This window comes from Populus alba, chromosome 12 (assembly GCF_005239225.2).
Source record: "Populus alba chromosome 12, ASM523922v2, whole genome shotgun sequence".
In the NCBI taxonomy this organism is placed as follows: Eukaryota; Viridiplantae; Streptophyta; class Magnoliopsida; order Malpighiales; family Salicaceae; genus Populus; species Populus alba.
This window is the reverse complement of record NC_133295.1, coordinates 13,356,848-13,458,457: the sequence shown is the minus strand read 5'-3', so window position 1 is coordinate 13,458,457 and position 101,610 is coordinate 13,356,848. Positions and strand designations below refer to the sequence as shown.

Below are 101,610 nucleotides of genomic sequence, written 5' to 3'. Positions count from 1 at the left end.
GGATTGTAGTTGCTTTTAAAGTGTTTTTCATGTCGAAATGTATTAAAATAATATATTTTTTAAATTATTTTTAAATCAGCGTATAAAAAATCAAAACATATAATTTTTTTTAATTTTTAACAAAAAAATTTAAATTTTTTAAAAATACCCGCAAAACATTTCCGTTTAGTTCAGGTTTTTAAACATTTCCGCATTGACTGGCTTCCTCGGAGAAAATTGGTGATTTTTGGTGTCATATTAGTTAGAAATAATAGAAAGGAGGCGTGGCATGGTTTTGCATTAAAATTATTTTATATACGTGGAGAGTGAACAACCCAGGAAAAACACTACACTGCATTCGCTGCTGCTTTTCCTCGAAGTTATTTTATGAAATAAGATCTATTTCCCTATTGGTGCGTGCGTGTTAATCTCGATAGTGTGCTTCAAGGCAATGGCTGTTCTCCGGAAAGTGATTGTTGGGAAGAGAGAAAGGGAAAAAAATACCGAACCAAGCTGGGTGTAGCTCATTTGATTTTTCTGCCATTTTTTTTGAGCCCAATTGATGTTAACTTGCATTTAGCTTTTAGTGTTGCCTATTTACTGGGCCATGTTAGGCAGACGGCAACAAGGATGAAATTATTGTTATTTTTTTGAAGTTGTGCACCATCAATTTTTTTCCAAACACAATCTGGTTATTGTCTTTTGAATATCAGGCTTTTTGATTGTACTGCTTGAGTCATGTCTCCACAATATGATTTATATGTCTCTTACTCACACATGTAAGCGTCACTCCATTCATGCACATACATGCCCTTTTGCTCGTTCTCATTGCAATTTAATAGAAACCAACCCTGTTTGTGAGTTATACTACTTCATGATTACTCGGATTAACTATGCTTCTGATCTTCAGAAGTGATCTGGAATGGCTAATTGCTTGGTTCGTCAATGGTTGTGGCTCGTATGATTTGTTGGACTTGTAGCCTGAGATGAAACTCAGCAACGGTGCTTCTGAAATTTTGCTGTCAAGTTGATTTTAAAAAATAATCCTGCTGTCAAGTTGTGAAAGCATCTTTTTTTCTCTTTACTTCTGAATTAATTTGGTCGATTTATTGGTTCCTTCGTGTTTATCCTTACATGCATGGTCTTGTTTAGAACCAGAACTTGCAGCAGAAGTCGTCGGATGCAGTGCAGACAATGTCACTCAAGTGCCACCAATGGGAGGTCCTCGACAGCCAGAGCACCATTGTCGACCGCATCCGTGTCACAGTCACTCTAGAAATCAATTTAAGATATGCAGTCTCAATGTTCTAGTGTAATATTTATGTGTTTCTGAGCATGCTTACCATGCTTTGGAGCTAGTGCAGCATTGGCCTCCAAATTGATGTCAACCATCCATTACTGACTGGGCTCGTGCAAAACCTACCCAACATGAAGAATTGAACTCAAAACTGAGCCTCCTCTTGGCTCCCCAATTCTCACCAACTAGGTTAGGTCCAATTACGACAAGAAGCATCACAATAAGTTGACGCGATAGACAACAGCTTCTTGAAGCTAATTTGGACCACTCCCAACTTTTCTTTAATGGGCTGTGGTAAATTATTGGTAGTTCATTGAAGAGGAACTAAAAGAAGAGAAATACTAGGTCAAGATTCACATGGCAAAGTAGTAATGAACTCACAAGGTTAATTAAAAACACTTCTAGTTTTGAATACATTACAGCATCATTATTAAAAAAAACTAATAACAATGGTGTTGATATTGGAGATGAATTAGTCCGGTAAAAGGGACTCTGCTGTCTGATTTGTCCTAGAAATTCACCTTGACGAGTACACCAGGCTCTGAGCAGGTATCTTCCATCACAAGTTTAATGGGGACACATTGTTTTCTATCTTTACATGTAACACAACTCCAGTTTTTGTGGAGGCTAAGTGGCTGTTTTTCGTTCACATATTTTGGTCAAAAATTGCGAGCTTCATTCACTTTCGTTTAGACGTGTTGAACTGAGGACGAGTCTTCTTTTGCTCCACCAGAAGTCTTCAAAATCGTAGATCTAAGATGCATTGTTTTCAAGCTGAAAAAAAATCAGAGTCCATTTACAGTACTTTCAACTTCAAACCACTTCAAATATTGGATCTTTTTCAATAATTAAGGAGACCATTCTTCAACCCTTGGAAACAGTTAGATGAACCCATAGCTCCTTAAAGTCATAATTCCAGGTTCAAGAACACGGGAAAGGGGTGCCCACTCTCTCACTGGCTCGAATACAGACAGCTCCGTAAGACAGGGGCATCAAGACTTTAAGGCTTAAAAACTTCAAAAAGCAAGACATGACACAATCTTTCTATTATAGATGGGACTTGGAAGAAGGATCTGCACCGAGCACATAGCTTTGATTGCCATAATTTCCAAAACCCCATTAATGGGATGAAAAAAAGTCGTGAGGGCTTAGCACATGGAATTATTGTTATTTGGAAAAAATATGGAGCCCGTTCAATATATCTTTCAAACCTCAGACAGAAAACTTGTCTGGTTCCTATTAATTTCACTTGTCAATACTTGATCTGCATTTTTTCTCTATTCAACCATGAAATTCACAATGCCCTAGCTTTTCTTCTACTCCACCATGTCAATGGCACCATCCTCTCCCATTAACAAATCCTTTCAACCATAGAACAACCCTCTCTATAGGCTGTCAAAAATCCTTGAGAGCATGGCACGCCATGGAAGGCCATGACTCCTGATCCTTCCCTTGTAGATTCATGAGTGGGACCTATATTAGAAAGGCGTATTGTGTTATGCAAGCAGAAAAGACGAAGAAATGTCAATTCTAGGTGATGGATCAGAGTTGGTGTGTGCTCCCAACCCACATTTAACACAACATAAAAGTTAGAGGGTACTTCACATCTTGGACCCCATGGAGCCTTGCATTAGATTCAAATTTCTCGCCTGGTTCTGTCTACTCTATCTCCTTCGGAACCCCCCATTAATTCAATGCATGAAATCAACATGATACATAAATCTCCATTGATAAGCCACTTTTGCAATTATTCTGCCCCTTCTGGTGTCTCAGTCTTATCAGTGACATGCAATGATTTAGGGACAAAACGATGGACCAAGCTTGAGAGGAGAACAAAACAGATTTAAGCGGGCCTGCAATATCTTATTTCATGGAGGGTTTGATGGTAGATACTTCGCATACCATGCGAGAACAGCTCATGGGTTTTTTTTATATATATAGTTTGCTCTCCTACTTGTTACTGCAAATTTAAGAATTTATTTATGAAGAGGAAAACGTATTATCTCGATGAAGAAATGGGAAATTAATTGAGAAAGTGAAATCCCCTGAACATGGTAAGGGTTTGCTGCTTAGATCTTCGGCTTTCTTTCTTCACCAAATAGTGTGAGATAAGGGCACCTACGAAAGTATTTGTATTAAGAACACGCAATTAGATTAACGAGCAGACCACTCTAGATCACAGAAAAACTTAAACACAGAAATTATGAAGAACAGTAGAGAGGAAGAAATGAAATCACACCTACAGAATTGGAAGGGCTTTAAAATGCCATGCCCGTAGCATATCTAGAGAGGGACAAAGCTCCTAATTCAATGGTCCCACATGCCAAGATCCTAATATAATTATCAAAGGTTTCGTTCATTTAAGAGTACATTCACAATCATTTGTTAATCTACTCGGAAAATTTTATTCTCTTTTATCTCTAAGTCTATAGGTGTTTCACATTCATCGAAGCCTGCAAGAAGGGCATGAGCCCATTTGGAGGGGGGAAAACACTTTACACTGGCATTTGTTTACTGTGGATTATAATCACTAAAAAAACAATCAACAAGCCTCGAAGAGTAAAACATTTTTTTCACGGGTTTATTTATTATTTTAGAATTTTTGGGGGTAGCTTGGTATTTTTATAATTTTTTCATTGTTAAATTACTTGATTAACTTAAAATTAATCAAAAGCAAAAAAAAATAAAAAAATTTAACTTTGGTCGATAATTCATTTTGTCGTGGCATAGCATGGATTGCCGATCTACATTTACTAGAGTAATTTTTTAAATAACAAACTAAATAAGAATAAAGAAGTGAAAAGATAAAGACATATATTTTAAATAAATTTATTTTGAAAATGATTTTATAATAAATTTTTATATTTTTAAAATAAAAAAATTTTGGACACATGTACTTTTTAACTTCCTCATTGTCCTCGTCTTTTATATTTTAAAATAATAACTAAACATTACCTCAAATTTCTCTCTCTTGCCAAAGAAACAAGAGTTCACATTAAGTTATACATTATTAATCTATCATCAACCGCTAAAATGCAGGATTTAATATACGAATATTCGAACATAAAACTTAATTAAGTTATCTGGGATTAAATTGAAGTAATTATGTGGTTCAGTAAGTGAATTTTGATGCGAATGGCATTTTGTGCATGTGAATTAATGTAGTGATCATGAAGATTTACGAAGATTAATTATTAGTAGTATCAGATTAACAGCTAATATTTTGAATCTGTAAGAAGGATTACAAACCATGTGATTGACTGTCAATGAGTGATTAGTTCCTAATTAGGACAAAATATTTAACTTAATTTGCCTCCATGAGCAAGAATATCAGGGAAAATTAAGGCAGCTTAATCTGCAGTTTCTATGTATCTTAACGATCAGTTCCTCTTCATTGCTGAAGAAGAAACTACTAACAGCAATTGTGAGACAAACATCAAATTTCTGTGAGATATGGGGCAAATCTCTGAGGCAGAACCTTGGAAATTCTTTCTGATATTGGTATGCCAGCAAGAATTTTCACAGATAGCTGACTGCGTGTTCCTGCAAATTGCAACTGATTAAACCAGTAAACTTATCCCTGCTATATATGGCATCGCAACCCTGCCTCACTGTGAGAGTCAACCACAAATGGAGGTGGTGTCTTTCTAGCTATGCAAGGATTCTGAAGCCTTCAAGTAATTTCGGAAGGTAGCACAAACTAAGCATGAAAACAGAAGGTGGTGTTTAATGAGGTAGAAACTGTCACCTCAAGCAAGATTTTCGAGAAGTTCTTCAAATCTAAAGGCATATCCATGAGGGTAAAAGGTAAAATGGTGATTAATTCCACTAATATATCGTAATTCATAGATCTTTAATTGTTTTCCAAGATTCAAAGAGACTGGATATCATCACTCAACTTTACAAATCTTTGACACCGGACAAGCTGTTCCTCTTGCTTGCCCACTGAGACAGAACCCTGCATGCATACCTCTAGTTTCAAATGTGCTGACGTTATTTCCCACCCGCCCACCCACCCAGATACACACACACACACTCTCAGGTGCATGTATCGAAGTTGGGATTTCAGAACTAATTAATCTATCTATAAATTAATTCCTTTTCATCGATCTTTCAAGTATAGTGCCTTGTTCATTCATGAAATCCACTGCTAAAAATCTTTTAAGTTCTTAATAGAGTATTTTTTAATTGAACCCTTTCGAACGTGGAATCATCAGTAAGATAAGAAACGTTATTCTTGTTCATCCTATTTTGTAGTGACCACTAAGTAGTGCCTATAGTTCGATAGTCAATTATGCTCTTTTGTGTCCACATTATTTCCTCTTAATTCCTCTTTTAATATAGAATTTATTCAGCCTAGATGTTAGCTAGCTATACCTATAGCTCCACTAAGAAATTCAACATGCTCTGATGCTTTGTACATTTGACTCCATTATTTTCTTTATTGTTATGCTTGTATCACGGGTTAATAATTGGTATATATATATTCTCGTTGTCTTATTGAGTCAATTGAGTTTCACCAAGTCAATTGAGTTTCACCAGAGTAATTTTTATATAAATTAATTTAATTAAAATTAATATAATTTAAATTTTGAAATTTTTTAACCAGTTTAACCCGTCAAACAAATTTAATAACAAATGTTTTTGTTGATTTGGTCATGTGATGACCCATGACTCACAATAATATTTTCTTGCTTGCTAGCTAGCTAAATCTCTACTTCAAGGACTTCGGATTCCAGGCAAGTACTTAAACCGGAAGCTTGTATATTTATGTTCCATCAGCACTGCACTCGATTAATAATGCATATATTGTATTATTGTTTGCAGGAGATCACCAAATGCACATGCAAGAGCCTGGAAAACAACAAGAAAAATAAATGAAGACTCGTTATGCGAAGATCACATGGTCAGGAGTCCTTGATCCAAATATCCTTCATTAATACTCATCTACCAATAATCTAGTCCTTCTCCGATTTTTCCCTTCAAGATTTTAATGTTTCTTTATAACGTAACTCTTCAAGCATAATTTATGGATATTTAATTCATTTAATACCACTACATATTCATATTCAAATTAATTTTGCTCTTGGAGAAACAGGAGTTGTGAGGTTTTGAGTCCGAGTCTTATTTTAGTCAATTTAATTCTAATATAATTGGATCAACCGGGGTTAAAAAAAGGAGAATTTTTTTTATTATTATTATGCTCTTTTAATTAGCCCTAATATATGAAGGATAATATACAAGAAGAAAATGCAGTTTCTCCAAAGTTTCGTATGATCCTTGTAAAGGTTCTTTTTTCTTCACAGAGCCAATTTAATATGGGGTAGCTCAAGTTCTTGTCCTTATTAAGGATATGGATTTAAAAAAAAAAAAAAAATTGCTTCATGTCTATCTTGTAGAGTTGGCAAAGCTGTCAGTCTAATGTCAAGATGCCGTACATGCTGGGATGTGAATAAAAAATATTACAAGCTACCATCTTAATTATTGTGATCTCCACTGAAAACTTGGTCAAAAGAAGACAACTCCAATTGACATGGTTCACGCTGAAGCAACTAGGTAAACATTCTAGGCATGATTCTCTCCGAAAATGACAGCCATCCCATGAGGTTTGTCCTCGATGATCCTAAGATTACAAACCTAACTTCTATTATATTTAGACATTAGCACTGTTGTTTGATTCTTGGTGGGTTCCTCAGACCACATCATGATTTCAAACTTGTAAGAAATGGGTAACAAAATCCACCAAAAAAAACTTCATTAGAGAACATGATATGGACCCAAATGGCACATCATAATTTCATTAATTTATTGATTATCGATTATGATTATACCGACATCGTTAGGGCCCAGATCTTAGCTACATCATCCGCCAGCCTCCAAAAGCTACCAATTCTTGCTTCTTTGAATCTTATTCAAGTAATGGGTCCATCGCCAGATCTACTTTAATAATTTTCTTAAGTCTTGTTTAGTTAGTAGTTTAGAATAGAAAGAATAGGTATAGAAATTAAAAAAAAAAATTAACCAAGTCTTTAAATGAATTTATGTACGTTCATAATATAAAACAGATAAAAACAAGTGTTTTTTTTATCATTCTCGTCTTGTATTTTATAACAATAAAAAGAAAATATTACGATAAATTTGATTTCACTTCAATATTTTTTATACTAATATGTGAGATATTATTCTCCATGATGATTAATACATAGAAGTAGCTAATTTGGATGCAACTTGCTACATGTCAAGGACAAAATCAAGTGAAAGTGGGGCTAAAACTTGTGTACAATTTCAATATCTTTTTTTCTGTTTCTTTTTTAATTTGATGTTCATGTTGTGTCAAGGAGTGTACTCCTCTGAAATTGCCAGCACTCTTCACGATGTCTTCAATGAATGCGCCTCTGAACATTGCCGTGATCCAAAATTGTACTGATTGATATTGATTTCTTCAGTGAGGTGTGACTACTTCGACAGCTAATTAACCACGCCAATCTATCTCCTATTGTTTCTCATTTTAATGTATTTTTTTCAAGTAAAAACAACACTTTAAATATGGCAATTAATTTCAACTACTAAATCTCCAATAATATCAACATGTATCCGTCAATGTTTTCAAAAGGACATAGTTGGGTGGAGGACAAAGGAGATGAAGATTTATCCTTGTGATTTATTTTTGTTTTATTCCTTTTATCTATGTTTAGTGTAGGTTTGAAGGGGAGAGTTTTAGTTAATGAAGGCTAAAATTTAACCCTAAAAAAGGGTTAAACGTTAGCCTTGTAGGAGGAGGAGTAGGGAAATTTAGAGGGGGATTTTGAAAAGGAAAGCAATTGACAGAAACACTTAACACCAATCACGGGGAGTAAGTTTTGCCCTCCACTTAATTAATGGAGGAGAATAAAGCCTCATTATCACTTATTTTTCATCATTTATTTTAAATTATTTTAATTTCTCAATTCATCTATGTATTTTAAAACATGGGATCCACTAATATTATTTAGGAACCTAATTTATGAAGTGTGAATCTCATTATTACTCATAACTTTATCGATTTCAATCAAACATTCTTAATACTCTATTCTTTAATACTTTGTGTATCCTCAAATATTTTATCCTTTATATTTTTTTTCTAAATGTTTGACCTCATACCAAACACAATCTAATTATATATTAAGACTATTTAGATAATCTAGGGCATGCATCTAAGCAAACTAGGATGCTGCCTTTATTATAAAATATATAATTATCTATAATATTGTTTATTATAAGAAAAAAAAAAGTTGAGACATATTAAGACGGATTTGATTTGATATATCGTCGATCAATTTATTAATTTGCGTAGAAACTAAGTCATGTTCTAGGGCCAAATAATACACGTTATTGAGACATGCTAGACAAAATGTTAAATAAGACATTTTATCATGAAATCCATATTGGATTAGTCAAGGAAAGAGACTACCAAGTTGAGTTTTCACCAAGAAAAATCGAAAAGGGTTACAATTTATTTTTTCAGCCTGGATTTTTCCTCAAGGAAATTAAAGAAAGAGACATGAATGTGAGCATTTAAGACAGACACCAAACAAGCTCCAACCTTCAATCTAGATATGTTTCGACATATAAGAAAACACGAACAAGAAAATGTATACATCGACATCATTAATTACAAGATTGAAAGCTGGAAATTTGGCCCACAATATATAATGCTCACTCGAAAACAGTAAAGTACGTGACTCATGACAACACTGCTAAATAAAATTAAGAAATTTCTCTATCGTGTGATCTAGCAGCAGCCTCCATAAGAGAAATTACAAGAAAGTGATGGATGTAGCCAAGTCATGATCAATCAGTTTGGCTCACATTTTTATGCGTGTCCACGTTCCATCGTCAAAAATTGCTAGTTAAAAATCAAAATTTATAATAAATAGATTTCTTTGAGAATGACGCCAGCTAGAACAGCTTGCTTTGGGGGATATGTGATGATGGATGTCGATGATGCCAAAATAAGTGCTTGCAGTGATTAATTTGGGGCTGGAAAATTTTCGAAGATTCCCAAATGTGTCTTATTTTTCTGGTTTGTGTCAATGGAAAAGGCAGAGATATTAGATTGTGTTTGTTGACAAAACCAGTCGATCTAAGAATCAGAAGTATCTTCATGGGAAAAGAGGATTGTGTTCAATTCCGTCGGGGTTGGTGTCTACACCAACACTATTATGAGGATAAATTGATGATTTTGAGAGGGAATTTCTTGAATTGCTGCATTAATTCTAAGATTGTATTGATAAATATACGAAATCTTGCAAGAAATTAAGAGTTATAACTCAATCTTGATGGATATTTTCTCGTAATTGTTTGAATAATGAATGAATGGAAATGTAATTCCATCAAAATTAAGCATGAACCATAAGAGATCACCACCATTAGTGCTTGGACTCTTGAAGAGTGATTGAATCAATTAGAGAATTCACTGCCCATGAGCAAAGTCTTGCCACTCCAAATAAAGATCGGAGGGGACAACTTTCGTTTTGTCTCTTGTGCCTTTTTAACTTCTTTCTTGAAATGTTTCTTTTACTTTTTTTTATAGGTTAGATATTAATCACTATAACATATCTTATCTTGGAGCCTTTTCGAGCTACTGAGTGAAAACGTGTTGCCTATGGTGGTGATGTAGTGCCAAGACTTTGTCACAAAGTGGGGGTAAAAATCTACCTTATCTTGTTGAAATTATAAGCATCCATTCAATTATTTTTGACGCGTATTTAGTTGTTTGTCGCCATTAAAGCTAGCACTCCTTCTTTTACTATTTACAAAAGACATGTATCCACAATAATAATTATATGCGTGAATTATTCCATTCCAGGATGTTTCTCCAAAGCAGCCTACAAAGTTCTATGAAGGTGCATGACTGAATCACATTTTTCTAGAAAATGGAATGAATAATTCAATATTTAGCTTTTTTCCACGGATGATAAAAAAAAATAAAAAAAAATTCACTTTTTAGTTTGTAATGGGTTGTTAAGCTTGAGACCCACAAGATATTTTTCAGCAATATTCCCATGGCGGTAGATTTAAATGGTAGAAAATCACTGAAATTGATTTCGATAAGTGGGATTAAATAGAAATGTGTAGTTTGGGAATTAATGATGTGAGAAAAGGAAGGAAGAAATTTATCCAAAATTACCAAATGAAAATGATGTTATTTGATTACTATCTCGAGAAAAAAAAAACAATAAAAATAGAAATGATATATCTCCCATGTATTTTTTATTTTAAAAACATAAAAAATCATTTAAAAAATATCTTTAAAAATAAAAGAATTTTGTATTTTTGTTTTGTTGTCTCTTTAATTAAATACATATTTATCTTCACTGCTTTAGTTTTTAATTATTTTTTATCCATGATGGTGACCAAACGCTATAAATCTACTTAGGAAGCATATCATGTATAATATTTAAGAAAGGAATTGGGAAACGAGAGGGAACTCATGAATCAAAAACTTAATCACATCATCAATCAAGTGCATTGACTATTAACTGAATAATAGGCATGTTTTTACGTATGACCTACCATGCACAATCGATATTTTGGACAAAAACTTGGGGTGAATTTTCTCCAAAAAAAAAAAAAACACGGTGGGAAACATTTGAGACGGCACCATCTATGAACAATGGACATTTTATAGTGATGTCATGTCATTTGATCAAATTGAGGAACCTAATTTCTTTTTAACACAAATTAGATCTCCTCTCCTTTTCAATTAGGTCAATAATCACAACTTAAGCACAAAGAGTCTTGTGCTTAAGATATGGGGAGAGGGGCCCGATGCCCTCTTTTTGTTGCTTTAGTTGAAAAGAATGGAGACTTTATGATCAATGACTTTCCACACATTTTAATGATCATGTAGCTTTACCCACTTCAAAAAGTTCCCCCTCCAAATTTGTAATAAAGGGATTCTGCTTCGTCTCGTGCTTACAAGATTACATTTTAGATTAGAAAACTCACAACTGTGGGAGATTGGAAAAAAAAAAAAAAATCCTAGAGGAGGCAGGGAAACCAATAAAGGACTGTTCCACTGTTCTTCGTGTTGGTGTGGCTCCCATTTCTGAGAGCTTTTTGAATCATCACGGGATCTTCCTAGTGGTTGGGCATATAATGCCAACCTTTGAAAAGATATTGAAGAAGATGAGATAAAGTGAGAGTGGATGGCATGGCTCTAGTGCCTTTTGATGCTTGAAACACTACTTTTTCAAAAGGATACTTCAATTCTATCTATGAATTATTTTCTTTCAGGAAAAATCCTTTCTTCTCCTGTTCCCTTTTCAGTCGGTTTGATCATTGTTGACAGATATTAAAATTCCTAGGATATATATCACCGCGAAGCTTTTTTTTATCTATATAATTTCCGAGGTTTTAAGATTTATTGGATCGGTTATTTTATGCTCGATGAATCTTGATTCCTCATTTAAATAAACAGATTTCAGCCTAGAAAAATCCAAACTTCTTTACCATAAATTATGCAGTTGATTGAAAACCGGTATCGACAAGGAAATTATAGATTTATTGGCTGTCAATCTATTTTAATTTAAAAATCTCTAGACTATTCATTGAAGCTCGGTAAATAATTTTGTATTACTCTTTAATAATATATTAACAATAGATATTAATTGAAATTGATGTTCCAACTTTATGTAAGCAGAATGTCCTTTTGTATGGTAGTTTGGAGATGCTTTTAAAGAGGACAGTTTTGCTGAAATCTCTTGTCACTTTATATCTAAATTCTTACAAATGTGATGCAAGCCCATGTCAAGAATAATTTTAAGTATAAATCCATTCACACTCTCGCCCATTTGCCCATGATAGCTACTGAATACATATTTTAGCTATTATACGCATTAATCTATATTCATTTTACAGGTTAAAGTATATATATAATAGAGGGATATATTGCTTTCTTTTTATTGGCTCTCTTTGTCCGTAGCTTTTGTTTGTTGTCTTTAAGGTGGTTGAAGTTAATCAAACATATATAGGGTTTAAAGGGATTGTGCACAATTGGGATCATGATTCGAAGAGTACTGAGCAGTAATATGTACAGGGAATGGAAAAAAGATGAGGAGGGGACGGTGGATATGAGAATCCTTTTCTTTTTTGGTGGCAACTTCTTTTCTTTCAATTTTTCTTTGTTTTTTACGTCTTTTTTGTCCTTTTATCTTTGATTGTGCGGGAGTGTTGGGTAGTTTCAGAGGATGTTAGATTGCTTTGAGACATGGTGGGGGCGACTGTTCAATATCTTCATTCACTTTGGTCAATAACATATGACAACGGGTGCAATTCTGGTGCCGGGGGACCATCTAATTTGGTTGACGGAGAATATTTGAAATTTGATCAGAACTTTAACTTGGATTTTATATATTTTTCATATTTCAACTCTTTTACTATGGTTCTCAGCCTCTTTTATTGTATTTATCATGTTCATTTTCGGCTTATCTTATATTTTTCTTAATTTAAGATTTGATTTTTTTCTTTTTTAACTTCTCATATCCTTTTACTCTTTTACGAGTCTTCATACTATGATGAAAGTTTTATATAGATTGCACATTGGTTATAGTTAGAGGTAGACATTTGGAATTCAACTACAATTTCCAAATCATTTTGTGCACAATCTCTTCACCGGAGAAGACAAAAGATGGTCATTAAAACCGTATAAAACTTGTGCACACCACCGCTATCATGGAAAACTTGATACTCGTTCTGCAAACTAACTTTCTATTGACTTTTTCCCCCTTGAAAATTAAAAAGCACTTGTCCTCCGTTGGTCCACTTGGTCTGCCCACCCAACTTGAACGTTAAGGTATCTAAGGTGAGCGAGGCAACCACCAAGAACCTTTGCCATTTGGAAGCAAGAAGATCCTTGGTGATGTGGTGCATTTATGATTCTACTTAGAGAAAAGAGAGAATATAGCTTAGATGCGAAAAACTATATATATATATGCCCTTGTGGGGGCATATGGATAATATGGTGCGTGAATATATTATAGAAAGTTCAATTTTCATCTAAAATTGGCATGTGATGCCAAGAACAAGCCTAGTTTAACTTGAGAATTAAAATTAATGATATTGCAATTTTCACCCTTTATGACTTGCACCTTTACTAGATAAGAATGGTCCCAATTATAACCCTTTTGCCTCAGCATTTTCATTTAAGCAACAAGACTAATGCGTGCGTTTCATTTACAATTACTATCTCAAAAAGGGAATGCACTCCTAAAATTATAAATGGATTTTTTCTTATATAATGTATATATTTGACACGATTTATAGGTGAGTGGTCTCTCTTAAAAATCAAGTTACAAGAAATAACTCGTCAACTCAAACTCCCTAGTTAATTGCACACTTATACATGAGTTAGAAAATGTAAGTGGTAGAATTCAAATTAGGAATGCCATCTCCTTTTAATAATTTTTTTTACTACTTAACTATTGCAAGCTTAAGCTCACTTGCAATAAATAGGTTTTCTATCATTTTCAAAAGACTATAAGGTAGAAATGGTGCAAGGATGGATGTTAAGTTTGTAGTTGTTAAAGTAATTAGCGAATTTTGGATCATTTAATATCTACATATACCAATAATATTAGTTCATTACCACTGAATTATATCTAAAATCATGACAAGTGTTTTAATTTTATAAAAAGATTCTTCATTTTCTAAAGTTGTATTTGGTTTTTGCTTTAAAATAATAAAAAAATATAAAAATAACACGCATTTTGTTAAAAAAACAAACAAAAAATATAAAATAAATCTATATCTATAATGGTTTTGGAGTAAATTTATATATTTTCAAAAAATATATAAAAATATGTTATTTACATTCCTACTATCTATATCTTTTCTATCTCAAAAAAATAACTACATGCTACCTAAAATTTAAAGTAATTAAATTGTTTCATGTTAATTTGAGTAAAGATTTTTGGCTAGATTAGCTTGCAACTCAAATGTAATCCCTATTTTTTGTAATCACATCACAACATCTCCATGGCTAGTCTAAATTAATTACGTATCACAAGAAAAGTCTTCATATGGTAACAAACATTAATTTCCCTTGGGAGAGTTCAAAATTTATGGAAAAAAAAACTTGAAAATTACGACCTTCTCAATCCTAAACATATAAAACGTGGTACCATTACGGGATCCCTTATGTTTTGGTAAACCTAATACTATTCCAAAGTCAAAACCACCCTCAATTCGAGGTCCCTTCACTTGCCAAATTTCAATTAATCATGTGATCAACAATGTGGGATTTAAAATAATTATTCTTAAGTCAAAAATGATGAATTTTCTAAGGAAATAAAAAGATAAATACTATACTATATAATAAAACAACATCCATGTAAATCACTTGCTAAATCCTTTGCATGTCATTAGTCACACGTATCTAAACAAATTAAATCATGTTATCAATAATTCACAATAAATATATTCTGAAGTGGTCAAGAACGAAAATTATATATATATATATATATATATATATATATATATCCATGAATGGGTGATTGATTGTATTCAAATTCAATGTATTTATCATATAACCCAAATCACTTTCATTGACAATTAGATTAGCGCACAAATCACAAGCGATGTCAAATTTGCCTAACTCTACAACCACTAACCCTACTATTAATATGTGATTATGGTTAATCTTTGAAAAAAAATCATTAAATCTATAAAAGTAGGATGTAGGTGCGGAGGCCCCACACCAAATAATGAACCCCTGCCTAGCTGTCCGTACAGGCAAAGAAAGAAAAAAAAACACCGGTTCAAGAAGGGGACAAGGTGGCTCAAACAGGGAAACTGGAATGAAACTGAAGTGGGTCCCACCCTTGTCCCCTCCTGTGGGGCCCACAAACGTGGGAAACCAAATGTGGGCCATGCCATCCCCTGCTTTGATTTCTCGATATATCGATGAATATAAAAGTAGTAAACAGTAAGCACACAGGTCGCACGTGTAGCAAGGTGGCCCACTACCTGCCCCACGTGCGAGGTTCGGACCCCACATGATCACGCTCCCTATGAGGCATGAGCCTCTTCTTTTCTTTTTTCCGTCTTGTTTTGGGGGGTTTGGATTCTTGCAATTGCTTACGTGGCACAATTAGAATGCTTTTCATAGGTGGCAGGCTGGCAGATACGCCTCTCTAATTGTTCAGTTAATAATATTAATTAAAAATGGAAATAAACGTTCTGGTGTGTGAAACACCAAAATTACCCCTCTGCTTAAGGAAAAACCAGACCAAATCCATCCAGGAATCTAGAAAATTTGGGAGGCTTCTTGTTTAGGGGGTGAATTAAATGCAATAAATGAGTGAAACGGCAAATAAAAAAGTGCAAAACGACAAAATCTGCCACCATTTGCTTTTCTTTCTTTCTTTATTTATTTTCTTTTGTTTTATCATCCTTTTACTGATTTGTAAACAGAGGAGTGATGTAAGAAGATGATAAATATTTTTATTTTTTTCCCCTTTTTTAAAGATGTTTTTCATATCTAGAAGTCAGTCTTTTGACTTTTCTCTCTCTCCATCTCTACATAGCCAAACCTAAATAAACCAAATCCCCATAGTTCCATCACTTGTATTGCATGCCCTCTCCTCTCAAAGCATATATTTCTTGCTCTCTCCCAATACTCTCTCAGATACATCATCTCTCTTTTCTCTCCATAACCAAAACCAAAGCAACCAAAATTCACAAGCAAAGAATTTTAACTACCCTTCATGGCAGTTGAAACTCCTCATACAAACCTTAATTTCCCCTCACATCTTCTCACAAACAGGTACTGAAACATACTCTAAACTACCAAGTTTCCATCTTTTTTGTTCTTATCATTAATTTATCAGTGTTTTTCTTACATGGGTTTTTGTTTTGCAGGGATTTTGCGAAAGTAAATCAAGCAAACATGAGTTTTTACAATACCCAGATGGATTCTGGCCTTGTTTTTAATGAACCAATGCCTGAAACACTCTTGTCATTCTATCAATCCTCTCTTGGTTGTGACCCAGTTTCTGCTAAAGCCTCTAATAAAGATGATAGTGGGCTCACCTACAATGTTCCTGCTGTTGCTGCTCCAAGAAAGAGGTCTAGAGATTCAATCAATGACAACTTTGATGCTTTTCATGCCTCTCAGAAGACCAAAGTCTGCCCTTTTTCTTCTTTTATTGATCAAGATATCATCTTTCAGATCCAACAACAGCAATCTGAAATTGACCGTTTCATCGCTGAACATGTAAGTTGGTTATTTTTCATGAATTTTGTGTTGTGGGATTGGTTAAACTTTGTTAATAGATCAAAACTTTGGTATATTTTGGGCTTATTCTTTTCTTTACTTTGATTTTCAGAATCAGAAAGTTAGAATGGAACTTGAAGACAGGAGAAAGAGGCAGTCAAGAATGCTGGTATCGGCAATACAAGGAGGGATGATGAAGAGATTAATAGAGAAAGATGAAGAGATTCAAAGGATGGGAAAATTGAACTGGGTTCTTCAAGAAAAAGTGAAGAGTTTATACGTAGAGACTCAAATTTGGAGGGATTTAGCTCAAGCCAATGAGGCTACAGCAAATTCATTACGCAGCAATTTAGAACAAGTTTTGGCGCACGTTAGCGAGGACCGCTATGTAAATGGTGGTGGTGCCACGGTGGCAGATGACGCGGAATCCAGTTGTGGAAGCAGTGATCATGGGAGGTGCCCGTTAGCAGGTGGAGAAGAGGGCGCGGTGAAGGATAAGTTGGTGGTGGTGAAGGATAACAATAGCAGTAAAAATATTAACCACAACCGGATGTGTAAAAAGTGCGGGGAGAGGGAATCAAGTGTGTTGCTCCTGCCATGCAGGCATCTGTGCCTGTGTACATTATGTGGGTCCAATCTGATTGGTACTTGCCCAGTATGTGATTCTGTCATGGATGCTAGTGTACATGTTAACATGGCTTGATGATAAATCTTATTAGTTACTCTTGGTAAAAATATGAAGATAACTCTCGAGAAAGAAGAAGAAATAATTAATATAAATTTTTTCATTCCTTCACTTCTACTCCCATCTAATTTTCTGTGTTTTTGTAAATCAAGATTACTTTTTTCTATATCGAAATTTAAATAGGGAGTTTATTTGACTTTATCCAATTATCATATTGTGATTGATTCAAGAAGATTAGGCTATGTGATTGTTGCTAGCTTCTTGGTATATGAATATTAAGTGCGACGGATAACATGGAGTATCATAATTTTAAAAAGTATTTTTTAGTGAAAAATATACAGGTTTTTTAATAATTTTAAAAATATCTTCAAAAATATCCCCTTGCGGCCGCCAAACTATAAACATGGATATTGTATATGTTTAATATTGTGTTTCGAACGGATATTGTATATGTTTAATATGTATTTAATATTATGATTTAAAATATTTTTTATTTAAAAATATATAAAAATTTATCATATATTTTTTCAAAACATGCAATTGTAATTTGAAGAGGCATCCAAATACATGAAAAAGCAATATTCCAAACATCCTCTTAGTATCTATACTCTTATATATCTTGTTTTTTTCTCTCTTTTTTTGAATATTGCATAGTTACTAGGGATTAATTAGTAGATTTGATATATGATTTTGTGACATAGAGCCTTGAAGGACGTGACCCAAGAGAGTAGGTGGCTTGAAAAAGACGAGATTGCTAAATTAAGATTTTTAGAGAGGTAGCTTTTATGCCACGAACAAGCAATTTGATCTTCTTGTGTCTTCACAATAATCTCTCATCTACCAAGTGAGATGATAAGTGGCCTCTAAGTAGTTCTCTCTCAACTTTTGCTTTTCTTAGCTTAGGTAAGGCATCAAGCTTTGAATTTCAAAGTTTTTTTCTTCTTTTTTCTTTTCAACAAAGAAACAGGAAGCATAAGGGGCATTCTTATCAAGTTGAGCACGCATAGCCATGGCCTAGGCCTCGTGGTCTACAGTCCTCTTCCCCTAATAATAGGCAATGCAAGGTTACAAACAGTATTGCGAGGCCATCATGGCTCTAGTGTTGATGTCAAATTAGCATTATTCATTTTGCAAAGAGTGGGGACGATGATCCATTACTTCTTTCTTTTTCATCTTTTTTAATTCTGTTTTTTTTCAATTTTCTTCCTCAAATCATACATAATATCCCCCCCTTTAGGCTTAATTTCTCCACCCTTGATTAGTTTATTTGGCCTGATTTTTCCATTAAGGTGTTATTATGCATATTTTTAAAAAATATATATATGTAGTGAGATAATATTTTTTTTTTAAAAAAAATAAATTTGTTGTTGATATAAAAATACTAGAAATTAATTTAAAATGAAAGAAATTCAGAGTTTTATTAAAATATTTTCCAACTATTAGTGGTCGACGTATGAGATGATGGGTCCATTGTCCTCTTTGTTTTCGTTGATTTTTTCTGACCAGGCAATCATTAATTTTTGAACGGTATAATTTCTCATCAAAAAAATTGGGAAAGTGTGATTATAGTTGTACTTCTCAATGATCCTCTTTAACCCTTTCACTTTTTTTTATTTTTTTTTAGTCGGTCCAGCCGACAATTTAATTAGGATAGCACTAATTATGTTGGGGAAATACATGATCATAATAATCATGCTGGAAAATAATAATTAGTCAATTAAGAGTAATGGGGGGATTTCTTACTAAGCAGGAAGTCTCGTTTGCTTGCAAAACAATCATTAACGTAATAGGAACCAATCTTAACTTCTAATATTTAATGATTCATTTCATATAGAACAAGACTTGCTATTCATTTTGGGACGACGAACTTATTCAAAAACTAAAATAAAATACATTATACGAAATTCGTTCTCATGAATTAAAACAACTTGATTAGTTTATAAAATTTTATAAAATATTTAACAAATAATAATTTATTTATAATATCATATCCCTATTTCAATTTGTTAAAGAAGTTCCATCTTCCATTGACTAACGAGGAGGAGGAGGAAATGCGAACAATTTTTATTTCTCTCTCTTTTGTAAAGGAAAGAAATTAAAAAGATGAAGCATGCACCAGCCCTTTTTCACTTTCACCCAAGATCTAGCTTGTGGGGGAAGAGTTGGCATTTAGCTTTAGCATGTGCCAAGTGTCATGGAAGACATGACACATCAGATATTAACACACTTTGGTAACAGAACAGGCCCACCACGTGTGCACAGGCAGTACAAATAATAATAATAATAATAAAAACAATAAATACTATTGTTATTGAAAAGAATAGAAGCAGCGTAAAATACAAGGTGTAAAAGAAAGAAAAAAAAGAACGATGTACGGTACGACGAATGGAACCAAACAGGAAAAGAGGTACTATATTTATGTCTCTTGTGGCCGTACGTCGGTCGACATGCGTGCTCTAGCCTTGCATACATTACAATTCTCCTCTGCTAGGTGCTAAGCCATAGCTCGGGTTAGGTGAGGTGCATTCTCCAAAATTTTATCCGATCTTCAACTATTCACTTTATTCCTTTCTTTCTTGTTTTCCCACTTCAACTATTTCACTATTTTTTTTCTTTTATCTTTGCAGATGAATGTTCTTACTTTGATTTTTCATGACTTTATTGTAACTGAGATGTCATTGTCTGAGGTGGGAATGTGTGTTAGATATTAAGACTAGATTTTTTACTTGGATAATTTTAATGATGAATCATTTCCATTAGTTTGAGATATTCAATGGAAGTTTAATAAATTTTCTTGGATAGCGATTCCAAGGTTTGAATCTCTAGAAAGGTAAGGCATAAATTGTAGTTTTTTACCCATTGAGTAAACCCTTGATTTCTTTTTTTTTTTTTGAAGTAATTGATGAGGATAATGACTTCCATGAAAATTAATTTTTTTTCTTCATCTACCTAAAAAAAAAAAATTATAAGTATTTGTAGACCGATCGAGATTAGGATATGTATGACATTGATATTTGACACTTGGATTAAATGTTGTATCCATATTTTTTAGACCCGACCCGATTCAAGGCCTGGGTTTCGGGTTGTGACTGGGTCAATTAAAAAAAAAATCAAAACGATGTCATTTTAGTAAAAAAAAAATAAAAGCAAAAGTCAACAAGTTACAATTAAGTTCTTAACTGGATCTTGTTGGGTCAACCAGGTTGTCGGATCAAGCCGCCGAGTTATACCGGGTTTTTTCTTCTATTTTTTTTTCTTCAACCCAATCCAGTTCCAACTCTGAGTTGGCCGGGTTCCTAGTTAACCCGTTAGGCCATGTCGAGTTTTAAAATTACGGCTGCGTCAAAGTTAAGCTGGTAGCCTATATTAGAATATTTTATAATTCGGAATTACACGTTAGGGTGGATAAGCATAAAGAATTAATTTCCTTTCTTGAGAAAAAAAATTCATTGAACTTGAGGGATGATTATGAATCTTAGGTGTTGCTGTCCATATATAGCAGCTACATTACATGGATCCATCACTGGCCGAATATTTATACAATTTGCCTTTTGATTGAGTTGAAATTCATTTAATGTCGGAGTGCAAAAATATGATTAAGAAAACCCATCATCTTGATTTAAAATAAGTTCATAAAAAAGAGACGTGCAAGCTCATCAAAAAAAAAAAAAAAAAACATTTCATATGATTTTGATCCAGGGAATATATCATGTACGTGGAGATATATTTTAAGTATAAGTTCGTCGTGCCTATCTTGTTAGTTTACTGTCAATATTCCTGAACATGATCAGTTCTAACTAGACAATTTAGAATATTAAAAGGTTTAAACCGTAGAGATATTAAACTTGGCCCGACAAATTCATATAACATGGTCCATAATCAAATGCGAAATTAGTGAAAATCTTGTACTATGGTGATTAAAAAAGGCTGGATCCTCAGCTTTTCCACCAATTTCTTTAACCAAATTCATGGCACGTCACATGCAAGTGAGGTCAACTTTATGGTCCATATCAAACGGTACACAACAACACATGCTCCAAGACGAACAGTAGCACTCATGAATTTTAAAAACAAAAGCATCAATATAGAAAAACTCAACGTTATCAACAGTAAAGCAAAAGCCTGACGTCCTTCCTGGCGAGCTCACATTCTAACCATTCTAACATACATTTGTCCACTTTATCGCATAATCTGGACAAATCGGGGACGTGGGAAGAGGTGGTGGAGTGGTTCAGGTCATGAAACTCAAAAGAGAACCCTAGAAATACGCCGAGAACTTGCTGAAAACGTACGTTAGTGGGGTGCCTGTGTGGTTGCCTTGCGGGGGTGTTTGGTTCTGTTTGTCAGCACATGTTAAATAAAAGTACCTAGTGAAAAGATCAGTCAGTCCCTGCCTTTGCTTCCTCCTCGAAGCTAAAAATTTTCTTGCAAATGTAGAGAGAGAGAGAGAGAGAGAGATAGGCATGATGATGGGCTAAGGAGATGCTGCCAAGGTTGGAGGGTTCAAAGCCGACAAATCTTGGGTTTTGAGCAATGCACAAAAGATCATGCACACACGCCATAATCACTTCGTTTTTTTTGGCAGTAGAGGGGTCGAAGCTGGTGATCCAGCTGGATCATGGCCTGGATTGATTCAAGGAGCAAAATCAGATTCAAGAACACTGTGGAAATGCTTCCTCCATACTTGGATTGTTTATTATTATTATTATTAATTAGCTTCTTAATATTGACAAAAGTTTACGGGTCCTAGTGATAACTCTTGCTTTCTCCCCTGTGGGCCTCCATATGGGATTGTGTATTTGACACGTGTAGTCACAATCATGGTGTAATATGCCTGTTTCCTAGTCCAAGTCTTGTCATATCCTTGACCCATCAAACTATTTTCTTTGCATAAAAATACATTTGATCCTTTTGTTTTCTTGGCACCCAAAAGGTTGGTTCTCCATGATGCTTTTCTGCAGTGCTTTACTCTCCTGCTTTGTTCAGCAACATTATTGCTTCCAAAGTGAGGCAGCGGTGCCATCCTATTCATATTATTAATAATTCAGCTAACTATGCAGAGCTCTTGGGTTGTAGTGTCGGAGTGGTCCTCGTTGCTTCCAAAAGCCATCATCACATGCTCTGCAATAATTAAAATTAGGTGACGATCGAGCTTATACTAACTTTCCAATTAATATTGTGTGTGCGCTAATTTGACCAGGAAATTGATGTGATGGAGACAACGGTGTCATGAGCTTGTGGATTAATGCCACCCACCATGCTTGATGCCGTCTTGGCGGCCTAAACCACTTACTAAATCTCTCATTAGACTTTCCTAAGCAATCTCACCTAATATAACTTCCGTATTAGCGATGGAAAAACTAATTATTTTAATTATTGATCAACGTTCGGCCATTCACCTAAAACAATGGATTAGTTCTAACCCAGTGGACGAGATAATCACAACATCAGTAGACTTTTAAGGATACTTCTTGTCTGGTTTGTGTCATTTTCTTTCATTTATGAGATTCCGAAGCCATGCTTTTATCTGTTAACTACTCGTGTCAACCTTGCTAATTGTATGAAGCTAAAGGGCGCCAAACCCTAACTCGGTCTACCATGGCAGCGAAGAGCTAGCTTTCGTGTGACTTGGAATTACGTACTCCCTTCAATCCCGTGAATGACCTAATTAATTAGTATATAAAACTAACAATATTGTTAATTAGCGGCATAAAAGTAAAGCCATCTTGCTTTTGGCATGCAAGTGAAGCCGTTTTTTATTTATTTGTTCTTATCATAGATAGCAACCTGCAAGCAGTGATTTTATGTGGACTGAATTGAACACTTTTATAAACATGAAGGACTATTCAAACATCTCTTATAATGGGTTTTTTTCTCACGACACCACACCCGCCATTGTTGTTTCAATCGAAGCAGTTTCATCCATGTATACTTCGAGTCCAAGGTGAGATAAAAGAGTATAAAATTCGCCAAATATTGATTTATGGGGCCACATGAAAGCAACTTCTGATGATGGAGATTTCTTGCTGGATCTTTAAATGGCTCATGGGACCCTACCAAATTAAGACCTTTTGTCCCTCTACGACCGGCAAAGAATAATTTTAATATTAAGAGAGTGTCCTATCCATTTCGGGCTAGAAGTACATGCATCTATAATCTATTTTTAGTTTGCCCAATCCTCTTCCAGCCTTTTATCTTGAAAACCCAAGAGAGAATGCTATCCTTTCTTATCTTAAAAGCACGTTTTGTTTTCAATTATGTAATGGATGATTGATTCAACACAACCACATTTTGATACTGACCCTTTCCCGTCTTTTTTTATTAAATTATTATCTCACAACAATTTAATCCCAAATATTTCTCGAGGATTAGTATCGAAGGCAAGTACACATCTTGCTTTAAGAAAAGGAAACTTCTTCTCTGTTTCAGTCTCGTCCAAGTCCAACCAAGATATGTTCTTCTTTGTTTAGTTAGAACTCGAATTATTCTTTTTCAAATAATTTTATTCTTTAATTAATTGATGGCTTAGACCATTTGATGCGGTCTGCACACGGCAAGCGAAGCCAGTGATGTTTTGTAGGCCAAGAGAAGTTGAAATCACTAGAAAAATAAAGAATAAAGAGATTGCTGACCCAATTAATTTGAATCAGCATGCACGATGGTCCAATTCGCAGATTAATTGAATTCCCCCTTTCAAAACCAATCTCCCTCTTCGACGTGCTATCTTTTCTTGATTTATTAAAAACCCTACCAATCCTAGTTTGAATTAGACAATATTAGTTGGGAGGTTGTTTTATTTCCTGAAATGATGTTAATCTATCACTTAAATACCAATCAATTAATTGTTAAATAATATTAGTGAGACTTCATGGGTGGGAGAGGCTACGGTATTATGTATTAACTTCGAACCTATACCAGATTGTTTGACTAAAACTTGTTTAATTAAAAAGAAAACAACTAGTAAGTAGACGTGGGATTAGGGATTATTTCTCTAACACTAACCCTTGCTATTCTTTATTTAGCTATCATCATCTCCAACGCTAATTAAACTTTTGGATCAATTGTCTGGCATTTCAACATCAAGTGATGTGAAATCGATGGTGCATCATGGAACACACCAATGGAGAGAGAAGGAAACAAGGGAAAGTCGGGGCTAGAGGACAAATATGAACAACTTAACGTAGGGCAAACATCAATAGACATCTTTAATATATGGACAGCCACCATGACATATCAACATATGTGATTTTATACCTAATATAACAAAGGACATGAAGGCATCCATCAAGTGTCATAGGGTCCATTCTCACACCACACCGAAAGGCCAATTTCTTTTGATAGGTTCCTAGCAAATCCCACACACACCCCATTTGTGATCATGACCCATAGCATCAAATCCTTGCATGAAAAGGAAAGCAAATAAAGGCTATGCAAGGTTCACCTCTATCCTCACCTACAATGACTAAATATATTCTAACGGTTGGTAATAATATTTCGTGTAAGGTTTATATTAAACCTAATTCAGCCCGGTATAAATTGACCGTTTAATTTAAGGACTAAATCTTAGATGAAATTACTAATGGAGCCAAGTTGCGGGTGGATGACACAAATTAATAAACAAGAAAAGATAAAAAGGAAAATATTACAAAAGTGTGTGCGTGTATTTAAAAAGGATATTCAACCTTTGGTGGTGTGTGAGGGTTTTTGGCAATGACGAGTATTTTTATGCACTAGAAGACATAGGCAAGTAGTGGGGGACTGGAGGCCATACATCTCTTAACTTTCATAAAAGAGAGACGTGTGTCGACTGGGCAAAACTCACACGGGGTGGCTAGCAATAATAATGGTCACTGTTGGCAGCTACTGAATACACACCACTCGCCGGCCCCATGAAAACTTACAAATTCAATGTTTTTCCGGTTGACAAAACTCCTTCAATAAAAACAGGAATAATCACATTTTCTCTCGATGCATATCTTTTGTCATTGTCAACATGCCACTGCTGTCAGCGAAAACATGATATGTTATCTCATGGAGTGTTTTGCTTGATTTGTGCAACGTAGGAGAGGGGAGGGAGAGAGATCCATTAGACTAATCTTCAATTTTTAATCCCTTTTGTTATCTCAAATCACTTCAACGTCTATTTATATTTGTATCTACTTAAAGAATTAGGAACCCAACCACCCCGTGTCCCCTTCAAGCTGATTGAAAATCGAGAGAGGTTGTAATGTGAACAAGATAAACCCTAGTAGTTTGATTTTGCTTTTCTTTATAGTCATAATTGACCCGGATGAAAAGAAAAGGGGCAACTTGAAATATCATCATCACACCCTTATGTCATGTGTGTGGATCCTTCCCCCTCCCTTCAAAGTTCAATTATGACAACAAGATGGTAAGATATTAGATTCAACCTCCACACACCACGCATCATGTCCTTTTTATACAAGAAAAAGCTGTGTCTCACCTCTCCTGATAAACATTGATGTATTAATTAATCTGCTGATGTAACGTGCAATGCACATGAATTTGTTGGGGTTTTACTGTGCTAATCTTCTTTGACCTTGCCAGGATAATTTAACTTGAATTCTTGAACAGGTTACTGGTAGTGTTTTTGACAGAAATCTTTAAGCTAATTAAAATTCCATTTCTTCGTGGTGAAGAAAATAAAAGTGAAAGGAAAGGGTTTCTTCTGCTGCTGGCAAGCCATGTGACAGGGAGATTTCAAGTAGGAATAATTTGGGAGCCATAGGGCCGGAGGAAGAGGATGTATTGGCATTTTGTTCACCTTCAGAAAAGGTGAGGAATTATTCTGAAAAAAACTATTCTTAAACATTGGGAGTAGTTTCATTTTTTGACAAAACATAGCCATGTCAATCTCAAGAGGGCAACGACTTAACAGGCTATCATGACAAGCTATTAGCTCATCTCACATGGTATGCGAACTCCCTGCCATCAAAATATGTACTCTCAAAACTGTCATGGTACAACGCTACCCCACCTATTTTATTTGTCAGTTTTTCACAGTGGGCCCCATCTGACACAGAAATAGGATCCCAGTATCTAGGCCCATGTCTGTGTCCTTAATCTTTGAATCTTTGATTAGGGTTTGGGTCCCACTGGTGTAAAGAAACGGAAAGGGGTGTCATAAAAGTAGCTCGCTTCTTCAAGATGGTATCCATTCTCCCTGCACCTGCGTGGGGTTTGAAGGCGATGGCTAGCGGAGAAAGCCAAGCATGAATTATGGACGCAATTAAGAACAATTTAACCCTTGCTGGTCCATCTCTTGGAAATGACGTTGCTTCCTTTGTCCTCTCACAACATACTTTCCCTCCAAGATATGGGCCCTCACAGTCGGATGACAAGTTGTCACATGAAGAGATGCGGAGAGAAAGCCAGCCAGCCATCCATCCATCCATCCTGTGAGCCAAATACGTATAAAAATCATGACTTTTACTTGTTGCATATCCAGTTTTCGGGAACTTTGATGGTTCCTGACATTGGTTTACTTCAGGAAGATGGATTTGGTAAGGATAAGGTGGTGGAGTAGAACCAAAGGTAGGGATGATATGATATTTGAGAGGTATCATTCATTTCTTGGTTGAATTAAAAAAGCCACTAAAGTCGAAGTAATGTATAGAAAGTATAAAACCAGAGAATAAGAAAAGTGACCAGGGAACCAATGGAAACCCATGGTTTCTAGGGTTTGGAAGATGGGTTCTCCCATCATATTCTCCCACTAAACCTTGTTCCATTGATTGGATCTTGAAGATGGCAGCATCAAATTAACCTAGACGGTGCAAAAACTAAATCCATCTTGGTGGGAATGATTATGTCTTGCTTTTTGAAGTTTTTAAAACCCTAAAAGTAGTGATAACCAAAACATAATGTAAATGACTTGGAAGATTTTCTTTATTTTTGATTTTCAGAGAGAGAGATTATGAAGTCTTATTCCTTTCACATTGGGTCTAGTGGGTGCCTTTGACATGTAGCAGAACTGACTTTTCCTTGTAGAGGAACAGATAATCAAGACATGGACATGGTACAATTTCCACTTTCAATTTAAGATTAGTATAAGAGACGGATCAAGGATCATAGATCATGTAAGGGAACACATTAATTGCCATTTATCTAGCTACTTTGGTTGGACTTTCACTTTCTTCTTTTGAATTCTCAGAGGATGACTTGATGATTTTCTTCTTTTTCATGACATATAAATGAGATTCAAAATTGTGGACCGAAAATATGGTTGAAATTAAAATCTAAGTTATTAAGCTAAACTTGGGAGTCAATCCCATACAAGACTTGAATCATAAGTGGGTTAGGTTAATTAAAGTTAATCTAAGTTTTTTTTTAAATTAAAATATTATCATTTTAAATAATAAAAAAAAAACTTGATGAGTTCTAACATGTTAATGTGAATTTGAGTTTTTTATCGAATCAAATTATATCAATTATTTTTAATTTTTTGATAAAACTCATTTTAAATTAGATCTAAATCAATATCTAATGGGCCAGTCCGAATAGATTAATAAATTAAATAATTGATTCGGACCATCTTAGCCCATTTATGTTTTATGAGCTACAAGTCTAAGACAACCATTTGTGGACCTTAATAGCTGTAATCCAGCCCTCTCCTCGGCTAGATTCTAAAATTGAGGCAGAAGAATCAAAGTCACTGTAGCTATTGGATGACTTTTGTATGTACTTGGGCCGCTAATGGCCCATCCCATCTGTATTTTATAGCATGCTTTCTCTTACACAAATCTCAAGGCGCACAACCGCACCATAGTAGAAGAGGGGCACTGGTAATTGTGGCCAAAACTTTCCATCCATAGGACACCCATCTACTTCATCGTTAAGAAAAGGCCAGAAGAATTAACTCCTTTTTCAACCTCTCCATAATGGGACTTAATTTGTATTATCTTAGAAAAATAACAAATAACCTTAACTTCTTAGTTCTCTTCGTAATGTTCTTGATGTTTATTAGCAGATAGATTCGTGTTGTTTTGAGCTGTATATGATAGGAGGTCGTTCTTAGCTACTTTTGGAATTGCAGGTGGTATGGCACTGCTGCATTGATCACCACTGGTATAATTTGCTCAGTGCATCATCTGCTGGGCTCTTGGTTTCCATTGCTGATTTTATGGGTCCAAAGTCGCGAGGCAGCATCAAGCTCCAGACTGAATCTTACGTTGCTGTACCTTTTGGTGCTGGTGGCATGTCTGTAAGTGCTGAATGCGTATGGCATGGTTAAAATTAGTTTCCCATGGAACTATCAAGGCTCCCATGGAGTGTCTTGTCTTCTTTTTGTCTCACGAGCTCTGTTTTTTGTGTGTGATTTCACTACTTTTTCAAGGAAATTGAAGTCTCTTGGATGTTTCATGTCTGGTAGTGAAAGTATGGAGTTGGCCCAGCAAGGAAAGTCTTTGATTTCATATCTGCTAGCAGCAATTGCAATGGGTACTCGAAAGCATGGACTTGCAAACAGTTTCATTTTGAGTCACTTGTAAAACTAAGCTAGCCCATACCTCCATGGCAATTTCCTTGCATTCACTGACAAAAGACCGTCACTTGTAAAACTGCAAACAATTTTAGTCTTAAAACCACATTGGTTTGAATATTTATTTTAAAAAAAGAAAGCTAAGATAATATTGTTTTGGACATATATATATATATATATATATATTGAAGTTGAGTTGGTTGGGTCTCCCGGAATGGTGTATTAAATTGTTGAGAGGAAGATCTATGGAAGGGGCTCAAATTAAACGACACCAAACCTTTTGGAGACCGTTTGGTAGTAAGTTTGAATCTGTGTTTGCTGAAATTTAAAATTTTTTCTTTTTACTAAAATTGAGTTTGGTTTGTACTTTTTTGATCGTTTTGATATGCTGATGTTAAAAATGATTTTTAAAAAATAAAAAACATCATTGGCATGTATTTCGGCATGAAAAGCTATTTAAAAAGCAACCGCTATCACACTACCAAACACACTTTTATTTTGAATTGGATTAATTTTTGGATGCCTTGTGTCACAAGCAAATATATTATATATTATATATGTATGTCCAACGAAGGATCACAAGTTTGGTGGCCATCTTGAATGACTCGTAGACGTATAGGTTTGTGTATTTTATTTCCTGGGCAACCTCTCCCAATTAATAGTGTATGTTTATACCCACCCACCCCAGCTACCAAAAGATTTATGAATTTGTTGCAGAAAGTAGTCGTTAGTGTTTTCAATATTAGAAAACGATTACACGATCGAGAGCAAATCCAAAATAACACATCATCATCTTTGATATTTTTTCCAAACAAAAAAAATACCAAATACAGAAGTTAAAGCAATGTCAAACGGACACAGTCTGTGTATTCGAAGAATTGGATGTTGATTTCTTTCAAACTTGGAAAGTATCGAAAGATTCTTAATCATCAAAACATATCAACCTTCATTTGGTCAAGATTACACACACCAAGGCTATGCTTTTCTTTACACATCTAAGAGCGTGTTTGGCAGTGTGGTAGCGATTGTTTTTCAAATAGCTTTTCGTGCCGAAATACATGCTAATGATATTTTTTCATTTTTTAAAAATCATTTTTGACATCAGCATATCAAAACGATCCAAAAGGTACAAACTGAACTCAATTTTAACCAAAAAAAAAAATTCAAATTTGCACCAAACGCAGGTGCAAACGCAGAGACAAACGGTCTCTAAAGCATGGACGAGGGGAAATTAACAGTGGGAAGGAATCATTTTATAAATATACTCTCAGATATTTGATTCAATTTCAAATGCAAGTCATTTGCTCACTCGGTTCAAGCAAAACTCAAATAATTTAATGGAGGACTGCAGAATCCAAACAGGCTGGTATCAGAGAAATGGGAGACAATAAATGATGATGAAGCACCGAATTGTAGACATGGCTCTCTAACATTTAATGAATTGGTTGGATCAAAGCAAAAACCATTCATTACTCCTTCCACTTCCACAACTTTCTTTGTGGCTATGATGATTCTGATTTTTGTAAAAGGAAGAAAATAAATTGAATAAATCCCAATAAGCTTTGCCAATAATAAATATTATTTCAAAAAAAAATTATATTTAATATGAGTTTAGCAATTTTTATAGACACAAAACTCCTAAATTTGTTAAACATGCTAGATCAAAATAATATAAATATAATAAATATATCACATCTAAAATATTTAAGTTTCACGATTACCCTAATCTAAGATAATCTAGATTTCATGGATGTATCAAATGCAAAATATTTGGATTTGACGATCAGAGTCAGAATCAAAATAAATTTTTAAAAATAATATATTAATATTTTAGTTTTTATTAATAGATTGATATTAAAAATAAATTTTAAAAAATAACAAAAATAATATTTTAATATACTTTTAAATAAAAAATATTTTTAAAAATATTCATTCTTACAGTATAAAACGAGATCTTAATCAACTCCATTTATTACCCCACATCGCGATGGAGTGGTTCAGAAGGCAAAGTGTTTCCATATACTGCGCAGATACACAAAATCAAATACCTATTTTGTGGTATAATTAATAGAAAAGTTAGTGGGTAATCATTATTGTCTCGTTTTTCAAAACTTTAGTTGGAGTATTAGTACAGTATTGATTTTTTTTTATATAAAGAAATGTTTTGGAAGTTGAAAAAGTCAAAACCATAGCCACATTTTTCTTTGATAAAGACAGGTAGCACATGTGCTCTGCCCCCATAATCCAATCTCTCTGGCTCAAGAATCTTTAATTTTATTTTATTGTAATGTTTTGAACTTCATGTTGAAAGATATGTGTTGGTAATTGCGAAACAGAATAATTAATATCCCAACCAAGAGTGATCAGACAATTGGATTAACCACAGTAAAAGGCAGCCAGCATTCACTTTTTGAGTGAGGAAAACAACTATATAATGCATAGTTTTGAAAACTGATTTTACTTGATAAGTTGATCTAGAATCAGTCAATTCAAAATTAAAATTAAGTTAGGTTAAAAAAAATTAAAAATAAAAATTCAATGTGATCCAGTTGACTTATTGAATTGACCCGGTAAGACTTTAATTTTTATTTTTTTTATTAAAATAAGATTGTTTTAATTTTAAAACCGAACATTAATTTTCATTAACATTAGGAGGGGGGGGGGGGGCAGAAAAAGAGGTCTTGTAAAGCCTCTTTATTTCAAGAGTGCTAGTAAACGCATTTGGTGGGCTACACCAAAAAGATTAGGGTTTTAGGGAAGGAAATAGCTGCTCTTGCCATGCTATTCAAGGCCTAGCATGCCTGCTTATTAGACAAAATGGTGAATTTTGCAAAAATCTTCTTAGTTTCTTTTATATTTCTTTATACTGTATTAGAGCTCCGAATACAAAGTATGGATATAATTTCTCAATCCCTGCTAAGAATAGGTTTAATACTATATATATATAGCAAAGTCACAAATTTTTTAAAAAAATTAGAAAAATAACAGATTTTATATCAAAAAAGTTGCGCTAATTCCAAGAATACAACCTTTTATCTTATATATTTTATCCTAATCTCCAATGATTTACTTATCGCATGAAATAAAAATATATAAAAACATTTTTATTGTTTCATATATATATATATATATATATAGAGACCCTTAAAAGCTGTTGTAAAATTGAATGCATTTATTAAAATGATTTCTTTAGCATGATAAAAAATATAAAAAGAAAATAATTGCCTTTAACCTAACTGTTTAATGTAAATTCATGTCAACTGAAGTGTACATGAAATGTAGTAAAGAGAGGAATGCCAGCAAAGCGACAAGAAACACTGGCCTGCCTTCCTTTTCTCTTACTCCATTAACAGTCAACACCACCAACAATAACAGCACCCTCATTGATTCTCTCTGTACTCTCCCTCTCCCTCTCTCTCTCTCTCTCCTTATCCCTTAATCTTTGCCTAATATAAGCAAAGTAGAAAAAGAAAAAGGGCAGTTTGCTTTTATGTCAGGTTAGGGTTTTATTACATCTTAAACAGAGTCAGACACACAAATGGAATCATCACATTAGTTCCACCACAACCAACATGGTATGGAAGCTTCATTTCTTGTCTTTTTAATTAATACCCTTTTGTTATTTTTTAATTTTTTTAATGTTAGGCGTTATCTTTTATGGACTTGGTTCTTTTTAAAAAAGATGGAGAGGTTTTGAGCCGGTTATTGGGTGGATTGTGATTGGTGTTGATGTGATAATGATTTTATCTCTGCTATTTTGGGTGGTTCTTTTTGTATTTTTTTGAGGGTTTTAATGAGCAAAGTTGGAAGCTTTGGATTGATCTGTTAATTGGTGTTATTTTTAGATTTCAATTTAGTATTTGCAGGTTTGAGTTCACTGTTTGACATGCATCTTCTATGGTGATTTTAGGGGGAGTGGATGCTAAAGTTCGGATTTTGGGATCATTTCTTTGATGAGTTTCCCTCAAGTTTAGGGGGAGCTAAGAGATTGCATGTTGTTGATATGGATTTTTCTTTGTGAATGTTAAGAAATAGATGCTGATATAGGGAGTTTTAGGCTGCTTTCTTTCCGGGTTTTTGTCAGAATTTGATATAATCACACCTTGAAGTTATAATTTTGTCGGCTTCTACTGGATTTTTGAGTAAATAGTGTTGAAAATGGAGGGTCAAGCAGCTTTTTGTGATGGGTCTTCAGCAAGTTTAGTTAGGGGGGAAATGAAATTAGAGGAGGACGAGGAAGAGTTTCGTAGCTGTTGTGAAGATGAAGAAGTCTGGAAAGAGATCGAGGAAATAGTGAAGGAAGAGCCGAAGGAAGATCTTGATGAATTTTCAGTGAATATGTTTTTCAAGGGGATGTCAATTGCTGAGGATGGAGACTCTTGTTCTGGGTTCTCTGGAATTGGTGTTGTCATGGAAAGGACCGAACATGTTCCTGTTATTCAGGTGCAAAAGAAGCTTGATTTCTATGTTGAGGAATCTGTTGCTGATTATTTGGCTCTTATGGATGGTCTTGCTGAGGCTATGCAGAATAATATCCGCCGAGTGTATGCATTCACTGACTCTGAGTTGTTATATGGTCAGGTGAGTCTCTCTAATGACAAGATTTGTGTATCCTACTTCTACAATGCAGACACAACTCACTATGATTATGTAACTTGATGAATACCTGAATAAACATCTTTGTGATAAAAGTATTGCCTAAGGATTTTAATTTGTGAAATCACGGTGTGGCTTTGATAGCGTGTTGCTGCATCAAAAGAAAGAAAACAATCTTTGTAGAAATAATTTCTGGCCTTAAAAAAAGAGCTCACGTTACTTTATAACTGTCATTATTATTCACAGTACAAGACCAAGGCATGTTTTTATTTTCCTTCTATAAATCCGGAGCTTTAAAGAATTCCACATTCAGTATTCTGAATAGGGGAAAATATATTTTGGTTTGGTGTAGACTCCTATCTTTAATTTACTGAGCCCAGCTTTATTTGCTATTCTATTAATAGTTGCCTGCTGTTCTTTGATCACTGCAGCCACTCAAGTTTAGGAAAACAAATAGCAGGGGTGATTCTGATTGCTATATGCTGTGTTACTAATTGTCTTCAGTGGAACGAAAATGTAGTTTGATTTTTTTCACCACTGATTTATTCTGGAACAATAAGCTCTTTCTGATTGTAGTATTTATCTCTCATGGCTTTAATATGTGTACTAAAGCATTCACCACCATTTCACCTTGTTCACACCATCTATTGCAACCCTGACACCAAGTATCTTGTCTTGTACATGCTCTCCACGTGGCTTTAGTTGATTTTAACTTCTGACAGATAACAAATGAGGAGAAACTCGAGGTTCCACTTCTGATAGCGCTGAGGCAAAGGATCCTTGAACATGTCAGCAACCTGGAAGCTTTCATTCTGAAACTCAGTCCTAGCTTTGATCTTGAGAGGCCATTACGCTTAGCACAGGTAGCAGTTGGGGTTGTTTCTTTTCCGGCCAGTGGGAGTGAATCCCATGATAACTGTTCTATCTGTTGTGAGGATAAGATATCACCAATGATGATAACAATGAAATGTTCCCACAAATTCTGCTCACATTGTATGAGGACCTATGTTGATGGAAAAGTACAGTCATCTCAAGTACCAATCAGATGCCCTCAGTCAGGATGCAAATATTGCATTTCCATTAATGAATGCAGATCATTTCTTCCTCTCATTTCTTATGGATCCCTGGAGAAAGCCCTGGCTGAAGCTGATATTCTCCATTCAGATAGAATCTACTGCCCCTATCCAAATTGTTCTGTCGTGCTTGATCCTCGAGAATGTTTGTCAGCTAGGGCAAGTTCATCAAGTCAGTCTGGTAATACATGTATTGAGTGCCCTGTTTGTCAAAGGTTTATCTGTGTGGAATGCAGCGTTCCTTGGCATTCTTCCATGAGCTGTGAAGAGTTCCAGAACCTCCCATTAGAGGAGAGGGATGCTACAGACATTACGTTGCATCGTCTGGCACAAAATAAAAGATGGAGGCGTTGTCAACAGTGCCGCAGGATGATTGAGCTCTCTCAAGGTTGCTATCATATGACCTGCTGGTAAGTTACATGGGCTCCTTTTTGGGTTTCTTTCTTTCTTTTGTTTTATTAGATGGTGTGTGGTGTTGTGCTGATATGAAGTTGATTAAATGGTTACAAGTTCATCTGTTAACTCCATGTTTTATTCTTAAAAATTGAGTAATAGAAAGAACCGTGATGCTGGTAATTTATTAACTGTAGAGGCATCTGTTGTGATCCTGATAATGATTTCTCTTCCTCTGCTAACTGTATAATGAAAAGCCTAAAACACCCATATGTTTTTCGTTGTCTCTACCAAATCATTGCAGAAATAATACTTTCAAGAGAGGACATAATTTTGTGAAAGAAGCTTTCATTTAGTTGATACAAGTTACTTGGTCTTGGAGGAATGAAATTTGGCCGCTTTTACTGAGGAGCTTCAACAGGTCATAATATTGACTGCTATTGACACCACAGAACAAGTGGAAATGTTCAAATCCTTTTCTGTCCTAGGCCATCCATGTGAGACAGCTTTGAGGAGACGCTAATGGTTCAGTTTATTTTATGTCTTGAACTTAGGTTGATCAATATAAGTTAACTTACTATTAACCTCCGGTTACATTGATATCATTCTTTGCTTTTGATCGTGTAAATTGGTTTCCATGAATCCTCTGCTTGTGCACATGTAACAATCACTTGCATATTTATGTGTTAAAGTGGTAATAGAGAGCTTGGCTGCATTTGCTTCTTTAACTGCGTGGTTTCTGAAGTTCTTAACTCCAAATCTGCTCTATTTTCCTAGGTGTGGGCATGAGTTCTGTTATTCTTGCGGTGCTGAATACAGGGACAGGCAACAGACCTGTCAATGTGTCTTTTGGGATGATGACAATTCTGAAGATTTGGTCACCCAATCATTTCAAGAATCAGAACAATGGGCATGGGAGACTTTTAATTCACAACCCATGCTTATGGATGCATACTCGGAACAAGAGAGATCGCAGCTGGCACTAATTCAAAGATTCCTTGCTGGGGGTTTCAGTCTGAGTGACCACCATCCATACCAATCTCCACCCCGCTGTACAGACTCATATGTAGATGCGATAAAGGATCTTCATCAGCTTCCTTGGCTTGAGAGGTTTGTCTCTGTAATAAGCGACAATTACTACGAAGACTATATCTAATGAAAGCTAATATAGGACTGCTAATAAACTAGGAAAAAAGTTGCTTATCTTCTCAACAATGCTCAAGGGAGGTAAAAGAGCTTCTCACTCTATTTACTCCATTTGCATTTACATGAGAAGTGCAGAAATTGGCGCTTCCTTTTTCCTTTATAGCCTTTTCATCATCACTGCTGGATGGATGTGTGACCATCTTGAAGGTCCATAAGATGGAAGCAGAAGAATGAATGCTTGATTCATTGCATTCATCTAGAAAGAAACAGAAAATAGATGAAACATTTACTACATTCGTAAATTGAAAGAAAATGAAAAAGATGGTAATCTTTTCCTTTCTCTCTATTGTGAATTCGTGTAATGAAGGGAAGGTTTTACTTTTAGTGGTTGGAAGTTGTTGAAATACGTAGTTAAATCGAGCTTGTTAAACACGCAAAGCAATATGCTTCTCTTGAATAATTGCGGTGTCACTGTTGCATATTTTCTTCCTTAAAAGTCTTTCCTGAGAATTTGGGTATGATATCAAGTGGTTCGTGCTCCCACCTTGGGCAGGTTTGGGAGGGTAGAGCCTCTCAGGATCAGAAACTAAGTACCAAAAGGAGCCTTTTATCAATCACTGTAATATGACAATCTTATCAGTTTGACTCATCATGTTTCCTAAATAAATTTATATAAAATGCTTAAACATATGGTTCAGTTTTGTAATTTCTTCAGTGTAATCAGTTTGGCAAACATCATCCAGAATATTTCAATGCCTAGCGTATAAGATTGCTACCTCTAGGAATTTTCTTAGCAAATATTTACATAAACTGATAAGATCGTACAATTTCCAACAACGGAAGTTCAATCATCTAAAAATCAAGAGAATGGACCAACAAAATTCCTTTGCTGGCTGGACATCATTGGACCCGCTGGAGATTTTGATTCGTTGATGGTTTTTGAGGCAATGCAGTGTTGAAACTAACCTGGTAATGCACTTGGAACATTGGATCATTTGGTCAAACCTAAGTCACCATGAAAAATTGTTATCAATTGAGTCCTCTCATGGAACACGAATTGAAGCATTGGAGTCCACCATCCAAACACAAGAATAAAGAAAGAACCGCATGGAAAAGATGGTCATGAAGCTTTCAAAAAAACTTATTTAGAAGTGTGGTTGTAGTTATTTTTTAAAATATTTTTTATTCAAAAAAATATATTAATAATATTTTTTTATTTTTTTAAAATTATTTTTAAAACCAGCACATTAAAATAATTTAAAAACATAAAAATTATATTAGTTTAAAGCAAAAACAAAAATTTTAATTTTTTTAAAAACGCAGTGCCATAACAAGCACTAAATCAGCGCAACAAAAGTTTTGCCAAAAAAAAACTTCAGTCAACAGTGATTCGGTCTCAAAATCAGGGTTGGGGGAAGAAGTTTTTTCGACTATAATTTTGAAGTAAAAGAAATCTCCTAATCGTCTTCTTGTTGATGGCAGAAGCTTTTCTTTGAGTTCAGCAAGCCAACTGGGGGGAAATGAGGACCGTTTGGTCAAGATAAATCTGGTCAGCACAGAAACATCACGGTGCCGTCTTTTTGGATGCGCACCAGTTGTGACTCTGTCAATTTCGCAAGGCGTACATCCTGCCTTCAGTGCAATAAGCCGCGAGCGGATGATGCACCACCAGCAGATATAGGATTTGAGGCAGGTCTAACTCATGTTTTGTTTGCTCGCAGCCGGGATGAAAATGCGGATGAGGAGATGCTTCGATATGAATTTTCCAAACATGCTCCGATCAAGGATCTTCGACTGGTTAGAGACAGGTTTACTCATGTTTCAAGGGGATTTGCGTTTGTACATTTCCATTCGGTTGATGATGCGACCAATGGAACCACTCTTGATAAGAAAGGGGCAGTTCTTAAGAGAAGAACACGCAAAGAGCATTCTTGGCCCAGGGGAATCAGGATAGACGCAGTCAAGCAGCTGCTGCAATTGAGGCAGCGGCATTTAGACAACAGTATGATGCTGTTGGATGGGCGCTCAAGGAATATAACCCAGATGAAAACCATCGGCCTGTGTGCAGGAGCAAGCTGGTGGAGAGATTACAGTTCAAAAGGATGGTTCAGCTCCACAGCCTGGGTTTTGGTGGGACGAAGCATCTGGTTATTGCTACGATGCTGCTTCAGGCTTCTACTTTGATGGAAAGACATGTATTTCCATCAAAGGGGTTTGGTACTCATATGACCAGCAAACTCACCAGTACATCCCTTTGCTTTCACAGATAACAATGACAATAAAGCATCTGGTTCCAGTTCTGTACGGAAAGGAGATGTTTTTGGGGTGATTTGGAGGAAGAAGAAGGGGAAGAGAGGAGGATGAGAGAGATGAAAGAATCAGCGGAAGAAGAATTATCATCAGCTTTGAAAAATACCAGCAAGAATTATCCCAGATGCTCGGTTGGGAGGTGGGACTAGAGATACTCTTTCGGAAAGTGATCTTGAGGACACCATGTATAGCATCCAAAGATGAGTAAAAATCTTTCAAGAAATGCAGCCATTCATGGTCATTCTTCCAATGGTGATTTAGTACCATAGTTAAACATGTGGAGAAAGTTTGTGTCTAAGGCCCTACGGAACTAAAATATCAATCTCTATGAAATTCTATAAACAAATTGAAAAAATTTAAATATAAGCAACTACAGAAAAGAAAAGTGTACCTAATTTGGTTTATACTGCTATCTTGAAATTCTATATCCTTGACTTTCTTTAGACAAAAAGCTGCCGAAACTATACCAACCAATTTCCACAAGATCTCATTTGAGGTTTCAGAACCAAGTGGCTGTATCGGCGATTTCGTGCAATAATCTTCAACAGGTGATGACATTAGAACCATAGCTGATTGCTTTGAGGCTTGAATCAGACATATTTGTCATCCATTTATGAGGACCATTGGATTCCCCCAATATATTGTATGCATATGAAGGCCATCTTACATCTGCGCCACACGAGCCTGTAACCCCCATTCTAATCATCTTCTGTGTTCTCTCGAGAGCTACGAGGCTTGAAAATGTTGAGAAACTGTTCCCAACAAAAACATCAGCCTTTGAGCAAACTTCATAATCTATTGCTGACTGAATGAGATATGGGTGTTTCTTATAAATTCCATCGACACCGAGTTTATTCTTCTCAACAGGAAGCAAACCTTCCTTCCACCCTGTGAGTATAGAAGAATCTTCAAGAAGACTATCAGCTACAGCGAGATAAACAACAGTAGGACCTTTTAGGCCTCCAATGTTCCCCACTCTCTCCATTATCTCCTGCTTGCTGCTACAGATTTCACTAACATTTAATTTCCGCTCTAACTTCTTGCAGTGAATCATCCAATCAATCTCTATCCTCATGTGAACTGCCACATAAGGCACTGGCTCCAACAGAGAGCTATCAGGACCAAAATCGCTTTGAGAGGAGCCAAATCTGCTGCTCATTTCCTTTCCTACTTCTCTAATCTTTGACACAACTCTATCTGCCTCTCTAGCTATCTCATCGACCAAAACTAAGCATTCAAAGACCCTGGCATAGTCCTTAACAGGCCAATGATCATGCCACAAAAACGGATTCTTCCCAACTATTCTAATTACCTCATATCCATCAAATGGATCCTTGCTAAGCTGTTTCAGTTGATCCAAATCCCTCTCGACAGTCCACTTCCTCCCACTTCCCTTCTGTAGCTCATACACTCCAGTTTGATTCCTAAGGTCTGCATAACTGCCCAACTGCACAAACCCGTTACAGAGGGAATTAAACCTCTCAAATTGGAACACCTTATCAAAGGAAATAGGCTGGAGGCGATCTATTTCCTTATAGAACAGGGAGGCACTTAAACTAGGCATTAGCAGAGTTCGGTTCAGCATTCTAGCAGTTAGACAAGCTCTTGCAAATGCTATCTTTTGATTGTTCAGTCCCCATACTATCTGAGGAACTTCCAAGAATTTATCTTTGCGAATTCCATTATCAGAATCCAAGGACAAAGACCGGCTATGAACCAAATCATGATTATTTTTATCTATCCCACCATAACCAGAGAATGAAGGAAGCAGCACAACTCTAAGAAACAGAGCAATGACAATCAAAGCAAGACCTTTACATGTTATAGAATTCCAGTTTCTCCCGAAGAACATCTGATACTTGCAATTAGAGGCGAAGTCCATTTTAAGATTCACCTCACCTACCAATCAAACACCCATATAATCAACATTCTTGCTGACAGAATCACAAGCAACCCAGTTCAGTTACAAGCGGATTAGGACATACCCCAAATCAATAATCACTCTAAACTTGAATAATCACAGCTTTCTAATCCCATCTCTGGAAATCATAAAATCCTGCAAGACCAAGAGAAGGAAAAAATCATCAGAATCAATTTAAACATTACAATACAGAATTTTTCTACATAATGCATACGCACCACATCCGAATAGCATTGAACCTGTGACTGATACCTACCATATTACAGCTTAAGAAAGACTGGCAGGCTATTCAAGCTCATATGTCAGCTTCAAAGCAAAGCGGCAAGAAGCATGTGACACCATTGAAAAAACAAACAGGCACACTTATAAAGATCAGAAACCAATAAAGCCCATATCTTTTCTCAGTCAATGGCGTGGATAGCAACAACAGATAATCCAAAAGAACAATGGATACAATGCCAAGCTACAAGAAAGAAAGAGACAAATAGAAACAGATTTTGCATGACGCGTCACCTTTGAAATCTGAATCTCTGGTACCGAGATAACAAAGTGCTTCCAAGAAAGGTACAATCTTTTCAATCCAAATTGGTGTGAAAGAACAAAAAGATTCAGGATTTTCTTTAAAGCCGCAGAACCCAAAAGAGAGCCAACAAGAAGAAGATAAAAAAAGATGGTGATCATGCATGAACAGGAATCTGAAAAGGCCTGAATTCCCTTGAACCAAAAGCTAGACAACCCATCAAAATCATGACAACCAAGAACACTATGTCACCCTAAAAAAAGAATTTAACAACCGAAAAAAACAGCCAGAGAGGATTCACACATCATTCATTATTTTATTTTTAGCACTGCTTAGTAATTATAATTTCCCATGAAAAATAAATAAATTGGGACTAGACAAGACAAGAGTGGAGGGCATTTTGCTGACAGTGGGACCTGAGGCAGGTATATTTTGCACAGAGCTTGGGGTGGCCTTTACTTGTATGTAGGTTACCCATAGTGGCCGCAGTCTGAAACATACCAAACAGTCCTCCAATACAAGGGCACATTCTTCGGAAGGGTATGTTTCGAGGCTTAAATTTTCAGTACTTGTAAGGGTTTAGATCAAAGTTATAATAATAACCCAGTACAGAGTTTGACTCGGTTAAAGGCTCTCGTCATGGGTTGATCAGTAGATGGATTTATTTTAAAACAACATAGTTTTATATTTTTTAAAAAACGAAAACATCATTATTTTAAATAAAAATTATAAAAAAAATCTTTAAAGCTAACTCAGCTATAATACTAGAATAGTGCTATATTACGAAAACACCATTTTCATTTTGTGTATGGATTGTTTGACTAGTGATATTGAATAATAATAAAAATTAAAAAAAAAAATGTGGACTCCACATGTGGTGTAAGGCATGTGAATGCATGTTACTTCCAGCCATCCAAAATATTTTTTTTATCAGGGTAGTTGGCTACTTGCAATCCTGTTTTATGCACCAGAAAAATATAGCTGGCCAGTTGCTGTTTTTTCTTTATATAGTATGTGTTTGTCATTTTTCACCCGTGTAGAATCAGACACTGATTGGTTAAAATTTAATTTTATTTATTTAAAATTTAATTTTTTATGTTTTTTTTTATAATTTTGATGTATTGATATAAAAAATATTATTTTAATGTATTTTCAAGTGAAAAATACTTTAAAAAACAACCACTAAAAAACACCACCTTTATTTTTTATATATATATTAACGTGGGTGTCTGAGCTAACTTGTATGTACCTCGACTAATTTCATGGGTCTTGAAATTACATATAAATCTCTAATGATCCTAAAATTTATAGAACTTAAACTTATAATTTTTAAAAAAACAAACTCAAAACTTGACAAATTAAATTATAGCTCTTAAAATGACACCACCTTGGTTGTTTTGATGCTCTCTGGTGTATCTAATTCATTTAGTTCTTGGGCACATTGCTATATCAATGCTTACTTGACTTCAGATTCAACAGCATTTAGATGATTCGCGTAGTGGTTGGATCATTGTGTAGTTAATTTTTGTATTTCTTTTTAAATTAAGTTTTTTAATATTTTTAAATCATTTTAATATATTATTATTATTAAAAAATAAAAAATATATTATATTAATATATTTACAAATAAAAAATAATTTAAAAAAACAATCTAAACACTCCTAATTTTGACAGCTACAAAGCTGGAAATTAGGTGGCCTCCCCCCCCTCCCCCTATGGGCCGATATGTGAGCTTATACATATTTTAAGCAAACCCATGATGAGTGTTTTCTTAGCCGAGAAGACAGCTCATAGCAGCAAAAGAAGTCTTAAAGGACAGGTATTAAAAACTACCACCTTGTGCTGGAGCAAAACGAGTCGAGAGGGTCTTGGAGTAGGAGTGAGAAAAAAATTGAAAAATTAATTAAATTGAAAAAATTAAATTATAAAAAAAACCAATTAAAATTTTAAAAAAATTAAGAAGTTGGTTTTAGTTTTATAAGCCTAAAATCAAAAAAACCGAATAAAACTCAAATTGAAAAAACTGAGCCAAACCGAAAAAAATCAAGTCAAATTGAGCTAAACTGAGTCAAACTGAAAAAACATAGTCAAACCAGTTTAAACCAGTTTTTGTTCTAAAAACGAATTGAATCGAAATCGATCGGTTTGAACTAGTTTCGATTCGGTTTCAGTTTTTTATAAAAAAAATCGGTGTAATTATTTTTTTATAAAAATCAAAACGAGCTGAAAATAATCATCCCTAAAAAAGACATGCTTTGAACTTTCTTTGTGTTTCTAGTGTTAAAAAACTTAAGATAGTATTTGATTATGTTTTGAAATAAAAATAATATAAAATTATTTTAAAAATATCATAAAAACATGATTCTGAAGTTTTTGTTTATGTTTTTTCAATCAATTTATATCCTTTTATATCGGACACAATCTGAAGTAACAATGAGAGATTTTTTCATTAGTTTCTTGTAATTTGAAGGTAGGTGACTTGTCTTTAATGATATCCCAAGATGGAATTAATTTTAATAAATACAAGCCTAATCCAAGGATTAACATCAGCTAAACTTGTACTGAAAAATATTGTAGATACATGCTTATTCACATTGTTTATCGAAATAATGTAATGATGCAATTGCCAGTAGCTGGAAAACTTAAAATTAATAATTAAAAGCATTAAAGTTTTTACATCCAGTTCAGATCTAGATTCCGAATTTCGAATTGTTTGGGTTATTTTTTAAGAAAAAAATTAAAATATTATTTAAATAAAAAAATTTAAAAATTAATGAATTATAACCAGATTTTATCAGATCATATCAGATTATTTTTTTCATATTCTTTTTTAATCTGGACGGTTCTAGCTCCGAATTAACCAAATTCTAGATTAATTATTTATACTAGACCGGATTTTAAAATTATATCCGGACTTTGACGTGACATGATGTGGCGCAAGCGTCATTTTGAAACTCATTTTAAAATAAGGGTGTTTGGGAGTGTGGTAGCGGTTGCTTTTCAAATAGCTTTTCGTGCTGAAAAGCATGCCAATAATGTTTTTTCATTTTTTAAAAATTATTTTTGATATCAGCACATCAAAACGATCTAAAAAATACAAACCACACTTAATTTTTATAAAAAAAATTTTGAAATTTTGTAAAAAATGCGTTGCACCGCAGTGCCAAACAGCCTATAAAGAGACGAATAGAATAAGAACCAAAGAAAAGAAAATTTGATTGAAAAATGGGAAAAAATTGAACACGGAACACCATTCTTCCGCCGCACACTTTTGACTTTTAAAATTGAAGATTGAGTGTTAGCTTGATGATAGTTACCATCATGAAAGTAAAGCATCAGCTTTGGATAGCATCAAGCCACTCTCCTCCTTTTCTAATACTATTTTATATTCAAAAACTTTTCAACAGAAAAACAATAATAATATTGTAGTGCATAATCGTACAGCTTGTTTGTCGTTTCGACTTTCGATTTGAAACTACATTTAGATATCTTTTAAAAACTATTAAATTAATTATTTTAGTATTTTTTTTAATAATTTTGATATATTAATTTTATAAATAAAAAAATATTATTTTAATATATTTTAAAATAAAAAATATTATTAAAAAGCATTTTATATTCATCTAGCTACTAGATTTTATTAAAACAACAACAAAAAAAATTTAAAATAATATTTTGAGCATGTTTGGTTTTTAAAATGTTTTTTTATTTTAAAATAATATTTTTTTTATTTTTAAAAAATTATTTTGATATTAATATAGAAAAAATATCTAAAAATAAATAAAAATTAATTAACTAATTAATTAAATTTTTTTCAAAATATAATCTCAAACACAGGGATGGTGGACCAATTGAAAGGACAGAGCCACCAGTCCAGCATCAAATAATAGTGGCAAGTAATAAATCGTACTGAAAAAGACACCGGCAGGAGAAAAGATGGTATGTCCGCCCAAACTGTGAGTTCGAGAGTACGGACCTGCCACGTGGACGATATATTACGATTTTATTTGTTTGCCCATTTTTTATATACTTTAATAGTTTGATTTATTACGGTCCGGCCATTGAACAGGAGATCGTGTCCAAGAACTGGCTATTCTTGGCAATTGGCTGAATGGATGTTTCTTTTGCAGTGCCTTGCGTCTTTTGAAATTATGGTATAATATATATTTTTTAATAGTTTTTTATTTGAAAATATCCTAAAATGATTTTTTAAATTTTTTTATATTAATACATTAAAATTATTTAAAAATACTAAAATAAATACAAATTTAATGATTTTTCATGCTAAATATACTTTTAAAAAGCAATTTTAAACTCGCTATCATGCACCCCTACAGTTGGGTGGGCAAGCTCTCATGCCTATCTCTTGTCACCATCGATGAGTTGGTGGCAACTTCAGTATTTTTCCTGCCTTGAAGCAATAAAAAAACCCGTGAGATTTTACAATCTCTTTTGCATTGTCTGGCAAACTCTGGCACGTGGTGGTTAACACTTGCTGCGAAGGTCCTTTTGGTACCAGACCATGCCTGACTTGTTGGGCAGACAGTCCGGCGGTGTTTTTTTTTTAATGTAGATGTCCGGGTCAGCTTATACGCACTGCGACTAATCTCACGGCTCACTGAACATCCTACAAACTCAGTGAGCATGTAAGGCACCGCGAGAGTGACAAGCGTGCACGGTGAGGTTTGAACCTAGAATGCAGAGAAAAGGAACAAGTATCTTCAACTGCTGGGCCAAGAGCTCAAGTGCCCGGCCATACATTTCTTGATTCTCTTGCTTCATGTAAACAAGAAAAAAACCATCTTGGTTTTAATAGATGTTGTCTTCTTCTTCTTCTTTGTTTCAGGTTTGTGGTTGATTTTTATTTTAAAATTATTTTAATATACTAATATTTAAAATAAAAAATATTATTATAAAGACTGCAACAAATTTCAAAGTTATTAGAATAAAAATTAGTTCCGTTACAAAATTAAACTAAAATGGACTTCTTTTTTTCATATTCTATTATTCTTTATTTAATTTGAAATTTAATAATTAATGTTCTATCCATCAAGTCTTGAATATCTATCACCCAGATATTATTTGTTATGCAGCATAATAAACACGCGCGCCCGCGTGTGTGCGAGAAAAAGTATTGGAGTTGTGATTGTGTTTTGGATTAGATTTAATAATATTAATATCTTATGAAACAATATAACTATTAAAAAAATTCATCAATTCAAATCAATATAGGTCAGTTAAATTCAAATTATAACATAACAGAGAATTTAGACAGATATTTGGAGAGAGAAAAGAGACAATAGTTAAATTATCACAGAGTTTAGAATGATTAGAAAGCCAGTGATGATGGCTTGTAAGGAAAGAATGAAAAAAGTTATTGCTATTTGCAGAGGAATATTAGTTCTTTGCTTGAGAATTTTTAGTGGGCTGGCTCAAACTCTTTTACCAGGACCAGCCCATGTTCATTAAAGCCTAATATGTCCTTCAGCAACCAGCCCATGAAAACAAAAAGAAAGACATTTTAATATTTTATGATTTAAAATAGTTTTAATATATGATGCTAAAAAAAAATTAAAAAAAAATTTAATAAATAAAAAAATATTTTAAAAGACTGCCACTCTCACAATCTTAGTAAACTCAAACTTATAATGTATGGAATATCTATAATCAAGAATATCTATATACAGTTACATCAAAAAATAAAAGTCAAATATCAAAAGCACCTTGTTAATTAGAAAAGGTTAAATTGATAATTCCAAGAGTCACTCAGCCGAGCTCGAGTTGATGTTATAATTTTAAATAATTTTAATATACTAATGTTAAAAATAAATTTAAAATAAAATAAAATAAATATTTTAATAAATAAAAAAAATATTTTAAAAGACTGTCACCATCACAATCTTAATAAACTCAAACTTATCATGTATGGAATATCTATAATGAAGAATATCTATATACAGTTTCATTAAAAAAATAAAAGTCAAATATCAAGAGCACCTTGTTAATTAGAAAAGATTAAATTGATAATTCCAAGAACCACCCAGCAGAACCCTGAGTTGATCTTAATAGACCAGGGTTATGATAGCTTTACATAAAGGACAAAAAAAAAAAAAGAGCTAAGAAAGTAGACCAAATACAGGTAAATCATTAAAGGGCAGGTGAAAGAATCAATCTTGATTATTATTGCCGTTGTTGTGGGTAATTTGCTTAGATTGTGCATCAACAATCAATTATATTTAATTGCAGTATACTTTTATATTTTTAAAGTATGTTTAAAAAAAAATTAAAAAAATATTTATTTATTTATTTATTTATTTTAAATTAATATATTTTTTGATGTTTTGAAATCATTTTAATGTACTAATATCAAAAATAATATTTTAAAAATAAAAAAAATAATTTTAATATATTTATAAGTGAAAAGGACATGAAAAACTAATTGCAAACATATTTTCAAATAGATCATCAGATAGTTGTGTTTGAGAGAGTGAAAAATTTCTTATCAAAATAATTTTTTTATTTAAAAATATATTAAAATATTTAAGATTGTAGAATAATATGTTTTTTAAAATAGATTTTTATTTAAAAATAAATTTAAATAATTTTTTGTTAATAGCAATAGATAAAAAATATATATATAAAAAAACAATCTAATTCTTTTTCAAATCAAGAATACTATTGAAAAAACATAAGAACAGAGGCAGACCTGTGTAAAACACTGTCTTAAACATGTAAAATATAAGTTGAAAACCTAACCACGGGAGAAATTCGGAAAATTTCTAATTTTTTTTTTTACTAAAATTAAGTGTGATTTATATTTTTTTGGATCGTTTTGATATGCTGATATCAAAAATAATTTTTGAAAAATAAAAAAATATTATTGACATGATTTTTAATATTAAAAACTATTTAAAAAAAAAATCGTTACTACATTTTCAAACACCCTCTAAAACGTACCTTGCTCCTGCCGCCTCCTTTGAACTGGTCAATGGCTTTTGGGATTTCACGAGGTCACGATCCATCAATCAATCTACAAATCACCAAGAATTCTTTATGAACTCGAAGTTTATTGACTAAAATGGGGTTTCCTGGCAACACAAAAGGAAGAAAAAAATTGAAGTTACAGAGACCAAAGAGTCATTTGCGCGCTGTTTCTGGGCAGAGCACACGGAGAGACCAAGAAAGTCTAAAGCTTGGAACAATCGATGTTCTGTTGTGTTTGGATAGGCGTGTGAGGCTGTGTTTTTTCAACTTGTTAATAAATATTTTTATTTTTATCCACGTACATAGCACGATGGACGTCGTGTGCATGTTTAGTTTTTCTAGGAGATATTAAGATTTAATTAAATAAGAATTAAATATATTGGCTAATAAATAATTCAAATATTACCATCATAGACAAAGAATAAGAATAAAAAAATCTACACACTTCGCATAAAAAGAGCAGACGTGACATTCACTTTTGATACATTCAAAGAGAATGTTTTAATTTTACACCGAGACTTGTAGCACGGCGGTGATAAAGGGTTTTCTTTGACTTTGCATTCTGGGTTCAAGCCTCAGCGTATACGCATGTCATCCTCACGGTATCTTACATGTTCACTGGGTTTGCAGGATGTTCAGTGAGCCGTGGGATTAGTCGTGGTGCGCGCAAGCTGGCCCGGACACCCACATAAATCAAAAAAAAAAAAGAGAATGTTTTAATTTTATTGTGTTTGTTATTACAGTAATTGTTGTTGTCGTAATTTGAAAAAAATTATTTTATAAAAATTATTTTTAAATATGGTTGGTTTATAAAAATATATATTTGATTAAAACTGTGGTTGAAATTGAGATTGAACAAAAAGTAGTTTAATGTGTTTAGTTAAAATTGCTTTTGAAATTGAAGTTATAAAATAATTTTAAAAAATATATATTAATATTAATGGCTTTTAATTTAAATATTGTAAATTTAATTATTACTATTATATCATGAAATAAATAATACTTTTATATAAAATATTTGTTTAACACTATTTTTTCAAATAAAAAACAATTAAAAATAATAAAAAAAATTTATTAGGTCGGACCCTGTTCAATGCATTTTTAGCTTTAAATTGGACCGGTCTTGTCGGAAAAAAACTCATAAACAATGGAGTTCCACTTTTCAGGAAAGAAAACCATGAACAACAATATTCATGAGTTTTCCAGTTCAAGAAGCATCTCTTGAACTGGAAACCTTTGCTGCTTCTTGGAAACCTGTGGCTATGCCATAATTAATATTAGACCCCATTGCTATAAATTTAATATGTGAGCATGACCTAACAATTAAGTTGATGTGTTTGTTTCAAACACAGAAGCAACCACGCAACCAAACAGACTTGTAAAATAATTCCTTCTATGATATGTTTAAATAATTTTATTTTTTTTTAAATATGGATTTCATGACTCCATAGCTTTAATTCAAAGCGATGTGTAGCCTCTTTTTGTTAGAAAAGGCATGATGAACAACTTTCCTCGAATAACAATAACAATAAACGTTAGTCTAGTATTCTTCACTCCTTTTATAAAAATAATATGTAGAATATTCCTGCCTAGGAACCAAATTCCTGTAAGAGAAAATCCGCGTCATACATTGCTAAGTAGAGGTCTACTTTAAAGACTATATTATAAGACAAAAGAATCTCTATGCAGATTTAGGGTGTATATGTCATTGTATTTTGGAAGGATTTTAAAAAATATATATTTTTTTAATTTTTTTATTTTAAATTAATATTTTTTAACGTTTTCATATTATTTTGATATACTAATGTTAAAAATATTTTAGAAAAATAATAAAAATATTATTTTAATATATTTTAAAACAAAAAAATATATTTTAAAAAAATAATCACTACTATTTTTTTAACACGTAAGAATATAGAAAGCATGGCCAGAATACTTGGTTTGTTGAAGTTGGTGTGGCATTCACACATTGGATTCGAAAAAACAGCCATATCAATCTGGAATAAGTCCCCACACTAACTAGCTTAAGTTATAAAAATTCTCTTTTCATTTCACATTATCATATTCCGTCTCCATGTTGACATGTATTGAAGTCTTATCAACAATATTTCTTTAGTGCTTGTTTGCCAAGAAAACTTTTAAAAAACTAAAATAATATTGTTCTAACTTTTAAATCAATGGGTTATTAAATCAAGCTGAGTTTAATTACTATAATATATTCTAAACTTATTGCAAACCTTCACAACATATAGTGAAATCATAGATAATGGCACTAATTAATTTGTTATTTAAACTTATTACAAAAAATAAGATAAGGTTGAATTTGTAATTAACATTATTAATTTACAAGTTGAAAAAATTATTTAAAGTTGTTGTTAAGTGTTTTTTAAAAAGTTTTTTTGTTTAAAAATATATTAAAATAATAAAAAAATATTTTATAAAATCTTGACATTAATATATCAAAACCATTAATTTAATAGTTTTTAAAAATAAAAATATTTAAAAACAGAAATAGAATGCGTACGGAAGACACAACTGACCAATATATATATATAGAAAAGGGAAACCCCGTTTATTGATAATATTTGTGTAAAATTACATGAGTTGCTCCGTCCCTCCCTCCCACGCTTTCCTTAAAACCGGTCTCCACGTGGCCCACAATTCCTAGTTTCCACCGAACCTTCTGGATTGTCCATTTCTTGACATTTCTCTTAGATTAAAAAAAAAAAAAAAAACATTTTGCATGGCCTCTCTCTGATAAGCAAGTAAACCGCCTAACAATTTAAGAAAAGTTATATTAAAAAATGGAAATTGATTGAATTACTACTTTACCCTACCTTTGAATCCACTCTTGCTTGAACAAAATGAAGAATATTGAATTTTCTTTTCTTTTTTTAAAATTTTATTATGTCTTATTCTTCTTGCATTCCTTCTATCCAAAAGAAACAAACAAGAAAAAAATCAATTGTTAATTAAATCTCGTTGAATACCAAGAAAGAACTCGTATTTTCGATTCTTCTATTTTTTAAAAATTTATTTCTCCATGCACGATAAGTAATTGTTGGATTTATCCTACTAAAAAAAGATTTCAAGCTTTATTTAAAAAATTCACAGTATTCAATTAATAATAAAATCTGAAGACATTAGAAAAATATCATTTAACGCAGATAAAAAAATCAAGTCAATAATCAAACTTTAAATCTACGTTACCGTTTAATATTATGTAAAACTCTTTTTTTTTTACTCATGTAAGTCTTTTATTTAAATCAATAAAAAAAATTGTTTGATAAAGAGATTTTCATTAAAATAACTTAGAAGCAATAACACATTATTAAAAATAAAAAACTAAAAAAGTGATAAATCCATGTTTATTTAGACACAATGTACTGTAAATACAATAAATTTATCATTTTATCCTTGTGTGTAACGATGAGTGATAGGAATCATCTTTACAACGAGATCATTTTAGTTGAAATTGATGGAGAATATGATATAAGTTTTTTTTACACAATTAAATTATGTTGATGTTCTAAAAAGATAAAATTTGTTTGCTATAAATAAGTATTCATGCCTATTTGTTTTATTATGTATAGTTATGTTATCATACTATCTTGGAATTAGAAAAGAAAAATTAGCTCACAGTAGAGTTTTTTTTTTTTTGTCCTTTTTATTTTTATAGGTGTAATTAAAAACCCAACTTACCCTTTGAGCTTATTTTCTCAAGCCTAATATCAAAAGGTATTTTAGTTATTTCATAATTGGTCATTTTTTTTTGGGGTGGGGCAAGGGCATTCTGGTTTTTAAAAAATAAAAAAAATTGACACGTGCCAAGCATGCATCAATGTGTCAAGCGCTTCGCCATCTCTGAATGGCACATGCAACTAATTTCAGCGGTAAAAAATTCTTTTATAGGGTTGCTCCAGCTTCGTCTCGACATATTTTCCATGGATATGTGATGCTTGCAACAATAAGAACTTTGTTTTGTCACCGGTGATCATTTTTTTTTTTTCTTTTCCTTGTTTTTTCTCGGTATTTGCACCCTACCACCTCATTTTTAAACGCCCCCCTAAACTTTTATTTCTTTTTTATTTAATATTTGTTCCTTTGGTTATATTTTTTTGAAATAATTAATTGAATTATATTTTTATTTCAATTTCATCTTATTTAATTTTTTATTTTTTCAAATTTTATTTTTATTTTTATTGCTATTTTTAAATCTAAGATAGTTTTTATAGTTGCATTTTTTGAGATTCCACCCTCCTTAAATTTTTGTTTTCTAATAAATCTTATCATCATTCTTTTATTTGTTTTTTTTTTTGCTTTGTGGAAATTTGAAAATTGACATTTTTTTTTTTACATGATTTAGTTCTTCAATATTTAATTGATTTGAATTTAAGCTTCCTAGTTAACCTCATGTTTAAGATTTCATGGTTACAAGCTTTGGAAAATTAAGCCGGTTTCACGAGGTTTGCCTAAGATTTTTTTTTTTTATAATAATTTTTTTTTCAATTTCATCCTATAATATTTATTTAATTGGAAATTGAGCTTTTTTTTTTTAATGCTTTCTATGACCTTGGTTTTATTATGTTTTTTTTAATGAAGTCACATCAACTCCTTTTACTTGTTATTCTTTGTTAAACTTATTTTTTAAATAAATTTTATTCTTTAATAAAATAAAATTGATTTATTTAATATAAATAAATGCTCACTTTATTTTATTTTATTTAACTTTTTTTTTCAAATAGTTGCTCCAGCGACCCATGTAACTTCTCATGTCATCATCCAAAGTTTTGCAATTAGGTTTGAATTATCTCATAAAGGTTTTTTGTTTTTTTGTGATGAGTAATGTCTCCAATAGATTAATGATGAGTTTCCAACAATTATTTTTTATTGCAAGTTATTGATGACTTATTTATTTTTATTGATTATTGTCAAATATTTTTTTATAGTTTGTATGTTATTATTGTATATAATTTAAATCAAATTATGAGAGTTAATAACTTGAGTATCAAGTTTTTCTAACTTCTTTTAAAATATTATCTTCATCCAAACATTTCTTTTATGCGCTAAAAAATAATAATGACATAACACGGTCACCGACCTAGTTTTATTTTAAGAATATATACGTTTTTTTGCTGTTAATAAAAAAAGTATTAAATTATTAAAAAGAAAGTTAAGGATATTTTGGGGTTTTTACACCTCCCACCTGCTAAGTGCTTTCCTCCCGATCCCAAGTTCTAAACCGAAAGCTAACATTTTATTTATAAGAACCAAACTCACCAAAAGCACAATTTTTTCTTCACTAAATTAGTGTAAGAATTCTTCATCACTAAGAAATTTGCAACTTTCTTGCATTGTACCGAGAAATCTCATTTGGTTTTTTACTGTTTGCTGAGTTAACACCCGGTTTATTACCAAGTTACTCCCGATTTGTCCAATGGAGAGAGGAGAATATAGAGGTGCGGGAAGAGGTGGTCATGGTGGTAGGAACAGTGGTGGTAGAAGAGGAAGAGATGGTGGTCGTAGTGGTGGGTATGATGGGGGTCGTGGTGGCACAGACGGTGGTCGTGGAGGGTATGGCGGGGGTCGTGGTGGCACAGACGGTGGTCGTGGAGGGTATGGCGGGGGTCGTGGTGGCACAGACGGTGGTCGCGGAGGCACAGGCGGGGGTCGTGGAGGGTATGGCGGGGGTCGTGGTGGCACAGACGGTGGTCGTGGAGGGCATGAAGAGGGTCGTGGGGGCACAGACGGTGGTCGTGGAGGGTATGATGGGGGTCGTGGTGGCTATCCACGTCAGCATTGGAGACCAAACAATCAAGGTGGTGGCGGCACACCTGGTCAAAGTGTTGGTGGAGTGTGGGCAGGAAGGGGTGGGCATGGTGGTGGTGGTGGTACACCTGGTCAAAGTCTTGGTGGTGGTGGTGGTACGCCTGGTCAAAGTCTTGGTGGTGGTGGTGGTACGCCTGGTCAAAGTGTTGGTGGAGTGTGGGCAACAAGGGGAGGGCATGGTGGTGGTGGTGGTACACCTGGTCAAAGTTTTGGTGGTGGTGCGCCTGGTCAAAGTGGTGGTGGAGTGTGGGCTACAAGGGGTGGGCATAGTAGTGGTGGTGGTGGTGGTATGCCTGGTCAAAGTGTTGGGGGAGTGTGGGCTACAAAGGGTGGCAGTGGCGGTGGTGTTGGGGCACAATCAGAGCGGCATGGAGGTGGTCCACCCAATCAAAGTAGTGAAACGGGGCCTAAAAGGGGTTGTGAAGTTGGTCGTCGCGGCGTTGAAGAAAGAGGTAGGGATCTGGTGTCAGAAACTAAGGGAGGAAAGGGACCCTCAAGGGATGGCAATGTGGGTCCATCTAGAAATTCTAATGATGATCTTGTCCCAAGTAAGTTTTTTTTTTTGTTTGTCAATTATATTGCTATTTGTGTGTTGGTTTGGTCGCTGATGGTTTGCAGGAAATATGAAACGGTTGCGATTTTTATTTGTGCGGTTTGGTGAAATAATATGTCGTTTTGGTTCAAGTGTGAAACTTTTTGTTGAATTTTTTGAAGTTGGAGAAAAAGAAGGGATTTTGGTTTCTGGGTTTTAATTTTTTCTGTTGTTCTGAATATATTTAGTGTTGGAAGAGTTACAGTTCAGACTGAATTTATAGCTTGTGTTTCTCGGTTTCTGAGTTCTGTGGCTTTGTGTTAGTAGTTTATTTAATGAACTTTGTGTGAATTGCTTCTGAAATAGGAGTAATATTCATGACTTGTCTGTATTTTGGTCACAGTACTTGGGTCTTTTGTACTTTGTTGTTAATTACCAAACTGGAATGACGCCTTTCAAGTGGAAGTGCATTAATCATTAACTAATTATTTTGCTCTCTTTTTTTTACGTGTTCGTGTTGGGGGGAAGAAAAGGGGGGGGGGGTGGTGTTCTTATCTTGGTTGCTGGATAAATTACTCTCTTCCTTTCTAGGAACCGCCTCAAACTTAGTGAAATTTTGATAGGTTGGCGAGTGATCAACAAGCCACTATACTTGACGAGAAATGTAATCGTTGACAACCTAATCATGGCTTCTAAATATGTTTTGAGGACCATGGTGCAGCTTTAGGCACACCAGAATTATAACTTAAATAACCTAACTAGCTGATACAAGCATGTTTCCCAAATTTGGAACTTTAAAGGGGTCATTTCTAAATGTAATTAATTTTGTTTTCATCTTCTTATTTATTAACCATTCCTATTTTAAAATTGGGAAAAAAGAAATCAGATGGCATAATCAAGGTTATTTACTTGCCATATCCCCATCCAGGGCTTTATGCTCTGTAGTCGGCCATTGAGTTTTGCCTAGTTGTGCCCTTTTGTTTTGGTTGGTGCTATTTAACTCACTTATGCAAGACAGTTAGTATGTCCTAAGTAGCGAAGTTTTTCCTGTTACTTGGTCAACTTCATTCCAAGTAGTGGTGCTCTGTATTTTGTGGATCTGTCATTTTGATTTTGATTTTTTTTCTTAAATTGTTTAAAAATGAGGATAAATCTCCTTGATAGTGTGTTCATGGCTACGATTAGAGGTTTTTGCATCTTTTTGCTGTCCTAGTGTTGCTTTAAACAACATGGATTTAGAACTCAGTGGATGTTGTTATGCTTGAAGTTCATAGTTCATCTAAGTCCAGATTGTTATTATCTGTAGCTTGCTACAATGTGGCAATGAAATCATGATAGTTATTTTATGCGCACTTCCAATGTTTGTCTTCATTAACAATTTGGCACATCAAGAAAGTTATTGATAGTATCTTCTTTGTATTGTCTTTTAAATCTTGATGAATATGAATTCAGGGCAACTGCCAATAGAACAACTATATGCTGAATATCCTTGTCAATTCCACTAGTCCATAATTTTTAATAGAAGCAAATGGATACTTTTGAAGTTATAACAAGTTGGAAACCTTAATGAAATAAGCTCTCTTTTCTTTGCAGCTCCTAACATGCCAAAAGGTTTGGCTTCTTCCTCTTTGGACAATGCTAATAGGGTTAGTCCGGTTCAACGACCAGATACAGGTGGCCAACTGGCGGTCCGAACCCCCAGGCTTCTTGTTAATCACTTTCCTGTTAAGTTCAGTCCTAAGAGTATCATAAGGCATTATGATGTTGATATCAAACAAGAAGTGCCTCCCAAGCATGGTCGGCCTGGGAAAATTTCAAAGTCCATTTTAACAATGATCAGGGATAAGTTATTTACTGATGATCCCTCGCAGTTTCCTTTAGGTAAGACTGCCTATGACAGGGAGAAGAACATTTTCAGTGCAGTTCCCTTGCCCACAGGAACATTTAGAGTGGAGGTCTCTGAGGCAGAAGATGCGAAACCACGTTCTTACCTGTTTACCATAAAGCTTGTGAATGAACTTCAGCTGCGCAAGCTGAAGGATTACTTGGATGGGACACTTCGTTCAGTACCTCGTGACATACTGCAAGGGATGGATGTGGTGGTGAAAGAGCACCCAGCTAGGACGATGATCTCTGTTGGTCGTGGCTTCCATTCTGTTAGAGCTCACCAAGATAACCTTGGGTATGGAATCATAGCATCTAAAGGTTGTCAACATAGCCTCAAGCCGACCTCCCAGGGCGCAGTTATATGCTTGGATTATTCTGTTCTGTCATTTCACGAGCCAGTTTCTGTGATAGATTTCTTGACAAAACATATTTCTGGGTTTAATTTAAATAATTTTAGAAGATGTAGGAGAGGTGTGGAAATTGCATTGAAAGGACTCAAAGTTAGAGTGACTCACCGTGTCACCAAGCAAAAATATGTTATTGTTGGGTTGACGAGAGATGACACACGAGATATTACATTTTCTCAAGAAGATCCAGATGGCAAGGCTTCACAGAATGTTAGGCTTGTTGATTATTTCAGGCAAAAATATGGCAGAGATATAGTGCATCAAGATATCCCTTGCCTAGAAATGAAAAGCAACATGAGAAACTATGTACCGATGGAGTACTGTGTCTTGGTTGAAGGGCAAGTATTTCCAAAAGAGCATCTGCAGAAAGACGAAGCCCAGATGTTGAAGGACATCTCACTAGCCACGGCCAAGGATAGACAGAAAACAATATGCAGTATGGTACGGGATGGAGATGGACCTTTAGGGTATGTATTTGCAACATGTTGCCTTTTCATTTCAATACATGATTGGAGGTTGTATTTTTACTTACAGATGTTCTATTTGCTTCACTTAGAACAATAAAAATAGAGATGGTTTTCTGATTGGCTGTCACGTTGCATTATGCTTATAAATTTTTCATCCTTGATGTGTTTACCCATTATATATTTAATTAAATGGCATGAGTGCATTTGATTAAACTGCTTAGAGCAAAGTTTTTTTATTGTACTTCACAAAAACTTCATTTCTCTGCTGCAAATTTTCTGAGCAACCAGGATTATTTGCCATCATGGGCAATGTCATTGATTCATCCTAGTCCTTTATGCTCTGTGTATTTATGGATTTTGGCCTAGTATGGCGTGGCATACTGGTGAGTTCAGGTGCTGCTCAAACTAGTGTGTGGTTTATAGCATGTGCAGCTTGAATAGATGGTGGTTGTTGATGGAGGAGCATACAATGCATATCTGAGCATCTCAGAATGACCACTTTTCTGTCATAAAATTTCAAGTTACTGAATTTTATATTTCTGCATGGTATGCTTGCATCATCTTACATGAAAAAATCTTGTAAAATTCATAGAAGCAAGTGGATATCTCTCTATGTTAAGTTACTTGTGATATGATATTCTTGGTTAAAATTGTGGATTAGTTTATCATGTTTTTTATTATTTTATTTGCAGTGGAGAGATTATCCGAAATTTTGGAATGGAAGTCAGCATGGATATGACCCTGGTGGTAGGTCGTGTGATCGGGCCGCCTGAATTGAAGGTAGGTGCTCCAAATGGAAGGGTGATGAAAATACCTGTTGACGAGAAGTGTCAATGGAATCTTGTTAGAAAAGGAGTGGTGGAAGGGAAACCAATTGAGCGATGGGCTGTTCTTGACTTCAGCTCTGATGATTATCGATATCGATTAAATGCTGACAATTTCATCCCAAAGCTTATTGCTCGGTTCCTGAAACTGGGGATTCACATGGAAGAGCCTCTCTTTTATGAACCTGCTAGCATGCGGTTGTTCTCTAATGTTGATACGCTTCATGAACTCCTTGAAAGTGTCAATGACCGGGCTCGCAAAATCTCTGGAGGCCAGTTACAGTTTCTTCTCTGTGTCATGTCAAAGAAGGATTCTGGTTACAAGTATCTCAAATGGATTTCTGAAACCAAAGTTGGTATTGTGACACAATGCTGCCTGTCTACTTCTGCGAATAAAGTAAATGATCAGTACCTTGCCAATATTGGTCTCAAGATTAATGCTAAGCTTGGAGGAAGCAATGCAGAGCTCAGCGACAGACTTCCATACTTTGGGGATGAAAACCACGTCATGTTTATCGGGGCTGATGTCAACCATCCTGCTGCTCGAAACACAACAAGTCCATCCATTGCTGCTGTTGTTGGTACTACAAATTGGCCAGCTGCAAATCGCTATGCAGCTCGAGTTCGTCCTCAGGACCATCGCTGTGAGAAGATTCTGAATTTTGGTGATATGTGTTTGGAGCTTGTTGAATTTTATTTTCGGCTCAATAAAGCAAAACCTGAGAAGATTGTGATATTCCGTGATGGGGTCAGTGAGGGCCAGTTTGATATGGTTCTCAATGACGAGTTAATGGACATCAAGAGGGCGTTCAGGTCAATCATGTACACCCCAACCATCACACTCATTGTTGCCCAGAAGCGGCACCAGACTCGTCTTTTTCTTGAGGACGGGGGGCGTATAGGCAATGTGTCTCCGGGCACAGTTGTGGACACAAAAATTGTCCATCCTTTCGAGTTTGATTTTTACCTCTGCAGCCACTACGGAAGCCTTGGGACAAGCAAGCCCACACATTACCATGTTCTATGGGATGAGCATGGCCTCAGTTCTGACCAGTTGCAGAAGCTCATATATGACATGTGCTTTACATTTGCTCGTTGCACAAAACCTGTGTCGTTAGTTCCACCAGTGTACTATGCTGACCTTGTTGCTTATAGAGGAAGGCTCTACCATGAGGCATTAATGGAAGGGCAGTCTCCATCTTCTGTATCATCTTCATCATCTTCAAGGACTTTATCATCTCTGTCACTGGGAGCTTCGTTGGAAGAGAGGTTCTGTATGCTGCATGCAGACCTGGAAAACATCATGTATTTTGTTTGAAAATCTATTGGCCAGTCTCCATCACTTCAGGCAGTGAAAGAGATTGCCTGTGAAAATCTTTCGGCAAGTTCCCATCTATTCTGGCAGTGAAGGAGATCACCACCTCATCTCTTTTTGAAATGATGTTACGCAAACTCGCTCCTTTTCTAAGCAAATAAAAAATTAGTGAAGGAGTTTGTGCGTGAATCTAACTAGTCACAAATTCTTCTGTATCTACCATGGTTGCAGACCATGGGAATCGGAGGAATGGCATGTCTTTTAGGTTTGTTTTCTGTTTGGATGGCTGTTTTCTTTGTGTTTCTTGGTTTCTATTACTAAGCCTCGTGTGTTTTAAAACGTCGTTATGCCGGTTGACATTGTTGGTTTTGAATTTAAAACTATGTTTCTTTTGATGTTGTTAATATGGCTTGTGATTCATCATTTGTATCTTATCAGCTATCCCTCCTGTTAGTCCTAATGTGATTTGCCCTGCTATCTATTTATTGACCCTTCAAAATGCTTGTGCAAGTCAACATCAAGAATAATACATTCGTTTTATTAGCAGCTTTTTATCATTTTCAAAGGATTCTTGCACTTTCACCAATAATGAGTGGGGATTTTTCATTTTGAAGTTGAAAGCAAAGGCCACGAGCTCATGGCTCTATCGAAATCTCGGAGTCCTGTCTCTCAGAATCTTTAGGTTAAGCTGTAGCAAAGATTTCGAATTGTCTTGGATATTCACATGATATTTTGTGAATTTTTTACTTGTGTACCGAGGGGATGATGGTTATGATCCAAACAAAAAAAACCTCTTGTGATTCCGAGTAGGTTTGGATTCGAAGCCTGAAGTTTTTTTTGTTTTCTCAGCCTCGTCTTCCACTGTACATTCAAGTTAATCTCCCCCAATGATTCCAACAAAGCAAAAGAATCCAGATCAAGCAGAATCTTTGAAATCTGACGCGTCCAGTAGGGTATAGAAAGATGACATGCATAACATAGAAACTGCAAGTAATTTGTCTAATTATTTATTTCCTACAAATGAATTCCATTTAATTTAATCACAGCTACATCCTTGTTTATTCACATGTGGCGAAGGACCAACATACGATCACAAGAAAAGACAAAGCAAGAATGAACAAATAGTTTTCTGCATCTGGTTGAGATAAATTCTTTTTAAGATTCAAAGAATAACAATTGTTATTGTTATTAAACTGAATTTACCTATTTTTATTTTTTGTCTAATTCATGTTTTAAATCACCTAGCTTGGGAGTTGACTCTACATAATCAAGTTGATATTATAAATAAAAAAAAATCAATATGAATAACGATAAAAATATTATGATTTTTAAAAAAAATTAAAATAATATTTTTTTTATATTGAGACAATAATATAATGAATTGAAATTTGTGACTTAACTTGACTTGGATCATGAATTTCAATTAAAAAATATTTTTTTAATTATTTTTTTATTTAATCATATGATAGTAAAATAGACGTTTGTAAAAATTAAATATTAAAATATTTATTTGAAACTATAATATTTTTATAGAAGAAAAAAATTGAAAAATAATCCATTTAAAATCAATAATATATTAAAAAATAAAATTGAATGAAAACAAATTTTAAAATAATTTTTTTTCTCTTAAAACTGAGATGCTTTACTGTTAATACAAATAACACTGTGATCTTCAGTTCTTGTAGTCGAGAGAAGAATAGTGAAACTATTACAAGTGTATAAAAACCTACCCGCATACGCTGTCAAAAAAATCAGAAGATGATGATTTTGACTCCCTAAACCTCTAATTTTCCAAAGTGGATGCAGAGTACACTCGTTGTAAGAAAATCCAATGACAGTAGCGGACCACAAGTGTTCCAGTTACGATGATGATTTTTTTTTTTTTTTTTATATTGTCATTGAATTTATTCTATTTTATTAGATTTCTTTTAAGATTTCTGGAAGCATGAGTTTCTCTTGATTCTATGGTTCAGATTAATGTGGAATATTGTATTTTCGTTCTATAAGGTACTAATTAGGGCATGGAGTCATTCATGTGGAACAGGGACCATTGCTTTGCATATTCTGCAAGTGATGGGGGGACCCCAAGAACACGAAGAAGACTGTCTACATAAAATTTGATGGGAAATGCTTTCTTTCTGTTAATTGCAGCTCATGCTGCAATTTTTTGTGTTTGGAATTATATGCTCTCTTTTCACTAAAGGGCAGTGCCAGGCCAGGCCAGAACCCTAAAATTTGTTGTTTTTAGGTGATATCAGTAGATTCACTGAACATGGGCATCGCATAGTTGAGAAAGACTCCTGCATAAATTTGAATTGTAAATCTGTACCCTGGCACAGATGAATGGTGGAGTGACAGGCCAGGTTTGGCCAAATGGAGATAATTGTAATCAGCAATGGCACTGTAGGTGGTGGCCATTGCATGTGTCCGAGCGGTGGGGTGAGTTGGAAAGCTGCAGAGATAATGTTCTTGACAGACAACGTGAAATTCCGAGCCATGTCCTTTCAGGCTATTGAGGTGGATACAGAAGAATATTATCTCATCAATCTATAGCTGTTGTTGTGATTGGAGAAATCCACTTCAATACATGCCTTCTCTTACAAAATCAATGCCAGTGAAGAGAAAGAACTTGCACTGGAACCATTACTATGCAGTAGAAATGCCTTCAGAAACAAAGAACATGACTAAAAGTAGGAAGGCAAAAAGATTAACATGTATCAAACTCCTCTGGAGGAACAAGAATTCTGACCTACAACTTGGCGATGATGATCGCGCAATAGGAATTCAGGTTGTCAGTGTTTTGGTTGCATTTCTTGATTCCTGTGATTGCTTGTGTTGATTGAAAAGATAGGCTGATAAGATATCCTTGTCATAAAGGATTTCGAAGAGGATCTATCAACTCTTTATTCAATGTTGAAAGCATAGAGAGAGATTCTGTCAACAGAAAATTAAAGGTTTAAGGAGAGAAACAACCTTCTGATCAGATATGACAGGTTCGTACACATTGCAGACATGTTAGAACTAGAATGATTCTTTTAAGCTCAGCTTTAGTTGGCATAAAGTCCATGTTTCCTTGATAGGTTTTGAGGCAATTTGTGACCAAGTTGCCTGCTCTCTTTGCAAGAAAACAGAAAGTAAAGACCCTTTAAAAAGCTTTCCACACAAAATTCATCGATCAAGAACACTGTACCTGAATTTTTTATGAGATGTTGCTGTGAAAAAGATGGATTCATTCTTCCATTAAGAGCTCTGTCATAATGTGGTGATTCTGTAAGCCGCGGAGTTATTGTTAAGTATGAATTTTCATTTCTGACTGGAAGCAGGATTCTTCTCATCCATGCAACAGTGAAGAGGCTTGATTGTACTAAAATCGGGATGCCATTGGCAATGGAATTGGAAAGGGCAGACAAAAACCTCTTTCCGCCACTGTTGAGCAAAACTACTGCTACTTTCCTTTGCCAATCTTCCATTGCATCTTCCTCTTCATTCTAGTTTGACCATTAAAAATGCACAAGCAATCATTACACATGAGTGTTGGAACTTTGTTATATCAGCAAACTGTTGCTTCCTCATTTGTTAGACTAATGTTACAAAATAAAAATTGCAGCACCAGAGAGACCTCTCCTACCGTGTGCTTCAGAATGAAATCTTTTCTAAAAGTGAATTCATTTTGCTGGTACGAAGCTATATTAAAGCTTACCAAGTTCCCATCAACTATCTCCTTGCGTTGAAATGATCCCCGTAATCTCTCGTGGAAACCTGCTTGTCGTAAAAGCCATTCTTCTGCTAATACCTCTCCAGAGTATGAAAAGCAGCCTCCCAACATCAAGAGAGCTTTCGCCGATTGTTCTTGAACCTTGGTGCTACAATTATGACACTCTAAAGATTCTGTGATTGCCTCAACTGCTTCTTCCCTATATAAATTGGACTGCGAAAGATCTCCCTGCAACATCACTTCTATTTATTGTTCAAGATTTTGAAACCAAACTGTTATAAAATAGCATTTTGATTTCGGCGCCAAATATGGACCTTTGGCTTACTTAAAAATGTACTTACCATAAGATCAAGCTGTAAGAGAACTGCTGCAACCAGCGGACGTTCTTCAGGTGAAGCTCTCTGGAGATAGACTAGAAAGATGTGCATGGTGTTCAAGCCACCCCATCCATTACCGAGTCCAGTTAAGAATTTGATGATCCACGTTCGTCTGCTATCATTTCCTCAGATTAATCAGAATACAAAATGAATAGTAAACTTACCAAAAATGTTTTACTGAAGAGAAACTGGAAAATTCATACCTACTCAGGCACAGTAGATCGGCTAGTAAAGTGAACACAAATCCTTTAAATTTCTTCTGAATTCCGAGAACAATGAGCTGAAGGAGAGAATCTTTGTTCAAATTCTCAGCTAGGTAGTTCCGAGAGCTCCCATTAGCTCCAATGCAACATGACATGAGTGTAGCAGCATGATTTCTCTCAATAATGTCTCCTATTTCAAAGGTCCTCACCAAGAAGCTCAATCCTCCCAGGGCAACAACTTGACTAGCATTCTCTAAGTTCCTAACTTCATCAAAACCTGTTAGAAGTTGGCCTAAGAAGTACATTGCTGCCTTTTCAGGCATGCACCGTACGGTGAATAGGGTCTGCAGCTGGCCTCCAAACTCTAAAACTCGTAGGACTAGTCCTACCCACTCTATAGATATCATCTGTTTTGCCTTCGGCTTCAATAGGTAAAGCAGAACCGCAACTTTAAGAAACAAACTGTTACTTTTTAAGAGTTTCATGAAGATCTTGAGCTGTGGATCAGAGTTCAGTACTATTAACCTCTTTGCTTCATTTCTTACTACGAGCTCTGCGATAATAGATATCGCCAGCTCTAGAACTTCGTCATCAGTAGAAGCAAACAAGACCTCAAGCAATCCTTCAATCACAGGTGCTTTGGATAAAGCACCTTCAATTACATTACTGCCAATGGAGTCCAACCAGGCTTTGGCAGTGATACGGATTGCAGTTTCACACTCAGTCAGACTATCTGAGGAGCAAATAGTGCTAATGGCTCTACTTAGATCAATAGGAGGAAGATGGGTTGTCTCTTCATTCCTGATTGAATTACTCTTGACTATGATGTTGCCATTCCCTAGGCATTCTGATGACACACTTTGACATGAAAAAAGCCTAAAGAGTTCTGATTTCAGCGGCTCATGCCATATATCATGATTCGAAATAACATAATTTTTACTTGATGGCCTTCGAGTAGTCCTCGTCTTATTATTCTGTAAAAACGAGAAGTCTGTTGATTATATTCTCCAATTAAGCAGTAGATTTTGTTAGAAATAGGCAAGTGAAAAAAGTAGCAGAGTTTTGAGAATAGGGACAAAGGGATACTTACAGTAGCATAACTGCAATCTTTGTATTCATCTATGCACACTTTATCTTCCTCTGTGCTCCATGTATCCATTGAAGCTCTATTTCGAGAATCGAAGTCCTTCGATTGGCGCTCTAGCGTGGGGTTAAACACAGCTCGGTATCTGCTGAGATTAAAACAAAAATCATGAAGCAAATAACATAACTGTAAAGACCTTTTCTCTAATTTTGAAAAATACTTGGAAATGATAATCAATTACTTACAAGTTTGTGTTGATGGAGGAACGCGAGTTATAAGAATCTGATGATCTCCTCATTGATGTTGCATAACTTGGTCTGGATGGCAAAGGGACAGCAGGAACAGAAGGAGCTTTACCCCCAACCTTGAGCCACTCGTTATAGTACAGAGCAAACTGGATGGTTCCCATATCCATCTGGTCATTATAGACCTTGCTCAATGCTTTCATCCGTCTTTCCTTCTCAACATGCTGGGAGTCCGAGAGAGCCTCAAGCTCCTCATGGTACCAAACCTTAAGATGAAGTAGATGGGGAAGAAGGAAATGCTCCCAAAGATCAGGAAGCAAGTGAGTCCTTGCTAGAAATGGCGAATCGCAGAAAACATAAAGTAGATGCCTAGCAGATATCATGTTATTCTTCTCCAGCTTGTAAACAATTGACAAGTACAATTGAGCACAAGCTGAGAGATGTGAATTGGGTACACCACAAGTTGAACCCTTCCTTGATTTCTTAGAATTCAATGAAGCAACAATGTTCAAAAGCTGAATTGAATTTTTCAACGACTCCATCTTCACTTCCTTCCTCGTTGCTTTCTCTTCAACCAACTTCTCAATGCTTTCCATTCCCACTTCCATATTCACAAAATTACCATCATCCGAACCCTTGCTTCTTCTCACCAAGCAAGAGTTGCACTTCTCTCTAATCATCTCCCTAAAACTCACATCTTTTATGTACCTGCCTATATAACCACTAAGTATAGATACCACTGCTCTAATAGCTATTACATCAATTGCAGGTTCCTCTCCCTTCAACAAGGACTTAGACTGCAACCTCTCCGTATCCGAACTCACTCTCCTCGACGAAAATATCGACGACCCTTTTCGCGTGGAACCCGTATCGTTCTTTTGCTTAGGAGAGTTGAACCTCTTTTGGTCGTGGCATATATGTTTTGGCAATATTACAGACTCTTCTGGTCTAGTTAATCTGTCTCTACTTCTCAAGAACTTTCTGTGCTCAAATCCTTCCTCGGAGAGCATTTGATGTAAGGAAGCCATTTCTTCGAGTTTGGTTTGGGAGCAAAGAATTAAGTACCAAAAGGTTCATTGACGTTCTTTCACGATCAAGAGTAGATAACAAAGTACAGCTATTGAAGCAAGAAAGTGGTGAAGAAAGAGACACCAATGAGGACAAACACCACTTGCGGGTGATTTTCTTTAGGTAGACCGGCCGGTTCAAATTAGTTACATCCGTTAAAACTCCCGCCAATAAAACCCTACAATTTTACATAAAAAACGTTAAAAAGAAGATGCAAGTTAGATAATGGACCAATCAAAAACATTTTTTGGAACTCGAAGCATGTGAAATGCCTAGCTTGAACAGGACCCACCATGACCAAAACACAACAAGTCATTCAAAGGAATCTACTAGTTGTAAAACACATCAACAGAAGTTGCAGAAATCACCAAGTTCAATGCAGAGAAGCAGAGGAGAAAAACATGATATTGCATGGTGCTGATTATCAGAGGCTTTTCAGCGTCCAATTCAAGATTTTGTCTTTTGGGGCCAGGGGGTCAAAGGGCTGAGTGCAAACGGTAAAAAGTACCAATCTTGAAAAATAAAATAATTAGATCAGAATTGTATTTTGAAGAAGATAAAAGAAAATAACAATCATGATTGTTATTCAAGCAAAGAAAAGAGAAGGGTTCAAAAGAAAAAAAGGAGAAGAGAGACTCAAAAGAAAGGAGAGAACACAATATTTTGTTAAGATTGTTGAGATCTTCCTTTTGTCTTTAGCTAATGATAACTCAAATTTAAACTTCGAAACTTACGTACTTTGATTTGTCTGTTTTGTATTAAGTTTTAGATTAGTTTCTTTTCTTTTGTATTAGGGAGGAATCTGGCTATTTTTCATGTATTATTATTATATCATAATATAAATTATATTTTAAAATTTTATTTAATAAATTAAACTATTAGGTTGGAATAATTATTTAATATAATATAAGAGCGATTCTGAGTTAAAATCTCATTGTTTTTATTTATTTTATAAAACTTAAGTATAAAGTAATGTAAATCATGTATAAGTTTCAAACTCAAATAACTTTTATTTAAGAGTGTGTGTTAAAAAATAATATAAATTATATCTTAAAACTTTACCTAAAAGCTTAAAATTATAAATTGAGATAATTTTTCAATAATTACAACTTAAAATTAATCTTTTATTAGATCTGTGAGGTTTAAGTTTATTTTCCCCCAATAATATTTTTATCATTTTACAGTACATTAATGAAAAAATCTTTTTTACCCTCAACAACCAAGCCAATTGTTTTTTGTTCAAGAGGTAAAATTGTAATTTCAGTATTACAATCCAAAGTGGATTTGAGTAGTAAAAGACATTGTTATTACCCTCTTGCCCTTTCAATTTATTTTGTTATAGAGGATTTATTTTAGGTCTTCCCAATCTACTAGCCGGCCATGAAACATCCATGATATAACTTGTTAACTTTAATGAATCATGTATTCATATTTTTTTTTATTTTAAAAATATAAAAATTCATTATAAAAACTATTTCAAAAACAAATTTATTTTATATTATCATTTTTATCTCTCTTTAACTAAATATATTTTTGTCTCTTCTATATCCATCCGTGTAGACACTAACAAAGATAACCTCAACAATAATCATATTAATTTAATTATAAACTCAAACAATTGTGTTCTATGCAAAGTTGGCAAAGACATTTTTCAAGTGGATTTGATATTTAAGGTTGTGAAGCTGACAACGAAGGTTTTAGATTATCCCAGAGGGAGGGAGGGGGAGAGAGAGAGAGAAATGGGTTGATTTCACATTCAAAGATTGTGATATATTAGAGTAGAAGAAGGCAAATGTTAGGTCTTATGTGGAAGAAAAAATGGTGGTGTGATATTGACCCATCAACTTTTTCTTAGAAAAGAAATGCATTTCACGGGTCGTTGGATATTATCGACGATAAAATATGGGTCCATGTTGATTTCTAGTTGCAACTTGTTTTAGGCTATTTGTAGATTATATAATCCTCAAAACTTTGGTTGGAATGGTAATTGTTATTATTCTCAATGGTCCATGTTGGAAAGAAATTATTTTCAAACAATTAATGAAACATGGCCTAAAAATAACTCATTAAAACAATAAAATAAAATCTTAATGTATTATTTTTATGATAATTCAGTTTATATTTCGATTAAGATTAAATTATCTTATTGAAAAAAATAGATAAAAAAAGAAAAAATAATAGCATAAATATTAAACCCGGACTGGTCAGATAGGTAGATCCAATAACTCACCGACTCAAAACTGATTTAGATCAAGTTTCAAATTAAATCAAGTAGGAGTTAGGCCCTGTTTGTTTTTTGCGTTTCAAAAATGCTTTTAATAAAATTTAAATTTAAATTTTATTTTTTATTTTAAATTAATATTTTTTAGGTATTTTTAGATCATTTTGATATAAAAAAAATAATATTTTAAAACATTTCCGAGTAAAAAGCATTTTAAAAAACAACTGTAACCACTCTTTCAAATAGACTCTTAGTCCAGTCGATCTGGCAGGTTAATTCATAACCTAATAAAAACCTAATCTAACTTAAAACATTAAAATAATTAATTTTAAATCAGTCCAAGTTAATTTATATAACCTCTCATCTGGTGATTTAGTTAGGTCAAGGTTCAATATAAGTTTGAGTGATGGTATTTATTGAAGAATTTCACAGGAGGAGGCAAAGAAAGACAAAGGGGAGAAAGAGATGTTCTTCGTGGTAGATAAGGCCATTCATTTTCTCTCGCCTTCTCTTTACTCGATGCCATTCTTTTCTTTCTTGTCTTTTAATTTCTTTACTCATTTTATTTTTCTTATCTACATTTGACTGAAATAAAACCACATCATAAAGTTCATTATATTCTCCGGGTTCTGTACTTCTTTCATAGTTTAATTTGCTTGCCATGTTGGACTATCTTTTTTAATTTAACAAAAAAATATTATAAAATAGAAAGTGAGTAAAAAAAACCAAAAAACTAATTAAATCGAGAAAACTAAAAAAAAATAATTAAAAAAACTAAATCGTAAAAAAAACCAATTTAAATTTAAAAAAAACTGATTGGTTCGGTTTTGATTTTATAAGTTTAAAATTGAAAAAAAAAAATCGAAAAAAACCGAGCAAAACCTGAAAAAAAAACAAAGCCAAGCTGAAAAAACTTGAGTCAAACCGGTTTGAATCGGTTTTGTTTTTTTGTTTTAAAATTTTGATTTGGTTATTTTTTTATAAAAACCAAACCGAACAAAAAATGATCACTCTACTATAAAGAATTATTTTGTATTTTTATTAAATATACTTAGTATATATTTTATATTACAATGCATAATATTGTTATAAAAAATTTCACTTGAAAATATTTTTTTTATTTCTAACACTAACCTATTAAAATTATTTAAAAAAATCAATTTAATTATTTTTTAAGACAGATGCACTCTTAAAAATATAAGCTATTACATTCTCTCAAACGGTTCTTTTTCGTAGATAGAGTTTTAATCTAAAATAAAATTTAAAAATATATAAAAAATACCTTTTCAATTATAATATTGACACCCTATTAAAATAAATATTTTATGAATTAGAAGCACCAAACCCATTACCTAAAATGATTTGAATCCTTGTTTAATCGAAGAGACATCATTCCCCAAAGGGGGAAGGTATGTTGAAGGATGTCATCAACCATCCTTTTCCGGCTAGTTCTGTGGCTCAGTTACATGCACCTACCAAGAAAATCTTCCTGTTAAAGAAATGAATATGCTATTTCCCAATTGAACCCCAAATAAAAACAAATCTCAATTGAGTCCTCCATTTATTAAACATTACTCAATTAGCCCTTGCATTGAAGTTTTTGCCTTCAAAATATTAAGAAAATAAGGACCTATTCTTCTCAGAGTAGCTTTTTTCCCCTAATTTTAAAAGTGGAGATCTTTTATGGCGATGTTCGAATGGATTCGATTAAAAATTTATTTTGTTGGTGGATGCAATTGAGAATCGCATTATATCTACCGGAAAACATGTCCTTTTCCCTGAAGAAACATCTACTGCCATTAAAAAAAAAAATGGTTGCATTTCAAAGCTTTAGGAGGTTTTTAATCTGAAGAGCATTCTTGTCAAGAAATAAAAATTAAAATTAAGGAAATATATGGTAAGATTTGATATCCATGAACAGGTTGTCGAGAATAGGCCCATGGTTAATTTTTGAGACAGCCCATGTATTTCTATAGTCTACATTCGCCGACATGGGCATTTCTTAATTCTGGTGTTTTATTAGAGTTGACTTGACTCCTTTGGGAATATTTTGGTCGGTTAACTGAATTTGGGTTTACAGTAATTATCATATTTATTATATAGCACTTCTATTTGAAACATGTTTTTGTAAAAATTTAATTATTATTTTTTAAATTAATTTTTTATTAGTTTTATTGGATTGTTTTGATGTTTTAATATTAAAATTTAATTTAAAAAAATAAAAAAATATTATTTTAAAATATTTTTAAATAAAATATCATTTTAAAAAATAGTCGTTATGTTTTCTCTCTCTTACACAGATTCTCTCTCACACGTGCGCGCACACACGTTCCTTACCCCACACACACGTCCCTTCTAGTTGGCTCTTGGAGTATTGAAAAGTTTTCCACAATTCTTATCTTTCAATAGTGACGATTTTGGATAGTCACGAGAGTATCAAGGAAGAGATTCGTATTTGTATCATAACAATGATACCTTTTGGTATTATAACTAGCATGATGTATTTTTTTTTTAAATATTATTTGGTATCGTGAAGTTTCTGTTTTTTATCCAATTACGAAGAGAAAAAAATGTATAATATTAACTTCCTATACTAAGCTTCATGTATAATTTTATTTCAAGTATTGATTTTATAAAAAGTCACAATAACATATTTTTTTTATTTAAAAAGACCTGATATTTATTTATTTTGCACGTAAAAATTTATCTCACATGATTTTTCACTAAACAATTATTTTTTGAAACTTATTTTTTAAAATTACAACTAAAATTATTTTTCTTAAATCTATTTTTTAAAACACAAAAGCTATTATAATATCAAACACACACTTAGTATTTTTTACTTAAAAATATATCAAAATTTTATTTTTATTTTTGACACTAACAAATTAAAATCATTAAAAAATATTAAAAAAATTTAATTTAATTATTTTTTAGTCAAACAAACTTTTTAAAAACATTTAAAAGGTTTCTTCTTCTTTAGTAGTTAGACTTTTAATCTTAAATAAAATTTAAAAATATATTTCTTCAAATATTGATAGCCCATTTAGATAGATTTAATTTTAATATATTCATGAATTAGATGCACCCAACCCATTACCTACAATGATTGAATCCTTGTTTAATCCTAGTGACATCATCTCCCATGTTGTCATGGGCCTAATGCCATGTCTATGACTAGACATGGTTAACTTTTTTTTTTTTTTAATAGCAATTCCAAACAATTTTCAACACAAAAACATTGATTGAACCATAATTAATCCAATAATTCTCCATTTACGCCAATTCTGAGGCATGAACTCTTTAATATTCAACAATGATATTTAACTAATTTAGAGATCAAATCAGCTGTCATGATCACAAATTTTTTCCACAACCACGAACAAATTACTTTATTTGAAAAAAATTGTTTGGGACAAGAGTAGAAGTAATTTTTCAAAATAATTTTTTATTTATAAATATAAAAAATTATTTTTAACATAATATATCAAATAATAATAAAAAATTAAAACTTTGCGAAACACCGATGCTCCAATAAATTATTTTATCTACAATGCAAAGACTTTTCATCGTCTTGCCTTATTGAGATGGCTGCAAATGTCTAGCAAAGGTGACGCCATTGACTACGTCAGGAACCCACAGCTCTAAACGATGACGACTCATGAACCGTCACTAAAACGACTTCACATTTCATTAGTCACAGTGTTTTATTTCTCCAAAAAATAATAACAAACACAGCACTTTCTCTCTCTAAAGACTCTGCTTACTCTCTCTTGAAAAACAGTAACTTTGATAGCGAAAAATGAAGTTTCGGTTGTTATTACAGCACATTAGCCACGTGCCCATGATTTTCTTTTAACGCTTACCCCTTTTTGTTATCTAGTTTTCAGTTTCTTGAATTCACAAAAACACTGCCTTGGTGGTTAGTTGGTGTTTGTTTTGTTTCTGGGTTTGGTTTCTTGTTTTGATTTGTTTCAAGTTCGTAGCTTTATTGGGTTCTAAATCTTTTGTGTTTTTTTGATTAAGAATATTTGATAGATCTGGTGAGAATTTATAAGTTTTTTTTTTGTTTTTCTGTTTCCGTTTCTGGGTTGCTGAGATCACTTCACATTTTGTGTTTCTTTAAATTTTGCTGTATTTTATTCACTAAAAAGCATTAGTTTTTGGTTTTATTTTTATGTATAGTATGTTGACTTGGTGGTCCTGGAAATTCAAGCAAGAAAGTTCTTGGTTATGTCATGTTAGTGATTTTGAAGATAAAGTAATGTTTTTGACTTCTTTTTAGGTGAAATTTGATTATAAAGTTTTTGTTTTTGTTTTTGTACACTATGATTTTAAATTTATTTTAGGGTATAATTATTTTGGTAATACCCTTTTTGCACTCAGCAATATTAGTTTTGGTTTATGCTATTTTTTTTTTTTTTGCTTTTTAAGTGTCCCAGATGCCAAGTTCTTCCCTTTGTATTTCTTGTAAGTTTAGGGTTTGGATATTAGCAACCAATAGCATCATAAATTGACAAGTAAGATAGCATATAGTAGTTATTTTTTAATGGTATGATTCAGTAGAGAAACTATGGATCATAGGCTTAATCTCAATAATTTATAGTTGTGTGTTCTCAAGTGGACTAATGGCTAATTTCTCTGAGCTATCATCATCTTTGAGTTTTACTTCATCTTCTCATATGTCAAATGGCTCAATTAGTCACAATATATCCAACTCCTCGGTTGCCGAGGCAGGAACTAGTCTTGAGGTGATTAGTTTAAATAAGCTGAGCTCCAGTTTGGAGCAGCTATTGATTGAGTCTACTTGTGAATATAGTGATGCTGATATTGTTGTTGAGGGTATCGCTGTTGGTGTTCATCGATGTATTTTAGCTTCTAGGAGCAAGTTTTTCCATGAGTTGTTTAGGAGAGAAAAGGGGTCTCTGGAGAAGGATGGAAAACCGAAGTATTGCATGAGTGAATTGTTACCTTATGGAAATGTTGGATATGAAGCCTTCCTAATTTTCTTGAGCTATTTGTATACTGGAAAACTCAAGCCATCTCCAATGGAAGTCTCAACATGTGTTGATAATGTATGCGCTCATGATTCGTGTAGACCTGCTATTACTTTTGCAGTGGAATTGATGTATGCATCATCCATATTTCAAGTTCCAGAGCTGGTTTCACTTTTCCAGGTTAGTTTGTTTTACTGTAGTGTGATACAGATTTTTCAATTCATTATGTATGATGTTTGCGTGCTTGATGAGGTGTGATGGCGCCTCCTAGGCCTTTCTGATTCTGTAATTTGCTTATGGTTTGATTCTTGTGGTGGAATTGAACTTGCCATGACAGTTGTGTGGTATTTGTCTACCCTAGCTAATCTTTTGCTAATACAGTTAATAAACTTTGAGAATTGGAGATCCAACCTGTTTTGCTACCTTCACCCAAGGTGTGAATATTTCAAATGGGTCGTATCAAGCAGTGCGTGCATGATCTGATGTATTAATTCGTTTGATTTCTATGCTGGACTGTGGATGTCAATGCTCAAGCGTAATGAATAACTTGGGAATGGTTGTTTTTCTCAACTATTTTGTTGTAGTATTTCCTCACGTATTCTGGCAGTCAGTAACTATACAAAATGCCATTTTATTAGCTGAGGAAATTATCGAGAATAACTTGACAAGAAAAATTAGGTTTTGGGCCCTTCTATTCATCTCCCAAACTGTCCTTTGGGATCTATAAAAGCAGAAGAGAATTATAGTGATCCAAATCTGCATGTTTTTTTCAGAGACGCCTTCTTAACTTTGTTCGGAAAGCTCTTGCGGAAGATGTGATCCCAATCCTTGTGGTTGCCTTCCATTGTCAATCAAGTCAGCTTATTGCACAATGTGTTGATAGAATAGCAGTGTCTAATCTTGACAACATCTCTATAGAGAAAGAGCTTCCCCATGAAGTTGCAGACAAAATTAAACAGCTCCGCCGCAAACCTATTTCTGATGATGAAAACAACACAGAGGCTGGGGACCCCCTACGTGAAAAGAGAATCAAGAGGATACACATGGCATTGGACTCAGATGATGTTGAACTTGTGAAGCTTCTCCTGACTGAGTCTGATATATCCTTAGATGACGCTAACGCTCTCCATTATTGTGCATCATACTGTGATCTCAAGGTTATGTCTGAGGTGCTTAGCCTTGGTCTTGCTAATGTCAATCTTAGAAACTCGCGAGGTTTCACAGTTCTTCACATTGCTGCAATGCGGAAAGAGCCATCAGTGATAGTTTCGTTGCTGGCAAAAGGAGCATCTGCTTTGGACTTGACATCAGATGGGCAAAGTGCTGTTAGTATCTGCCGGAGGTTGACAAGGCCAAAAGACTATCATGCTAAAACAGAGCAAGGGCAGGAAGCAAACAAAGACAGGTTATGCATCGATATTTTAGAGAGGGAAATGAGAAGGAATCCACTGGGTGGGAGTGCTTCCATCACTTCCCATACAATGGTTGATGATCTGCACATGAAGCTGTTATACCTGGAGAACAGAGGTATATCATCCTGCACATGATAATTTTGGATTCAACTCACTTGTATTTTTTCTAAAGCCAGTATGCAGTTCAAGTGCATGCTCAATGGGACTGGATTATGCTTTTGGATCGCATTGAATTTAAAATTGACTACTTATTTCTTGGGTTAATCTTCAAAATTATGTTCCAGAATACAGTTAACTTGCCTGGTTCCCACGAATTGCAAGATTAATAAGCCAAAATCTGAAATTTTTGGTAATTTTCTTGAAATCTCTTTCTTGCTCATAAAGAGAAGTGTGGGAATGATGTTTTCAATACTCTGTCGAGATACCTAGATATCATCATCACTGACCTTCTGGCTGCTTTATTTGAGCTTTAAGTTCGTTCGTTTTGGTTCTGGGTCCTGCTAATTGTTCTGTCTGCTATTGTTCAAATAGGAGATTTTATGTTCTGTCTATTTTTAGTTTCCTGATCTACCAAGCAGGCTTGATGAAAATAGACATTTTCTCATCACTATTTGATGCTTACTGAGGTGAAGACATCCTATTTATATATGGTTTTAGCGCCTACTGTTCAATTATGATCCTGATATATTCAAATGGGTCCTCTATCATGACTTATAATCAAATGTATGATCAAGTGTTGTGGTGTACATCACAGTGGCGTTTGCACGATTATTCTTCCCTACTGAAGCAAAGCTAGCAATGGACATTGCACATGCTGCAACAACATCAGAATTTGCTGGTCTTGCTGCATCAAAAGGTTCTAGCGGGAATTTGAGGGAGGTTGACCTGAATGAGACACCAATAATGCAGAACAAAAGACTTCGTTCTAGGATGGAAGCCCTAATGAAAACAGGTACTTGCCAGCTTTAAATCCTTTTGTTTGAAAAATCAATCTCAGGACATGTTATAACATATTATCACAGAAGTCCTAAAATTTTGAAGCTAGCTGAAACTGTTGAATCCCCAGGAAGTCCTCACAATTAAGCAAAGCAAACATCACATATGGTCTAGAAAGTTTAAACTATACAGTCTTTGCAACTATTCTCATATGAATTGTGTTTGTCATAATGACAGTGGAAATGGGCCGACGATACTTCCCTAGTTGCTCTGAAGTGCTTGATAAGTTCATGGAGGATGACCTCCCTGATTTGTTTTTCCTTGAAAAGGGCACCCCAGATGAACAAAGAATCAAGAGGACACGTTTCATGGAACTTAAAGAGGATGTTCAAAAGGCATTTAACAAGGACAAGGCTGTGATTAACCGCTCTGTTTTGTCTTCCTCGTCATCCTCATCTTCTCTAAAAGATGGTGTTGGTAACAAGCTCAGGAAACTATGAGGGCATGCCACTTTGTCTCAGATTTAAGCCTTAATATTAGTTAAAGATTTTGATAAGCTTCTCTGTACAATTTTAACCGAAGAGCGAACTAACTCTGTAAGCTCATTTGCCTGTATTATTAAAGCCTTCTAAAGCTTTTATTTCGAAAGCTCATAGAAATTCTCTCTAGTTACCGCAAAAAAACAATAATTATAGAAATTTGCAACTGATTTATTTAGATTTGAAAATCTGATCACCGGATCATGTGTATTGCCATGTCTTTTTCTTTGCCTGCTCTAAGATGGATTACCTCCGAAATTAATACTTCTGTTCGAATACACAAGTGCTTCATCATTTCCTTTTCAACCATGTTGTAGTACCACACGCCTGTCATTGGTTTGCCTATACGGTCATTAAAAGCAGTAAAGATTCCAAAACCTTGGCCCTTCAATAATAATACAGCACTGGATGCTTGTTTAGAATCCATATATTCCATTGAATTGAAAATATTCGATTTCTGAGTAAAAAGCTTTCCTGGAAAGTAGGATGCCACTACTTCTAGAGTGAAGCAAGAATCTTGTACTAATGCAGTCATAGCAAGATAAGAAGAGGAACCAGACATTGACTGGTTATTGCAATCTCTCCTTCTACAAAAGGAGCTGCTTTATTCCCTTGTCTTTCTGACCTATCTTTGAAGGAGACGGGGTTTGTGCTAGAAAATTAGGTATAGCTGCGCATCATTTTCCTTTACATCATGAGAACGTGTCTTAGGTATCTGCCATGTATTTTTTTTTTCCTTTACATTTAACCAATGACTTGTAAAACTGAAACCCAGTTTTTTATGTTGTAGTAGTGTGAATAGGGTGTCTTGTTTACAACGAACTTTTGCTCATCAACTATCAACTTCGTGCCTTGTCTTGGAAAAATAAACTGTAAATGTTGAGTTCTGCAATGGGAGAGTTGTGTCCACAGATTCATACCATTCATAGAGAACTACCATCGTGTTGCTATCAGAGATGGCAATGTTATCTGAATTTGATAGGTAATAATTCAATCTGATTTGAATGGAAACCTGCAGTGGACTTGTGTCCACACATGGATAGCCAAGGCACATTCCAGATAGATTATATTTAGGCGTGACATGAATTTTTTTTTTTTAAAGGAAGAAGAAGTTGGTATTTTTTATAGTAAATTTTAAATAAAAAAGAATTATTCTTCTTTTTTTTATTAGGTCACCTTTGATAACATCAATGCATGTAAACCCGTCAATAATATAATAAAATGGTTGAATTAAGTGTATTTTTATAATCTTTTAGTCCATTTATTTGGAAAAAAACTAACATCTTCATAAAAATATTAGAAAATAATGAAAATAACTAACACATATTAGTGTATGGAATGTGAAATATTGGCAATCTCTTTTAAATTAACGAAGAAAATGTTTATATCGTTTTATTAGATTATATCATGACAAGTCATATTTGACATGTAACAAGTAATTTCATACAAAATTTTGAATTTATTATCTTATAATTAAAATACCGTGCTCCCTTTATTTTCTTATCTTGGAAGCTAGGAAATGCAAGCTTTTAAGATTCTTTGATTTGGTGAAAGAAAACTTATAGTTCAAGGCTACAAAAATTAACTATAGCTTGGGGTTCAAGACTATAAAAATTAATTATAAATCATTTTTTCTTGAAACAATTGCTTCATAAATTTACCCTAAGTTTTAGATTTTTATCTACAATCATTGCATTATTTATAATAAACTAAAATTATAGGGAAAAAAATGATGCATGGGTGCCTATCTAGTTGACCTGTAGAAAATGAGGAGGAGATAGTGCTCGATGGAGAAAATAGAAGAATATGATTTAACATTGCATTTGTACATTAAATATGGATAGGGCTCGCACACCCACGTTACACCGCCAAGATGGAACTGACACAGCCACATGCACTGATACAGTTGCATATTGTCTGGAGCACTCTGCTATGATGTGCAGTCAAAACCTTATGACGTATAGATACCCTTATCCTTGATTTACTCCCCGGTATTTGTCAGCTAAAGCTTTCAACATGGACGGCTGCTTCAAAGATGGAGGATGGATCTTGGGGATGGTACTTTCGTAGTTCCAAAACCAGACTAACGGGCAAGTCTAAAATTACATCTATGGATGAGGAAAGGGGGATCACAATGGTTACATTTTTTAGAAAAGGAAAATGATGAAGAAATTTTTGGTTGCAGTGTTGATTGCGAGCATGATCGTTTCTCATTTCGATGGTGTGGCGTCTGACGCTTTTGATTGCTAAGACCATATCACTGGGTGCGTTCAACCAAACACAAGACTTGTGCACGGCTGAGAGATCAAATGCAGGATAACATGTGATCCATATTCTGCAATGGAGAGTCACATAGGTTGAAGAACTTGAAGTCTCATACAAATTATAGCTGGAATCTATTTATGGAATAATTTGTAGCCTTGAATGCTTTCCCGCCTTTTGTTCTTCTTGTCATCTGTTATGTTGGCACAAATCTTGTCAAGCAGAGGTTGATGAAAAGAAAATATTTAATAAAGAATAAATCCCATGAATTGGTCATGGTCCTTTTGTTTGTGATAGAGATGACAATTGGAAAATCACTAATGAAACTTCAGTTATTGCAAGAAAATCTGTAGCTTTTTGTTTTTCTGCCTTGCAACTAGATGATCATTTCCCAGATGGAAAATACAAATTCATCTTTCAACCTATAAACATCAGTAAAGTGCTTAGCGTTGTGGTGAACAAGCAATTAAAAGGAAAATAAAGTAGGAAACAAACATGAAGTGGAAGAGAAAAGAAGTCATTATAATTATCTGGAATGAAGAAATTCCTCAGAATCCTAGAACATTAAAACAACAAATAACCTCCATAAATTAAATGAATTTTTCAAAAAAGAGACATTTTGATTAGCAGGCTGGCCACACATGCAAACACAGAAGATATGCTGCTAGACAAATTGAAATCCTTGTGCATGCATTAATGTGTGCCATCTAAAATCTGCAAGTTGAGCTACACCAAGAACCATCTTATTGTGAGCTACGGAGAACATGAGATGGATGATTTATAAGAAAATTATTAAAAAGTATGGCAAACAGAAAGATGTTCAGCAATTAGATCGGTAGGAATGAATGGCTGGCATCAGTTTGACTAAACGATAAAAATAAACTGTACACAAACTTAAAAGTTGAACTAGCCTTAGCTTGATGCTGACGTGTTCCTTAAACTTTCCCACATTGCTGGTCCTTCAGGATGGACATCTACAAAATATTTTATGAATCGTGCGTCTGAACATGCAAGGATAGTGCTCAAGGACAATTTGGGTTTTGCTGCACCTTTTTCCTTCAGCCAAGTATACATTCTAAATCTAAGATTAATCCTCTCCATGTCGTAGCATAAATATGATGGGAATGCCATCAGTGAGTTGACCGAGCAGCCTAAGTTTGTCAGGCAATCAATCTTCTTTTCAATTACATCTTTGGACTGGTTTAGCACCATGGGAGCTTGTTTGATGAAGCTGGAGACAACATTGTAGTCCAAACCAGCTTGTACCAGGCAATCAAACCTCTCTTGTAATTGATCTCCTCTACCTCGAAACATTTTTAGAGCTCTTGCCATCTCATCTGAGTTCTCAACATACCCCAATCTCAACAAGAATGCTGTTTTCTCCAATTTGTTAGTAGGACCCCGGGAGGATAACATTTTGCTGCTTTCAACTTCTGATTTAGAATCCAAATGGAACAGCTCCAGTGGGTTTTCCATGAGGATTTGGCATAAACTATCTTTCTTATCTTTGAATTGTCTACGAAGAGTTACAGGTCCTTTTAAAGCAGCAGAGCACAGAAGTTCCATTTGTGTAGATATGATGTTTGCAATGTCTTCTACTCCCATTCCAATGCCCAACAAGATATGAATTCCCCGCAAAAGATTCTTCGCACGCTTGGCTGACAAGATTTGTGGATATTGTGTGAACAATGAATAAATCGCATTAACCTTAAGGCCCAACTTAAGTAACCGACCAAACAACAAATAAACTTTCTTCCCAGAACCTTCAAACACTAACACAGGATTCGTTTTCAACAGATCACGGAATTGCTCCTCACTATAACCTACTTTGTCAAGAAAATATATTGTGTCGATCAGTCTTTTCCAATCATAAGACTCTTTAGCAGACAAGTATCCTCCAATCAAATCATTCTTTAGTCCAGCTCTATTTAATCTCCCAAGAACATTAACAAACTCTCTATCAACACCACCAATAAGGAGAGATGGGCAACAACTAACAAGCTTGACAACAGTGGTTTTGCTTAGACCCAAGTTTTCATAAGCCAGAAGTTTCAATTTCAATACCCCATAATTATATCCGAAAATCTCTCTTGCTTCCTTGTACATCCTACCAATCTTACTACGGGGAATTCCATAATTACACAAAACATGAAAGTTCTCAAGCAACATATCATTATCAACTAGATACATCAAATGCGGTGGAAGAACCGAAGGAACCTCAGATGGCCTCAAACCTAAACTCTCAAAGAACGGCTCAAACTCATTAATTGGATTATACCTAAGAAATTTATTCAACAACCGCACAACGTCTTTATCATTATCAATCTTGGTGAGCAAATTTTCAATAAAATGAGGTGAATTCTTGCTAATATGCTCTGCATCATTGAAATCAAAGTTCCTAGTGCAATGCAAGTAATCAAAGAGAACACGTTGAGCATCAGTTCTCGCAACCCGTGAGACACGAGTACTATAAAGAGTAACAGGTGATTGAACTGACCCAGAATGTGAAACTTTTGCATTCTGGGACGATCTGGAACTGCAAAGGCATTGAACTTTAAGGGAACTGAGAAAAGGGTTTTGCTTTTTATAGGAAATTTCAATATCAACAGGAGAGAAAACAAGAGATTTATTGACTTGAGCTATCATTTCAGAGAACTTAGACACCCTTTTATTGATTATAGTCAATATCATGGCAAGGATGTAAAACAAGGAGGCAAAGAGAGTAAAAGGAGAGATTAAAACCTACAAGAGATTGGATCTTTTTGAGGAATTGTGAAGTGGGTAGACCACAAATTTGCACAAATCAAATTGAAGACAGAAACCATGAAAATCAGTAAAAAGCTTGAGTTTTGGGGTTGCTTACCTTTGGAAATTGATTGTTTTATATCCACTATTCTCAACCCAGAATATGAATTCCTTGGCTCAAGAAAAGAATTGAGATGGGAAAATTATTACTCCGTCAGACTTAAAACCCTAGGAGGAGAAGGGTTTTGGCTGTGGGTTTCCTGTTCATAGCCTTCTTTTTCTTTCTTTATGTGCTTTCTAGTCCTTGAACTATTTGACATTATTTAATTTCATCACTCTACAATTTACAAGGTGTTGGTTAACTAAGTTCCTCCTCTTAAGAATTCTGTATAATAATTTTAACCCTCCATCCACCATATTTAATAAAACATTTCGATTTTAAAAAATTTCTTTATTTGAGGAAAAATAAATTTTAAAATAAAAAACATTAAGTAGTTAAAACTAAAAATATTTATTGTTATTGAAAATTAAGTCAATGAAGTTATTCTTGTGAGAAATCATTGAAGCTTTATTCAATATTATTAATTTCAGCGGTTGATCTCAACAAAGTCGTTGTAGTATAGTGGTAAGTATTCCCGCCTGTCACGCGGGTGACCCGGGTTCGATCCCCGGCAACGGCGTTTTTTCTTTTCAATCTTATACATATTTCCCATTTTGAATTACTACGATTAAAACTATTAATTTGTTCGTGATTTTAATTATATATATTTTTTTTTTCTCTTTTACAGAATTTTTTTTGTTAACATGGTCTTTTTTTTTTTTTTTGTTTATACAAGGTATCTCTCTCATTTGTGTTTTTCTAAATTTCTTGAAATAGTGAAGGCCATATTGCAGCATAAAATTGTTTGCTTAAAAATATTATTTTTTTTTTTAAAATAATTTTTTAAAATTTTTTTCAGATAATTTTGATGTTCTGATTTTAAAAATAAATATTTAAAAAAATATATTTTGATATATTTTCAAGCAAAAAGTATTTTAAAAAACAATTATTATTATAATACCAAACATGCTTACTTGATAATTTTTTTTTTTTATTTTAACACGTAACTAATCTCTCTAATGAAAATTTAAATGTCTTGATTGGTAAATTTATTTGAATCTAAGAATACAATTAGAAAAGTTCACTTGTCATTAAATCTTCAAAAATAGTTAATTACGTGATTATTTGCTTTGATGAATGCAACTTTGAACGCAATTTACATCTTTGAAAGTTTTTTTTTATAGTAAACAATGAAGTTTTAAATATTATTTTAAAAGTTGATGCTTTTATTGGAAATATATTATTTTTTTAAATTTAAATATTTAAATTAAAAACATATTTTATTTCACATTAAAAAAGTATATTTTTTTTCTTGTGAATATAAAATATATATATTAATGAATTTTTAATTCTATATTGAAAAAATAAAATTTTTTTCTAGTATTTATATATTAAACTTTGATAAGAGATAATAACCAATAAAAAAAGAGTTGTAAACTCAAGATTTAAGGTTTAGTTGAAGAAGAGAAATGTGTGAGTTACAACTCTTTAATTTTCCCATTTAATTTCTATCAACCTATAAATACTCAAAAAATATTTATCCTCTTCAACCTGTTAAGTTCTTTGTATTTTTTTTCTTATTTATCTTGTCGTTTCTTTAAAGGAAGAACCTATTAAATCATGTGAAAGGCATAAGTGAAATACTATGTTCAAGATTCATTACATTATAGATTGAAATAATATAATGATGATTTTATTCTTGTAAAAAAAATTCAAATAACTTACCATGGAGGGGAATAAGGTCTTTTGTGCAGGATTTATTGGACATTATTAGTTGATCGAGGATAAATTAGTTTGTTTATTTTTTTAACATAATAATTTAATTATCCTTAAAAACAAATAAAAAATATTTAGCTTTCAAGCTTTTAAAAAAACTAAGAGGCAACAGCAAAACATTATAGTCCAAAGCTATAATATTTAGCTTGAAACTCTTGACTATTACACTCCAAAGAAGCCTCCTAGTTGGTGTCCCTCTAAAATTAACAAATACCACCGCAATAACAACGCCGCAGATCAGGGGGTATCCTAGTACTTTCACGGAACTCTCCTCTGGATTTAATCAGGACTTTGAGAAGCACGAGGCGCGCAAACTTTCTTCTTCTGGACAAATATACCCTGGAACGAAGCATTAACAAGAATCCCACATCGGAAACAAACGAAGGAGTAAAATGGGTAATATAGCGGTGGAGGAACTAGTTTAGTCACGACCTTACTTGAACAGGATCTGTTCTATAGGATCGTACCTCTGTATCCTTTAACACTAAGGAGACAGGAACCTAAGTCTGGTTGATGAAACATGACCGTGTGATCATAGCGTGAGTAATGGCTTGACGATTCTTGTGATCATCATGGCTGTAGAGGATCGTTCTCCAGTCATGTTCTGGCTGGGGATGATCATGCGGTTGTCTGACAGGCTAAATATAAGTTTTTGCTTTAAATCAAATCATTATTTAGTCCAGCTCCTTGTAATCTCTGGAGAACATTGACAAATTTCAGGATCTCAATGCTAAAAAATGAGATTCGTTGTATAATGATTCTATATTATGGTTGACGACACAAGAAAAAACAAATAAGAAAACATTTTTACCTCAACTGTTCATATAATGTTTTTGTGGGAATAAATTTTTTATGCACAAATAATTTTTTTTTTCTACAGAGACAATTTTCACTAATGTGCAAGAACCATGCCATTACACGTCAACCAACAAACAATTATGACTATTCAATATTTTTTTTCTCGAGAATTTTATGATTATTTAATAGCATTATACATCAACCAATAAAAAACTAACTTGAGCATTTGAGAATTTTATTATTACACATTAAAAACCTTGATTACTCCATTTGTATCTTGTATCTTTACACTTTAGAATATTCTAGTATTATTTTTAAAAAAAATGGAAAATATTGAATTTCTAGCTTTTGTAGTGGTCAAATAAAGTCATATGGCACATGCTCCAGTAATTAAATGAATAAATTATTTTAATAGCTGCTCATTATCTCAACGAAGTCGTTGTAGTATAGTGGTGAGTATTCCCGCCTGTCACGCGGGTGACCCGGGTTCGATCCCCGGCAACGGCGCTTTTTCTTTTTTAGTCTTATACATATTTCCTATTTTGATTACTTCGATCAAAACTATTAATTTGTTCATGAATTTATTAATCGAAGATTTTCTCATTCCCCCCCCCCTAAATTTCTTGAAATAGTAAATAATTATTTTTTTTTCGTTTTAACACAACTAATCTCTCTAATGAAAATTTAAATATGTCCTGATTGGAAAAATTATTTGAATCTAAGAATACAACTCGAAAAGTTCACTTGTCATTAAATCTTCAAAACACAGTTAAGTAATAATCATACATGTGATTATGTGCTATGTTGAAGAGATCAATGAACACAATTTGAATCATATGATCAATGAACACAATTTTTGTCAAACAAAACTATCTTAATTCAAAAATAAAATTTAAAAATAATTTTATATTATTCTGTTAACACATTCATGCAACTAAAATGACGAAATTTAATGATTTCAAATAATTCAAGGGCCTCAAGTTTCATAACTCGTTTCTGCTCTTTTTTCTTTTCTTTTCTTTTCTTATCAGATAAATCATGGTTACTAAACATAAAATGGCCCTAACACCAATTCACATAGCCATTTAGGATCATGAGATACCTACATACCGAAGTCTAAATACAGTCCCGATACAAAAGCAACTAAGAGAAAATTCAAGCTCTCTCAATGATCAAGTTCAACCAAAAGGTGTCTGTATATATACAGGGTGGAGCAAGAAAAAATAAATTAAAAAGGGTCAGATTAAAAAAAATATTTTAAAAATACTAAAATTTTAGTTATTTTACTACTAAAATTATAAACATAGACAATAAAAAAAACTGGAAAAAAACATTTTCTTGCAATAGTGGGGACTCTGCCTCTGCCATTATATGTGTGTGTAAGAGTATGATATATGTACCTTTTTTTATTCCTAAAGTTATGCCACTAATCATTAGTAATCACGTTGTGAGGGTAAATTAAACTAAAATCAAAGTTTAGTCATAAGATGTTGTAACAATCCCATTTAAAACAGTTTTCAATGTGATTATTATGAGGAGAATTGTTTTCTAATCTAAAATTCTGGTAGAGTTTTTTTTATAAAAATATAAGTATAAAGTTATCAATAACAAACAATGAATTATGATAATTTTTATTATTTTATCAAACTGTAGCGCTTTTAATCACATATTCAATCAATATTAATTATTTTTTGAAGTGTTTTTTTAATGGAAAATACATCAAAATAATTATTTTTATTATTTAAAAATTATTTTTGATATTAACTTATAAAAAATTTTGAAAAACATATAAAAAATAACTTAATAAAAAAAATCAAAATTTTAAAATAGATTATTTAAAATGATTTTCCAAACAGCTCTGTTAGGATCATACCTCTTTATCCCCTAACACCAGGGAGGTAGGAACCTAAACCTGGTTGATGAGCCATGACCGTGTGATCATATAGTGGGTCATGGGTGGATGATGCTTGTGATCATATTTGCTGCAGAGGATCGTTCACTCAGCCCTTGATATGGCCAAACAATTGCAAAAGAGTAATGAAAGTGAATATTTTATATACATTATTTAAATACTTTTTAAAAAATAACAAATATTTAGAAACTCTTATTTTAAAGATTGCTTAGTATTATGATAGTCTTAATTATTTACTAATCATCGAGAAAATCAAACGAATTATAATCAGCTAAATTCTTCAATTTAATTTCTTACGACAATGCGAACCTTCCCTTCACGGAGCTCATTTAAAATAAAATTTTTAATCCATTTATGTTTTCTTTCAAGTAAGAAACGGCCATTACACTCACGATTTGGGCTGTGAGATTAATAATTAGAAAGACAAATGTCATGCCCTGTTCACATGTAATGGTCTGCGAGATGACCACAGACACAATATTCACCTTACAATTTTTTTTTATTTTTTTACTTTAAATTAAATTTTGTATTTTCTCAAGACCATGAGAAGCACGAGGCGCGCAAGCTTTCTTCTTTTGGACAGAAATACCCTGGAAGGCTGGAACGAAGCATGACAAGGATCCCACATCGGAAACAAACGAAGGCGTAAACAAAGTAATAAAGCGGTGGAGGGAAAGATATTATCACGACCTTACTTGAACAGGATCTGTTCTATAGGATCGTACCTCTGTATCCTTTAGCACTAAGGAGACAGGAACCTGAGTCTGGTTGATGAAACATGACCGTGTGATTATAGCGTGAGTAATGGCTAGGTGATCCCTGTGATCATCATGGTTGTAGAGGATCGTTCTCTAGCCATTAATTTGGCTGGGGATGATCATGCGGTTGTCTGACAGATCTTCTTCATCTTTTTATTTTTTGCTTGCCTAGCCCCACTTAAGCCATCGAGGATCCAGAGAACACGAGCAAAACTAATCCCGATGATTTTCAAGATCTCAATGCTCAACCCGACACGTCTTTTGTGTAGAGATACATAGTCCTCAAGCAATTTGATGGCTCCTTCCAGTCACACCCTTATGAAAAAACCCATCATGGGTGCTCTGCAAGTGCCACTCCTGAATTGTCCCCGTCCACTGGAAACTCTTAGCGATCCCACGGCCTACGGCTTCGAAGGTACAGTTCTAAGAGACCATGAATCAAGCAACTACTTGAAGGCAGTGAACAAGGTTTGAGGCAAATTCAAAGATGGTTGGTTGGAAAGTACAAGAATGGGGGAATCAGTTCTGGCCATTGCTTGCCTCACCATCCGTACACTTATGGAACCACGAAAACACTTTGGAAAGAAGCATGTTAGGGCCGAAGAAGGCCTTGACTGCCGTGTAAAGAAGTTTTGCAGGGCTCCCCTCCTGGTTAGATAGACACAAGACAATGGATATATGCACAGCCGCTAAACTCTTGTGTCTGTAGTTACCATTCATCATCATTGACGAACACCTTATTGAAGTCCAATGTTTCTTGTGGCAAAGACGCTGCAAAAGCCATACGCACTTTCTTTTATCTGCTCTTCAGTACAAAGTTAACTTACCAGGCTCAGCTCACAGCTGCTTAAGGAGTACATATCCAATGGCCAGTAGCTCAATGGTCACAGCCGAAGACAATCTGATTTGTTCAAAGAGTTCGTGACAAATTTTGGCCAATTCAAGATCTAATTCTGCAAATAGGGCAACTCTAATGTCATCGGTATGGCTACTGCCAAGCATAAAGTGTAATGGAAAACCTGTAAAAGCTTGAAACTCTCGACTATTACACTCCAAAGTAGCCTCCTAGAGTCGTACTAGGTGTCCCTATAGAATTAACAAATACTACCGCAATAACAACTCTGCGGCTAGGGGGTATCCTAGTACTTTCACTTCACTCTCCTTTGGATTTTATCGGGACTTTGAGGAGCACAAGGCGCGCAAACTTTCTTCTTCTGGACAAATATACCCTGGAACGAAGCATTAACAAGAATCCCACATCGGAAACAAACGAAGGAGTAAATAGGGTAATATAGCGGTGGAGGAACTAGTTTAGTCACGACCTTACTTGAACAGGATCTGTTCTATAGGATCGTACTTCTGTATCCTTTAACACTAAGGAGACAGGAACCTAAGTCTGGTTGATGAAACATGACCGTGTGATCATAGCGTGAGTAATGGCTTGATGATTCTTGTGATCATCATGGCTGCAGAGGATCGTTCTTCAGTCATTGATTTGGCTGGGGATGATCATGCGGTTGTCTGACGGACTTATATCTCTTTTTCATTTTTGGATCTAAGTGGCCTCAGGCGCATTTTAAAAATTAAAAAAAAAACTCTATTATTACTCAGGTAATAGGTTTGTTTTCATCAAATGAAAAAATTACAGTGATAATAAAATAGATAAAAAATAATATTATTTAAATAAAATTACTGTGAATCAATCTTATTTACCATCATGGATAATAATCGAGTTTCTTGAATAATATAATGAAGATAAATTTTTGAACGATGAAACAAAAAAAAAGTCTGATCTTTACAAATTTTTGACCTTTTATTATTAGACTGAAATTATTATATATAAAAAAATATGAAATTCAATACCATATAAATATTAAATGATGAAAATAAATAAATTAATTAATTATGTAAAAAGATCCAAAATAAAAATAACAATTAAAAAAAAATTGAGGACAATTATAACTGATAATAAAAGTAAATTTAACAAGATAAAAATAATAAAAAAAATTAAAATTCACCATTGATGAACAGAAAAGAATGTGATGTCGCTTTCAACAACATGGTGAGAGGTCATTGTTGGCTACCAGGAGGCACCACAAGCATCTTTTGAAGTATGCCGGCACATCCTACGCCTTAACACATGTGTCAAACACTTCTTAAGTTTTTTTATTTAAATAATAATGATTTGTTTTTAATATATCAAATTGTCCTCGATGAATATTGTAATAACAAAAAAAATTAGAGTGAACTGATCAAAAAAGCTCTAAACACATGGTTTAATTGTTTTTTGTTTAAAAAGTAAACTTGTTATTTTACTGTATTTAAAAAATACAAAAAATATAAATACCCTCAATTCCAGCTTTAAAAATTTTAATTTGAAAGATAATTAGATAAATTTAACGTGGTTAGGAAAAAAAAATCTATACCCCTGATCATTTTTTGATAACTAATAGTATATGAGAAAAAAAATCACAATACTTCAAATACAAAGACATTTATTTTCTTGAGAAAGAGCAAAAATGATAATTATACAATAGCTGTGAATAAAAAAAAGTACCAATGAGTTTACAGTTTGGTTTTTTTGTTATTACCCGAAATCACATTTTAATGTTCTTCATAAGTATTTTAAATCACCTTAGAAGTGACATATCACCCCCATTCTAAATTCTCTTGACCTATCTTACCTAATTTAGACAAGAAAACTCAACGACTATCAATTTAGGTAAATAAAAAAATAAAAAATCAACAACTATCATTGTTTCTCCTGTCCAACCCACTAAAAGCATCCAAGAAATATAACATTGTTCCATTCCTCCACTTTATATCTCAACTGGTTCATTGGCTGTAATCCGCCATGCATTGATAATTTTTTTAAAATATAAAATAATATTTAGAGGGTAAATAATTTTTTTGACCATGTTATTGAATTTAGTTTAACGAATCAATTTTGAAATCACACGAGAGTTGACCCAAATTAAATTGTTTAATTAGTGAGTAAACTTGTCAAACTTATAAAACAAGTAACCTAAGCTAGCATACTCAACTTGCAAACCAGGTTATGGACTCCAATATGATTATAATATTTTTTTCAAAATTATTTTTTATTTAACTACTTGATGAAAAAAATATTCGATCGCAAAATAAAACATCAACCTAGTAATGAAATATTGCAAGAAATTAAGCGACAAATGAATATCAAAATATTTCACATCACGAAACGAATAATTTACCTTGTTGTGTTTAATGAATTTCTCTATTAAAATAAACTTGTAATAAAAATACATAAAATTTATAACACAAACCGACATGCACATAAAAATTACTGAATAAAAAAAAAAATGCAAGGCTGCATAAGTGCACATATGAAAAATCTTATAAAAAAATCAATATTTTTTTTAAATTAATCCATATAAAATAAAATAAAAATCACATATGAATCATACATATTTCTTTAAAATTTAAACACACCCAGTATCATTAAAAAATCATCACAAATTAATGAAAACATAAACCTAAAATTTATTTGAAAAATAAATCAACTATTGCATTGTTTCCTCACTAGCGGACACTTTTTTTCTCTGAGATGGAATCTGACAACATCCTGTCTTTCTCCTCTAACCAAAAAATAAGTAAAATAAAGTTTGGTATCAAATTAAATTTTGTAAAATTCAAGAGACTGATTGCTTAACAACTAAAAAAGATGGGGGGCTCAAATGAATTTTTGACTGAAATTTTCAATTTGCCACCTATGTTATTTACTTTTCTTTCAATTTAACCCTCCCCTATAAAAAAATACAATTGGACTCTAATTTGCTATCTAAAGGGCTTAGTGATGCAAAAAAAAAAAAAAAAACACATTTAAGAATTAAATTGAAATTTTTCAAAATTATGCTATTGTAATCTACAGTAAAATACAAGAGGATATATAATATTTTTATGAATAGTAAAAACACCATATATTTTAGGCTTATGTATAATAATATTATTGCAATGTAAGCTAAATGACTCAACCATCTATCTAAAAATAAAGTGAAACGTTTAATGGATAAGTTTATAGACTAGATAAACAAGATAAAATCTATAAGGAAATATGAATATATTAAGTGATTTTTTATTTTCTATTCAATCATTAAATCATACTCAGATTTTAATAAGATATCCTACAAATCTTATTTTTTATGGGCTTGGCCAGGTAGAGCTAGCTAAGATAAGGAACATATTAATTTAGCCTTGGAGATTTTATTTTAGTTATTTTCGGATTTATTTATATTTTCTTAGTTATTTTGATTTTTTTTTCCTTTTTAACTTATAATGGTTTAACCACTATATAAATAGTTGGTGTGTTATTTTCAAAATAATCTTATGAATTATTAAATTCTAGAATATTTTTTTTTCTGTATAGTTTATATTTTAATAAATTATAATTCTATATTTTCATCATAAGTGAGGTAAAAAAAGGGCAAAACAAAAGAGGGGGAAAAAAAAAAACTACAATATCCATCATCCGAACTCAAGTCCACACGTATTGCCACCCTACCACCCACCCGATTCCTGCTTGTGTTCTTTATGAAAATCTACAAATCAGTCCCTTGACTATAAAATTGTTTCCATTAAATCCCCTACAACTTCAAAATTAGCAATGTTATGTAAAACTATCAATCCTTACTCAACATTACCCTCTCTTTCCCTGCATCATATTCAATCCGAAGAATCCATCTATTATGCAATTCTCCTTGCATATGGGAATGTTAGCACCATTTCTAATGTTATTAAATCTAATTATGAAGAAAAATAATCTCAAATACTCAGATAATTTCAAAAATACACGACCTACATTTTATGGAAAGCTTTTTTCCCTTAATTTTTTCAATTTTATTATCATTATTGAATTATATTAATCTTCCATGAATTGAGAAAGTTAAAAAATCCATTGAATTCCAAAAAAATACAATTAATTGTTTATTGGTGATGGCACACCAAGAGTCCCTAAAAAACAAATGCCAGCAGTGTTAGGGAGTTATTTGTTAATTTAAAAAGGTAAGGACCAAAATCGTAAAAAGATACATAATTGAGGGATTGAGTTGTAGTTTCTTTTATTTTTTTATTCAACTTTTATTTATTGCTTCGGTTAGAGATTCCCATTCACAGTTCATATTGATTGAAGCTTTCGGTTTGGCTCCATCTTGTGAGTGTGTGGTTTTGCATTGATAGATGATTTGATTACTTCACGGTCTCAAACACTCACCACCTCGCACTAACTCGTGAGTTTCTGCTCTCTTTCTTTTGTGGATTCTTGTCCTTTACTTGGGTTCTTTTGCGTTAGTTAGCTTTCTTTCTCCAGCATTACCAAACACCCCATGTGCTCTTTCATTTTCTTGGCTTCTCTTTTGTTCCCCTAAATACCCATTAGGCCATTTGGTCTTGATCTGTAAAAGAGTACATGGTTTCTTCAACAATATATGAAGGTTGGTAAATCTCCTCTGTAATGGCTTTATAATGTAGGATTTGATTCTTTCAAGAAGAATGTATGATTTGACTTTTCGATTGATTAATGTAAGTTTTTAGGTAATTTAAGGACATGGGGTGGTTGCATTTTTTTGATACGATGCGAAGTGGCCTTAAAGGTTGGATTTTTTTATGTCAATGGATGCTGTGATTTGATGTCATTTGTTGGCTGATAGATCAGGATCTGTCACATTTTTTTTTTCCTGTTAGTTCAGTTGATGTATTACTGTAACTTGAGGAAGCGATGAGAAACTCGGATTCGTCAATTGCAAATAGATTTATGATTTTGTGGACTCATGTTGATGGTTTGTAGGTGTCAACTTTGCTTAACTGGAGCTCGGGTCTTGCAATTTTTCACTGATTATGAGAACTAATAGTTGGTTCCTGTGGCAATTTCCTTAAATCTCGAGCAAGAAGTCTTGCTAAATAGATTTGTGGATATTTTCACTGATTTTGCTACTGCAAAATGCATGCTCTTTAGTGGAAGATGACAATGAAATTTCAATTTTCTTTTATTTAGCTATTGCAGCATCCTTTCCTTTTATGGAAAATGCTAGATATTTTGCACTCTTTCTTTAGATTGAAAAATAGAGAACAAAACCCTCTTCAGTTAATTCTGTATATATGAGACTTTGAGAGAATATTATACACCGGAGAAGATCAAACTGGTTTGTTTTAGCATCATAATATCCTTTTATCTCGGGACTAACTTGTTGCTCATTTCTGTTAGGGAAGAGATGGAAGGGCAAAATGAAGAGGGGAAGAAAGTAGGAGAATAAACAAAAGAGAAGATCTGCTGATAAAAGAATTGTCTATATATGGCTGTGTCCACTGAGACAGTTATGGCTATCAAGACTTACCAAAATCAGGCTGAGGCATTGGTTAAGAATTACTTATTAGCTGATCCTTTCATTCCTTACACTTCCGTCCTTGGTGGCATTTTTGCTTGCAAAGTGGTAACTGTCTCACCTTTTAGATCCTTTTGAACTTGAGAGCTGTTGCCTGACCAACACTTGTTTTTCCATTTCAATTTTAGTGGAGGGTGTAGTCGTGCACCTACCTCATTATGATTGTAGAGCAATTCTAATAAATTAAGTTTTTTTATTCATTAAATGGGTTTTGTATTGTTACCTTTTTCATTTATTTGTTTGTGCCTATGTCCTTTCTGTTTGACAGGCCTATGATCTCACTCAATTAATCAGCACTTTTTACATCAAAGCTTATAATGGTCTTACAAAAATTCAACGAATTGAGTGGAACAATAGGTGAGTGCATGTTCCAATATTTTTTCATCTATTTTAATTTTTTTCATGAGCACTGATGATCATTGACCTAAATGTGGCAGAGGCATGTCTACAATTCATGCCATTTTCATCACAGCTATGTCATTGTACTTTGTCTTCTGGTCGGATCTCTTTTCTGACCAACGGCATACTGGCCTTGTTACATTACGGAGTTCACAACTCTCCATTGTTGGACTTGGGGTAAGTTCATTTTTTTCTTTTTTAGCTCCGCTTTGGTGATATTTAACGGCATATCATGCCTCTTCTTGATTGCCTTGTTGTCGAATATTTCTCTCTCTACTTCCTTATTTTTTTTTCCTGAATGATCCATAATATCATGTGCTCCAAAAGCAGTTCTCTGAGTGTGAACAACTCATTTATTAGTGCAATATTTTTGCTTTAGTAGTTAACCTCATATCCCATATGTTAGCTACTGGTGTTAGTACCACACACTTTAGTGTAACTTATATGCAAAGTTGAATTAGCAAATCTTTCTTGGCCATATAGGGTATCTATTTGTTTTACATGCGAGAGTTTTCCTTTTTGTTTGGAAAAGTGCACTTGGGATTTGCAACAGGCTGACGCAGCTATTCTACCCATTTAGCTAGACATAGTTCTCTTAGCATGAAAATCCATTTTTACTTGATATTAGTCTTCTCTATTTATTTGATCCCTAAATTCTACAAGTATTTTGACATAAAAATAGTTGCCTTTTTTTGACAGGTTTCTATTGGGTACTTCTTTGTGGACTTCGGAATGATTTTTTTGTACTATCCTACTTTGGGTGGAAAGGAGTATGTAAGTGCATTTGATGTGATGGAGAGCAATTGAACATTTTTCTTTTTCTGTTTAAAAAAAATGAGAATCATCTCAATCCAACCGTTTTCATGTGCGTGTTTGTCTTCTTTTTGCTGAACTTTTAGGTTAACCTCCTCCTGCCATCCTTCGTGATATAGATATTTTTGTTTCATAATGGAGTTTTCCTCTCAAGGAAGTGAGGTTTCTGACCTTGCATTCCACATTGATTTTCCTGGCCCCCTGGCATCGATCTCAGATTCACTGATTCAGCGATCTTTAGCCAAATTCTGGATACTGTTTTCTGTATGTTAGATTGGTGAGTCAGCACAAAATTGATTAATGAGAGAGAATAGTTTACAGCACAGCAGATGATATGAACACAAATTAGCTCTCAAATGAAGACTGACAATATAGTGCTTGCTAAGAGTGCTGACTTTTAACCTGATGTCATCGCAACTCACAACATGGTCACATCTGGTTTCAGGTTATCCATCATTCTCTTTCTACAATTGCAGTAGCATATTCTATGTTATCTGGAGAACTGCAGCTTTATACATACATGTGCCTCATCTCTGAAGTGACAACTCCAGAGATTAATATGAGATGGTAGGTTTTTTGACGAGTCCAATTCTCATTATGCTTGAGCTTTTTTATCTTAACTCTAAATTTTTTCTGTCTTGATGAAGGTATCTTGATACAGCTGGTCTGAAGAGGTCTGCTGCATATCTTATCAATGGTCTAGCCATCTTTCTTGCTTGGCTGGTGAGATCTTCTCGATCATTTAGTGATTTTTGCGCATTAATATCTATAATAAAAAATGTGTTTTTGTATCTATGATGTATATGCATGCACAAACTAATCGAGATCATTAATCATGGATGACCTTGTTGCCAAAAGTTAAATAGTGTGGCTGATTGATTTTTGAGTCAACAACCATGTTATGATATATCCAAGATTCAAATAAGCTGGCTCGGGTTTCTCACATTGTGGCAAGAACACATATCTCGCTTATATTTTAATAACACAACTGAATTCTATTTCCTTGATTTATCATTTTTATTATCTTCTGAAGTAAACACTGGAATGCAGATGGCAAGAATTCTGCTGTTTCTCTACCTGTTTTACCACATCTACTTGCACTATGATCAGGTGATGCCCTCTTCTTAAATATTTGTATCCTATAGGCATTGAACTTGTGCAAATTGAAAATTTCAATCTCTGAAATTATTCTATTGATTTGAGTAAAATAACTCACATTCTGTATGCTGATACTTATTTTCACCAGTGATCCACTCAAATGCGATGGAGAGCAAGATAAGTGGAAATGAAAAAAATTTAAAAATAGCATGAGTGCGATATCAAAATCCCAATCCCCCTGTTTTCAGTCTTTGCTCTACTGTATAGGTTAAAAATAACTATTCCTCAAATATATTTAAGTACAATGCTTCCTCCTCATGATGTTTTTATTGACCCCACCTTGTTTTATTTTTCCATTCATATACAATTATTTGGTTTGGCAATGCCTTGTGTGGATTTCTTGTTCAAAACAATTCCGGACATTATCGAATTTTTTTTATGATTTCTCTTTTCTTTTCATTCCAGTCCCAGCAAGTTTTTGTTATATTTTCATAGTTTTTTGTCACTGATTCCCTAACTTCCCAAGTTTCATCCAAAATATCACAGGATCATGGTATAGAGTATGAATGCGATATGTTTAGCAAGTTTAGAGTGATGATGACAGTCATTTGACTCATTGGCAGGTTATCCAGATGAGCCTCTTTGGCTGTCTTCTGACCTTTTTGGTTCCGGCAGTACTATTTATCATGAACTTGATGTGGTTTGGGAAGATCATAAAGGGATTGAAGAAAGCCTTGGCAAAAAGACTCTGACAGATGTCGCCATGTATCAGATATGTTCCTCTCATGGCCGGTCTGATGTTCCCCCTCCTGCTTTCTTTATTGTACATGATAGAGGCGAAAACAAGAAAAGGTAATCAGATGTTGAAGATCAAATTAATCCATAAATCTATAAGTAGCATGATTTTTCCTTTCAAACAGTCAAATGCTAGAGACTTCAAGACTCTCCATCCATCTGTCCAGCCCATCTAGATGAAAATCTAATCCAAGGGCTATAATCATGAGTTAGGTACCTATATAGAAAGAAGTGTTGCTTGTTATTATTCTTTGGGAAACATCATGTATTGATCCATTATTAATTAACTTCCAAACCTTTTAATTTTATTAATTTCACTCCAAATTTAATCAGTATTAGAAAATGTCAACCATTTATCCATGTACTATATTAGTATAGTTTCCCCCCCCCTTCAAATTTAGCATCAACTCATATTGAGTTTCCCACCATTTTACTAGTAAACATTAACTATAAAATAGTTTTCTTCTTCTTCTTCTTCAAATTGAGGGTTATTTTAGCTCCATGGATATAAACATTTAAGTTAATAGTGGTGTTCATAGATATAGTTGTGTTGGGTTTAGGTTCATAATTATATTTAATCTAATTTTTGATATTTTATAAATAAATTATAAATCTATCTAATTATAAAAACTTTGGAGCTAAAATAATTATAAATAAAATAAAAATAAATACTCAATCCATGAACTATCAATATCAAATATAAAGATAAAAAAAATATTTGATGTACGAGTTGGGTCGGGGTTGGGTTAAACAGGTTTTAAAAGTTTCAGCCTGTTACTTGACCCATGATATTAATGTTTTAGTTGTTTTAATTCATTATCATCTATAATATTTATGTTATTTAACTTTGATGAATTGAGTCAGGTTAAATAATACAAATATTATAAATAAATTAGTACTATCTTAACACCACTAAATTTAAGAAGCATATCTAAATCACATGTAAATTGAATGCTTTTTTTTAATTGACAATCCATCACTAATAATAATAGATGATGAAGAGATAATAATGTCTAGTGTTAATTACATTTTGAATTCTTTTTTGATAAAATCGAAAGAATTGAGCTTGAATTGACAAAAATTGAGGTTTTTCAACCTTCTTTCCTAGTCATATCTTGTCCTTTCTCATCTTGGCTACTCACCTCTTGTCATTTTTCATCATCAATCTGAAAGTCGAGTGTTTTTATGCTAAGAGCACAACTGGAATTATATGATGATAACATCACAATTCAAGCTTAAAAATACTTTTTTCTTGAGAATATTTTCATTTTTTTATATTTTTAATACCAGTATATTAAAATTATAGAAAACAATAAAAATAGAATTAATTTAATATTTTTTCAAATTAAATATATTTTTAAATATAATTTTAAACACAAAAATAAATGGTGATAGATGGATAAGCCCATCGGCATGAGAAGAGCTAATATTCCTGGTCAGAATTTGTTTGGCGGCAACGTCGATTGCAGAGGAGGAGTTCCACTGACAGACCACCACCACCCACCGTTTTAGATTGATAATCTACCCTTTGATTTGCTGTTAATTTCTTTGATCAAACCCTAGTTCTTAACCGTAGTTCAAACCTCCAAAAATCTACAAACCAATCAAGGGTTCTTGAGCTTCAAGTTGAATCCAAAAACCATCAACATTTCCATGACAGACTAGAGCTAGAATTATATCAGCCATTCATCCAAAAACCATCAACATGTCTCTCTACCTGCATCACTGACATTTATTTTACCGAACACCTAGATGATAATGGCTATGTCCTTCGATGAGAAAAATATATCTTACAAGGCGCATATCGCGTATAAAAAACCTCGAATATCAATTTATTATTATTATTAGAAGAGATAATTAGAAAAACCCACCTATAGTTTTATTTGAATTTTATTTTCCCTTTGTATTTTTATAAATTATAAACAGTTTACACCCTTAACAATATATTTTATTTGAAATTTTTTGTTTAGTTCTAAAATATGATTTATAAAAATAAAGATGAAAAGTGAAATTCAAATCAAATGTATAGAAGAATTTTAATAATAATATTATTATAAAAAATTCTCAATCTACATGCAAATTTCATAATTTTAATTATAGATTTAAATCTATGAAGACGAGTAAAACTTAGATGTGCTGAATTTGAGTTGTTCTTATTACTAACACCACATGAACTCATATAAATTAAAGATCTAACAGTATACTATAAACTACTTTTATATTTTAAAAGGAAAACGAACTTGGTTCACGCCTATGCACCAGACATGATCAAAGAATACTAAATAAAGAAAGAAAAGGCAGGCGGATGACGCCTCGTCTACGACAACAGATCACATGCTGTTATCTACGTCTTCTCCAGCGATTTTCCGAATCTACAAGAGGGTGTCTGAAAGGGTTATGAAGGTTGTTTTTTTTAAAAAAAAAAATTTAATTTTTTTTTAAAAATATTTATTTATTTTTAAAAATCTTTTCAATGTATTTAAATAATTTAAAAACACCAAAAATTATTAATTTAAAATAAATAACTTTTTTAAAAAACTTTTAAAACACAAAAACAACAAGTCAAAATCACCTTCTCTTCTCTGTAGTTCTTTGCTAATATTCTCTTTTAATTTTTTAATTAAAAGCATTTTGGGTGCTTGTTTAGTAGTATCATGAAAATATTTTTATTTATTTTGATATTAGTATATTAAAATATTAAAAAAATAGTGATTTGCTATTTTTTAAAAATAATTATATTTTTAAAAAGGTATTTAAAGACAGAAATCATCGTCATTCCCAACTATCATAAATTTACTGTAGAGACTTGAAGAAACTCATTTTGAACACCAAAACCCTTTTCAGATCAAATTTCAAAACTCAGATTACTTTTTCCGATGTTACCTTGAATTTCTAAATTTTAATTTATTTGCTTTAAAGCAAAGCAGTAAAGATTAATTTTTTAAAAATACGCACCGGACATGTTCTAAATATTATTTATTCAAACTAAACACTTATTTTGTTCTAACTCGACAAAAAATCACGCACACTCTGTCTCTTTTCTTTGTCAGAATTTATTTGGTGGCAACGTCGATTGCAGAGGAGGAGTTCCACTGACAGAACACCATCCACCGTTTTAGATTGATAATCTACCTTTTAATTTGCTGTTAATTTCTTTGATCAAACCCTAGTTCTTAACCCTTGCTCAAACCTCCAAAAATCTACAAACCAATCAAGGGTTCTTGAGCTTTAAGTTGAATCCAAAAGCCATCAACATTTCTATAACAAAATAGAGCTAAAATACCAGCCATTCATCCAAAAACCATCAACGTCTCTACCTGTATCACTCATGACATGTATATATTTTCCTCTAATCATACTTATCACATTAATATATAGAGCATAGAACTATACAATATACACCATCTTTACTTTCTAGGAATTACGCAATATTCCAACGAAAAGCTAATTAATTCAATACTAGAACAAGTGCAGGCTGCGAAGAAGATCCTTCAAGAACCAATACCCACAGGCCCCCCAACCTCATAAAACTTTTATTATAATCTACAAGTGCTGGTGGCTTGGTTATGAAGTACATTTGATCTAATTATCATAATAATATTAATGATCTCAGATCAGTACTTGCTAATAAACATTAATAAGTGGGTCTAATCGGACATAAAAATCCCTGTTTGATTTCCCAGAATAGCAATCCATGTGACAGTACAACATGTTCATTAAGCAGCCATTGAGATTTGAGACGATGAGTTGATGCCCACAACACAGATGCCAGGATGACCTTCATAAAACAAGGACTTTGGTCCACATTAATTAACTCTATAATTGTACTTTAATTATTTTTATTATATAGTACTCTCTATCGATTGATTTCAGCCAGATTAATTAGTGCATAATCTTGAAAAGAAGTATCATGACTACCACTATCTCATAGAATCCAATTAGCTTTAGCATAAATGTCCACAGTGAATTACCTCAAGTATAGATCGATGCGGCGCAATCATATGATAGCTGTTTTAAATTAATTATGATCAATAAATTAATTAATATTCAGACGAAGTCGATTTAACTAATATTGATTGGATGAAGACACAAGGTCATGGCACAAGTTGGAATTTAAGTCCACAAAACTCCCATTGAATTCCTAATCAATGTCATGATTCAACTACTAAAAAAAGGTTCTATTAGCAACTAAGATCTACGATCTATTGCTGATGAAAATCAGCAACTAAATTAGCAATTAGCAACTGATAATATCATATGCAAACAACAAATGCTAATTTCTCAGTAATAGATTATCAATTACTGATTTATTTAGTAACAACTTATCCGTTGTTGAAATTTTCTTGCGAAGCCACATGTGGCGACATAGATAAAGATATAGGTGCTAATATATCTTTGTCCATATTTGATGTCCAAATTTGATATCCCATGTTGCTAAGAATTTTTTGATAGAAGTCATCTCCTTTTATAGTGATGAAATATGACCATCTCTTTTCTTTATTTACCCTTTCAATGCTTGAATTCATGAACTAGGAGGTGTTGACTCTATCGTGTAGGACCGTGATGAAGCACTCGTATTAATCATGGATTTTGACATACCAAACGCACTATATATTCTACCATTTGTGTATTTAAATACAATAGATGTGTGACTTCAATTTATAACAAAATCATGGAGTATATATTGGAGTGGTTTTTATCTTGATTTTAAATAAAAAAAAATAATTATTTTTTTTTTATCGAAAAAACCATCTCAAATAATAAGAAAAAAAAACTATTATAGGCTAGTTATTAGGATAATAAAATTTGAACTCGTGATTGTTTAATCATTTAAATTTACCTCAATTCAAAATGTTAAATTATCACAAGTTAGTTATTAAAGTGATAAGATTTAAACTCAAACCGTTTAATAATTCATTAAAATCATAATAAATAATCATCTCAACTAAAAAACTATTAAATAAGATTATTTTTTTGGAATAAGTCGATATATTGAAAGGGTTAACCAGAAGATAACAAAAAACAAGATACATGAAAAAAAAAAAAAAAAGCATGAAAGAAAAGAAAAGAGAATCATAAAAACAAAAAACAAACACAAAAGAAAAAGGAAAAGAAAGTCAACAACTACATAACCGAAAAAGAATATCAAGATTGAAGATTAAATAAAATTTTAAAAATCCTTTTGTATTACTATGTAATAGCTTGAGACAAATTCTCAAGTCATATATATGCATCTCTTACTTGTAATTAACTTAGATTTGCCATATTAAATCATGCAAAGAGGATACTCAACTACCTCTCCTTCAACCCGACTAAAAATTTATATAAAATTAAGATAAAAAAAAAACTATGAATGTAGTGATCAATTTCGTTTGGAATGATAGTATTACACCAACCTCAAACATGGAAAATCTGTGCCTAGCTATTAATTTTTTTTTTTGTCGAAAACACAGGGTATCATACTAAACAAAGTCCCTACGGCCTAGAACCAGCCTTTATACCAACCCCTTGGGATTCCTAGCTATTAATTTGTTCAATATATATCATCAATTTCAACCAGTAGAGAGAAAAGTTTAATTGTGGCTTTACAAGCGCAGTAAATATAAATCAATCTTTAATTAAAGATTGAAAATGACTGACTACTTTTCCATAAATCAACCCACAATATTAATTAATTAATTATAAGAAATGCATGCCATGTAAACATGGGATCCTCTTCACAAACAATTAAAGCTTCTTGGCGTGCTTGTGCATGACGAAGCTCACGAAAACACATGGGATCCTCTTCACATATATATAAATTTTCTTTATTTCACAGGTACAAAAATTAACAAAAGCGCTACTGCATAGAAAGCTCGCATGCTTCTTTATTTTCTTACACACAATTAGATTATATTTTCGGGTGTAATTTTATCCATCCCGGGAATGCCGTTTGCCACGCCTTTTGCTGCTACTTTTAGTAATATGCGTGCACATTTTATTAATTTTAGTTTTTTTTTAAAGAAAATTTAATTTTATTTAGT

General features: G+C 33.5%; 8 protein-coding genes and 5 non-coding genes across 22 annotated transcripts; 10 read left to right on the top strand and 3 right to left on the bottom strand.

Moving 5' to 3' along the window:
• The first annotated feature begins 15,835 nt into the window (after positions 1-15,835).
• LOC118031178 (BOI-related E3 ubiquitin-protein ligase 1) lies at positions 15,836-17,328 on the top strand. Its single transcript, XM_035035511.2, has 3 exons — positions 15,836-16,082; positions 16,178-16,532; positions 16,645-17,328. Exons 1-3 carry the CDS (start codon positions 16,024-16,026, stop codon positions 17,233-17,235), a joined length of 1,005 nt encoding a protein of 334 aa, XP_034891402.1. The 5' UTR covers positions 15,836-16,023; the 3' UTR covers positions 17,236-17,328.
• A 14,746-nt stretch (positions 17,329-32,074) lies between these two features.
• Positions 32,075-36,341, top strand: LOC118031175 (E3 ubiquitin-protein ligase RSL1). 2 transcript variants are annotated; one of them, XM_035035506.2, is made up of 4 exons: positions 32,075-32,292; positions 32,628-33,298; positions 34,036-34,796; positions 35,557-36,341. In XM_035035506.2, the coding sequence occupies exons 2-4, from the start codon at positions 32,876-32,878 to the stop codon at positions 35,933-35,935; spliced, it is 1,563 nt and encodes a 520-aa protein (XP_034891397.1). In that variant the 5' UTR covers positions 32,075-32,292; positions 32,628-32,875; the 3' UTR covers positions 35,936-36,341. The 2 variants fall into 2 exon arrangements, with proteins under 2 accessions (XP_034891397.1, XP_034891399.1); XM_035035508.2 differs by lacking the exon at positions 32,075-32,292 and having other exon boundaries at positions 32,612-33,298.
• Positions 36,342-38,546: 2,205 nt separating this feature from the next.
• On the bottom strand, positions 38,547-41,081 carry LOC118031179 (O-fucosyltransferase 23). 4 transcript variants are annotated; one of them, XM_035035514.2, is made up of 3 exons: positions 40,375-41,081; positions 40,221-40,291; positions 38,547-40,134 (listed from the first exon to the last, which is right to left on the bottom strand). In XM_035035514.2, the coding sequence occupies exon 3, from the start codon at positions 40,115-40,117 to the stop codon at positions 38,777-38,779; it is 1,341 nt and encodes a 446-aa protein (XP_034891405.1). In that variant the 5' UTR covers positions 40,118-40,134; positions 40,221-40,291; positions 40,375-41,081; the 3' UTR covers positions 38,547-38,776. The 4 variants fall into 4 exon arrangements, with proteins under 4 accessions (XP_034891405.1, XP_034891404.1, XP_034891406.1 ...); XM_035035513.2 differs by having other exon boundaries at positions 40,413-41,081; XM_035035515.2 differs by having other exon boundaries at positions 40,670-41,081.
• Positions 41,082-52,901: 11,820 nt separating this feature from the next.
• On the top strand, positions 52,902-59,325 carry LOC118031176 (protein argonaute 2). The gene is made up of 3 exons (XM_035035509.2): positions 52,902-54,037; positions 55,615-56,782; positions 57,475-59,325. The coding sequence occupies exons 1-3, from the start codon at positions 53,098-53,100 to the stop codon at positions 58,922-58,924; spliced, it is 3,558 nt and encodes a 1,185-aa protein (XP_034891400.1). The 5' UTR covers positions 52,902-53,097; the 3' UTR covers positions 58,925-59,325.
• A 2,118-nt stretch (positions 59,326-61,443) lies between these two features.
• On the bottom strand, positions 61,444-65,658 carry LOC118031180 (uncharacterized). Of its 3 annotated transcripts, none has more exons than XM_035035517.2 (7): positions 64,546-65,658; positions 64,307-64,448; positions 63,217-64,190; positions 62,978-63,128; positions 62,622-62,864; positions 62,112-62,409; positions 61,444-61,855 (listed from the first exon to the last, which is right to left on the bottom strand). In XM_035035517.2, exons 1-7 carry the CDS (start codon positions 65,571-65,573, stop codon positions 61,791-61,793), a joined length of 2,901 nt encoding a protein of 966 aa, XP_034891408.1. In that variant the 5' UTR covers positions 65,574-65,658; the 3' UTR covers positions 61,444-61,790. The 3 variants fall into 3 exon arrangements, with proteins under 3 accessions (XP_034891408.1, XP_034891409.1, XP_034891410.1); XM_035035518.2 differs by having other exon boundaries at positions 62,978-63,125; positions 64,546-65,657; XM_035035519.2 differs by having other exon boundaries at positions 64,307-64,445; positions 64,546-65,657.
• Positions 65,659-71,538: 5,880 nt separating this feature from the next.
• On the top strand, positions 71,539-75,896 carry LOC118031181 (BTB/POZ domain and ankyrin repeat-containing protein NPR1). The gene is made up of 4 exons (XM_035035521.2): positions 71,539-73,011; positions 73,605-74,358; positions 74,998-75,195; positions 75,417-75,896. Exons 1-4 carry the CDS (start codon positions 72,463-72,465, stop codon positions 75,677-75,679), a joined length of 1,764 nt encoding a protein of 587 aa, XP_034891412.1. The 5' UTR covers positions 71,539-72,462; the 3' UTR covers positions 75,680-75,896.
• A 1,608-nt stretch (positions 75,897-77,504) lies between these two features.
• Positions 77,505-81,031, bottom strand: LOC118031182 (transcription termination factor MTEF18, mitochondrial). The gene is made up of 2 exons (XM_035035523.2): positions 78,892-81,031; positions 77,505-78,173 (listed from the first exon to the last, which is right to left on the bottom strand). The coding sequence occupies exon 1, from the start codon at positions 80,669-80,671 to the stop codon at positions 78,893-78,895; it is 1,779 nt and encodes a 592-aa protein (XP_034891414.1). The 5' UTR covers positions 80,672-81,031; the 3' UTR covers positions 77,505-78,173; position 78,892.
• Positions 81,032-81,333: 302 nt separating this feature from the next.
• TRNAD-GUC (transfer RNA aspartic acid (anticodon GUC)) lies at positions 81,334-81,405 on the top strand. Its single transcript has one exon. It is a non-coding gene; the product is annotated as a tRNA-Asp (tRNA).
• A 1,623-nt stretch (positions 81,406-83,028) lies between these two features.
• On the top strand, positions 83,029-83,241 carry LOC118031201 (small nucleolar RNA U3). Its single transcript, XR_004684481.1, has one exon. It is a non-coding gene; the product is annotated as a small nucleolar RNA U3 (small nucleolar RNA).
• A 593-nt stretch (positions 83,242-83,834) lies between these two features.
• Positions 83,835-83,906, top strand: TRNAD-GUC (transfer RNA aspartic acid (anticodon GUC)). The gene has a single exon. It is a non-coding gene; the product is annotated as a tRNA-Asp (tRNA).
• Positions 83,907-85,996: 2,090 nt separating this feature from the next.
• Positions 85,997-86,210, top strand: LOC118031200 (small nucleolar RNA U3). Its single transcript, XR_004684480.1, has one exon. It is a non-coding gene; the product is annotated as a small nucleolar RNA U3 (small nucleolar RNA).
• Positions 86,211-87,386: 1,176 nt separating this feature from the next.
• Positions 87,387-87,600, top strand: LOC118031202 (small nucleolar RNA U3). Its single transcript, XR_004684482.1, has one exon. It is a non-coding gene; the product is annotated as a small nucleolar RNA U3 (small nucleolar RNA).
• Positions 87,601-91,212: 3,612 nt separating this feature from the next.
• LOC118031183 (uncharacterized) lies at positions 91,213-95,899 on the top strand. Of its 4 annotated transcripts, XM_073412827.1 has the most exons (10): positions 91,213-91,534; positions 91,635-91,693; positions 92,305-92,530; positions 92,751-92,839; positions 92,920-93,058; positions 93,581-93,655; positions 94,140-94,261; positions 94,342-94,417; positions 94,745-94,804; positions 95,416-95,899. In XM_073412827.1, the coding sequence occupies exons 3-10, from the start codon at positions 92,393-92,395 to the stop codon at positions 95,542-95,544; spliced, it is 828 nt and encodes a 275-aa protein (XP_073268928.1). In that variant the 5' UTR covers positions 91,213-91,534; positions 91,635-91,693; positions 92,305-92,392; the 3' UTR covers positions 95,545-95,899. The 4 variants fall into 4 exon arrangements, with proteins under 4 accessions (XP_073268928.1, XP_034891418.1, XP_034891415.1 ...); XM_035035527.2 differs by lacking the exon at positions 91,635-91,693 and having other exon boundaries at positions 92,310-92,530; XM_035035524.2 differs by lacking the exon at positions 91,635-91,693.
• The last annotated feature ends 5,711 nt before the right edge of the window (positions 95,900-101,610 follow it).

What these genes read in the sequence shown, in the direction of transcription:
- LOC118031178 (XM_035035511.2), top strand. Translation starts at nt 16,024, where the DNA reads ATGGCAGTTGAAACTCCTCATACAAACCTTAATTTCCCCTCACATCTT. An exon ending in TCACATCTTCTCACAAACAG is followed by an intron (nt 16,083 to 16,177) that starts GTACTGAAACAT and finishes TTTGTTTTGCAG; the next exon opens with GGATTTTGCGAAAGTAAATC. An exon ending in ACCGTTTCATCGCTGAACAT is followed by an intron (nt 16,533 to 16,644) that starts GTAAGTTGGTTA and finishes TTTGATTTTCAG; the next exon opens with AATCAGAAAGTTAGAATGGA.
- LOC118031175 (XM_035035506.2), top strand. Translation starts at nt 32,876, where the DNA reads ATGGAGGGTCAAGCAGCTTTTTGTGATGGGTCTTCAGCAAGTTTAGTT. An exon ending in CTGAGTTGTTATATGGTCAG is followed by an intron (nt 33,299 to 34,035) that starts GTGAGTCTCTCT and finishes AACTTCTGACAG; the next exon opens with ATAACAAATGAGGAGAAACT. An exon ending in TGCTATCATATGACCTGCTG is followed by an intron (nt 34,797 to 35,556) that starts GTAAGTTACATG and finishes CTATTTTCCTAG; the next exon opens with GTGTGGGCATGAGTTCTGTT.
- LOC118031179 (XM_035035512.2), bottom strand. Translation starts at nt 40,117, where the DNA reads ATGGACTTCGCCTCTAATTGCAAGTATCAGATGTTCTTCGGGAGAAAC.
- LOC118031176 (XM_035035509.2), top strand. Translation starts at nt 53,098, where the DNA reads ATGGAGAGAGGAGAATATAGAGGTGCGGGAAGAGGTGGTCATGGTGGT. An exon ending in TAATGATGATCTTGTCCCAA is followed by an intron (nt 54,038 to 55,614) that starts GTAAGTTTTTTT and finishes TTTTCTTTGCAG; the next exon opens with CTCCTAACATGCCAAAAGGT. An exon ending in GATGGAGATGGACCTTTAGG is followed by an intron (nt 56,783 to 57,474) that starts GTATGTATTTGC and finishes TTTTATTTGCAG; the next exon opens with TGGAGAGATTATCCGAAATT.
- LOC118031180 (XM_035035517.2), bottom strand. Translation starts at nt 65,573, where the DNA reads ATGGCTTCCTTACATCAAATGCTCTCCGAGGAAGGATTTGAGCACAGA. An exon ending in GATCTACTGTGCCTGAGTAG is followed by an intron (nt 63,129 to 63,216) that starts GTATGAATTTTC and finishes AGGAAATGATAG; the next exon opens with CAGACGAACGTGGATCATCA. An exon ending in AGATAGTTGATGGGAACTTG is followed by an intron (nt 62,410 to 62,621) that starts GTAAGCTTTAAT and finishes TGGTCAAACTAG; the next exon opens with AATGAAGAGGAAGATGCAAT.
- LOC118031181 (XM_035035521.2), top strand. Translation starts at nt 72,463, where the DNA reads ATGGCTAATTTCTCTGAGCTATCATCATCTTTGAGTTTTACTTCATCT. An exon ending in AGCTGGTTTCACTTTTCCAG is followed by an intron (nt 73,012 to 73,604) that starts GTTAGTTTGTTT and finishes TGTTTTTTTCAG; the next exon opens with AGACGCCTTCTTAACTTTGT. An exon ending in GTTATACCTGGAGAACAGAG is followed by an intron (nt 74,359 to 74,997) that starts GTATATCATCCT and finishes TGTACATCACAG; the next exon opens with TGGCGTTTGCACGATTATTC.
- LOC118031182 (XM_035035523.2), bottom strand. Translation starts at nt 80,671, where the DNA reads ATGATATTGACTATAATCAATAAAAGGGTGTCTAAGTTCTCTGAAATG.
- LOC118031183 (XM_035035527.2), top strand. Translation starts at nt 92,393, where the DNA reads ATGGCTGTGTCCACTGAGACAGTTATGGCTATCAAGACTTACCAAAAT. An exon ending in GCATTTTTGCTTGCAAAGTG is followed by an intron (nt 92,531 to 92,750) that starts GTAACTGTCTCA and finishes TCTGTTTGACAG; the next exon opens with GCCTATGATCTCACTCAATT. An exon ending in CGAATTGAGTGGAACAATAG is followed by an intron (nt 92,840 to 92,919) that starts GTGAGTGCATGT and finishes TAAATGTGGCAG; the next exon opens with AGGCATGTCTACAATTCATG.